Source organism: Haematobia irritans, chromosome 5, assembly GCF_050003625.1.
Source record: "Haematobia irritans isolate KBUSLIRL chromosome 5, ASM5000362v1, whole genome shotgun sequence".
Taxonomy (NCBI): Eukaryota; Metazoa; Arthropoda; class Insecta; order Diptera; family Muscidae; genus Haematobia; species Haematobia irritans.
The window spans coordinates 80,619,181-80,748,107 of NC_134401.1; the positions used below are offsets into that span (position 1 = coordinate 80,619,181).

General features: G+C 32.2%; 4 protein-coding genes and 1 long non-coding RNA gene across 8 annotated transcripts; 4 read left to right on the plus strand and 1 right to left on the minus strand.

The window, feature by feature from the left end:
- Positions 1–31,133: 31,133 nt before the first annotated feature.
- Positions 31,134–67,393, plus strand: Tsp42Ea (Tetraspanin 42Ea). Its single transcript, XM_075308753.1, has 6 exons — positions 31,134–31,273; positions 34,948–35,026; positions 52,559–52,750; positions 52,819–52,980; positions 53,053–53,247; positions 66,832–67,393. Exons 2-6 carry the CDS (start codon positions 34,967–34,969, stop codon positions 66,901–66,903), a joined length of 681 nt encoding a protein of 226 aa, XP_075164868.1. The 5' UTR covers positions 31,134–31,273; positions 34,948–34,966; the 3' UTR covers positions 66,904–67,393.
- On the plus strand, positions 31,152–34,920 carry LOC142237439 (uncharacterized). Of its 4 annotated transcripts, none has more exons than XM_075308752.1 (2): positions 31,152–31,273; positions 32,034–34,920. In XM_075308752.1, the coding sequence occupies exon 2, from the start codon at positions 32,165–32,167 to the stop codon at positions 32,882–32,884; it is 720 nt and encodes a 239-aa protein (XP_075164867.1). In that variant the 5' UTR covers positions 31,152–31,273; positions 32,034–32,164; the 3' UTR covers positions 32,885–34,920. The 4 variants fall into 4 exon arrangements, with proteins under 4 accessions (XP_075164867.1, XP_075164865.1, XP_075164864.1 ...); XM_075308750.1 differs by lacking the exon at positions 31,152–31,273 and adding an exon at positions 31,610–31,912; XM_075308749.1 differs by lacking the exon at positions 31,152–31,273 and adding an exon at positions 31,610–31,874.
- On the minus strand, positions 34,745–73,634 carry LOC142237442 (uncharacterized). Its single transcript, XR_012722489.1, has 3 exons — positions 73,438–73,634; positions 73,048–73,379; positions 34,745–34,871 (listed from the first exon to the last, which is right to left on the minus strand). It is a non-coding gene; the product is annotated as an uncharacterized LOC142237442 (long non-coding RNA).
- Positions 73,635–83,041: 9,407 nt separating this feature from the next.
- LOC142239065 (23 kDa integral membrane protein-like) lies at positions 83,042–90,595 on the plus strand. Its single transcript, XM_075310831.1, has 4 exons — positions 83,042–83,296; positions 89,705–89,896; positions 89,971–90,135; positions 90,198–90,595. Exons 1-4 carry the CDS (start codon positions 83,237–83,239, stop codon positions 90,465–90,467), a joined length of 687 nt encoding a protein of 228 aa, XP_075166946.1. The 5' UTR covers positions 83,042–83,236; the 3' UTR covers positions 90,468–90,595.
- A 21,333-nt stretch (positions 90,596–111,928) lies between these two features.
- On the plus strand, positions 111,929–121,259 carry LOC142238805 (CD63 antigen-like). Its single transcript, XM_075310526.1, has 4 exons — positions 111,929–112,050; positions 116,934–117,113; positions 118,976–119,140; positions 120,902–121,259. Exons 1-4 carry the CDS (start codon positions 111,991–111,993, stop codon positions 121,181–121,183), a joined length of 687 nt encoding a protein of 228 aa, XP_075166641.1. The 5' UTR covers positions 111,929–111,990; the 3' UTR covers positions 121,184–121,259.
- The last annotated feature ends 7,668 nt before the right edge of the window (positions 121,260–128,927 follow it).

The following is a 128,927-nucleotide window of genomic DNA, read 5'->3' on the forward strand; positions in this document are numbered from 1 at the left end:
GAGTTGGTGATTTTATCAAAAAATCAAAGTAATTCATATAAACTCATAAATTATTCTCTAATAGCCGTTTTTATTTTGTATTATTGCGGTAAAATTGGAATGTTTTAATGTTATTCTGCTTTTATTACTCACATTTATGGTGAAGATGTAGTGGCAGCCCATTTTTTCAGTATCACTTAGACTATTCAGTCCACTGTGACTACGTCAATAAGGAAAATTGTCGCATATGAGACTGGGAAAACCCACTCACACCCTCCATCCTCAACGACTGTTTGGATTATGGTTAAGCAGAGGTTGGAGCAACAGTTCCAATTAAAAACTTTTATGGTTGGAGTTGGATGGTTGGTTTGGACAAGGTTTACTTTCAACAACCATTCCACCGTCGAACTGAATGGATGTGTTTTTAATATCGGTTTAATTAAACTCGTCGTGATAAGTATTTAAATGAATCTTTCCTAAGATAACGACATCAAAAGGAGGTAATCCCTCTAGAAAGAGATTCAAGGAACAAAGAAATGTTTATCCTAAAGAAATTGGGATCAGTCGGCCCAAGCACGTTTTCGGCTAAGTAAAGCAATTCCTTAAAATGGGCGCAAGGAATTCTTGAAACTGGAAAAAGGGAACGATCGCCCGATGAACTATCATCTTCCAAAAGGGATCAAAGATTGTTCGCCTCAGTTTTCAAAAAACAGTTGTGATGGCTATCAGAGAACGGATGCGATCTACCGCAATATTCAACGCAACTGACCATTGTCGGTGCTTGTTACAAGCACCCAAATTTGTTACCTCATGTCTCAGCAGTGTTATTTGCTACTCTCACAATTCTCTTAAGGTGATGTTGTTGTTGTAACTGTTTATTGTGATTTCAACCATTTTTATGTTATACGCTTTGGTACTTCAGCTTGTAGCCAGATTGATGAACTCTGCGACTAAGGTGGGGTGTGTCCAGAGTGATCTGGTGGTAAGTCCGGTTGGTTTAGCTGGGCAAGAGAAAATATGACGCGTGTTATGTGGCCCTTGGTTGCAAATTGAACATACGTCAGCCACGCTGCTATCAATCACCGATAGGTAGGAATTGAGGCGGCTGCACTTGCCTGATCTTAATTGGGCTAAAACTACCCTAGACTGCAGTGGGAGGTCTCTCCTCCAGTGCTTTGGGCGGTGGTCGGACTCCGAGAACAGGATTAACCTTGTAGCTTCTTACCGCTTCAGCTACAGTATTCTCATGAATCCTGTTCAAACCTGCCTGGTACGCTGCTTGATCTAGAGGCTCTCTTTGTAGCACTGGATCTCGCGCTCTAGATGATGTATATCAACCCTTACGTTCCTGGGTGGTGGTTGTGTATCCATAAGATGGTGGTTTGAGTGGTTACTGCGATACTGATTTGACAACATGTAGTTGTGCCGCACAGGCATGATACACCCAGTCGCAGTTCTAAGGGCATCGTTCTGGCAGGTCTGTATGTTATTCCACTGCGTATCACTAGTCTGCGGTGTACACTGGAGCTGCATACTTTACGAATGTGACCCCGAGAATCTTGGGGTAATTTGTAGTCGGACTCGACTCTGACATTCAACTTCCTGCGTACTTCGCCGTCCACGTAGTGAACAGTGTGGCTGAGGATTTGGTGGGCTTCTCAAATTTCTTGCAGTGAAATAACTGGTAAAATCCACGAGGTAGACGTTCAATCGATTGTGTTATCAACAATGGGACCGGATGCCATGATTGCACAAGCGTCCGCATATGATACAATCTCGACGCCTTCAGGAGAGGGTGGAATCGAGGACAGGTACAGATTAAATAGTGCCGAAGATATCACCCCACCCTGAGGAACTCCCTGTTTAACTCTACGGGGTTTTGACTTCTTGTCATTGAATTCCACGTACGGCTGGCGTCCGCACAGATATTTCAGAACCAAACGCTTGGTTCCTGTCGGTAGGGACTTATTCTCGATGTCCTCGAATAGTGTGGCATGGTCGACCGGCTTCAGTAAAGGCATCGCCCTACCCATCCTCCAGACATCGGGTATAATGAGTGATTCCAAGGACAAATTGAGTAGTCTGGGCAGGTACTAAGTTTCCAGTATTCCCAGATGCTTCAGCATTAGCATTGAAATTCCTTCGGGCTCAGCGCCTTGGATGGTTTCGAGCTGTTGATGACATTGGTAACTTCGGCTGTGGTAAATTGTGGTGTGTCATTGGCTCGGAGACCACGTATGCGATGAGCGGCTCTCCTTTTCGCTCCATTACTCTCGGGATGCTCGACAAACTGTCGTTCAAAAATCTGGCCCATCTCTTCTGATCAGTCACTGTCACGCCGCCAAAGGTGACTGCGATCCCATCATCCCTTGTGGTGGGGTTCGAGAGGGATGTCACTGTTGACCACAATTTACCTGTTTCTGAAGTTTCTGTTTCTGGGTATGAAGCTCGGAACACCCGGAACAACCGATGGTTATTTTTTTTTTTATTATGTCTATAGATACATATTATCCTTACAGACTATCATATAAATACATATATACATATAATTATAATTATGGCAAATAATTAGGATGAGTTTAAATGAATAATAATTTTACTCTTTACATTTTCCCTACTCTAGCAAAAATCAATAAGGTGATAGAATTTGGAATTTGTTAAAATCAAGACAAAGACGTCGGAGAGGATCATTATTAGAAAAATGTCTACCATGATATTGAATAAGCAGCAGTTGAAAGTATCTCGACGGTCTAATTGGAATATTAAGCTGAAGTCTGCTTAAAATAAATTCAGAATTTATACCTCCACGCAATAAATTAAATATGAAAGTAACGTTTAGCATTTTACTGCGACTACACTATTGTGAGAGTCACCGAAATCTGTGAGGTGGCTATATGATACCAGCCGGTTTAATTATAAACAGTAAAGTACAGCAATAACATAAATCATAGATTAATACACCCATAGAAATTTGTTAGTAGGGACGGCAGAAAAGTCTGCTACAACAGCAGAAAGTCTGCTGAAAAAGGGACAGCAGTCACTGTTTGCTGAAATAGCAAACATTTCTTGCTATTTTTTAAGCTCGATTACACTAAAACATGTTTTATTTTGGATAAAACAAATAAAAATGTCAACTTAGGAGCTATCCTAACATAATTAACACAATATTTTATGAATATCTATAGTATTTGACCAAATATTTATAGAATTGAGTCATAACAGCAAACAAAATGTTTGCTGATCGTATTTAGGAGCTTGTAAGTATATTACATAGCAAAAATATACCAAAAACTACTTTTGGTTCTTAAATATGCTTTGAGGAAAATTTTATAACCTAAAAATTTTATAAATTGTTGTTCACTAGGCCCTGAAGTACAAAAATATAACAGCAGACATCGACTGCTGTTTTTAGCAGATTTTTTTCTATGAGTGTATAATATAAAATACAATACGAATAATAAGAGAAAAAACTTTAAAATTAGAGACAAATCTTAGTATACACGTTTATATAATTTAAGAAAAAGAGAAATAATAACCCTTCCAACATTTTTTGAATTTGACGGCGTTTCTTAGAATCCTCACCACGTCGAAAACAATCGTACACGACATTCAAAACTCGTCGGAAAAGCGCCGTCACTATTGAGAAGTAACAATTGTTACTACAAAAAAGTATCGCATGGGTGCAATTATTAGGTGCCTTTTTTTAATAGAATCATTGTGTTCACAGAAAAAAAATTCACAAAATTTTTTCCAATTAAAATCTTAATTGAGTTTTAAAAAATATTCAATTAAAAATTTAATTGATTTAACAAATTTTTTAATTGAAACAAAAATCAATCACACAAATTAATAGTATCAATTAATTTTTTAATTGACTGTCAATTAATTTTTTAATTGATACTATCATTTCTGTGATTGAAGACATTTCAATTAAAAAATTAATTGGATCAATTAATTTCGTGATTGAATCAAAAAAAAATTTTTGTGTGTTCAAGTAAAACACGATTGTTTAGATATATATTAATTTTATTAAACATTTATAAATTCTTATAAATATAACATTTATACCACACCCAGAAAAAAGTAACCCCTTCTTTAAGTTAAAATGAACTCATTGTGAAGAAAGTTGAACTTCGTATAGCGCCAAAGACATTTTTATTTGTTTGAACGATGTGATTTTCGTAGAAATTAGGTATAAGGCACTCCATATATTAGTTAACATTTTCCTATATTTATATACCACTATACTACAGAATGAAAAAATTTAACTAATTTGAATTCATATATGGAATGATTTTATTGAAATTTTTTCATTCATTTCGACAAATCTTACACATTTGTGGTAAAACTTTTACTTCATAATTAGAACTGCTTACCTTCGTTTTTAAATACAATTTTATTTATTTATATAAGCAATTTTATCTTCAATAAAAGACATGTTTTATTAATATATTGAATATATTTATTAGTAATCAACAGCTTCGACTGTCCTTGAAATATTAGTTTATTATTGCACTATTTCCAATTTCCATGTGATATTATCAACTGTAAAACGCACTTTTTCTTCTTCTTGTACTTTTCACTTTTATTAAGTTAACGATTTTGTCCTCCTTTTGCAATTTCAATACCTACAAATATAAAAAATCATAAACCATTTTTGTTACAAAAGGTTAGCGTCACTGAATATTACCTGATAATTGAAGATTCCAAAATGAAGATAAATGAAAGTGTTGTTATTCTGCTGGTGTTTTCTTTCTTTATACACCACCACGAACGTTGATAGATTTGTTTTCAAAAAACGAAAATTATTTAAAATAACAAATATTTTATATATTTTATTTGTTATTTATTATATTATTTTACCATATTATTTTTTAACAATCTCTCCGTATGCCACAACAACGCGATTCCAACTAAAAAAACAACCCACCAGTGCTGCCGCTACTACTTCAATCGAAGTATTTTGCTTCATTTTCACAAAATTTACTTCGTCACTCCTTCTTCCAAAAATCTGCTTCACTTTTTGTTCTGCTTCAAATTTTAAAATTTTTCCCCATATTACCTAATTGTTTTTCCTATTCCTTTAATTACGATCAACATAGCGGTTTTAATCATTGAATTATTAACCGATGTGGTCCAATTTTTGCACAGTTTTTAGAGACCATATACACGCTCACAAAAAATCGCTTCTGTAACATATACTCCCAAACATATTTTGCTTCAAGCATATACATTTTTGGGTATTGCCCAAACATTTATATGTTTGATCTCTTCCAATATATAATATGTTTGAAAGCATATTGGTCTAAACAATATATGTTTGGGTAGTCTATGTTCCAAACATTTTGTATTTTTGCATCCAAATTCAATAATGTTGTCTTCCAAAAAACAATATGTTATTATGTGAACATATAATATGTTTGGAAGCATTTTGCACCCAAAAATATTATATGCTTAAAAAAGAATTCTCCCAAACAATATTGTGCTCAAAATTTTATTTATTTATTTATATATTTACAATCATAATGAATTATGAAAATAAACAGGAAATATAGGTGCTAACAACATAGGTTTTCGACCTGAATGCTCAAAATTTTGTTTCTGCCTAATTGTATATTCCCCCACATCTTTCTCACTTCCACGAGATTTTTAGTTCTTAGCACCTTTTTCTGTAATACAAACATTGTAGAAGAAATTATTCAATTTTATGATTTTTATTTTATTTTAATTTTACCTTTTGCCGGACGGGGATTCGAACAGCGGACCACACAGTTTGTTAGGATCAAAGAAGTAGCTGATCAATTGCCGAAAGAAAAATAAAATGTTAATTTTGTAATAACAAGCAACAACCACCAACTTAATTCAATATCGCTCCCTGTTAAATAGCGCTCCAAGCTACTAAACACATACATGTTTATAGGCTATTTCTAAATTAATATATGTTTGCATCCAAGCATATTATATTTACAAACATTTTATGTCCCAAACATAATATGTTCTAACATATTAACATATATGTCCCAAACATGTTATGCTAGTTTATGAACATTATATGCTTGCACTCAAAAATATTGTGTTTAAAAATTTGTATTCCAAACATATAATGTTTATAGCCAAACATATGAAAAACAGTCTTTTTCATCCGTGTACTTACACCATGTACCAAATTTCAACCGGATCGGATGAAATTTGGTTCTCTTAGAGGCTCCGCAAGCCAAATCGGGGGATCAGTTTATATGGGAGCTATATATAATTATGGACCGATGTGGACCAATTTTTGCATGGTTGTTAGAGATCATATGCTGAAACCATGTACCAAATTTCAGCTTGATCGGATGAAATTTTCTTCTCTTAGAGTCCCCGCAAGCCAAATTTGGGGTTCCCTTTATATGGGGGCTATACGTAAAAGTGGACCGATATGGCCCATTTGCAATACCATCCGACCTACATCAATAACAAATACTTGTGCCAAGTTTCAAGTCGATAGCTTCTTTCGTTCGGAAGTTAGCGTGATTTCAACAGACGGACGGACGGACAGACATGCTCAGATCGACTCAGAATTTCACCACGACCCAGAATATACTTTATGGGGTCTTACAGCAATATTTCGATGTGTTACAAACGGAATGTTAATATACCCCCCATCCTATGGTGGAGGGTATAATAAAATGAATTCTATTGTTTTGTTTTCAAAAATGTATGCTACTTCAATTTTATTCAATCTACTCCACTTTTTTCCAAAATCTACTTCACTCAATTTTTCACTACCGGCAGCACTGCAACCCACGCGCAAACATATCGATTACACCCACGCGCAAACGCATCGATTACGATGACAGGTATCGATTACAGGTAGACAATATAAATATAGGAAAATTTCCTATATTCTAACAAGTGTGTTTCCTTAAGTTTTGAAAGGATTGCATACTTCTTAGTACGAATGAACTAAAATATTTTTCTATGCCAAGTGTTGTTCGTATGTATGAAAAACTTTCTATTACAAAGGAAGTCGCAATTATCATTTTATAAGAAATTTTACTAATTTTGAGGAAACTTGGTTTTAGTTCGGATTTTGTTTATTTTTACGAATGCTTTGTTATCGGTGAATAAAATGTTCTTGTTCAGTAGTAAATTCTTATACCCAGCGAAGAAAACTGTATGAGTAAAATTCCATGCCTTATTCAAGTTAATGAACTATTCCTAACTGCTTACAGTTTAGGATTTTTTTACTGAAACAAGTAAATTTTATTATTTCTCACAAAAATTTACCTTAATGGTAATAAAATGGATAAACCATATTAATGAACATTTAGTTTCGAAGGCAGTTTTTTCTGGGTGCACTGTAACAACACATTTAACATAATCCTCTTGCATTACATAAGTCTCCTGCGTCGCAAAGTAGGTAGGTCGATGAGTCTAAGGGAGGTAAATCCTGAGAACTACTCCAACCTAAATATCGCAGGGCAAAAAATAATATAAAGAACAAATAGTGGGGGACCACGGTGGCTTCCCTGAGGTACACTAGATGTCACCGAAATAATAGAATAATAAACTGCCAAATTGAACCGTTGGGTCCTATCGAACAAGTAAGATTTCAACCATTCCAAAAGAACCCATCCAACTCTGTCCAATTTAAAAACCAGAAGATCATGATCAATGGTATCAAGTTTCGGGACACGGCTATTACCCCGTGATGGTCGGCGATATATAAAGGCTATATGAACTTAGCATATATTCCAGGAAAGTGGGGGGAAACAAAAGTCATTTTCATACCTAAAGCGGGTATGATCGAGTGCAAAGGATTTCCGACCAATCAGTTAATTTTCATTCCTTCTTAAGACTCTGGAGAGGCTATTAGATACCTATCTTAGAACTAGAATCGATTCAGGATTGCTCTCGAAACGACAACACGCTTACTCCAAGGGCAGGTCTATTGAGACCGCGTTGCATGAACTAGTCAGCTTTATTGAAAGCTCACTATCTGCCCTTGGATACACAATTGTATTATAATACTTACAATCAATTGTTTTTAAATATTTCTGAATCGAAATAAGCGTCGCATTTTTAAATGGTTTTTACGTTTAAAATATTTTATCATTCTAAAAAAACCTTATAGAGAAAATGAATACAACTTTCATTTTTTTGTAAAATCTTGTTTATAAATTCGTGCGCGTTTCAATTACAAGAGGTTATGGGCGACGCAAAGGAGGCACACGGAATCCCTCAGTTCAACGGATATGGATTCTCCGACTGGCAGTTCCGGGTAAAAATACATCTGGACTCGCTAAATTTGATGGACGTTCTAACCGGCGATCCTCCAAATGAAGCATCTACCAGAGCAGATTTTATGAAAAGGACAAGAAAGCCAAAGGAAGGATTGTAAGTTTCGTCCACTCAGATTGTTGTTAAAAGGAAATCGCAAAAGAGTTGTGGAGTAGTTTACAGAACTCGTTTGGAAAGAAATCTGTAGTAAACCAGCTTCTTTCGAGGAAGAAATAGGCCAAACTCAGAATGAATGAAGGTGATACCATTGTATCTCATATCCTTACGTGTGACAATTTGGTGAGATAATTAAAACTTGCCTGGGCTACGTTAGAAAATTCGATATTTTGTCTCAGTTATTTCTAACCCTTCCAGAGAAATATGACCCTCTATTCACAGCATTGCAAAACATGGATGACGGAAAACTGGCTTTGAATTTGGTAAAAGAACGGTTAATATATGAAGAGGCAAAAATGGCAGATCGAAGCGATGGTAATGTGGATGATAAGACAGCGTATTCTACAAAGTAGTTCAGTAAGAAAATGAAGTTCAATGAAAAATGTTACAAATGTCACAAGTTTGGACATTTAGCTAAAGACTGTCATTGTGCAGAAGCTTGTTCGGCCAAAACAAAATCTGTGTCGTTATGTCATGGTAAGTACAAAAGAAGTACGTACTAAGGAACAACATGGATAAATTGTTTTCGAACTGGGCCCTGGGGTAAGAGACAAAACATATTTTTCAACTATGAAAACATTATCAAACCGTATAGAAATCAATGTCGTAAAGAATGCCGAATCAATCAATGCAAGTCAAATTGGAGATATAATAGCTATTACGAATAAAGGTGTTGAATTTTTCATCAAAAATGATTTATATACACTTGATATTAGAGACAATTTGATGTCTGTATGTAAGCTAGCTTAAACCGGATTGACTGTAAAGATTGAAGGGAACATGTCTTCAATTGTAAAGGGCTATGAGAAACTTGCTACTGCTTATCTTAAGAGTAATCTGTATGAGTTGAAATTGCGACAGAAGAATTTTTCAGCATTGACGCTGGTAAAAATGAGACCGAATTGTGGCACAAATGGCACACTGGAGAATTTGAAAAGATTGAAACTGATCAAAAATTATATAATCCCGATAGAACAAAACTTATGCGACTTTTGTGCCGAAGCAATGCAATTTCGTGATTCTTTCAACGGTAGCAGAATACGAGCTAAAAGAGTTCTTGAAAGGATACATTCGGATGTATGCGGTCCTATTACTCCTGTTTTGGGGGATGATTTAAATATTTTTATACCCTCCACCATAGGATGGGGGTATATTAAATTTGTCATTCCGTTTGTAACACACCGAAATATTGCTCTAAGAGCCCATAAGTATATATATTCTCGGTCATGGTGAAATTCTGAGTCGATCTAAGCACGTTCTAACGTCCGTCCGTCCGTATGTTGAAATCACGCTAACTTTCGATCGAAACGTGGTGTACATAAGATTCGGCCTGGCCGAACTTACGACCGTATATACTTGTTTGTCATTCAATATATTTTTGCTGAAATATATTGTATTAAGAAGAAGCCGCAAGTTTTTAACAAATTTAAAGAATATGAAGCAATGATATCGGCAATGTTTCCAGGATCGAAGATATCAAGATTAACCATTGAACAAGGAAGTGAATATCTCTCTCAGAAAGGATTATTCTCCAAAACAGAACGGAGTTTCAGAGCGTTTTAACAGAACCGTTTCTGACAAAGTACGGGCAATGTTAATAGACTCAGATGCTTCGAAGTATTTGTGGCATGAAGCGGTTCTTTCTGTAGTTTACATTATAAATCGTTGCACAACAAGAGCGATCAATAAGGATGTCATACCTGCCGATCTTTGGTTTGACGAAAAGCAAAATCTTAACATAATTCGAGTATATGGTTGTAAAGTATTTGCTTGGGTACCAGAGGCCAAAGGACAAAAACTTGATCCCAAAGGAAAGAAAATGGCAATGGTCGTATATACTTGTAATAGTTACTGTTATGGGATCTGGCTCGTGACGTCAAATTCGAAGAGATGCGCTATCCATTTAAAGAAAAACATTCTATTAAAGAAACAATTGTAATCTGCACAAGCCATCAGCAAGAGGGGGAAGAAGATTATGGTGCTGGTCTCGGTATTGATGACTTCGTGGGAGATGATGAAGTCTGTGGAATTGGTCAAAATCTAAACCGTACAAGTGAACATCTTGAAAACTCATTGCAAACGGAAGAGATATTGGCAAGCAATAACGACGAAATTGCAGATCAACAGCAAGATAATATCCGAAGAAGTAGCCGAATCAGCAAAATACCTTATAGGTTAGGTGTCAGCCCGATGTATCAGGCTCACTTAGACTATTCAGCCCATTGTGATGCCACAGTGGTGAACTTCTCTCTTATCACTGAGTGCTGCCCGATTCCATGATAAGTTCAATGAAAAAAAAAAAGGGACCTCCTTTTTATAGCCGAGTTCGAAAGGCCTTTCACATTGCAGTGAAACCACTTAGAGAAACTTTGAAAAACTCAGAAATAACACCAGCATTACTGAGGTGGGATAATCCACCGCTTTTTGGTGTTCGGTCAAAGCAGGAATCGAACCCACGACCTTGTGGCTCCCAAAATGTCCTATAAGCTCTTAGCTTATATAACTGGATTAAACGCTGAAAGAGTCAATAATAATATTCCGGTCAAATACGAGGAAATAGTTCAAAGAGACGATTGTGAGAGGTGGCAAATTGTCGACGTTAAGAATAGTGTTGGCAGTCGGTTACCAGTTCCAACAACTGGATGTGAAAATGCCTTTTTTCCACGGTGATCTGAAGGAAAATATATTCATGGAACTCCCAGAAGGCGTCAATAAAAATAGTGGTATGTGCTGTAAACTATCAAAATCGTTATATGGTCTCAAGCAGGCACACAAATGCTGGAACGATAAATTTAATGACTCATAACTTCACTGGGATTTACACGTTCACCCTTTTTTATTTGAGTGCCGGAGCACACCTGAAGCTCGGCACTTTTTATAAAGAGTGTGCCGACATGACAGCTCCGCTCACAAGTGCCAATGAAATGAGCAGCCCTTTTAAAAAACTCGTAGAACTGTTCTATAAAATGAGGGTTGTTTTTAATTTTGTATACATTACTGAGATGCAATATTGTTAATTATAAGCATTTGTCTAGGAAAACAATTGGAAATAAAATTAAGTAATAAAAACAATTGGGAAAGCAAAAAAAACACAATTAGAAATAAAAATAAATAAATAAGACAATTGGAAATAAAAAAACATATGAAAGTATGTGAAAAAGTTTAACAAAATTCAGAATAACCCCCATATTCATGAAAGTTAACGTAAACGTTAAATCTACTATTACCATACAAATTCCCTCGATAAACTGTCAGTAAATTATTGTGTATATGAGCATAAATGTAGAGCGTCCCGGAAGGCGGTAATCAGTCCAGTGTAGAACCAACTAAGACCCATTAAAAGAATAAGGTTTAAAAAAACAATCAAGAATTTATGGTATCTACTTAACAACTGACGCTCGATGTTGTTTAAATATGTGGTATTGACACTTACATATAAAATTTACAAAAGCTTTAATAACGGATATGAACAGAAATTTTGCCTAAAAAGACATTTTTGAAAATCAGCAATTTGCAGTAAAAAATGGATATTGATAATTTGCCGTGGACATATTTTTAAACCAATGAAGAGACTGGTGAAGCTGTTTGCAAAAATGTAATCGATCAAGGAATCAATAAAACTTTCAAATCTAATGCGGCATCTTTTACAAATTCATCAAATAAAACACGACGAGAATGGAAAAACGACGAAGCAAATAAAAGTTGCACTAAATAAAGACAAAATGCTATGAGCTTTTATTGGATTGGTCATAGAATACGGAATACCATTTAATGTTCTAGACTCTTAATATGAAAAATATTTTGGTTCCCATATGTCAAGATCTCGGAAATGTCGATAACGAAAGTATTCGTTTGAATGGAAGCAAATGTATAAAATATACATTATTTACTGTTACTTAGCTTGGTTTTTATTTTATTTATATTTTTGCAATAAAAAAAAACAAGCATGAATAAAACATACATAGTGGCTTACTATCGTGGTTTAATATTTAGATGGTTACATACAAATTGTATACGAACACAATTAAAAAATCAAATCAGAACTCACAACGTTTTTGCCCGTCTCCATTTATTTCATTTGTATTTGAACTTAAAAAAATACACATATGGCATCACCAATTTCAATTTGTGTCACACATACTACTACATATTTTTCGTGTCACATATGAAAGAGCTGTGTGAGCAAGAGTTTTTTGTTTACATTAGCTCGAAAAGAGCCTATTTTTCAGTGCCGCTCATTCGTTTTGGCACTTTATTCATAGGGCTCCGAGAGCAAGAGCTAAAAAACTGAAAAGCCCTTTTTTAAAAGTGATGGGCCGGAGCTTCGGAGCCATTTCGAACACTGGTTCAAAATACGATTACTGTCTTTATGTCCTTTAAAACATTTTCCGGGATGAAGTTTGCATTTGAGAACCAGAAGTTTATAATATCGCAAGAACCCAGTATTAGAAAGGTACTTGAGAAATTTGGATTGGGTGAATGAAACCCTGTCAAGACGCACATGGAGAAGGGGTTGCAATTATTGGGCAGCCTGATATACTTGATGCTTTGTTCCAGGTCCGATATCTGCTATCAAGTTGGATATCTAGGCATATTCCAACAAAATCCATCTGAACTACATTGGCAACATTTGGAGAGAATAGCCAGATATCTAAAAGGAACGATTTCCACGAAGTTAGTATTCACTAAAGGAAAGTTATTGGCTATGCGGATGCTGACTGGGCTTCAGATACAAATGACAGGAAGTCAGTAAGTGGATACATTTGTAAAATTTATGGTAGTTCCGTCTCATGGTGCAGCAAGAAACAACAAACCGTTGCAAGTACGTTTTCAGAATACGTTTCTTTAAGCCTTGCGACTGCCGAAACGATTTGGATCAAGGGAATAATGCAAGACTTGCATGAAACAAACGAATCCTATGCCATAAAAATTTTCGAGGACAATAGAGGATGCATTGGAATAGAAATCAATTTGCAAAGCAAACGTGTTAAACACAGAGACATAAAACACCACTTCGCAACAGAAAACGTAATGAATGGAAACGTAATTCAAGATCTGCAAGGAAATTGGAGTAATTGATTGAGATTGGGTATTGTAATACTTTTACGATCAATTGTTTTTTTAAATATTTCTGAATCGAAATAAGCCTTGCATTTTTAAATGGTTGTTGTGTTTAAAATATTTTGTCATTCTAAAAAACCATATAGAAAATAAATACAACTTTCAATTTTTTTTCTTGTAAAAGCTTTTTTATAAATTCGTGTGTGTTTCAATTACAAGAAATTGTGGCTTTTCTAAAAATCGAAGGGGCATTCAATAACCTCCACCCGAGCATGATATTTAATGGATTGACAACTCTGAATATTGATCAAGGGATACTTCCCTGATTCCCTTTGGTGAATATGCAAAATATTTTGGAGTTATAGTGAATGGCGTGCTTGTGCATCTCGGGCGCATTCATTAAGACAGGAACAGATTGCCTTAATGTCATGCTGCATTTATTGCCTTTAGACATATTAGCCAAACAGTCACCCGCAACAACGGCTGTACGGTTGCGCGAGCTATCGCTGTGATCGAAAAAAAGGCACGGCTATAATTCGTTCCTCAAAATAATTGTCCAAACGTTGTGTATTACACTCTGGCGAAACCGATTTTCGACAAAATGTGTGAGGCGTGGTGCACACAGACCCCGGGGAATGAACGTCATATAGATTTCCACACCGATGGCTCAAAATTGGATGGATAAGCGGGTTTCGTAGTATATTCTAAAGACCTGGAACTTCGAATAGCGAAAAGATTACTCAATCACTGTAGTATTTTTCAGACTGGAATACCAGCGATAAGAGGTGGTCAATTGGGAGAAAAGTAATGTTCCAACAAATGTTGGCTCAGACAGTAAACCTGCAATAAATAGTTGGCAAAAACATAAGTTAACGTCAGCTGAATAAGGGAAAGCAGTAAATGTAATTCTTGGGATATCGAGGAAAAAGTGGTTGTCCTACTTTCCGATTTGGCTATGAAAAATTTCATGAAAATGATTTGGCTAATATTGCCCTTTCTTATTAACTGCATGGATCAATCACGAAATTAATTGATCCAATTAATTTTTTAATAGAAATTGCTTCAATCACGAAAATAGTAGTATCAATCAGAAATAAAAAATATACTTTATTAAAAAATCAATTCATTTTTTAATTGAACCAATTAAAAAAAATAATAATAATTGAAACTGCTTAAGAAATCAATTATTTTTTAAATCAATAATAGTTTTATTTGATTCAACTAAAAATTTAATTGGCGTTGATAGCAAAACTCAATTAATTGTTTCATTACAAAGTAAATATTTTCAATCACTTTCTTAACTGACTGTTTTTAGTTTGATTAAAAAATTGATTGTTTCAATTAAATTTAAAAATAAAAAAATAATATTTTTTTTGTAGCTGACTTAGTCTTTTGAGTTTGATTAAAATGTTAGTTGTATCAATTAATTATTTAATTGAAAAAACTTTTAGCTTCAATCAACTTTTTATTGGTGATATTTTTTCTGTGTATTATTATTTACTTATTTACAAGTATTTTTCATTTAGATCCAATATTGTAACTATTGTTGGATTTTCTTTGGACTTGGACCAATGAATAATATAATATGTATACACAGAAAAAATTGTAAATTAACAGAAAAAATCAATATTTTATTGAAGTGATTGAAGTTGAAAACGTAATCAATTAAAACATTAATTGATACAATTAAATGTTTAAGCAAATAAAGAATTTTTAAGAAAATTAATTAAAATGTTTTCGTTGTTAATTAAAGTATTATTTATCTAACTATTTTAATTAAATTGAAAAATATTTCCAAATAAAAATATAAATTTTGGCTCAAACCCAATTATTGATAAATTAGTACCGACTACACCCAGAAAAAAGTGAACCCTTCTTTAAGTTAAAATGAACTCATTGTGAAGAAAGTTGAACTACGTATAGCGCCAAAGACATTTTTATTTGTTTGAACGATATGATTTTCGTAGAAATTAGGTAGAAAGCATTCCATATATTAGTTAACATTTTCCTATATTAATGTACCCCTATACTGCAGAATGAAAAATTTAAATGAATTGAATTCATATATGGAATGATTTTATTGAACTTTATCCATTCACTGGGACAAATCTTACATATTTGTGTTAACCTTTTACTTCAAAATTAGAACTGCTTACCTTCGTTTTTAAATACAATTTTATTTATTTATATAAGCAATTTTTTCTTCAGTAAACATGTTTTATATATTGAATACATTTATTAAGAATCAACAGTATCGACTGGCCTAGAGATATTAGTTTACTATTCCACTATTTCCAATTTCCATGTATTGTTAACAACTGTAAAACGTATTTTTCCTTCTTCACTCAAAAAAAGTGAACTCTCTATTTCACTAAAGCCAATTTAACTTTATTATAGTTCATGGAATTATTATATATGGAGAATGTTTCCTTTACTCTAATATTTTTGCGTACGTTAGTTAAATGAACTAAAAACGGAAACAAATTATACACAAATGAAGTAAAAAGTTTTACTAAAAACCTATTTCTCACAAAATAGTTCATTATTACTTTAAATTTGTAATTTTTACTAGAAATGCGTCCATCAGGAACTTCGTATGTCACTAAAGACATTCTTGCAATTTTGAACTTAAATTTTTTCTTTCAAACTACAAAATTTAACAAGTAAAAAATTAATTGTGTCTAATAAATTTTCTTGAATTTGTCGAAAAATATTTACTTATCTTTGTGATATCGGCGTTATGTCAGCGTTTGTAATACTGTTTAGTTAAAAATTTCTAAAATTACACATTGATAGACGTATTGTTTGTTGATTATGTTTAATCATTTTCAAAAAACGAAAGAATTTCTAACTAATTTAAAATAACAAATATGTTATATATTTTATTTGTTATTTATTATATTATTTTACTAAATTATTTTTTAACAATCTCTTCATATATCATAACAACACGATTCCAACTAAAAAAACAACCCACGCGCAAACATGTCGATTACATCAATGACAGGTATCGATTACAGGTAGATAAAAGAAATGTAGGAAATTTTATGAAAGGATTGAATACTTCTTAGTACGAATGAACTAAAATATTTTTCTATGCCAAGTGTTATTCGTATGTATGATAAGCTTTCTATAATAAAGGAAGTCAATGTTATCGTTTTATAAGAAATGTTACTAAATTTGAGGAAACTTGGTTTTAGTTCGGTTTTTTTTTATTTTTACGAATGCTTTGTTATCAATGAATAAAATTTTCCTTTCAGTAGTAAATTCTTATACCCAGCGAAGAAAACAGTATTAGTAAAATTCCATGCCTTATTCTAGTTAATGAACTATTCCTAACTACTTTCAGTTTAAGATTTTTTACTGAAACAAGAAAATTTTATTATTTCACACAAAAATTTAACTTAATGTAAATGGAATGCAATGGAAAAATGGCTAAACTAAATTGATGAACATTTTTTTCTTTAGTTTCGAAGGCACTTTTTTCTGGGTGTAGGTTTTTAATGTAATTAAAATGTTATTTATATCAGTTAATTGGTTTAATTGATTAAATTTTCAACTTCAATATGGAAATATGTTGGCGATATTTTTTTCTATGTACGATATTGAATTTTTACAACGAAACACCATTCTTCAGAAGAGAGCAGCTCTTAATATAAACGAAATTGAAACAAACATTTTCTTGGGTCTCTAAACGTTTTATTTTTCTTTTAGTTTTTGCTGAACGTTTAATTTACCAATAGTTTTTAATGACTTGCATATTGCATTTATGCCATTTTGTATATACAAATGTATGAACTAATATCTCATTTGAAAATTTAAAAATGAGTTGTTTTTTATATACAGTTTATTGCGTGGTACTACACCCTAAAAAAAAATCGCTTCTTTAACATATGTTCCAAACATATTTTGCAGGAAGCACATATATTATTGGATACTGCCGAAACATTAATATGTTTGTTTTATGTGAACATATTATATGTTTGGAAGCATTTTGAGCCCAAAAATATTATATGCTTGGAAGAATTTTTCCCAAAGACGATTGTGCTCATTGCCTAACATACTCGTAATTTTCACTTCTACGAAATATTTTAGTTCTTGGCACCTTTTTCTGTAATACAAATAATGTTGAAGAAATTATTCACTTTTATAATTTTTTTAAATTTTATCTTTCGCCTTCACGGAGAATCGAACCGAGGACCATACAGTTTGTAAGCCAACACACTATACACTGGACTACGTAGCTATTATAGTCACCAGTAGATAATTATCGTTATAAGTTACATTTATATAGCATAGTTTGCAGCGCCCACGAGCCCATGCAAACATAACATTATTTAACAGAAACATACATTTGTTTGCCACGTGAATCAGTGGTTAGCATGTCTGCCTTGCATCCAAAGGGTCGTGGGTTCAATACCTGCTCCGACCGAACACTTTTTTTTTTAATTTACACATTTATATTTATACTATATTAAATTATTATAATGAAACTTCGATATGTGGGTTTATAAAGATTTATAGTCAGTAACAGTGCTTGATATAAACGAAATTGACTGATTTTTGGATAAAATATTATTTTTTATTGCAAAAATAACAATTTTGTAACAAAAAACTGTTTTTGGTACAAAACTTTAAAATTTGGAAGGAATTCAAAAACTCTAACAAAAGAAGAACGTGGAGTCGAGTATAAACATACATAAATAATTTTATAATATAAACATAAATTTATTTAGGCGTGAACAGTTTTTTACTTGCATTTAACACCATCGCTCTAAAATGCCTTTTATTTTTCTTTAATAATTCATTTTAAAGAAAATAAACTTTTTAAATTGTTTTAGCTGCAAAACTCGAACTTAATGCCCGCTTTTATATTTGAAGGTGTCCGTCAACTCCTCGTGGACTACTTATTAATAAAGAGGAACAAAACTTTGTTTTTATACATTTTACTGTGTAATTTTTCACTATTTCCTCCTTATTTCATTTTACAGTCCCAACTCTAAAAAGAGTATAGTGCCCTTTCGTTATGTTTACGAAGACCCCTGATTTCTTTTAACGAACCAAGAAAAAAATTGTGCCCATAATGCCAAAATGATAAACAAAACACATGTCCACACATACATAAAATGCTGCTCTCAAGGCGAAAACATATGCTGTTTGTTTTTCAAATGTCTATTCTCTTGGTTCCGAATGTATATTCTCTTTATTCAAATTAAATAATATTTAGACTTAAGCATATCAAATTTTTAGCCTTATCATAAAACAGTTTTCCGAAACAACATACAAGCCGTTTCACAGAAATTGTTCTCTTTTGATTCTTTCGCTGTGTTATGTTGATATCTTTCGTCAACTCTCCCGGTTTCCATCTCTATTTCTTTCTCTATACTCTCTCTGTCGCTTTGAATAAAATATCACAACATATGTATGTATGTTTAGTCGAAATTTATAAATTTATACATGTTTGCATTCACACATATGATTTTTATGAAACATTCATGCCCCAAACATAATATATTCTAACATATTAACATAGATGTCCCAAACATTTAGTGTTAGTTTAGGAACATTACATGTTTGCACTTAAATATATTGTGTTTTAAAATTGTGCCCGAAACACATTTTGTTTATATCGGAACATATGAAAAACATATTTTTCTAACAGTGTATTATTTATAAGATAGCCTTAATTCATCAGGTGATATTCAAAGGCTCGACAAAATGTCAAAACATTGAATTTTTGAATTTTAAACATTTAAATTGAAATTCGATATTCGGAAATAACTTAAATACAACGTAAGAATAGGTTAGTGGTGAAAAAGGCCGAACATATTGCACACAGTTGACTATGTTTCACCCAAAATGTATTTCCATACCATTAATTAATATTTCTCACGAGTAACAGAATTCCAAAAATAGGGTTGTTTAGTTTTTTTCTGACATTGTTCTGAGCTGCTTTTATAATTCTTATAATGTTAAAGTTTTTTTAATTTTGTTTTGATTCTTTGAATATTTTGAAAAGCAAGCATATTAAATAAATAGTTTTTTTCGAAGTAGTTTTGAATAGTTTTTTTTTTAAGTTGGTTAAATTTGAACAAAATAGATGTTTATATAAAATTCAGTTAGAAAAAGTTTTGTGTATTTTTATACCCTCCACCATAGGATGGGGGTATATTAACTTTGTCATTCCGTTTGTAACACATCGAAATATTGCTCTAAGACCCCATAAAGTATATATATTCTGGGTCGTGGTGAAATTTTGAGTCGATCTTAGCATGTCCGTCCGTCTGAAATCACGCTAACTTCCGAACGAAACAAGCTATCGACTTGAAACTTGGCACAAGTAGTTGCACCCTCAAAAAAAATCGCTTCTCTAACATATGTTCCAAACATATTTTGCAGGAAGCACATATATTATTGGATACCGCCGAAACATTAATATGTTTGTTTTATGTGACCATATTATATGTTTGAAAGCATTTTGAGTCCAAGAATAGTATATGCTTGGAAGAATTCCCCAAAGAAGATTATGTTCATTCCCTCACATAATTTTCACTTCCACGAAATTTTTGAGTTCTTCGCATCTTTTTCTGTAATACAAATATGCTGTTTTTTTTCAAATGTCTATTCTCTTGGTCCCGAATATCTATTCTCTTTATTCCGAATACTCATTCTACTATTCAAATTAAATAATATTTAGACTTAAGCATACCAAATTTTTGGCCTTATTATAAAACAGTTTTCCGAAACAACATACATTCACAGAAATTGCTCTCATTTCATTCTCTCGCTGTGTTATGTTGATATTTTTTATTCAACCCTCCCGGTTTCCATATCTATTTCTTTCTCTATACTAACTCTCTCTCTGTCGCTCTCTGAATAAAGTATCACAACATATATATGTTTACTCGAAATTTGTAAATTTATATATGTTTACATTCACACATATTATTTTTATGAAACATTCATGCCCCAAACATAATATATTCTAACATATTAACATATGTGTCCCAAACATTTTGTGTTACACAGAAAAAAATATCACCAAAATATTTCCAATTAAAAAGTTAATTGAAGTTGAATGTTTTTTCAATTAATAAATTAATTGATACAATTAACTTTTTAATCAAGGTAGAAACATTAGGTTAATTAAGTCAATGATTGAAAATTTTAAAATTTTTAATTAAAAAATTAATTGATAGAATTAACTTTTTAATCAAATTCATAAGACTAAGTCAGTTAAAAAAAGTGATGAACATTTCTTAATCCAAATAAAAACTCTACGCCAATTCAGAAAGTAATTGAAAATAGTTACCTTTTTAAATAAAAAATTAATTGGGGTTTGCATTTAAAATCAATTAAATTTTTAATTGAATCAATTAAAAAATTAATTGAAAATTGCTAATGACATCAATTAATTTTTTAATCAAGAATTTTTTCTATTCCCAATTAAAACTGTGATTGATACTATCATTTTCGTGATTGAAGAAATTTCAATTAAAAAATTAATTGGATCAATTAATTTCGTGATTGAATCAGAAAATTTTTTTTTTGTGTGTAGTTTAGGAACATTACATGTTTGCACTTAAATATATTGTGTTTAAAAATTGTGCCCGAAACACATTTTGTTTATATCGGAACATATGAAAAACATATTTTTCTAACAGTGTGTTATTGATGCAGGTCGGATGGTATTGAAAATGGGCCATATCGGTCCACTTTTACGTATAGCCCCCATATAAACGGACCCCCAAATTTGGCTTGCGATTGCTCTAAGAGAAGCAAATTTTATCCGATCCGGCTGAAATTTGGTACTTGGTGTTAGTATATGGTCTCTAACAACCATGCAAAAATTGGTCCATTCATCCGATCCGGTTGAAATTTGGAACGTGGTGTTAGAATGTGGTCTCCAACAAACACGCAAGAATTGGTCCATATCGGTCCATAATTATATATAGCCCCCATATAAACCGTTCCCCAGATTTGATCTCCGGAGCCTCTTAGAGCAGCAAAATTCATCCGATCCGGTTGAAATTTGCAACGTGGTGTTAATATAAGGCCGCTAATAACCATGCCAAAATTGGTCCATATCGGTCTATAGTTATATATAAGCGATCCCCAATCACACAAAAATTGGTCCTTATCGGTTCATAATCATGGTTGCCACTCGAGCCAAAAATAATCTACCAAAATTTTATTTTTATAGAAAACATTGTCAAAATGTTATTTCTATAGAAAATTTTGTCAAGATTTTATTTCTATAGAAAATTTGGTCAAAATTTTATTTCTATAGAACATTTTGTCAAAATTTTATTTCTATAGAAAATTTTGTCAAAATTTTATTTCTATAGAAAATTTTGTCAGAATTTTATTTCTATAGAAAATTTTTTCCAAATTTTACTTCTATAGAAAATGTTGTCAAAATCTTTTTTTTGGCAAAATTTTATTTCTATAGAAACTTTAAACTTAATTATATACGTATTTAAACGGCCTTTTTTAGTTTAATATATACCACGTACACGGACGAAAAAGACTGTTTTTCATATGTTTGGGTATAAACATTATATGTTTGGAACTCAAATATTTAAACACAATATTTTTGAGTGCAAACATATAATGTTCATAAACTAGCATAATATGTTTGGGACATATATGTTAATATGTTAGAACATATTATGTTTGGGACATAAAATGTTTGTAAATATAATATGCTTGGATGCAAACATATATTAATTTAGAAATAGCCCATAAATATATATGTGTTTACAAAGAGAGACAAAGTGTAAAATTTCATTAAATATAGGAAAAATACTATGTGTGAATATAAACAAGTATAAATTTACATATTATGAGTAAAAATATATATGTTGTGATATAAGACTTCGCCAAAAATTGTATATGCTTAAGTAAAATATTAAAATGAGTATTCGGAGAGAAAATTCATTCGGAACCAAGATAAAATATATTTGAAAAAAAGAGCATGAGTTTTGTTTATCATTTTCGCATTACGGGCACAATTTTTTTGTTTCGTCAAAACAAATCGGAACGTAGGACGAGTAAGTCAAAATATTCAAACAAAGGTAATTAAAGGGATCCAAGATTGTGTCTCCACTTTAACAATTTTGATATTGATTCCGAACCAAAGAAGCGGAGAATACATGTAAGGATGCTTTTAAGACACAATTCTCTTTTAAATGGAGTTTTGTGTACTTGACTCTACGAAGCACATTTCAATTTTTCGCTTTTTCAGCTTTTTTTCATATGCTATAAAATGTCCGTTAAAAACAAGACTTCCAGTAGAAATTATGCTATGTTTCAAGTAAAAAATGTCTTTAAAATAAAGTATTGAAAAACATATCCTATTTTTGAATGATTTTTGCCATGTAGTCAAGATGCAAAAATGCAATAAATTTAAAGACAGTTTCATTAATTTTAAAGAATTTTTCTGAATTATTAAAGTCAAGTTGACCTTAGTCCAATATTTGTTCTTTCATGTTATGATATCCATTTTTAAGTCAAATCACTTAATTATAACGACAACACGACTTCATTGAAAGTATCGACCTTTGAAGATCTATAAAAACAAAGATTAGTTCCTCTTTATTAATGAGTAGTCCAAGAGGAGTTGACGGATTTTTTCGAAAATAAGAGCGGGCATTCAGTTCGAGTTTTGCCGCTAAAATTATTTTTCATTTTAGCGGCAAAACAAGAATAACATTACAACTTTTTCCGGTAAATTGTATTATAACATGGTGGGGAAAGATCCAAAGCAACAATTGAATAAGTTTATTTGCTTTAAAAAAAATTATTAAAGAAGAGTAAAAGGGTAAACATGGCCATTTTAACGTGATAATGCCAATTTATACCGGCCTTAAGAATTAAATTAAGTACAAAATTATTCGTTAATAAAAATTCATATTTATTTGTATTTCTAAATTAATGGTGTTACATGCTAGCAAACAATTGTTCACACCAAAATAAATTTATGTGCTGTTTTAAAATTACTGTTTAGAATTTAAATATAATGTGCTTTTGAATGGTTATCGTAAACCTTAGGATACGATGGAAAAATATTTATATATACTCGACTTCACGTTCTTCTTTTGTAAGAATTTTTGAATTTCTTCGAAAATTTTAAACTTGTATACAAAAACCTTTATTTGTTACACAATTTTTATTGTTGCAATAAAAAAATAATATTTGATTTGAACTCAGTCCATTTCGTTTATATCAAGCACTTTTCTTTTCTGACTTTAAGTCTTTTATAAAACACACTTTACAATTTCGCATTAAAAATTTAATATAATAGTATGTAATGCTGAACACCTTTTCGGGAACTTCCGAACGTATCTGGAATATATGTTAAAAAATATATTTAAAAAAAAATAAAAAAAATGGTGTTGGTCGAAGCAGGGATAGAACCCAGGTCCCCTGTCACGCAAGGCGGACGACCAACTACTGCTCCACGCTGCCAACAAATGTATGTTTAACAATGTTATGTTGTTAAACAATGTTGTGTTTCCATCGGCTCGTGGGCGCCGCAAGCTATGCTATATAAATATAACTTATAACGATAATTATCTCTTGATGACCATAACAGCTACGTAGGCCAGTGGTTAGTGTGCTGGCTTACAAACTGTGTGGTCCGCTGTTCGAATCCCCGTCCGGCAAAAGGTAAAATTAAAAAAAATTATAAAATATAATAATTTCTTCTAAAATGTTTGTATTACAGAAAAAGTGAGAAAAATGTGAGGGAATATACAATTAGGCAGAAAAAAAAATTGAGCACAATCTTCTTTGGGAGAAAATTCTTCTAAGCATATAATATTTTTGGGTTCAAAATGTTTCCAAACATATTATACGTTCACATAAGAACATATAGTTTTTTGGAAGACAACATTATTGAATTTGGATGGAAAAATACAAAATGTTTGGAACTTAGACTACCCAAACATATTATATTGTTTAGACCAATATGCTTTCAAACATATTATATATTGGAAGAAATCAAACATATAAATGTTTGGGCAATACCCAAAAATTTATATGTTTGAAGCAAAATATGTTTGGGAGTATATGTTACAGAAGCGATTTTTTTTGAGGGTGTATGGACTATGTGGTATATATTACGGTGTTAGGAAGTTTTAAGATACCTTGCCATCGGCAATTGTTACCGCAACCCAAGTAATTCGATTGTGGATGGCAGTCTTCAGTAGAAGTTTCTACGCAATCCATGGTGGAGGGTACATAAGCTTCGGCCTGGCCGAACTTACGGCCGTATATACTTGTTTTTCTGTATATTACATATATTTACAAATTGTTTGTTTACCTAAACTGTACTAAATATGTTTTAAAAGAAAAACACAAAAATTGCCAATGTCTATGTCCGTGTTGACGTTTGTTCTTTTGAATGCATGTGTCCGTGCTGTTTCCCAAAAGATTGTGGTATCAGAGCTTCTGATTCATTCGGTCCAAATAATTCGACCATGGCCTTTAGAATTTCTTAGAGAACTTTCACTCTTGCTCAAATTTATTTTCAAGGTAGAATATATCTAATGCCCCACGCATTTATGAGGGAGAGCCGGAAAAAATTAATGATGTCACTAAACATGTGGCAAACACGAAGCCTATTTGTTTGCATCAGCCAATCTAAAATAGGTTTTAGGGACAATCGTGTTCAAGAATATTTGTTGTTTTCTCTCTTACAGCAGATTTATACTGTTGTAGCAGAATATTTCGATGTGTTTACAAACAATCTCTTTTTTGGTAGTTTGGTAGACAACTGAAGTTAATGTTACTAGGATATTTCCAACGTATCCAAAATTGTATGAACTAAACGTGGGTATACAATTCAGTGACCGTACAAATATGTTAACTGCTAACTAAAGCAGTAGAATGAACTACGGTGTGGTTAATATGGTAATAATTTAGAAAAGTCCGGTGAAAAAGGAAAAGCTGTCACAACATTTTTGCTGGTCGCATTTAGGAGCTTGTAAGTATATTACGGTGACCAACTGTTAAACAAACCTTCTGTTAAACAAAGTTTTTAATCGGCTCGTGGCGCCGAACTCTGCTATATAAATATAACTGTTCGACTGTTTGCGTTGCTTGTGTGTTAATGGCTAAAGGTAAGTATGTTCCTTTTTCGCAGTTTCTTGTTTCTCTAGATTTTGACAAAACTTTACAGGAGTAAGTTTGTTTTCATTTATAATTTTGATTATTTAAGGAAAAGTAATCGCGAAAAGAAAGTGATTTTCAAGTCGAAAATCGGGGAGCCACGGTGGTGCAATGGTTAGCATGCCCGCCTTGTACACAATATGTCGTGTGTTCGATTCCTGCTTCGAGCGAACACCAAAAATGTTTTTCAGCGGTGGATTATCCCACCTCAGTAGTGCTGGTGACATTTCTGTTTCAAAGCTTCTCTAAGTGGTCTCACTGCAATGTGGAACGCCGATGTTTGGTGGAGGGTAAAAAAGTTTATAAAATCGAATAATTTCTTCTTTAAATAAACCTCGTGAAAGTGAGAAAGAAGATGCAATAACCAAGAATTTTTTTTAGTCTGTATGAAACTGTTTTTACATCCTATAAAAGAATCAACGTTTATCACAAACAAGTGTATACTTTTCTCCCAAACAATCTTCCTTATGGAGAAAATCAAATGGGAAACGATATTTATTTGTCTAAAATTTCGTTTGGGTGGAAAGAATTATTTTTTTGCGTGTAGTTACAAATTATAAATTCTCATTCAATTCTCTTTATTTTAAAGTTATGTATTTTGAGCTGCTGAATTCGAAAAAAAAAAATGTTTAAAAATTTTTTATGGAACAGTTTTTGAGATATCCCATTATTTTTAAATTTTCGCTCTTTTTCACTAAACACAATATATCTCGAGTTAGAAATGTCCGATTATAACGTTGTTGGTACTTAAATGAAAGGTAATAAGATGACGAATAATCGTGTAATTAGGTTAGGTTAGGTGGCAGCCCGATGTATCAGTCTCACTTAGACTATTCAGTCCATTGTGATACCACATTGGTGAACTTCTCTCTTATCACTGAGTGCTGCCCGATTCCATGTTAAGCTCAATGACAAGGGACCTCCTTTTTATAGCCGAGTCCGAACGGCGTTCCACATTGCAGTGAAACCACTTAGAGAAGTTTTGAAACCCTCAGAAATGTCACCAGCATTTCTGAGGTTGGATAATTCACCGCTGAAAAACTTTTTGGTGTTCGGTCGAAGCAGGAATCGAACCCACGACCTTGTGTATGCAAGGCGGGCAAGCTAACCATTGCACCACGGTGGCTCCCAATCGTGTAATTGGATCTGTGATAACTTAAGTGGTTCAAAAAAAAAATCAATGCGAAAAGTCAAAATTTAAAAAAAAAATGGACCTTTTCCGCCAGAAAAGTATAAACCATTAAAAACAATTTTTTTTCTCTTCATGGTCGTATAGACGATACTCTAACATAAGTAATAAGACCACACTGAAAAAACAGTGAATCCACCAGGAAGAAAAATTTCGGTTAATTTTAGAAAATTTTGAATATTTTTAGAAAATTTTAACTAAACCGTATTACAAACGCTGGCATCACGCCGATGTCATAAAAATAAGTAAATATTTTTTGACAAATTCAAGAAAATTTATTAGACATAATTAAGTTTTTTCACTTGTTAAATAAAATTGTGTAGTTTGAAGGAAAAAATTGGAGTTCAAAATTGCAAAAATGTCTTTAGTGACATACGAAGGTCATGATGGACGTATTTGTAGTAAAATTTACAAATTTAAAGAAATATTGAACTATTTGGTGGAAGACACGAATTTAGTTAATCTTTATCCTTCATTTGTGTATATTATTTTCCTCGGTTTTAGTTAATTTAACTAACGTACACAAAAATTATTAGAATAGATGAAACTTTCTCCAAACATAATAATTCCATGAACTAAACGAAAGTTAAATTGGCTTTAGTGAAATAGAGAGTTCACTTTTTTTGAGTGCAAACGACCGAAAAATGACAAAGTTATAAGCAATTGAATTATGTGAAATCATTAAAATATGAGCCACTGACCCACACAAAAGTGCATTTCTCTGTGGACGAGAGAAATTTTTGTGTGGGTGATTGGCTCATACACCCAGAAAAAAGTGTCTTCGAAACTAAAGGAAAAAATGTTCATCAATTTAGTTTAGCCATTTTATTTCCATTCAGTTAAATTTTTTTGTGAAATAATAAAATTTACTTGTTTCAGTAAAAAATCCTAAACTGAAAGCAGTTAGGAATAGTTCATTAACTAGAATAAGGCATGGCATTTTACTAATACTGTTTTCTTCGCTGGGTATAAGAATTTACTACTGAAAAAGAAAATTTTATTCACTGATAACAAAGCATTCGTAAAAATAAACAAAAACCGACCTAAAACCAAGTTTCCTCAATTTTAGTAAGATTTCTTATAACATGATAATTCTGACTTCCTCTATTATAGAAAGCTTATCATACATACGAATAACACTTGGCATAGAAAAATATTTTAGTTCATTCGTAATAAGAAGTATTCAATCCTTTCAAAACTTAAGGAAACACACTTGTTAGAATATAGGAAAATTTCCTACATTTCTTTTATCTACCTGTAATCGATTGTAATCGATGTGTTTACGCGTGGGTTGGTTTTTTAGTTGGAATCGCTTTGTTATGGTATACGGAGAGATTATTGAAAAATAATATTGTAAAATAATATAATAAAAAACAAATAAAATATATAAAATATTTGTTATTTTAAATTATTGAGAAAAATGTTCGTTTTTTTTGGAAAATTGGTTTATAAAAAAAGAAAACACCAGCAGAATAACAACCCCTTCATTCGACTTCATTTTGGAATCTTCAATTATCAGGTAATATTCAGTGACGCTATCCTTTTGTGAAAAAATTGGTTTAGGATTTTTTTGTTTATATTTATAGGTATTGAAATTGTAAAAGGTGGATGAAATTGCTAGGCAGCAACTTATTCAAAGTGAAAGGTACTAGAAGAAGAAAAAAATGTGTTTTAATATTTCAAGGCCAGTCGATGCTGTTGATTCTAAATAAATATATTTAATATATTAATAAAACATGTCTTTTATTGAAGAAAAAATTGCTTTTATAAATACATAAGATTGTATTTAAAAACGAAGGTAAGCAGTTCTAAATTTGAAGTAAAAGGTTTACCACAAATATGTACGATTTGTCCAAATGAATGAAAAAAGTTCAATAAAATCATTCCATATATGAATGCAATTCAGTTAAATTTTTTCATTCTGTAGTATAATCGTACAAAAATATAGGAAAATGTTAACTAATATATGGAATGCATTCTACCTAATTTCAACGAAAATCACATCGATCAAAAAAATTAAAATGCCTTTGGCGCTATACGAAGTTCAAATTTCTTCACAATGAGTTCATTTTAACTTAAAGAAGGGGTCACTTTTTTCTGGGTGTTATTAATAAGTAGTCCAAGCGGAGATGACGGACACCTTCAAAAATAAAAGCGGGCATTAAGTTCGAGTTTTGCAGCTAAGATTATTTTTCATTTTAGTGGCAAAAGTTGTATTATAGCTTGATGGGGAATGATCCAAAGCAACAACTGAAAATGTATATTTTCGTTAAAATTAATTATTAAAGAAAAGTAAAAGGCAAAACATTATCATTTTAGAGCACTAATGCCAACTTAAACCCGGCCTTACAGGTAAAAATGAAATTAAGTACAAAACACGATAAGTTTTAAATGCATTTAAAATAGTGTTAAATGCTACACTCATAGAAAAAAGCCTGCTAAAAACAGCAGTCGATGTCTGCTGTTATATTTCTGTACTTCAGGGCCTAATGAACAACAATTTATAAAATTTGTAGGTTATAAATTTTTCCCCAAAGCATATTTAAGAACCAAAAGTAGTTTTTGGTGTATTTTGCACTGTAATATACTTACAAGCTCCTAAATACGATCAGCAAACATTTTGTTTGCTGTTATGCCTCAATTTTATAAATATTCAGATTTTTGGTCAAATACTATAGATATTCATAAAATATTGTTTTAATTATGTTAGGATAGCTCCTAAGTTGACATTTTTATTTGTTTTAGCCAAAATAAAACATGTTTTAGTGTAATCTAGCTTCAAAAATAGCAGGAAATGTTTGCTATTTCAGCAAACAGTGACTGCTGTCCCTTTTTCAGCAGACTTTCTGCTGTTTTAGCAGACTTTTCTGCTGTCCCTACTAACAAATTTCTTTGGGTGTAGTAAAGAACGCTTAAATAAATGTATGCGTATGTTATAAAAATATTTATGTATGTTTATACTCGACTCCACGTTCTTCTTTTGTTAGAGTTTTTTAATTCCTACCAAAATTTCAAACTTTTATACCAAAAACAGTTTTTTGTTACAAAATTGTTATTTTTGCAATAAAAAATAATAATTTATTTAAAAGCTCAGTCCATTTCGTTTATATCAAGCACTGTTGTTTTCTGACTGTAAATCTTCAATAAAAAATGTGTAAATTAAAAAAAAAATGGTGTTCGGTCGGAGCAGGGATTAAACCCACCACCCTTTGCATGCAAGGCGGACATGCTAACCATTGGTTCACGTGGCAAACAAATGTATGTTTCTGTTAAATAATGTTTTGCGTGCATCAGCTCGTCGGCGCCGCAGACTATGCTGTATAAATATAACTTATAACGATAATTACCTATTGATGACCATAACAGCTACGTAGCCCAGTGGATAGTGTGTTGACTTACAAACTGTATGGTCCTCGGTTCGATTCTCCGTCCAGGCGAAAGGTAAATTTTAGAAAATTTATAAAATTGAATAATTTCTTCAATATTAGTTGTATTACAGAAAAAGGTGCCAAACTAAAAAATTTCGTAGAAGTGAAATTTATGTGAGGGAATGAGCACAATCTTCTATCTGAAGCGTTTCGTGACTGACGATAAAAGGAGATCTCCTACGCAACGTCAAGCGAAAGCGTATTTATAGATTTTTTTGGTCCTATCGTATGCGGTGGTTTTCATTCATATAAAATATTTTTTTTTGTGTTGTGGAACACTGTGAGCACTTATTGTAAAAATTCCGTTGCTCATACGCCTTAGAGTACTACTCAGCGCAGTCTCTTGGGATCACATATTAAATACAATTGAACTCTTGGTAACAACAATAAAGTCAATGTATCATTTTTCTAAAACAGAAACGGAATGATTACCAAAGAAAAGCATTTGAGATAAGAATTTTATATTCGGGATGATTAATATGGTTTATCGGGCGTTAATCAGACTATCTGTCAATTGGCTGGATGTTGCTTTCGGGTGTTTGAATTTGTAACGGTAATAAATGTGGGAGATAATAGGTGACAGCGTTCTCTCTGTCCATACATATATAAATATATTAATCACCCCCTCATTTTGGTGAGTGCTTATTATTGTAATTATCTTGAGTTAATGGAATTAGTCTGTCTGATTATTGGCAATGAATGGGAGTATCTAACGTAGATCACAGAGCAACAGAATTCTAAAAACAAACATATATTCTACACACAATTGTCAACTGAGTGCTGTTTCGATGATTTTCGCGTTTTCATTAATTTTTTTACGTTTTGCATCCCACCAAGCACATCAAGTTAACAAACGGAATTCATTCAGTTTATAACGAACGGTTAGTTTGTCAAGACGTGTTAAGCGCTCGAAGCAAAAACCAGCTCTTGATAGAGACTTGAAAAACGAATAGACATTTAAAGCGGTATATTTTTCGGATTAGAGTTTGGTGAACTACTCAAGGTACAAAATACATCAGTTCAAAGTAAACGATCATTTAAAGATTTTTTGATTTTGAAATTAACAAACAACATTGAATAAAGCGCGCGGGTTTATGTGTGTGTATTTATGATTTGTGTTTGCTTTAGTGGAGAGCTTTAAGCTCATTGAGTTGTTATATGTGTCAGGTAGTGGATCAGGTTAAATGTGGAGTGAGGGATGGCGGTTGTGAGGTAGAAACTTGTTTGTTTTTTTCGTTTTTGTTTTTATAATCAAAATAAAAACCAAAACCACAACACAAAAGAACGAATGAATGAAATGTCAAACACATATGGGATACACTAAATTTGACATTTTATAAATAAAACAGAGAAGAGAACAGAGAAAGCTAAAAATCAAATCAGAAATCAGAAGAAACGTACCGAATAAAGTCGATTGAAATAACGCCGCCGATTGTATCATCATCCACCAAAAAATAAATTAGTAGATATTATATTGAGTAACGGCCATAGCAGAAGAGTATACATATATATACATACATCAGATTTTCACGGAGCAAAGGCCATTTCAGGAGGCTGACATTGGTGTATTTGCTGACTGGCCTACCGCCCTCCACAGGGTAATTGTGAGTTATGCGAGGGAAGATAAGCGATCAATTGATCTGTATGTTTCTTAGAGCTCATGATGTCATCCAGTAGCTAAGAAATATTAAAAATACTTTGCCTTACAAAATAATAATCATCGTTCATGCAAATCTAATCGGGCGAATATCTTAATTTTGTAGGTTATATCACACTGAAAGCAAACCATATCGCAAAAACTACTCCTCGAACTTATATTCAAAAAAGTACTTAAGCTATAAAATCTAAAAAGACTGAAAACAAGAAGGAAGCCAGTTAGAACGAAATTTTGAAAATGGACACAACAAAATCATATATCAGTGAGAAATACCAACACTTATGCAATCTCATGGAACGGGAAACTCTGGGAACAGAAGTCTTAATATATGGTACTTCAGGTCTAATGCTCTTGGTGGCCTATGCCAAACGGAGGCCGGCTTATTTAGTACGTCCATTTAAGAAGCCCTCGCACATTCCCGATAGACTTATCAATGAACGTGTAATGCATACTGGTCGCATTCAAGACATCCAACAGAAGGGCCAAGATACTTTGCTTTTCATCAGTCATCGTCCTTTGATACCATTTTTCATGAGCAGTAATCGTCTATTGCCCATTAAATTACCTGGAGTTAAAGTAAATGGCAATGGATTCGCATGGTTGCAACAGTGTTTAGTGGGCAAGGAGGCCACATTCATACCCCTAAATAAAAAGGCATCGGACGACTACGTTGTCTCACAATTGTGCTTGGTTCACCCACCAAAGGGAAATCGTTTGATAGATATATCGGAGACATTGTTAAAGCTGCGATTTGCTCGCTACGACCCGGACGCAAATGGGAGCATTAAGAAAAATGCCAAATATTATCAGCATTTATCGAAGGTTGAAACTTCTACGATATCACGAGAAGCTTTGGTTTTTAGAGTTTCCAGTTATCCATGGTTGTGGAGAAAACTACATGAATTCAGAGCTGCCTTATTGCCGAAGGAAAAACTCTTACCAGAATTAGTTCGTTAAGCTTAGCACTCGATTTGTTACGGCTAATGTGGAAGTTGCTCTATTTTGACCGGTTGTTTTGTAAGAACTAAAGACAGTAAAATCAAATGACAAATTTTTCACGTCAATCCTAGACTTTAGTAAATAAGAACAAAACTGCGAATACTAAAGATCACAACTTCAAATAAGTTAATATTGTGGAAAGGCAAGTGCTCAGTGATCTAAATAGGAACCGTCCCTGTTATTTGAATTGGTATTCAAATCACTGTTTTCACCTATAATTGTAAGTCCATATTAAAAATTCCAGGAATAATATTCAAATTTTCAACAGTATCTAACTGCTCAAAACTTTGACAATTCGTGAAATTTTTCTTCTCATCTCAATGATATATCGAGAAGATTCCAACAAAATTCGATATTAAATTATAAAGAAGAAGTACATGACGAACGATTTTTTTCGAATTTGGGTTTCATGAACGGCCAGATAATGGCTGTCTATGAATTTCAGAGCTAAGCCTTAAAATACTGCGCTATTCTGTCCCGTTATAATTTTCATATATTATGGAATGCGTTCGGCAGTGAACTTTAATTCACGATTACCTCTTATAAATAATTCCAAAGCACCTAGTCGTAAAACAGTTAATGCGTTGGGTCAAATTAGCTCATGTTCAGAAGAGTGTTTTTGGAGTATGTGTCAGTTCGAATTTATCTTTTTCGCAATTCAAAATTTTGGGCAAAATATTTCGGAGAATGAGTGCTTTCCTACTTCAAATATACAACAGTTGCACTAGAATACTTGAATTCAGCGACAAAAAAAAATGTGAAAAAATATTGCTCAAACTTTTAATTTGTTGTACATAAATATCGAAAACCAACAACCAATATTATATTGAGTTTTGAGTTTCGCCAAGAAAACCATACAAAATTTGATCCAAAACAACTCGTACTTAAGGTTTCGTTTTCTATCGATAAAAAGTCCTTTATCTAAATTTTCATATATAAATATGAAAATTTTGCAAATGGTTGATAACAATATTTTTATTCATTTTGATAAGTAATAAGGATGGATGAGACTAGTATTGAGTGGTATTGGTGTTGAGCCAACTGGAAAATTGGGCAGTTATTAAGATTGAAAACTTTGGCGATAGGCCCTTTTGTTAGAGATAAGAAATGTGTAAATTGCCTTAATTATTTGAGTATTGCATACATATATTAACAAAGTATAGTAAACAAATCTTTTCATTAACTTATTTTATGTTGGTGTGACATGAACAATAAAAAAAAATATTATTTCTAAATTGAAAAACGTCCTAATGTTATTCAGTGTTTTTGCCCAAGATGTATGTATAATGAGTAAGTGGTGGCAATTGACAGAATTTGTAATCAACGCAATTTTCTATTGTGAATCTTAAAACATTTCCTTTATTTCAGTCGCTAACACTATAATTTGAAATCCTTTTCTAAAAAAGACTACCCGGTGAAGCATTGTAAAAATAATAGTTCTCAGCCACTTTAAAACCTATTTACAATGGATTAGGCTAAGATTGAACTTGAGAAATTTTTGAAAAAAATGTGTTTATTAGCAAAAACTTCTCAGTACATTTGTAAGAATTTTTGAAATTGAAATTAATATTTATGTATCAAACATATTGGAGAATGTGTGGAAAGCAAGCAACGAACTTCGCTTGAAATTTTTTCACTGTAAAAAAGAGAAGCATATTATTTTTTGTTAAATGTTGATGTAAAAATAGTACATAATTCAATATTTTTAATTTTCTGGAAATTACAACTTCCCTGTTTTTATTTGTGATCAAAAGTAAGAGTAAATGCAATAATTAACTTAAATTGGGATTATATGAACTTTTGGTACATACGTTAGGGGTTTTAGTTTGTTTCTCCACAACTCATCAAATTAGATTAACTGGTCCACTGCCTGTTTACATTAAAAGAACGAATATCCTGCCAATTGATATTATGCGTAATATTATTGGACTTCTTGTGTATCCAACTAAAACGAATTATATTATCAAATTAAATAAAAAATAAAATTTTTGTTATCTTTGCATAAAAATATAAATTATAAGGAAGGAGACAATCAGCATCATGGGGTGTGGAATGCATATGGTCAAATATATACTATTTTTATTCAATCTTCTATGTTCGGTAAGTACATTCTGTTAATTGTTATACCTAAATTATTTTTAAGGAAAATTTAATGCAAAAATTATGTTGAAATTATGAGGTTCTTTTTATCAAACAATAAAGGAAAATATAATGAGTGCAACCAAAAAATGCATTAGTAAACACAAGAGAAAAATCGGCTAAAACAGCAGAAGGTCTGCTGAAAAAAGCAGACACTGTCTGCTATCTTTTGCACAAAAATCTAAATAGATTAAATTAAGGTGTAACATCAAACAAAAGGATATTAGATGGCAGGAATATATAAAAAAAACTATTTTTGGTTCTTGTACACCCGAAGAAATTTGTTAGAAGACACATCAGAAAATTCTGCTAAAACCACAAAAAGTATGCTGAAAAAAGGAAAACAGTCACTGTTTTTTGAAATGGTAAACATTAGCTGCTATATTTAAAGCTAGAGTACACTAATTACAGTTTGCTCTTTTTAGCAAAATTTTTTCCATGGGTGTAGGGTAACAAGTTTTATACATTTTTGTTCAGTAGACCGTGAAGTACAAAAATGTAACAGCGGACACCGACTGCTGCTTTAAGTAGACATTTTTCTTGAATATAGGTTTTAAATTTAATTTAGAATTTAAAACAAATAACAAAAATTAAATAGAGCATAAACTAATTAAAAATAATATTATTTAAAGTAAAGAATTAAAATTAAGTATAAGTTCATATTTTTTTATACAAAATATTGCAACTAGAACCTTCTGTTGCAAACCTTTTATTGTGCTAGTAACATTGCAGTTTTAGACACCAATTTCTGAAACAAAAACTTTTGTAGTGTTATTAGAGTGTGGTATGGAAAAATCAACAATCAAGTTTACATTAATACAATTTCTTTCTCTAAACAAATCGGCAGCCTTACTATTCTAATATTGTTTAAAAATACAAATTAAAATTCAGCAAGAATTGGGCACACCCTAATTTATTTCTATTCATAATTGTTGCATCAACAATGCCTCGTTGCTGCCAGTGGTGAGGCATAACGACATTGCTTAAAACCATCTATCCAAAAGCCCGCAAAGCTTCCGTTCCACAAAAAAAAAAAATAATAACCATTCAAATTGTAAACAGGTTTCGAAGAAAAATACATGAGCGCTTATTACAAAAAACACACACACAAAGATTGCTTTAATTACAATGGGCTCCTACAGATCGTGTAATGGCTTACAAAGCACATTTTTGACTCGGTAGATTAATAAACAAATTTCTGTGTACAATATATAAGGTTTCTTGCCGGCTATGATAGTATAATGCATGACGTCATATAATTCCAAAATGATTAGTAATGGAAATTGATCATTACTAACATAGTAAAAATCATTTAAGTAGCATTGATTGTTGTTAAAATAATTTACTATAACTATGTAATAGATCCCACAATTTGTCATCGATTAAAAACAAAATACAACCCGTGAAAACTACTACTACCGTTATAGTAAGTAGACAGTTTCTTTCGTCACTATACACAAAAGATATTTGACCATGTTCAATTAACAAACTAGGGCTCGATAAAAATTAGCATCGAACATCATCAACATTAGTGTAATTATCATTACACTAATTACAAAAATAACATTTTGCTCTTGAAACAGGTTTGAGGTGATCATATTCCTTCTCTGCGTGTATAGGCTATGAAATATTTTGAGGACTTTGCATCCTTGGTTTAAAGCTTTTTTGGAATTAAGAAACAATACTTTCAAGTATATGCTATAATTTGGATTTTTTTACCTGCATTCTTTTGTATGCGAATAATTCTATTAATATATCGCAAAAAAGAGAGTGAATTCAACAAATTAGATATGTATCCTAATTTTAATTTTATTGATCCTAATTTTAAAGCTTGATTGGTTCCCAAAAAATGTCTTTATTTTAAAGTGCGCATCTTTTGGTTCGAAATCAATACCAAAATCCTTGAAAGAAGATCAAAATCAAGTAATTTTTTTTGTGTATATAAGCCATTTTTTGATATATTCCCTGTATAGACAAATCTCCATACTTTACTTCATCTACACTCAAAAAAGAGGGCGATGAACATTATTTTAGTTCATGAAGATTAGTTGATTTTAGTTAAATTTTGCCCAATGTGAGCAAGTGCTCCTTATTTCAATAACATTTTGCATACTTTAATGGCGAGAATGAGAAAATGGGGAAAAAATGTATACCATTGTTACTAAAGAATAAAACAGTTCATATTTTCCTAAAAGTTTGCTTTAATTGAGTTCATAAGTCACTAAAATGAATAAATTTCGCTAAAATTGTACCTGTCTTGAACTTCGTATAGTGCTAAAGACATTTTAACAATTTCTAAATCCAATTTTATCCTTCGACATAAGAAAAAAACCTACATTTTCTTTCATGTTCGATTCACTTTTTTTGGGTATATACATTTTTACTTGGGTTCTAGATATTATCTTAAATTCGTTTGACCATTTTAGAAAATCTTTTCGAAAAATGTATGTAACAAAAGGGAAATAAGTTTGAACTTTAAGCTCAATTCAGGAGCGGATTTTATATATTTTTGGGCTAAATGAAAGATTGTAGCAAGAGACTTCCTTTTGTCAAACTGTAATAAACTTAGTATGAATTATGTAAATATTGTTTCCACTGGTTTACAGAATGTTATTTTACTTAGTATTGCCACATGACCAAGTAACAAAAGCTAGCCTAGAGCTTTTTTCAATTCTAATATAAAAAAAAAACACAACAGCATTTTGATCTCAGCTTCAAATAATTTACCAACATGCATTTTAGCTACCAGTTTTGAGAATGTTCTATGAGTATCCAAGGCTAACAACATTAGGGGCGTATGATCAAAGCGATTAGAATAAAATTCTCTGCTAATATACATATTTTAACAGATTTTCCAATTTTGTCATTCCATTTGGTAGTCATCAAAGTATTGTTCTGGAACCCCACACCGAAGAAAATTGCGTACACCCAAAGAAATTTGTTAGTAGGGACAGCAGAAAAGTCTGCTAAAACAGCAGAAAGTCTGCTGAAAAAGGGGCAGCAGTTACTGTTTGCTGAAATAGCAAACATTTCCTGCTATTTTTTAAACTCGACTACAATAAATCATGTTTTAGTTTGGTTGAAACAAATAAAAATATCAACTTACGAGCTATCCTAACATAATTAAAACAATATTTTATGAACATCTATAGCAATTGATTAAAAATCTGAATATTTATCGAATTGAGGCATAACAGCAAACAAAATGTTTGCTGATCGTATTTATGAGCTTGTAAGTATATTGCAGTGCACAAATATACCAAAAATTACATTTGGTTCTTAAATATGCTTTGGGGAAAAATTTATAACCTAAAAATTATATAATTTGTTGTTCATTAGGGCCTGAAGTACAAAAATACAACAGCAGACATCGACTGCTGTTATTTGCAGACTTTTTTCTATGAGTGTAGTTAAACTATCGCTAAATTTAACTTATATTTATTGCAAAAAAAAATATTTGTAGTTACATTTTATTACTTTTTTTTTTTAAATTTTCCACAGCCTAATGAAATTTTTCTTTTCTAAGTATGTCTCAAACATTTTACGAATTAAACGTGGGTATAAAGTTCAACGACCGTACGTACATAAGTTCAATATGAACTAAACCAAACGAAAATTCTCATACAACTCCCAAAAATAGTAAGAATGTGTGGTTAAAATGGCCATGATTTGGCGCCAATGATTTTTTTCTTTACTTTTAGTTATTTTTTTCTTCTATGAGGAGGTGTAATTACATTAGTTGAGTTAAAAAGTACCACAGGGCGTTAAATTTTGCTGGATTTAACAACGCTTTGTGGAAATCTCAAAATGTGTGAAATAGTCCAAATTTCGCACGACGTAGTTCATTCTTGCTATAAAACAGTTTACATTTTTTTTCTGTGCACGAAGATCCATCGCATATTTCAGAGTAGTTCAAGCGATATCTTTCCGTATTCAGCAATGACATCTTTTGTAAAAGCTAGCGGCCTATAACTGGGCTGGTACCAGTTTGTCGTATTTTCATCTAATTCATTGATATACTCGCTTGATATTAAAATTTTATTAGATCTACACATTTACTCAAATACAATTGTCAAAATAATCTATTGTTCAACATATTCCAAATTTTCCATTCTGGTGCAATTGGAATGCTCAAAGACAGAAATAATGTCACCAAAATATTTCCAATTAAAAAGTTGATTGAAGTTGAAAACGTAATCAATTAAAACATTAACTGATACAATAAACTGTTTAATCAACGTCAATTAAATATTAATTATCCCAATTGACATTTTTATTAAATACCAAAAAAATATTAATTGAAAATTTTGTTCGAAAATAATTGCATACTATTTATTTGTTCATTAAATTTTGACTCAAATATATATTTATAATCCATATTCATAAGAAAGTACAAAGAAAGTACAAATATTAAAATTTTATTAGATCTACATATTTACTCAAATACAATTGTCAAAATAATCTATTGTTCAACATATTCCAAATTTTCCATTCTGGTGCAATTGGAATGCTCAAAGACAGAAATAATGTCACAAAAATATTTCCAATTAAAAAGTTGATTGAAGTTGAAAACGTAATCAATTAAAACATTAACTGATACAATAAACTGTTTAATCAACGTCAATTAAATATTAATTATCCCAATTGACATTTTTATTAAATACCAAAAAATATTAATTGAAAATTTTGTTCGAAAATAATTGCATACTATTTATTTGTTCATTAAATTTTGACTCAAATATATATAATCCATATTCATAAGAAAGTACAAATTGTAAACTTTTCAACTAAAGGAAAAATAATTGTAAATAATATAAAAACATATTGCCTCAATTAAATATTAATAAAGTTTTTCGACCAAAATCAGTTAATTCTGATTATTAATTTTGTTCGGCTTGAGGTCATAGAAACAATCGATTATTGATTTGTTTTAATATTTATTTCCAATATTTCGGTTAAGTAATATGAGGAAATCCTGCAGGAAGCTCTTTAACAAAGCAAAGTCCACAAGAGCTCCGGAGGATTGGGACACTTACAATATGAATCTAAGAGGATATAAACGAGAACTGAGAAGGGCTCAACATAACTTTTGGAATGATTACTGTAGCAGTATTGAGACTACAGAAGGTACTAGCATCCACTAACTCCGCTCCAGGTTTCATTAAAACATCGGAGGGCAATTGGACAACGTCCAGTGAGGAGACGTTGGAGGTACTTTTGGACACACACTTTCCTGGAAATCAGACGGTTTAACCATGTTCTGGCGGTGTAACAGAGGCTCAGCGGTCATTTCTTATCGAGGAAATTGTATCGGAATCTAGAATAAAATATTCCAGGGGAACTAGAATCTGTTGGTATGCCTCTGGCTACCTGCAAGCTCTTACTGCGTGAGAAGGCCGTTATGATGGCCATTGTTCGATGGGAGAATTGTAAGGGTTGTAACGACACCAAGCAAATATGGCCCCATTTAAACTTAAACCGCACACTAGATATGCTAGTGTTCTCGAAACGCCAGATATCACTCCTTATATCTGCTATAACGGTTCGCTGCCAGATAGGCGATTTTGCAAAAACTATTGGTGCGAAGTATAATGACTATTGTATGAGCTGTCATGATGCGGAGGAAAAGGAATCAATTAAACACCTCTTGTGTGAGCGTCCTGCATTTTGTGTAAAGCGCAAGCAACTTTTAGGAGCATATAGCTTCAGATTACTGGCGGATCTGGAAAACGTTAACTTAAGAAGTCTGTTAATGTTTTTGGAGCAATCTGGTTGGTTCAACAAAAGTAAATAATAGAGAAGGTAATAGGTACTTTTAGTGAAATGTGGTACCACAATGGACTGAATAGTCTAAGTGAGCCTGAAACTTAATCGGGCTGCCACTTTAACCCAACCTAACCTTCGACCAAAATCAATGAAATTTTTAATGTAACCAATGAAAAAAATAATTGAAAGTCCGAAGAAATCACTTAATTTTTTTAATCAAGTATATTTTGTATTACTAATTACATTAGTGATTGATACTATTATTTTTGTAATTAAAGAAATTTCATTGGATCTATTAATTTCAGGAATGAATCAGAAAACTATTTTTTATGTGAGACATTCCAAAGAAAAGGCAAAAGAATGTCTCCTAGCAGGAGAAATTAGATCACCCTTATATGACAAGGACTTAACTTGGAGCATTCCGAAACATTGCCACCATCAATAGCCAGCAAAAGTTTATTCGATATGTTTCAAATGGGCATTCCATTTAATTTACAAAAAATTCTTTTTATTGTATATTTTTTATTTATTTATAATTATTTTTCCTTTAGATGAAATTATTTTCTGTTAATTTTATAAGAGTTTATAGTTTCTTACGAATTTTCCGATTTTAGTTATAAGGTAAGTACTATGTTCGCTTTTCGCGTTGAAATTTTCGTGGTTACTTTATTCAAACAGTCCAATATAAAGCAGATAAATTAACTCAATTGATGCGATGTTTCTTGTTTCTCTAGATTTCGACAAGACTTTACAGGAATAAGTTTGTTTTCATTTATAGTTTCGATTATTTAAGGAAAAGTAATCGCGAAAATAAAGTGGTTTTCAACTCGAAAACCGAACATAGTACCCACCTATAGTCGGATTTTTCTTTGTATTATTTCCGTACAAAATGAATTGGAAACATTTTGTTATTTGATAAAAATATTATTTAGGACAATTAATATGTTAGTTAACGTAATTTTTCAATCATTTTCTTAACTGACTTTATTTTTTAATCTGTATCAGTATATTTTTAATTGATTAATTGTATCAGTATATTTTTAATTGATTACGCCTTCAATTTCAATAAACTTTGTAATAGAGGTGTGCACGTGACACGAAATTGTCGTGAATCAGGAAAAATTCCGTGACTCATGCGTGCGCCGTAAGTCACGCTGATGGCAACGGCGTGAGTGTGCGTGATCAATAAACCAAAAGTCGTGCGTGAGAGTGAGTCACGAAAATAATTGTTTTCGTGAGTGTGCGTTGATAACGAATTTCGGAAAAATGCGCTCACGAAAAAAATTCCGCCCACGGACATAAAACGCTTACGAAATGAATTCATTTACAATTTTAGTGACACCTGGGAATGTGCGTGATTACAAATTTTCTTTTCGTGAGTGTGCGTGAGTCCTACCAAACAATATCGTGCATAAGTAAGATTTTTCCGTCGTGACTGTGCGTGAGTAAAATATTACTCACTGGTGATAATTTTTTATCTGTACATAGTTTTTTTCATAAATGGTATCATCCCCTTTTGAGAATGTGTATCAGAACAATTCATATGATGATAGAAGGTTTAAAGTTAAAGAGCAGTGACAGTGTAGCCAAAACTGTCAACTCCCGTGGTATTGGAAATACCGATTCGTACATGTAAAGTGTACAGATTCCCGAGAAAACGGTTGCTTAAATTTCTACGCAGAAAATTCAAAATTTATTGGCAAATCGGTTTTGGTGTCTACTTGAAACTATTAGGATGACGAACGGATAGTCGAGATTCGACAATGGTTGTTAAAGCACCAAAATTGGCGTACTTGTTTAACAAATTTGATATACCACGCTGCCCTCACAACATGACCTCATTTTTTTTTTTTCGAATGTAATAAAATCGGTAACATTGGTTTCTAAACTCGTTTAAGCCCTTTTCCTATATTTTTATCAATTTCCTATATTTTATCCAATTGTTTTTTTCAATTTGAATATTTCTTTTCGTCATGGAAAGTAAAAGTTAAGAGAATGGAAAATCGAGTTTAATTAACTTTCAACATTAGAAACATTCATCTGTTGCCAGCAATTACTTTCGAGAATATTGAAATGTGAAAACTCATCATCTTTTTTGTTCTTTGTGGTGAGAGGTCAACACTGGGGATCAAATGCTTTAATTGGTTCCAAAGGGGGAGTAATGTGATCACGGAAGGGTTCAGCCACTCAACAATTATTTTTCACAGAGAGTACGATTTTTAACTTAGGAAGTTTTCACAACCACATTGTCCACGTACAACGGGTGTGCATCGGGTGAATATTTTTTTCGTGTTGATGGCTTGACCGACCGCCAATTCTTCTATTAGTGGACTTTTATTTAACGGCATACTCATCTATTATGGTGTTTAATATTCTTGTTGTTTTTGTTTGGGACATTTTGCATATATTATAATTTAATTAATTTCGGAAATAATTGCGTCATATTCTAGCCTAACAGACAAAAATAGACTTTGTTTTTTTGTTAAAAAAGAAAAGAACGAAACAAGGGAAGAAACAAACAAATAAAATTTTTGTCGTTATTTAATAAAAATTCGATGGTGATGACTATGACTTAAACTATGATAAAAAACAAAAACAAACAAAACAAAATAAAAAAAACGTAATGGGTAGTATTTGGATTTTTGTTGTTGTTGTTCTCCTTTGGAATAATCTCACGTTTTGTATTTTTAGCTGTTGTCATCCTCCGTCAACATTGTTCTTGTGAATATATTTTCAAACTTACATTGAATTACTTACACTTGTTGAGAATGTAATTAAATTTAGTTTTATAACCAACTGTTCGTTTTTTATTTATTACATACATATATGGTGGCTGTATATTTTGTTGTTAGGCTAACAGTGAATTCCGTGTGACATTTGTCTATTGAGTCTTTGTTGATGTTGTAGACTAGAAAAAGGCATGTGAAAGGTCAGTATCACAAAGCTGATAGAAAATTCAGGAAAAACTTGAGAGAGTACAAAATTTCCGTCCTTGCTAAATGAAACAAATCATTCATATTAGAATACAATTGTAACCCGTGCTTTAAATACATACCAAATATTTCAAATTCCAGAAATTATTGAAATATTAAATATTTTATTTTTTTGCAGCAATGCTGTGTACGTATGTATACTTTGCAAAATACATAATAAAATATTTTTTTAAATTTCATTATATTTAATTTTGAAACAAAACATAATTTTTAACCTATTGTCAAAACACTTTCTTGACATACTGTACATTTTAACATTAAACTCCTTTAAAAATGGCTTTATATGGGTGGGGCTCACAACACTCAAAAAAAGTGAACCTAATATTTCGCTAAAGCCGATTTAATTCTATTTTAGTTTAAGGCCAGTATGCACCTCTAGCGACATTTTCGGTAGCAAAAATTTATTTAAGTCTACAACAAAAAAAAAAAAAACAGGGCTGTGTACACAAATTTTAAACCAGCTAATCGCTTTTAAAAATTGTTAATATATGTTCCAAATATTCGTCAAATAAATTGTTTATTATTTACAGACCTTTTAAAACTTTTACGCACACAATGATTGTAATAAATTAAATGTTTGCTGCCAAAATATGCTTTTGACAACCCTGTTATCTTCATTAGAGGTGCGTACCAGCTTACGAAATTGAACGCTACCGAAAATTTCGTTAGCATAAATAGCAATGCATTTCTTATGGGAATGAAATTTTTCGCTAGAGGTGCATACCGGCCTTTATGGAATTATTACGTTTTAAAAAAGTTTCCATTACTTTAATATTTTTTTTTGCGTACGTTAGTTAAATTAGGGAGCCACTGTGGTGCAATGGTTAGCATGCCCGCCTTGCATACACAAGGTCGTGGGTTCGATTCCTGCTACGACCGAACACCAACAAGTTTTTCAACGGTGGATTATCCCACCTCAGTAATGCTGGTGACATTTCTGAGGGTTTCAAAGCTTCTCTAAGTGGTTTCACTGCAATGTGGAACGCCGATCGGACTCGGCTATTAAAAAGAGGGCCCTTGTCATTGAGCTTAACATGGAATCGGGCAGCACTCAGTGATAAGAGAGAAGTTCACCACTGTGGTATCACAATGGCCTGAATAGTCTAAGTGAGCCTGATACATCGGGCTGCCACCTAACCTAACCAACCTAGTTAAATTAACTAAAACAGAGGAGAAAATATACACAAATGAAGCATAAAGATTAACTAAAATCGTCTCCCCCCAAAAATAGTTCAGAAAATTTGTAAATTTTCCCAAAATGAATTTCCCATCAATTTTTGCAATTTTTAATTACAATTTTGTCCTTCAAACTACAAAATTGTGTTTAAAAACTAAAAAAATAATCATGTCTAATAAATTTTCTTGATTTTGTCCAAAAATTATTTACTTATTTGGCGTGACATCTGCGTTTCCAATACAGTTTAGTTAAAATTTCTGAAATTAATCTATTTTTTCTAAAATTAACTAAAATTTTCTTTCTTGGTGGGTTCACTTTTTTTTTTGAGTGTACAAAGAAAAAAAAAATACATCGTTTTAGTGGAAGAGTGAACTGTCTCGTGCGAATATTGAAACAAATTGTATTCCATTTTTTTTGAGATTTCGATAATGCATTGTGAAATTAAAGAGAATTTATTTACTGTTTGCGAAAAGTAAAGAAAACAATTATTGGCGCCAAATCATTAACCACGTCGTAGTTCATTATTACAATTTTTGAGAAGTGTAACAGGTTGGCTGATAAGTCCCCGGTCTAACAAAGAAAAACACATTTTTTTTGTCAAAATTCGTTTTTATTATTCAACATAGTTCCCTTCAAGGGCGATACAACGACCTTCCAATTTTTTGATACCATTTTGGTAGTACTCCTTCGGTTTTGCCTGAAAATTCTAAAAACAATTCAATATTATTGAAGTAGTCCTTAAATTCGATGATTTTTTGTAACTTGACTATGTAGCTAAAGATTATTCAAAAATAGGAGATTACTTTCAAAACTTTATTATAAACGAGCTTTTAAAATGAAATATGAAATAATTTATACATGAACTCTAGTTTGCATTTGAAAATTTAATACCACATGATTCCAATTTGTTTCCTAGTTTCAAATACGCAATAGTCAAACGTAAAAGAGAATGTCGTTTAAATATCTACTTAGTGGAATTATCCGCTTCTTTGGTTTGGAGGCAACGCCACAATCATTATTTTTGAACACATAATTTTTGGAACTGCACAAGTTATCTTTTAGTGTACTATGGTTCCTGTAGTAGAAGCTGTATCTAAATTGTATCATCTAATCTTTCAAGAATATCTGACTTTCCATATTTTTGACAATCTTGAAACTCTATAATTTTTTATGTAGTCACTTTTTATGTATACATTGAAAAAATACGCACGCAATTTATATTATATTTATGACAATTTGAAATTTAGCTCTCTCCGTTAAAGTCGTATTATCTTTGTGGACAGTCAAATTTTCTTTAAGATAAGGAAAAACATCTTTGTTTTAAAGAAATAATTTTAAATTGACAGAGAGTTCGAATCTTTGGGTTAGAGATAAAAAGGCATCAACAATAGCTAAAGAAACTTACGTGATTTAAATTAACTGAGATATTGACTTTTTGGATTAAAGATAAAAATCTTCAAACATAAGCTAAGTTTTATTTTTAGGATTTTGCATTATTTTGAAATTACAAATTAGATTTTTAACCTGGCATTTATTTGCAGCTGAATATCTTTGTTATTATACCGCAAAATGAAAATAGAAATTCGTTAAATGCGATCTGTATTTTAATTTTAATTTTATACAGCATACATTCAGATTGCTTTTTCAGCAAACACATACATGGTTGTCGAAATTAGACACATAATGCCCTACCTATCTAAAATCTTCGAAAAGATTATTCATAACCAGCTTCAGAGCTATATTACTCAACATTATTTGCTAACTACACGACAATCTGGGTTTAGACTAAACCATAGCTGCATTACTGCGCTTACCGATGTTGTAGAGACAATTAGGGCAGGGCTCGACAACAATGATATCGGGTTCCTAATTTTGCTTGATCACTCCAAGGCATTTGACAGTGTTTGCCACTCAATACTTACTGAAAAACTGAGACGAAACTTTAGCCTCTCTGAAACACGTTTACTGGGATCATATCTGTCGCAACGATCACAATACACAACGAATGGAACTTATAACTCTTTACTTCTTCCACTTCCAAGAGGGTTACCACAAGGATCAATCCTTGGACCCCCCTATACTCAATATATTCGAATGATCTACCTGATCAAATTAAACATAATCACATCCAAATGTACGCTGACGATGTGCAGCTTTATTCAACATGCAAACTGAATTCCATTGCGTCTTGTGTATCGAATCTTAACGCAGACCTGCAACGAATACTGAATTGGGCCCCAAAAAAACTGTTTAATACTTAACCCTAATAAGTCGAAGGCAATTATAATCCGGAACAGAAATGTTGACATAGGTGACAACGTCAACATTTACCTCTGATCCACTCAAATTGAAATTGTAGACAAAGCAAAGAATCTTGGTGTAATATTTAATAAGAATCTTACCTGGTCTGACAATATTGCTTCGACCTGTGGGAAAGTATATTCAATGCTTAGAAATCTGTGGACTACCCAACACTTTACACCATTGAATATTAGAATACTGTTAGTAAAAAGCTATATATTACCTACTTTACTGTATGCTTCAAAAGTTTTCGCTGATATGAATACAAATGACAAAAGAAAGCTTCAAACTACTTTTAACAATGCAGTAAGATATGTTTTTGGTTTAAAAAGATTTGACAGAGTCTCACAATACTCATTGCTGATTCTAAAACTGCCATTGGAAAAATACCTAATTTGTAGATCTTTAGTATTGTTACATAAAACAATCTACACCAGTAAACCATGCGAACTTGATTTTTGCCCGATCATCGAGAGGGAAAAACATTATACAAGTCGCACATCGTCGTCACACATCGGAAAGACATTTCTTTATTAGCACGATCCGTCTATGTAATCAGCTCCCGAATGTACTGAAAGTAATATCTGATACGCAACGATTCAAGAGAAATATTCTGGAATATTATTCACCCATGTGAAATATTTCAAACTAGGGGATACTACCCTTTTGTCCACATTGATATGATATATTTTAAAATATTGTTATTTATTTATATATTACATTAATTTTAATTCAATTAAAACATATTAATAACACTACAATAATAATTTAACTATGTTACTCCAGTACTATAACTTATAAGATGTAATCTTGTTGTACTGGAAATGATATTTAATAAAGAAATGAAATAAATGAAAAAAAAATCGAGAAAATAACATGGTTGCGACAACATCCAAAAATAACAGTTTGCTCTTAAAACAGGTTTGGGGTGATCATATTTCTTCTCTGGGTGTAGATTTAAAGCTTGACGACTCTTTAAAAATGTCTTTATTTTGGCTCGGAATCAGTGTCAAAATCCTTAAGGGAAGGTCAAAATCGTGAATCCAAGTAATATATTCGTATCGTAACTCTATGAAAATGGCTTCATAATCATCTTTTAATTCGATTTATCTCTGGATATACAGGTCGCAACTGCTTTCAGAACTTCATGCACTGAAAAAAATATTGACCTATATGAAAGATAATGCAGCCTAACAAAATAAGGATACGCAATTTACACAACATTAAGGACAAATTTCTTTAAAATAAAGCCAGAGGTCACAACTTCTTCATGAAATGTCATACAAAATATTTTTCGTCTTTGCACAGGAAGAACGCATTTTTGATGATGGTGATTTCATGACCAGGAGATCGGTCTATATGGTCAAAACTGATTTAAAATACAAGCTGTTATGTGACCAATTTCGATATTGGTTAAATATCAAATTCGAACTAAGAATGTTGGGTGGTTTAACAGTGAAGACGATTTTTTTATTTCTATCAAATGTGTACTTCATACGGTTCGAAATCGATACTTCTATGTATGCCAAACTTTCTATATCCCTCAACCAATGTTGCTGATTATAAAGAGAAGTAAGAAAGGCCATTGTTCGGTGGGAAACAGAAAATGAAGCCGGTCCATTTTTGACGCAGCGGTTTTCTTTAAATTGAGTCGAAATAAATTTGTCAAAAATGGGGTATGTGGCCAAATTTGGATCCGTTGGTTAAAGTAATTTTCTTATTTAAAGATAAAACTACCAAGACAAATTATGATCAAGAAACTTATATCCCCAAAGGAATTTTGCACAGATAAACTCATGAAATTTTCGAATAAAAAATGTTTATTTGAATTAAGAAAGATTTACCAGGAAATTTTCTAGTTGCACTAAAATAGTTTTTACGATCCAAAATCCGGCAATCGAGTACATTTCATTAAGTGTAATTGCGATTGGTTAATGTCAAACATATTTATGTTCCTTTTTTCCAAGTTGATTGACTGATAGTTGATAAATCCGGTTAATTATAACTCGTTCTGTCAAACAGTAGTTACTGATAATGATGATAACTTAATTGCCTCTTGATATCATTCACTATTTAGTAGAATGAATGCCAAACAAAATGCGTTGACATAAACGTTGCCATAATCCACAAACACTTGCACAGCAATTAGTGCATAATTTTAATCAAATATCATGGGAAAATGAATGAAGTTAATAAGTATTTTCCCGTTCCAGGTATTTCCCGGTTCAGTGAAACAAAGTCTAACCATACGCAAAAATGTTCTCTATTTCAATGATTTACGTATCGATTTTCAGCCAAAGGCTGAGATAAACGAAATTGTAGACAATACATGGTGGCCGAGCTACATTTTATAAAGAGCTATATTTTATTTCTTTTTTAATTTTATTGTTGCAAAGCAAAAATAACATCAATATTAGAATCTCCCAGCAAAAACTCTCATTACCCGGTAATCTTGTAGATAATGTAATAATCACTTATTAATTGGCATCGCTCCGGATTACATTTACATACGCATGTCCTAAGAGGAAAGTACTTCTCTCCAAGCATAAGTAGTGCTTTTAAAGCACATAATCACCTAATATGTAATCACTTATTCGTACACCCTCACAAAAAATCGCTTCTGTAACATATACTCCCAAACATATTTTGCTTCAAGCATATACATTTTTGGGTATTGCCCAAACATTTATATGTTTGATCTCTTCCAATATATAATATGTTTGAAAGCATATTGGTCTAAACAATATATGTCGGTTGTATAAATTCCAAACATTTTGTATTTTTGCATCCAAATTCAATAATGTTGTCTTCCAAAAAACAATATGTTATTATGTGAACATATAATATGTTTGGAAGCATTTTGCACCCAAAAATATTATATGCTTAAAAAAATTCTCCCAAACAATATTGTGCTCAAAAATTTATTTATTTATTTACCATCATAATGAATTATGAAAATAAACAGGTAATATAGGTGTTAACAACATAGGTTTTCGACCTGAATGCTCAAAATGTTGTTTCTGCCTAATTGTATATTCCCCCACATCTTTCTCACTTCCACGAGATTTTTTAGTTCTTAGCACCTTTTTCTGTAATACAAACATTGTAGAAGAAATTATTCAATTTTATGATTTTTTTTATTTTAATTTTACCTTTTGCCGGACGGGGATTCGAACAGCGGACCACACAGTTTGTAAGGATCAAAGAAGTAGCTGATCGATTGCCCAAGGAAAAATAAAATGTTAATTTTGTAATAACAAGCAACAACCACCAACTTAATTCAATATCGCTCCATGTTAAATAGCGCTCCAAGCTACTAAACACATATATGTTTATAGGCTATTTCTAAATTAATATATGTTTGCATCCAAGCATATTATATTTACAAACATTTTATGTCCCAAACATAATATGTTCTAACATATTAACATATATGTCCCAAACATGTTATGCTAGTTTATGAACATTATATGCTTGCACTCAAAAATATTGTGTTTAAAAATTTGTGTTCCAAACATATAATGTTTATAGCCAAACATATCATCCGTGTAGATACACCAAATCTTGCAAAATAGCCACTTATTGTCTCAGACAACCAAATCTCTAAAATATTGATTTCTATCGCCGATTACAATGGATCAAAATATAGCAAGTAATGCTATAATAGGAGCACTACTTGAATAGAAACGAATATTGTATAAACAAAAAATCTAATAAATCATCTAAATAATATTTTAAGTGTGAAAATTAAGTTCACACTTAAAATAGAAATAAATGTAGGTTGTTTAAGGGAGTTGGATTCGTGAATTACGTTATAATATATCCAATTAGGTTCGAAATCTACCAAACATGGATTTTAAGTCCTTTTTTCATAAGGCAAATGGCATTTGAAATATAGTTTAAGTGCATTTTGGAAGTGCAATATGAATGAGGTATAAGAAAGCATTTATTTAAAACATAATATGATAATGTCATTAATTTAAAACACAATTATTATGAAATATTTGTGATAAAAATTTCTTAACGGAAAAATCTTCAGAATTACCGTTACATTGCATATTCTTTTTGATTTTTTAAGTAAAAGCTCAATTATGTGAATAATTATACCTAATGGTACCATCATTTATTCTATTTTATTAATTTATTAACAATCAACTGCCTAAAAATTTGAGAATAACAATTCGAAAATTACCGAGAAGTATTTATTTTTGTCATTACAAATTAGTCATTATAACTCACCGCAATGTAATGCAACGTGTAATGACAGCTTTGCTCCTAGTAATGCCAATTGTAATGAGATGTGGTTACCTAGTTTTTGCTAGGCTGTTTAGATTTATTCGAATTGTCTACCTTTAGCACCAATTATTCTACCATTTTGTTAGTTCACAACAATGTTCGTGTAATGGAAATTTTTGTTGAGTTTGCATTGCTTTTCATTACTTCATTTTCATTATCTCAATTTTTGCTTCATTTTCACATGATTTTAGTTTATGTGAATTTACATATGCTAGAATTTACTTTATGTTACAATTTTATTTTATATGCAGAGTTTACACGCAAAGTAGGAATATGATCACCTCAAACATGTTTCAAATTTATAATGTTACTTTTTCAATCGAAATATGTAAAATGTTTTTCAAAACCCTGTTAATTACTCGATAATTATGTATTGGATTTCGGCAAGCATATTATGTTTTATTCTATATTCCCCGTGAGAAATCAATATTATGATATTGTAACATGTTCTGGGTGTACAATGTTCAATAACGTCACCTTTTCTCCGGAAGAAGATTCGAAACACCATCAAACACACAATCCGCTGGGTAAACTAGCTCAACCGACTATCTCAATTCTTAAATGGATTTTTGTCCATAGCGTATATACACAATGATGCCCATTTATAGACTAGATTGAAATACACACACACAAGCACATTCAAAGAAGCTGCATTTGAAGAAAACAAAAACTTTATTTGCAAATGCTTGATTTCACATTCTTTCAAACATACAATACAATACTGAACAAAAACAGGAATAATGTAATTTTCTATATATATTCAACATTTTCCCAAGATTTTGAGAAGCTCATTCAGATAAGATTTTGCACAAAATATGAAGTTTATCCTATTAAAAATTATTTCCCAATCTCACTTGAATTTTAATTACAATAAGATCACAAATAAATTATTGTATATATAAATTTGTACAAAACATTTTTGAATATTGGATATCATTTTTCTTATTTTGTCTATTCTAGATATGTGGCATATTACTGATCGTGTTTGGAGGCCTACTTTTCTCAAAAGTACACACTGTAGAGGATTTTGCGGAGGCGGTTAAAACGCAACAAGTTCCAGTAACAATGATCGTTTTAGGTGTTGTGATACTGATGATATCCTTCTTCGGATGCTGTGGCGCCATTCGTGAGAGTTATTGCATGTCCATGACAGTGAGTTACATATGCTATTTTGTTGTGAGTTATTAACCTCTATTATTTTTTTTTATTCGAAACTCCAGTACTCCATACTATTATTTGTACTGATGATTGGTCAATTGGTTTTAGTCACATACATGTGGCTACAGAAGGACAAATATTTAATTATTATGGGTGATGTTGTGGAAAAGGCTTGGCAAAATAGGACTCGCAAATCCGACTACATGGATGCCCTTCAAATTAGTGTAAGTATATGAGTGTCATGTGCCTACAATCTTGGATAAGTCGATGAATAATTTTGTCATTAAACAATGTAGATGGAATGTTGCGGCCGAGTTAGCTTGCGTGATTATAGCTATCAAGGCTACTATCCCGCATCCTGTTGCAAGGGCGCTAGACAATGCACTGAGAGTAACATCTTCAAAGTTGGCTGCAAACAGGCGTTTGTTGACTTTTGGGATTCAAATGCAGACATTATCAAATATGCTGGTCTAATTATCGCTGCTATCGAGGTTTGTTAATCCTGATTATAAGACAGTTAACTCTTATCTACAATATCTTATATTGAGTTTTTCGAGTACCAAAAATTAAAAACGGAACCTAGTTCGGATACACTCAAAAAAAGTTTACTTGGATCTAAAGATATTGAACTTCTCTTAAGAATTTTGGTATTGATTGCGAGCCAAATACTATTATATAGTTATCTAGCTTTAAATCGAAATTATTACACACCAAAGAAGGAATTTTAGAGCAAAATTTTACATGTAATATATTTGTCGCAAAAACATATTTTTCTCTGCAAACATAATGCACTGAAAAAAAAGCATGCGCGGTTCTAACGATTTTGTCTTTACATTAACAATTTTAGTAATGATTCCGAGCCAAAGAGGCGGAGAATACAAGAAAGGATACTTTTAAGACACGATTCTCTTTTAAATTTGGGCTTTGTGTACTTGCTTCTATGAAGCAAATTTTAATTTTTCGTTCGTTCGTGTTATTAGAGTAGAGACAAAATCTTTGGAATCGGGCATGCTGTTTTTTCAGTGTATGTTAGATAAAAAAGGCAGATAAAATATACATATAAGCCAATTCACTTTGTTTTCTCTTTTAAGTTTGAGTTTTACGTACTTGATTCTAGAAAACAAATTTTATTTTTGTCGTTTTTTCAATTTTATCAAAGTCCTTTAAAATTTGTTCACGCCAAACTTAAATTTCCAAATTCAGATTCGACTCCAATTAGAAATTATGCTATGTTCCGCGTATAAAACGGCTTTGAAATAAACTAGTCTACACAGACTTGTACAAAAAGCCTAAAAGGCGATTTCATTATTTTAAAGTATTTGTGAGGATTATTAAAGCCAAGATGCCATAGTCAAACAAAATTTGTTTTCATGCACAGATACCCAGTTTTAAGTCGAATCACTTAACTACACGCAACAAAAAAAAAAAAGGTTTGAAAAACGTGTACCGAAAACGTTTGTCTTTTGTTAGAGTTGTTTGAATTTCTTAAAAAATTGCAAAATTTCATAATTATTTCTTCCAATAAAAACAAAAAAATTTTGATCCAAAAACACAGTCCATGTCATTTATATCAAGCACTGTTCTTTTCTGACACATTTTGAGGTTTCATTATAAAAATTGAATATAGCAGTTTGTAATGCCAAACATCTTTTTCGCTTTTTTTCTTCATATGCTACCAAAGTCCTTTAAAAACGAGTTAACGACAACTTTATTTTCCAAATTCAGACTCGACTTCCAGTAGAAATTATGCTATGTTTCAAGTAAAAAACGTCTTAAAAATAAAGTATTGAAAAATATGTCCTTTTTGAACAATTTTTTGCTTTGTAGTCAAGATGCAAAAAGACAACAAATTTAAAGATAATTTCATTAATATTAAAGAATTTTTCTCAATTATTAAAGTCAAGTTGGCCTTACCACAAAAAAATTTTCTTTCGTGTTATGATACCCATTTTTAAGTAAAATCACTTAATTATAAGGACAATACGACTTCATTGAAATATTTATCGACTTTTGGACAAAGATAAAATCTTTATATTGGAGAAATGTGTCTTCTATGCTAAGCAAAATAAGATACATAATTTCCGTGAACACAACATGGTTGCGACAAACATGTTACATGTTTGCCGTCAAAAGGTAACAATTTGCTCTTAAAACAAGTTTCCTTCTCCGCGTGCAGATAGTTTAAAGTAAAAATTAATTTTAAGGATCTTTCAATCAAAGATTCCAGATCCTCAAAATAACCCTTTATTTTAAAGAAATTTGGTATTGTGTAGTTTGCGAGATTAGGGTTAACTTTACATATAAGGTCAATATTTTTTCAGTGTAAGGATGTTTTTTTTTGTGAGGGGGATTTGGCAGTTTTTTATCTTTTTTGATTAATATTTATATACATTTTCAATATAATGAACACAATTTTTGATTGAAAGAAATTAATTTAACGTAACAGAATTATTGAATCTTTGGATTAAAGACAGAAAAGCTTCGAAAGGGGCTTATTTAAAAATTATAAGTCCTTCATTTGAAGTTTGTTGGTTAAAACAAACTTAAACTTGTGTTTGCTTTAAAGAAGCTGCGTCTTTGGTTTGGAATTGATATAAAAATCCTTAAGAAAAAGTGGAAATCTTTGGATACCACACTCAAAATATGGATCCAAAAATGTTGACCTTCCCATAGGGATTTTGGTATTGATTCCGAGCCAAAGGTTAGGTTAGGTTAGGTTAAAGTGGCAGCCCGATTAAGATTCAGGCTCACTTAGACTATTCAGTCCATTGTGATACCAGATTAACTAAAAGTACCTATTACATATGGGCACTTCTAGTTTTAACCGTTGAACCTTCTCGATTATTTTCTTCTGTTGAACCAACCAGATTGTTCCAAAAACATTAGCAGACTGCTTAAGTTAACGTTTTCCAGGTCCGCTAGTAATCTGAAGCTATATGCCCCTAAAATTTGCTTACGCCTTACACAAAATGCAGGACACTCACACAAGAGGTGTTTTATTGATTCCTTTTCCTCCGCATCATGACAGCTCATACAATAGTCATTATACTTCGCACCAATAGTTTTTGCAAAATCGCCTATTAGGCAGCGACCCGTTATAGCAGATATCAGGAGTGATATCTGGCGTCTCGAGAACACTAGCATATCTAGTGTGCGGTTTAAGTTTAAATGGGGCCATATTTGCTTGGTGTCGTTACAACCCTTACAATTCTCCCATCGAACATTTGCCATCATGACAGCCTTCTCACGCAGTAAGAGCTTGCAGATAGCCAGAGGCACACCAACAGATTCTAGTTCCCCTGGAATATGTAAGGTAGTTCCTAGCCTTGCTAGCTCATCTGCTTCGCAGTTCCCCGGTATGTTCCTGTGGCCAGGCACCCATATTAGGTGAATATTGTGCTGCTCAGCCATCTCATTGAGAGATTTGCGGCAGTCGATGGCCGTTTTCGAGTTGAGGAACACAGAGTCCAAGGATTTTATTGCAGGTTGACTGTCTGAGTATATATTAATGCCAATATTGCTTGGAGCATTACTTCTCAGCCAATTCACCACTTCTCTTATTGCTAATATTTCAGCCTGAAACACACTACAGTGATCAGGTAATCTTTTCGCTAGTCGAATTTCCAGATCTTTAGAATATACTCCGAACCCCACTTGTCCATTCAATTTGGAGCCATCAGTATAGAAATCTATATATCTTTTATTCCCCGGGGTCCGTGTACACCACGCCTCACTGTTGGGAATTAGAGTCTCAAACTTTTTGTCGAAAAGTGGACTCGCCAAAGTGTAATCCACTACGTTAGGCACATCCGGCATTATTTTGAGGACCGAACTGTGACCGTAACTTTTTTCCGACCACAGCGATAGCTCGCGCAACCGCACAGCAGTTGTTGCAGCTGACTGTTTGGCCAAGATGTCTAAAGGCAATAGATGCAGTATGACATTAAGGGAGTTTGTTCCTGTCTTGCTGAATGCACCTGAGATACACAAGCACGCCATACGCTGAACTTTGTCTAAACTTGTCGGCTGGTGAAGTGCCGGCCACCAGACTACAACACCATATAGCATTATAGGTCTAACCACTGCCGTGTATAGCCAATGTACAATTTTTGGTTTTAGTCCCCACTTTTTCCCTATTGCCTTTTTGCACGAGTATAAAGCTACCGTTGGTTTCCTCGCCCTTTCTTCAATATTAAGCTTAAAGTTCAGCTTCCTGTCCAAAATAACGCCAAGGTATTTTGCACACTCCCTAAAGGGAATTTCAATACCCCCTAAGGAAATGGGCCTAACCGTGGGAGTTCTGCGATCTTTGCAGTACATGACTATTTCTGTCTTTGCAGGATTTACCCCAAGACCATTATCTTTCGCCCATTTCTCAGTCATCCGGAGGGCTCTCTGTATAATATCTCTAACTGTTGATGGGAATTTTCCCCTGACTGCTAGCGCCACATCATCTGCGTATGCCACCACTTGTATCCTTTCTTTTTCTAGGGAAACCAGAAGGTCGTTTATAGCAACATTCCAAAGAAGAGGTGATAGAACTCCTCCTTGAGGAGTGCCTCTGTTCACATACCTTTGTATGTTTGCTTGTCCTAGTGTGGCTGAAATGCGTCTCTTCCTTAGAAGTTCGTCTAACAGCCTAAGTATACCTGGATCAACATTCAGAGTTATCAGTCCATTTAATATCGAGCTCGGATGGACGTTATTGAACGCCCCTTCGATGTCTGGAAATGCCACGATTGTGTATTCTTTGACAGATAGTGAGCTTTCAATAAAGCTGACTAGTTCATGTAATGCGGTCTCAGTAGACCTGCCTTTCGAGTATGCATGTTGTCGTTTCGAGAGCAAACTTGAATCGACGCTAGTTCTAAGATAAATATCTATCATCCTCTCCAGGGTCTTAAGTAGGAATGATGATAAGCTGATTGGTCGGAAATCCTTCGCATTCGAGTGAGAGGCTTTTCCCGCTTTAGGTATGAAAACGACTTTTGATTCTCTCCACTTTCGTGGAATATATGCTAAGTTGATACATCCTATATATATCGCCGACAACCAGGGGATAATTCTGTCAGCCACCGCATTTAACTCCGCCGGAGTAATTCCATCAGGTCCGGGGGATTTGAATGATCCAAAGCTATTTAACGCCCATTTTATTCTAGATTCTGATACAATTTCCACGATAGGAAACGACCGCTGAGCCAATGTGGCACCGCCAGTGCATGGTTCAACCGTCTGATTTCCGGGAAAATGTGTGTCCAATAGTACCTCCAGCGTCTCCTTACTAGACGTTGTCCAATTGCCCTCCGATGTTTTAATGAAACCTGGAGCGGAGCTCGTGGATGCTAGCACCTTCCGTAGTCTGGAAGCCTCGGACGTATTCTCAATGCTGCTACAGTAATCATTCCAAGAGTTATGCTGAGCCTTTCTCAGTTCTCGCTTGTATCCTCTCAGATTCTTCTTGAAAGCGTCCCAATCCACAGGAGCTCTGGTGGACTTTGCTTTGTTAAAGAGCTTCCTGCACGATTTCCTCATATTTCCGAGCCAAAGATGCGGCTTCTTTAAAATAAAGACTTTTTTTAGCGACCTATCTCGCTTTAAATCTAGGGTCAATAAAATTAAAATTAGAATACGGATCTCATTTATCGAATTTTCATTCTCTTTTCGAAATGCTAGTTTAAAAACGCAAAATTTTAAGGGATATTTTTGAGTAAAAAAATGTTTTCTTGGTTCCAAAAAAACTTTAAACCAAAGATGTTAAATTCTCAAAAAAAATCTTGGCCTATACTTGAAACGTTTTTATCTTAAATCTAAAGATTCAATATTTCATTTCATTTAAGGACGATTTGTTTAAATAAAAACTGTGTTTCTTTATTTTAGGGAAAATTTGCCTTAGTTAAAACCTACGACTTCATCGGAGGGTCGCAAATTTTCAAAATTTGTGTCCTAAATTTGATGAAAAAAATTAGTGGAACGAAGATTAAAAACTTTATTTTAATTAAAATTTCGTTATTTTAAAGAAATTTTTCCTTAATATTTTGTAAATAGCGCATTCTAAAATTTAGGTTTTTTTTAAAATATGTTTTCAGAAATCTTAAGATGTAAGATAAGATTGCGATACGTAATGACATATTCATGTGCCAAATTTCAAATGGATGAAATCTGTACCCTTACACTGAAAACTTTGTTGCACTAAGTTCAACTTAATCTTGTCTTTAAATTTGTTAACTTTTTGTATTTCGATTAAGCTAAAAAGCGTTCAAAATTGGAGATGACTTTCAACACTTTATTTTAAAGACGTTTTTACTTCAAATACGTCATAACTTCTACTTGAAGTCGAGTCTGATTTTGGATATTTAAGTTGTCGTTAAGACGTTTAAGACTTTGATAGCACATGAAAAAAGAAACTGAAAAAACTAATTCAAATTTCAATTCAACGTCTTCTTTGTTTCGGAATCAATACCAAAATCATTAACTTAAATACAAAATCTTTGAAACTGAACAAGCTTTTTTTTCAGAGTAGGAAGCTCTGGAGTTCAAATCAGGGGTTCGTTTCATGTGGGCCCTATATCGAAATGCCCCAAATGTTATAAACACAGATTAATGAAACCACATTTAATGTTGTTGACTTTTCGTATCATCACTCCAAAGCAAAGAAGCTTTCGAAAATAGGAGATGGTTTTTAAGTCTTAAAATACTTTTTTACTCGAAACAAGTAAGGAAAGTCTAAAGTCGGGCGGGGCCGACTATATTATACCCTGCACCACTTTGTAGATCTAAATTTTCGATACCATATCATATCCGTCAAATGTGTTGGGGCTATATATAAAGGTTTGTCCCAAATACATGCATTTAAATATCACTCGATCTGGGCAGAATTTGATAGACTTCTACAAAATCTATAGACTCAAAATTTAAGTCGGCTAATGCACTAGGGTGGAACACAATGTTAGTAAAAAAATATGGGAAACATTTAAATCTGGAGCAATTTTAAGAAAACTTCGCAAAAGTTTATTTATGATTTATCGCTCGATATATATGCATTAGAAGTTTAGGAAAACTAGAGTCATTTTTACAACTTTTCGACTAAGCAGTGGCGATTTTACAAGGAAAATGTTGGTATTTTGACCATTTTTGTCGAAATCAGAAAAACATATATATGGGAGCTATATCTAAATCTGAACCGATTTCAACCAAATTTGGCACGCATAGCTACAATGCTAATTCTACTCCCTGTGCAAAATTTCAACTAAATCGGAGCAAAAAATTGGCCTCTGTGGGCAAATGAGTGTAAATCGGGCGAAAGCTATATATGGGAGCTATATCTAAATCTGAACCGATTTCAACCAAATTTGGCACGCATAGCTACAATGCTAATTATACTCCCTGTGCAAAATTTCAACTAAATCGGAGCAAAAAATTGGCCTCTGTGGTCATTTGAGTGTAAATCGGGCGAAAGCTATATATGGGAGCTATATCTAAATCTGAACCGATTTCAACCAAATTTGACACGCATAGCTACAATGCTAATTCTACTCCCTGTGCAACATTTCAACTAAATCGGAGCAAAAAATTGGCCGCTGTGGGCAAATGAGTGTAAATCGGGCGAAAGCTATATATGGGAGCTATATCTAAATCTGAACCGATTTGGCTGATATTTGGCAAGTTTTTCGAGACTCATAAAATATTCGGATGTACGGAATTTGAGGAAGATCGGTTGATATACACGCCAATTATGACCAGATCGGTGAAAAATATATATGGCAGCTATATCTAAATCTGAACCCATTTTTTCCTAAATCAATAGGGATCGTCTTTGAGCCGAAACAGGACCCTACTCCAAATTTGAGGACAATCGGACTAAAACTGCGAGCTGTACTTTGCACACAAAAATACATCAACAGACAGACAGACGGACAGACAGACAGACAGACAGACAGACGGACATCGCTATATCGACTCAGAATTTAATTCTAAGACGATCGGTATACTAAACGATGGGTCTCAGACTTTTCCTTCTTGGCGTTACATACAAATGCACAAACTTATTATACCCTGTACCACAGTAGTGGTGAAGGGTATAAAAATGCATAATTTCTTCTTGAGGTCGAGTCTGGATTTAAAACTTTAATTTGTTTCCAGTGCAGAAGTCATATTTGTGATTTTAAGTTACCAAAGACATTCAATTTCCATGTGACTGAAATTATCATCATTGTTCTTTACTACGGTTTTAACGAACAAAAAATCCTGCTCCCTTGGAGATCGTTATAAGCAGGTTCGACTGTATAAATGATGATGTATCCTTCAATTAAATGAATTTCCGTGTAGTTTTATGTTTTAAGTTTCGAAGGTACAATTTAATTACTCAATCTTTGGACAATTTACAATATAATCCATACGGATATGCATATATCAAAGAAATGTACATCCAAAGTTTTAGCAAATACGAGCCGGTTCGGAAACTTCTTAGCCTATCAATGAAAGAGAATAGTTAGTTTTTCAAAAATATTTTTATTTTTCAATATAATCTCCTGAAACTTCAATACACTTAGTCCAACGCTTTTCTAGCAATTCTATTCCTTGATTAAAATAGTTTTCCTCAAGGTCTTCAAAATAGTGCATCTTCATTTGAGGTAAAACGCTTCCCAGCAAGGAATTTTTTTAGATTTGGGTACAAGTAAAAGTCACTGGGACCCAGCAAAAAAGCGTCACCAAAAAAGTAATGAAAATGTTCTTTTTGGATCCGGAAGTGGTGCAAAATTGACGCCGAAGCGATGAATTTAACATAGGCTTGTCATAGGACGGAAGTCCTCCATTTCAAAAGCCGTTGCACTGAATTTGCATCACTTCTTTAGGTGTGATCCGAATTCAATGTTTTGGATGTAAATTAAAAAATTCTGTAATACTTTGTATAATAAATAATTTTTATAATTTTTTATAATTTTTAATGGATTCTAACGCTTGTTTGAAACGTTTGACCTCAAATATTTTCAAAAATTCACGATTTTTTTTAGATTGGATTTAGAATTTTTTCAACAAAATTTAAAGGATTTGTACCATTTTATGAATTCTTACCCTGTTTTTAACCTATTTGAAACAAAAAAAGTTAAAATTACCCATTAAAAGTATGAAAAAAGCATGTTATAAAAAATTGAATGAAAAGAACTTCCAAATTTTTTTGCTGGGGAGCTAAATCAGGAGAATAAGGTGGGTGGTCAAGCAACTCGTACTTTAATTCGTTGATTTTAGCCATTTTTAAAACACTCTTGTGCGCTGGTGCGTTGTCTTGATGAAAAATTATTTTTTGTGTTGTAAGCCAGGACGTTTTTCTCGAATTTGTACATTTATTGATCCAAAAGGTTGCACTAGTACTATGAATTTATTGTTTTACGCTTTTGCAGATAGTCAATCAATAAAATACCTTTGAAGTCCCAAAGATTTCTATACTGATGGCTCCAAATTGAATGGACAAGTGGGGTTCGGAGTATATTCTAAAGATCTGGAAAATCGAATAGCGAAAAGATTACCTAATCACTGTAGTGTTTTGCAGGCTGAAATATTGGCAATAAGAGAGGTGGTGAATTGGCTGAGAAGTAATGTTCCAACAAATATTGGCATTAATATATACTCAGACAGTCAACCTGCAAAAACTCCTTGGACTCTGTGTTCCTTAACTCAAAAACGGTCATAGACTGCCGCAAATCTCTCAACGAGATGGCTGAGCAGTACAATATTCACCTAATATGGGTGCCTGGCCATAGGAACATACCGGGGAACTGCGAAGCCGATGAGTTGGTAAGGCTAGGAAGCTCTTACTACGTGAGAAGGCTGTTATGATGGCCAATATTCGATGGGAAAATTGCAAGGGTTGTAACGACACCAAGCAAATATGGCCCCATTTAAACTTAAACCGCACACTAGATATGCTAGTGTTCTCAAGGCGTCAGATAGCACTCCTAATATCTGCTATAACGGGTCGCTGTCTGATAGGCGAATTTGCGAAGTATAATGACTATTATATAAGCTGTCATGACGTGGAGGAAAAGGAATCAATTAAACACCTCTTGTGTGAGTGTCCTGCTTTTTGTGTAAGGCGTAAGCGAATTTTAGGAGCATATAGCTTTAGATTACTGGCTGACCTGGAAAACGTTAACTTAAGCAGTTTGTTAATGTTTTTGGAGCAATCTGGTTGGTTCCACAAAAGTAAATAATAGAGAAGGTTCAGTGGTTAAGATTAGAAGTGCCCATATGTAATAGGTACTTTTAGTTAAATGTGGTATCACAATGGACTGAATAGTCTAAGTGAGCCTGAAATTTAATCGGGCTGCCACTTTAACCTAACCTAACCTGAAGTCCCAAAAAACCGTTGCCATAACCGTTACCAGCCGATTAAATTGTTTTTGCCTCCTTTGGAGCACTTCCTCCAGCTTCAGTCCATTGTTTGGATTGTTCTTTTGTCTCTGGAGTATAGTGGTGGATCCATGTCTCATCAAAAGTTATGAAACGACGCTTACAATCCATTTTATTTCACTTAAAACGATCCAAACAAGCTTGTTATTTCTTATGCGTTTTTGATCGACTGTTAACAAATGCGGCACCCATCTTGCAGAAATTAAATGGACTCGATCATGATATTAACCAGGGCTGTGGAGTCGAGTCAATTTTGCTCGACTCCGGCTCCGACTCCGACTCCAGCATTTCTTTTAGCCTCGACTCCGACTCCGGAGTCGACTCCAGGTGGTATACCTAAATCTCATTTTAACAGTAGGGCTGTTTTCTTTTAGCACTGGATGCAACATTTGTATGGGCTATCCAGAACATCGTTGCACTGGTGTTCTATCCAGAACATCTCATCAGTGCAAGTCGCGCCGATATTGCCAGATTGTATTTTGATAAAGTGACGCTTCTTCGATTCACAATAGCAATTTATTGTGACTAATTTATCGAAAAACATGAAATTCAAAGTGGTGCAGTGTCATAAATAATTCCAGCAGTAAATATTTATTACTATTTGGGCACTTGATACATTAAAAATGCAAAATTTCACCTCTTTTCTGTGATTGTTTTTAAACAGCTGATGACAGTGTTGCATATTTTTGGAGATGTCCTGGATAAACGAGTACTCTGTTTTCTTTTAGTCCTTCACGGCTTAGGGTATCCAGTGCTAAAAGAAAACAGCCCTAGTATTACAATTGTAGTTTTAAGGTGTAGTGTTCCAAAAATAGACCGACTCTATTTTGTCATATGTGTTTATATGTCCAAAAGAACTCTAATTTTAAATTTTGATACGCCTCGACGACAAACCTCAGCATTTTAGGGCCAATACATTTCAGGCCAATAAATTAAAATACGACACAAGACTAAATAGATACCACATCAAAATATGGGTACAACAACAATCTCTAGAATATATATTTATAAATAAAACCACAACATTTCAAAAAATAATTAGGCTTCCAGAAGTTTAAGAAGTAAAATCCTGGTATTGGTCTATATAGGCATTTTGTAAAAACTAAATCTATATAAAATAGAAACACTAACAAAAAGATACACAAAAATCAAAATGTCGGGCTAATCAGAGAGAAAGTTTAGATGTTAAAAAATGTAATGTGTTGGATATATAAAACAGATTTAAACTGTCAAAAAATAAAACGGGCGGAATTTCAAATAACCACTGCCATACAACAGATGACAGCAATAGCTGTACAGTTACGAATGTTTCTATAGAAGTAAAATTGTGAAACATCGATTTATAAATGGTCTATCTTTTATGGACATTAGAGACCATTAATTTAATGTAAAGAATTTCAAGTGGCTTTGATGAAACAAACTTTCTCCCAAAAGACCGGCTCAGATGGCACGTTGGCAGAAGTTTAATTTAAAATTACAGCTTCTATGGACATCGGTTGTATAAGGAGTAATTATGCAGGGCTATCTCAAAATCTGGGAAATTTCCGCATTTATTTATGGATCTCAAATAACTCTAAATTCGAAATTTCTGACAAATCTTAAGAAAATTTTAGACTGGGAAAAATTTCTTAAAACAAATCGGAAGTTGGGTTTATATGTAGGTTAGATTAGGATAGGTGGCAGCCCGATGTATCAGGCTCACATAGACTATTCAGTCCACTGTGATACCACATTGGTGAACTTCTCTCTTATCACTGAGTGCTGCCCGATTCCATGTTAAGCTCAATGACAAGGGACCTCCTTTTTATAGCCGAGTCCGAACGGCGTTCCAAATTGCACTGAAACCACTTAGAGAAGTTTTGAAACCCTCAGAAATGTCACCAGCATTACTGAGGTGGGATAATCCACCGTTGAAAAACTTTTTGGTGTTCGGTCGAAGCAGGAATCGAACCCACGACCTTGTGTATGCAAGGCGCGTATGCTAACCATTGCACCACGGTGGGTTTATATGTAGGTGCTATATCACAAAATTGTCCGGTATGACCCATCTTCGAACTCGTCATGCCTGCCAAAACGAAAAGAACTTTAGGTTCTACTGCTATATTGCCTTAAAATTATACCTTTATCAAGAGACTTTCAATGGCTTGAAATCCAGTACTTCGTTTTTCGATTAAAACCCCTAATGGAATCTAATTTGTCGTAATATTTCTTTAGTTACAAAAATATGAAGTGTTTTTCAAATTTTGTTTCGCCGGAGTCGGAGTCGAGCAAAATTTCTACAACTCCGACTCCACTAAAATCTTCAGACTGCGACTCCGGCTCCGACTCCACAGCCCTGATATTAGCAATTTCATGCACTTTTAGTCGTCGATCATTTAATACCATATCATGCACTTTGGCTACAATTTCTGTTGTTGTTGCTGTTTTTGGTTCATCTTCAATGCTGGTACGACCACGTTTAGATTCAGCAATCCAATTTTCTACTGTTGCATATGAAGGAGCACTTTCACCTAACACAATCACCATATCATTATGAATTTCTTGTCCCGATAAACCTTTTTTATGTAAATATTTAATGGCAGCACTCATTTCTAATTTTTCCATTTAAAAAAAATTGCGGATGCTTCTTTTTTGAACACCTGTTTCTATATGAAGGAGTTGCCAGATCGAAACAAAATTTAACATGTGTTCATAACAGAGATGGAAGTTTCCAAAACACTTAACTTTTTTCTGTTTATACCGCGCTTTTTGTGCTAGGCTAAGAAGTTTCCGAACTGCCCTCGTACATTCATAGCTATGAATAATTAAATTTATTCATAGCTATGGTAGTTTGTTCCAAATTCTGGCACAGACTTTACCAAATATGCTCCAATCACACATACAACAAAAAATTCGGTTTCAATAGCGTAATTAATTGATGCAATAAATTTGTTAATTGAAATTTCATCACACAAATTCACATCACAGAATTAATTATAAATGATTTAAATGATTAAAAAGTTAATTGATTTCTTCCGGCATTTTCAATAATTTTTTTAATTGGTTCAATTAAAAATTTAAATGATTTTCGTCGAAAAATTCAATTAAATTTGTAATTGAGGTTTTCAAGTCTTTATTATATTATTGTTTATTTATTTATAATTATTTTTCCATTAGATGAAATAATTTTCCTGTAAGTGTTTATACTTCGTTATGAATTTTTATTTATATTTTTCTTTACAAACTAATTATATCCGAACAAAATTTTCAGTAAAAGTTTTAATTGGAAATAATTGTTTGTATAATTAATATGTTAAGTTGCATGATTAATATTATCTTAATTGGTTTTATTTTCAAATTAATTAAAAAGTTAATTGTATCAGTAAATAGTTTAATTGATTACGTTTTCAACTTTAATGAACTTTTTAATTCGAAATAGTTTGGTCATAAAGTTTTGATTACTATTAATTTTTGTGATTGATTTTTATTTTAATTTAAAAAAATGTTGAGTCAATTAAATTTTTAATTGAATATTATTGAAAATTCATTTAAAATTTTAATTTGAAATATTTTGCTGATATTTTTTTCTGTGTGGGGTTTTCTGTGCTATAAGATAGAAATAAATATTTCTAAGTAACGTTTTTAATAGTGTAAAAATACTAATTACGTCTTTCTCATTCTCTCCTCAGTTTGTTGGATTCATTTTCGCATGCTGCCTGGCTAATAATATCCGCAATTATAAGCGTCGTTCGGCCTACTGAGAAGGATCTCATCAGCAATTTTAATCAACGAATTCCAGCTCCAAGTAAACTTAAGAGAAATAAAACGAATTTTTTAATACTGATTGAAATTAACATCAGAAGCCCACGAAAATAGCAGCTATAATATAATAAAAAATCATGATACAGCCTGATTTATTTATTTCTGGAAATCAATTCTTTTTCTATATTCATCATTGTATACTCTATTTTTTATATATTTTCTGATTTAAATAAGAACGTAATCTCTACATTGCAATATTTCGAATTTCAATATTTTTATTTTATTTTATCACCAGTGTCTATCGCAAATTATGTCAATTTTGAAGCGTACAAATTAATAATATTAATAGCATAGACGATGATGTATTGTATATTTTTTATTTTATTTTGTATTTGTATTAGAGGACAAACAAATCCCTTAACAAAAAATTACTATATACATTTACGTACTAGTTTGTATGATTGTAATAAATTTAAAACTTTTAAAATATCCCAGTGTTTGTGAATCCCCATAATTTCATTATCTTTTGCAAGTAGGCATTCTTGGGAATGGTCAATAAAACACTGTGAAAATATTAATTTATCTAGGGGTGATTAGATTACAGAATAAGGTTAGATTTAAAAATTAGATTTAAAAGTGTTGGCAGATTTAACGAATATTCCCACTAAGTCAATCTATAATAGAATAATCGAATTTTATTAGTTGAATTGAAGCAGTCAATTCGCAGGAACTAGAATTTCGAAATGTGTCTCCAACACGCAAAAAAAATCTTTTTAATTCCTAAACGAAATTTTACTCAAACAACCAACGTATGCCGTTTGCTTTTCGCTGTAAGAAAATTTGTTTGGAATAAAACTATACACTTTTTTGATAAAGGTTGGGTCATTTAAAGGATGTGACAATCTTTCTTCAAATCATAGTCAACATGTGATTTATTTAGTTCTCAGAACTTTTTATGTAATATAAATGGAAGCCATATTAAATATTTTATAAATTTTCTTCTAACTTCTGCTCGAGATTTTCTGATTTTTTGAAATTTAAAAGTTTTCTGATTTTCTTGAAACTTCTGTGAATTACTTGAAATTTATTGGAAATGGTAAATTGAAAAGTAGGGGGTGGTCCTTTTATGAGAACTAAGTACATAAGTTTTTGATATTTGCAGAGAAGAGGAAGCTTCTTCTCAAATAAATTTGACAAACAAACTTTTCCTCTGTTGATTAAGCTACTCTTGTAGTTTAGTCAACGCAGTGGTATTAAGCTGAAATCAAAACAACGAATATGATTTATGAACGCACCAACAATAAAAAAAAACAAAACAATTCAAAGAAATAATAAAATATTTTGTGAGAAGTACATACGTACGTATAATTTTTTCCGTTTTTTAGTTCATTGAACTGACGTACACAAAAAGTTATAATTCAATCAACTAAAATAAAGTTAAATTGGCTTTAGTGGAATAGAGCGTTCACTTTTTTTTGAGTGTAGTCTACTTTTTTAATCCGTTAAATTTTATGAACATTCCTGAGAATTGAAACTTCTTCGAACTCTTCATCGTGTTGGATATAATCGAATTTTGAGTTTGCGACGTTTGGTACTTTTTCTACATTTACGACGCATATATGACGTTTGCGGAAGTCGCAAACCTAACATGTACATACGGCCGTATGTTCGGCCAGGCCGAATCTTATGTACACTCAAAAAAAGTTTACTCGGATCCAAAGATTTTGACCTTTTCTTAAGGATTTTGGTATTGATTCCGAGCCAAAGATGCGGCTTCTTTAAAATAAAGACATTTTTTAAGGACCTCCCTGGCTTTAAATCTAGGATCAAATAAATTAAAATTGGAAACAGATCTCATTCATCGAGTTTTTATTTTCTTTTTGCGATATATTAATAAAGGTATTTATGTACAAACAAATTCCAATTTCAAAATCCAAATTATGCCAGGTACTTCAAAGTAAAAACAGTTTTCTTAATGTTAAAAAAACTTTAAACCAAAGATGCAAATCCTTAAAATAAGTCTTAGCCTATATTTGAAGCGTTTTTATCTTAAATTTAAAAATTCTTTAAATTAAAAAGTTTTTCTTTATTTTAAGGAAAATTTGCCTTACTTCATAGATCTACAACTTCAGCAGGGAGACGCAAAATTTCAAGATTTGTGTCCTAAATTTAATGAAAAAAATTTTTGAAGCAAGGATTATAAACTTTCTTTCAATTAAAATGTAATTGTTTTAAAGAATTTTGTCTTTAACATTGCGTAAATTTTGAGTCCTACAATATTTTTTTCAGTGTACCCTCCAGCATGGATTGCGTAGAAACTTCTACAAAAGACTGTCATCCACAATCGAATTACTTGGGCTGTGGTAATACTTACCTATGGCAAGATAACTTAAAGGGAAGTCCGTATTTAGCGATCCAGAAGTGAAATATGGGGGCTATATACAATTATGAACCGATACACTGTTAGAAAAATATGTTTTTCATATGTTCCGATATAAACAAAATGTGTTTCGGGCACAATTTTTAAACACAATATAGTTAAGTGCAAAAATATCTAAATCAAAATGTCTAAAGCAACATTAAATGTTTGGGACACATATGTTAATATGTTAGAATATATTATGTTTCGAACAAGAATGTTTCATAAAAATAATATGTGTGAATGTAAACATATATTTATAATTTACAAATTTCGAGTAAACATATATATGTTGTCATATTTTATTCAGGGAGCGACAGAGACAGAGAGAGTATAGAGAAAGAACCCGGGAGGGTTGAATAAAAAGATATCAACATAACACAGCGAGAGAATCAAAAGAGAGCAATTTTTTGAAACTGCTTGTATGTTGTTTTGGAAAACTGTCTAAGTCTAAATATTATTTAATTTGAACATTAAATTGCATTTCCGGAGTAAAGATAATAGATATTCGGAACCAGGAGAATATTCTTTAAAAAAACAGCATGTGATTTTGCGTTGAGAGCAGCAATTTAAGTATGTGTTTTGTTTATCATTTTGACATTATGTTGGTTCGACAAAAGAAATCGGAACGTACGACGAGTAAGTCAAAATATTTAGCAAGAAAGGAAATTAAAAAAATATAACAGTGGAAAATATATAAAAATTACAAAGGGATCTTCAGAAAAAAAATAAGTTTAGTTCCTCTTTATTAATAAGTCGCCCAAGATGAGTGTACGTCAACACTTTCAAAAATAAAAGCGGGCATTAAGTTCGAGTTTTGCCGCTAAAATTATTTTTCATTTTAGGGGCAACACTCGACACAAAGCACCAATTGAACAAGTTTATTTGCTTTAAAATAAATTATTAAAGAAAAGAAAACGTGAAAACATGACCATTTTAGAGCGATAATGCCAACTTAATTCCGGCCCTAAAGGTAAAAATGAAATTAAGTACAAAATTATTCGTTAATAACTTGTCATATTTATTTGTATTTCAAAATACCAGAAATTTTAAATGCATTTAAAATGCTGTTAAATGTAGTGAAAAATAGTTCACGCCTAAATAAATGTATGTGTATCTTGTAAAATTATGTATGTTTATACTCGACTTCACGTTCTTCTTTTGGTAGAGTTTTTGAATTTCTTCGAAAATTTCAAACTTTTATGCCAAAACCATTTTTTGTTACAAAATTGTTATTTTTGCAATTAAAAAAATGATATTTTATCCAAAAGCTCAGTCCAGGGATTGAACCCGGGACCCTTTGCATGCAAGGCGGACATGCTAACCACTGCTCCACGTGGCCAACAAATAAATGCTTCTGTTGAATAATGTTTTGTTTGCATCGGCTCGTGGGCGCTGCAAACTATGCTATATAAATATAACTTATAACGATAATTGTCTATTGGTGACAATAACAGCTACGTAGCCCAGTGGTAGTGTGTTGGCTTACAAATTGAATGGTTCCGGTTCAATTCTCCGTCCAGACGAAAGGTACAATTTAAACAAAAATATAAAATTGAATAATTTCTTCAACATTATTTGTATTACAGAAAAAGGTGCCAAGAACTAAAAAATTTCGTGGAAGTGAAAATTATGTGAGGGAATGAGCACAATCTTCTTGGGGAGAAAATTCTTCCAAGCATATAATATTTTTGGGCTCAAAATGCTTCCAAACATATAATATGTTCACATAAAACAAACATAATAATGTTTCGGCAATATCCAATGTGCTTCATGCAAAATATGTTTGGAACAAATGTTAGAGAAGCGTTTTTTTGAGGGTGTATGCACCAATTTTTGTATGGTTGTTACACGGATGAAAAAGACTGTTTTTCATATGTTTGGCTATAAACATTATATGTTTGGAACACAAATTTTTAAACACAATATTTTTGAGTGCAAGCATATAATGTTCATAAACTAGCATAACGTGTTTGGGACATATATGTTAATATGTTAGAACATATTATGTTTGGGACATAAAATGTTTGTAAATATAATATGCTTGGATGCAAACATATATTAATTTAGAAATAGCCTATAAACATATATGTGTTTAGTAGCTTGGAGCGCTATTTAACAGGGAGCGATATTGAATTAAGTTGGTGGTTGTTGCTTGTTATTACAAAATTAACATTTTATTTTTCCTTGGGCAATTGATCAGCTACTTCTTTGATCCTTACAAACTGTGTGGTCCGCTGTTCGAATTCCCGTCCGGCAAAAGGTAAAATTAAAATAAAAAAAATCATACAATTGAATAATTTCTTCTACAATGTTTGTATTACAGAAAAAGGTGCTAAGAACAAAAAAATCTCGTGGAAGTGAGAAAGATGTGGGGGAATATACAATTGGGCAGAAACAAAATTTTGAGCATTCAGGTCGAAAACCTATGTTGTTAGCACCTATATTACCTGTTTATTTTCATAATTCATTATGATTGTAAATATATAAATAAATAAATAAATAAAATTTTGAGCACAATATTGTTTGGGAGAATTTTTTTTAAGAATATAATATTTTTGGGTGCAAAATGCTTCCAAACATATTATATGTTTTTTGGAAGACAACATTATTGAATTTGGATGCAAAAATACAAAATGTTTGGAACCTAGACTACCCAAACATATATTGTTTAGACCAATATGCTTTCAAACATATTATATATTGGTAGAGATCAAACATATAAATGTTTGGGCAATACCCAAAAATATATATGCTTGAAGCAAAATATGTTTGGGAGTATATGTTACAGAAGCGATTTTTTGTGAGCATGTAGATACCATATACTATAGCACTTACAAAACAGTTTTACTTTTTGAATCAATTAATTTAGAAATATAAAATGTTTCGCCATCAATGCCTTGAATCTTTTCCTTCCATAATTAGACTTGATTAAAATACAACTGTCTTCATTAATTTGTTGTATGTTTTGAACATAGAACTCACCTTAACCTATAAAAAGCTGTGATCAATTCCATCAATAAATTGGTATCCATATTAATGTGAAATTCGAAACTAACTTCAAATCCTTTGGAATTTTTTCAGAAGGATTATCTTATCATCTCATCCTGTGTAACCACCCGACTGGCGTTCCGACTATCGAAACCTATTTGCTACCTTTAATACCTGCCGTGCTCAGGGTGAGTCCGTGATTCCGAGAGAAGGATTAGGGCGCATTACCTGAAACAAAATTAGGTAGCAATAACCCTAAATACTGATTTTAGAAAACACTGAATGAAACAGAAATAGAAAAGGAAAGAAACTAAGGAGATAAAAAAAATTAAATAAAAGAATTTGTTTTATTTAGAAAAAACGAGGTAAGTTGTTATTTCCCCTGTCGTTCTTTACCCACCCAGCCTAAGTTATCTGAGAACATTTTAATAACCCCATTGGTTTTTGCGCTAACTTCAATCTAAGTTTTCATGGAATTGTAAATAAATAAATTAGAACATCTTTATATTCGAAGTATCAGTTACATTTAATTACAATAATGATAGTCATCACTGGAACTTGATGCAAAAAATTTAATTCTAAGTGAATTGAAGTTGTTACGAAATAATGTGAAAATGATAAAAAATATTGCGAGTAATAATTTACAAAAAAAAAAAAAACTATGAATGTGAAAGTGGTAAAAGGGTTTTAAAGTTTCTTAAGAGTGAATGATTTATTAAAGTTTATAACTCACCAACCAAAAGGAATTTCGACGGCACCAGGCCTGCTGCCACTGCTAAATTCTGGGTGAAAATTTTGTTATAAAAAGGTTCACTCTCTTGCGTGTACATTGATATTATTGATTAATGGTTTTAAATTCTTGTGCGTCTTTACTTTATTTCGTTTTTGTCTTAATTTTGTTTTCAGTTTTGTTATGATTGAGTTTAAATCTAGTAACTATTGATAGAGGTTCTTTTCATATCCATTGAAACCATTCATGAATAATTTTCTTCTAATTTTCCAATAATTATTGAAATATATATAATAATCTTTCTTTGGGAGGAAGAAGAGATCTATCCCTTTTTCCTGAAATTTAAATTCTCTTATGTAAATGATAATGAAAATTCTGGCTTAAATACATTACCTCCCACAAGCGCCATATTCTAATTGAAAACCCACAAAAACGTGAAACTTATCACTTATTATTGGCGTGGACAATGATTTGTATATTGAAAGGTTTCCTCTTTTGTTTTCTCTCTTTTGTTTATTAAAAAAACATATTTTCTTGCCTTTACAAATTTTGTTTTTGAATCTAATTCTTTTTGTATAATATATTTGATAGTTAACTCAAACCTCCTACTAATTAATTATTTTTTCCATATAATATTTTTGACAATTCGTTCAAAACTACTAATTTAGATTTTCTTTTTGTATAAAATGGAATGACTGTGTGAGTGAAGCTCACACCTGCGAAATATTCTGTGAGGGATATGGTTGGCTTAGTTAACCTAAAATTTTCCTTAAAAATGCTATATTTTTTAGCAAATAGTCTTTCAATTAAAAAAACATGATTACGCAGGAAGTGGGCCGGCTTTGACTAGTTTTACAGATATTCTATAAATTTTCAGTAGGGTAAGTGCAGCAAATATGATATAGGCTGGTAATGTGGTATAGTAGCTTTTTTCTCTATCTAACAACATACAAAAAAAAAAAATATTTACGTAATATTAAAGATTACACAACTTAAATTGTAGGATGCGAAATTTACAAAATACTAAGAACAAATTTCTTAAACATAATGAAATTTTAATTAAAATATAGTTTATAATCTTTGATTCAAAAATTTTTTTCGTTGAATTTAGGACACTATTTTTGTAAATTTGCATTCCTTCGTTAAAGTTGCATGTCTTTAATCTAAGGAAAATTTTCCTTAAAGTAAAGAAACACATTTTTGATTTAAAGAGATCATTCTTAAATTAACTGAAATATTGAATCTTTAGATTTAAGATAAAAACGCTTCAAATATTGGCTAAGACTTATTATGAGGATTTAGCGCCTTTGGTTTAAAGTTTTTTTTTTTTTTGGAATCAAGAAAACATTTGTTAGTTTGAAGTATCCGTTATAATTTGGATTTTTAAACTGACATTTGTTTGTACGTGAGTACCGTTATTAACAAAGCGCGAAAAGAGAATGAAAATTTGATAAATGAGATTTGTATCCTAATTTTAATTTTGTTGTCCTAGATTTAAAGCCAGATAGGTGTCTAAAAAATTTCTTTATTTTAAAGAAGCCGCATCTTTGGCTCGGAATCAATATCAAAATACTTAAGGGAAGGTCAAAATCTTTGGATCCAAGTAAACATTTTTTGAGTGTACGAATAACTAAATCAAGCTGAATAGATTGTGGCTGTCAGAGAATGAAGCAATCAAAGGTCAGTTTGGTTTTTGCAACTCTTTCTTTGTGCCAGTTGAAATCACATTTACCTGTGCTCGAATGTTTTTTTGTGGTCCTTAATCGTTTCGTTTTGTGTGAAGTAGAAGACGCATTTCTCTAATATAAAGTGTTTTTTATTTATTTAACTCATTTTACAACCAAGCCGAAATGGCCATATACGGTTACAGGGATACTCAAAATAAAGAATTACATTAAATTTACTTAAAAAAAAATTATAAAAATAATTAGGACTACAATCAAGGACTGCAAAAACTTGACATGTAATTACACCTTAATAAAGGGTGATTCTTTTGAGGTTAGGATTTTCATGCATTAGTATTTGACAGATCACGTGGGATTTCAGACATGGTGTCAAAGAGAAAGATGCTCAGTATGCTTTGACATTTCATCATGAATAGACTTACTAACGAGCCACAACGTCGAATTTTCAGTGAATGGGCCCTAGAAAAGTTGGCAGAAAATCCGCTTTTTTATCGACAAATTTTGTTCAGCGATGAGGCTCATTTCTGGTTGAATGGCTACGTAAATAAGCAAAATTGCCGCATTTGGAGTGAAGAGCAACCAGAAGCCGTTCAAGAACTGCCCATGCATCCCGAAAAATGCACTGTTTGGTGTGGTTTGTACGCTGGTGGAATCATTGGACCGTATTTTTTCAAAGATGCTGTTGGACGCAACGTTACGGTGAATGGCGATCGCTATCGTTCGATGCTAACAAATTTTTTGTTGCCAAAAATGGAAGAACTGAACTTGGTTGACATGTGGTTTCAACAAGATGGCGCTACATGCCACACAGCTCGCGATTCTATGGCCATTTTGAGGGAAAACTTCGGAGAACAATTCATCTCAAGAAATGGACCGGTAAGTTGGCCACCAAGATCATGCGATTTGACGCCTTTAGACTATTTTTTGTGGGGCTACGTCAAGTCTAAAGTCTACAGAAATAAGCCAGCAACTATTCCAGCTTTGGAAGACAACATTTCCGAAGAAATTCGGGCTATTCCGGCCGAAATGCTCGAAAAAGTTGCCCAAAATTGGACTTTCCGAATGGACCACCTAAGACGCAGCCGCGGTCAACATTTAAACGAAATTATCTTCAAAAAGTAAATGTCATGGACAAATCTAACGTTTCAAATAAAGAACCGATGAGATTTTGCAAATTTTATGCGTTTTTTTTAAAAAAAAAGTTATCAAGCTCTTAACAAATCACCCTTTACTAACGGCCTTATTCATAAAAAATCATTAACGTGCACTCTAAACCAGTGATAGCTATCACGCTCTGGGAGCCACCGTGGTGCAATGGTTAGCATGCCCGCCTTGCATACACAAGGTCGTGGGTTCGATTCCTGCTACGACCGAACACCAAAAAGTTTTTCAGCGGTGGATTATCTCACCTCAGTAATGCTGGTGACATTTCTGAGGGTTTCAAAGCTTCTCTAAGTGGTTTCATTGGAATGTGGAACGCCGTTCGGACTCGGCTATAAAAAGGAGGTCCCTTGTCATTGAGCTTAACATGGAATCGGGCAGCACTCAGTGATAAGAGAGAAGTTCACCACTGTGGTATCACAATGGACTGAATAGTCTAAGTGAGCCTGATACATCGGGCTGCCACATAACTTAACCTAACCTATCACGCTCTTTTTATTCTATAAGCCTTATATAAAAATAGATATTCATTAATCATTAATAACACTATTATAGTTATCATGCGTTTTTAGTGATCAGGTGGCAACACATGTCGTTACATCTTGTCATTTTCATCGTAGTGATGAAGATCGAATTATAACCGGTTGATCTTAATAAAAATAAAGTCTCAAAATTTTAATGATTTTGTGGCGAAACATAATGTTCCAGCCTAATTTAATTTATACAGAATACATTAATTACAATATACAATCATTTTATAATTAGTCAATATGTTAGTATCGATATTAGTATTAATCGAACCGGATTGTATTCGAATATAAAGTCTATTTTTATTAAAAACACATCACTAATCTAATGAAATTCATCTATTTAATTTCTCGAGCTAATTTTCCACGCATTTTTCATTAAAGTAACCAAAGTAAGTTTAAGATGACGTTAAATTTACATAAAATTGGTAGGTATGAATTTTGTAGGTCTATTTCTGCAGTTCTCTTATTTGGATTAGTATTTTGAAAAAATGGCATCAGAATAGGGGTTTTATAAGAAAAGATCGCCCATTTTATACGCATTGACATATAATGATATACAAAATAGCATAAAACAGCGATAAATTAATAGGTATTGCCCAAAAAAAGCATTTTGCAATTTTATCAAAGAGTTAAAGAAGGGTCATCCTACAATAAATTTTTACAATTTACCAAAGACTTGTTAAAGGTTTGGTAAGCTATTAATCGTTTATGAATGATATTTTTCACGAAATAGTTTATCAATCGTTTATAAAGGTCAATTAACTTTTTATGAATACGGCTGTAAGTATATATCTTACTACTATATGTAGACTACGTTACAAAAACAATTTGATATATAAATATAAAAATTTAGGAATTGATTACTACTCTCAAATGCCTACTAACGCAGGTTATTAACCAATAAGTTTAATTATTTGCAACTAAAATTTTAATATTTTAAATAATATATATTTTAATGTTAAAAATTTTTAATCCTCGAACTTATATATTTGAGTTATTTTATATTTAATTTCTAATTTTTGTTTTATATTTAATAAAAACTAACTACACGGTTGAAAAAGACTGTTTTTCATATGTTTGGCTATAAACATTATATGTTTGGAACACAAATTTTTAAACACAATATTTTTGAGTGCAAGCATATAATGTTCATAAACTAGCATAACATGTTTGGGACATATATGTTAATATGTTAGAACATATTATGTTTGGGACATAAAATGTTTGTAAATATAATATGCTTGGATGCAAACATATATTAATTTAGAAATAGCCTATAAACATATATGTGTTTAGTAGCTTGGAGCGCTATTTAACAGGGAGCGATATTGAATTAAGTTGGTGGTTGTTGCTTGTTATTACAAAATTAACATTTTATTTTTCCTTGGGCAATTGATCAGCTACTTCTTTGATCCTTACAAACTGTGTGGTCCGCTGTTCGAATCCCCGTCCGGCAAAAGGTAAAATTAAAATAAAAAAAATCATACAATTGAATAATTTCTTCTACAATGTTTGTATTACAGAAAAAGGTGCTAAGAACTAAAAAGTCTCGTGGAAGTGAGAAAGATGTGGGGGAATATACAATTGGGCAGAAACAAAATTTTGAGCATTCAGGTCGAAAACCTATGTTGTTAGCACCTATATTACCTGTTTATTTTCATAATTCATTATGATTTTAAATATATAAATAAATAAATAAAATTTTGAGCACAATATTGTTTGGGAGAATTTTTTTTAAGCATATAATATTTTTGGGTGCAAAATGCTTCCAAACATATTATATGGTCACATAATAACATATTGTTTTTTGGAAGACAACATTATTGAATTTGGATGCAAAAATACAAAATGTTTGGAACTTAGACTACCCAAACATATATTGTTTAGACCAATATGCTTTCAAACTTATTATATATTGGTAGGGATCAAACATATAAATGTTTGGGCAATACCCAAAAATGTATATGCTTGAAGCAAAATATGTTTGGGACTATATGTTACAGAAGCGATTTTTTGTGAGGGTGTAGGACTGCATAAACTTGACATATAGTTACACCTTAATACTAAGTATATATCTTAGGTTAAACAGCGTTGGGAACTACAATATGTAGATGTGTTATAAAAACAATTTGATATATGTATATAAAAAAGGAACAAACAAAAAATATTTAATTGATTATTAGGAATTGATTACTACTCGCAAATGCCTACTTTTTCCTTGTCCAAAAGTCGATAAACTTTTCATTGTCCTTATAATTAAGTGATTTGACTTAAAAATGGTTATCATAACATGAAAGAAAAAATGTTTGGGCTAAAGCCAACTTGACTTTAATAATTCAGAAAAATTCTTTAAATTTAATGAAATTGTCTTAATATTTGTTGTCTTTTTGCATCTTGACTACAAAGCAAAAAATCGTTCAAATATAGGACATGTTTTTCAACACTTTATTTTAAAGACATCTTTTTACTTGAAACATAGCATAATTTCTACTGGAAGTCGAGTCTGAATTTGGAAAATAAAATTGTCGTTAACTCGTTTTTAAAGGACTTTAATAGCATATGAAGAAAAAAAACTGAAAAAGAGAAAAATTAAAATTTGCTTCCTAGAAGCAAGTACACAAAACCCAAATTTAAAGAGAATTGTGTCTTAAAAGTATCCTTACTTGGATTCTCCGCTTCTTTGGCTCGGAATCAATACCAAAATTTTTAAAGTAGTTAAAGACAAAATCTTTGGAACCGGGCATGCTTTTTTTCAGTGTATGCAATCTGCATTATGGTGTATCACATTACCTCCACATTTTTGAATTCGTGCTTAATGTATTTTTTAAAAAATTCGCAAATATATCCGAAATTATGGGTTTCTTATTTTTCGCTCATAGTTGCGTGGATGGCTAATAAAAAGTAAAAAAGTAAAATGAATGTGGTAAAATCTTAGCCTCGTCGGAGAAAACCAAAAAATTTGGCTATCGAAAAACAAATGGGTATACCACATTTGCATTCACCCTACTATATTAAATTTTTACAAACCTCAAAGGTGTCCTATTAAAGACATGAGACCTGACAACAGAAGTGCGTGTTATAAACGATGTGGACTATGGGTTGCGAATAAAAAGTAAAATATAAAAACAAAGAGCAAATATAATGGATGTCTTTTTATTATAACGCATTGTTTTCAGATAACATTTTCAATTAATCTATTGTCAACATAGTATAGTGAGTCATATAATCCTATGCAAAAAAAAATTACTATCTTGAATGTTTCTATAATTTAATAATAAAAAATGGAAACGAAAATACACTTTTTTTAACCAACACTACAAAAATATCAGTATACTAGTAATATGAGTAATAGATAGGGGCCGCTAGAAAACCCCATAATTTCATAAAAAAGAAAAAAATCTGCGGGAAAAAGATAATTATATTAGTTGTTATTAATATTATGTTAATAGATACAATAATTTTTTGGGATTGAATTTTTGAATTGATTATTTTAGTTAAAAATTCAATCAAATTTTGTATTGAATATTTTATAAAATTGAATTAACATTGTAATTGGAAAACTTTTTGTGAAAAGTACAAATGGAAAATGAAAACAACATTTTTGCGCCAAACTTGTTCAATGTTCACCGTCCAAAAATAACATTTTGCTCTTGAAACAGGTTTGGGGTGATCATGTTCTTTCTCTGCGTGTATTATGTCTTTGGGAATGTGTCCTAAAGTGTAAATTTATCCCGTCCATGACAAACCCAACAGTAAATAAACCTGAGAAATGGACGAAAAATACTGTTTCGGTGTAAAAATTATATGTTTGGAACACAAATCTTTAGCAGATTATATTTAAGTGCAAGCATATAATGTTTACAAACTAGCATAACATGTTTACGACATATATATTTAAAATGTTAGAATATATTATGCTTGGGACATAAGCTTTTTTAAATATAATATGTGTGGACGCAAATATATATTAATTTAGAAATTGCCTATAAACATATAGGTGTTTAGAAAGAGAATGAGAAAGACGACGAAAGACATCAACACAACACAGTGAAACTTAAAGTCCAACATGATTATTATAAATAAATATTTTTTATTTGTAATCCAACACAAGTATGTTTATGTCATTTTGCTGCAAGTAAATATATGGATTGCTGCCCTAAAAATATATATGCCTAAGGTGAAACATAATATGTTTGGACAATACAAACAATGTTTTGTTTGGACGAGTCCTGAAAATATATATGCTTGAAACAGAATGTGTTTGGGAGTATATGTTACAGAGGCGGTTATTTTTGAGGGTGTGGCATAAATTAAATGAATAAAGCCCTTCGCATATATAGGGTTATATACATGATGGTCATTTACGAATTCTAAGGTATGACGACTAAAAAAATTATACTGACAAATATTCTAGAGGGCTAAAATTTTTCTGAGGGATGCTTAACCCTAGCTACACCAATATTGTTAAGCCATCATTTTCTCGCAGTAGGTATAACAATTTGGAATAAAATGGGTTTCTTTTAAAGAAATTTGTTCTTAATATTGTGTCCTAATTGTCGGTCATAATAACATAATTATATAGTCAATATTTCTTCGGAGTACGACTATCCCGGCAAAAAGCGTAGCCAAAGGAGCAATGAAAATTGGCTCAGAAGCAATGCATTTTACGTGGGCATGTCATAGGGCGAAAGTCATCTTTTTAAGCATCCGCTACATTGATTGTACATTACACGCACAGAAGGAATATGATCATACCAAAAATTGTTTCAAGAGAAAAATGTTATTTTAGGACGGGGAACATGGAACATTTTTATCGCCAAAATTTTCTCTTCTCGGTAAACATGTACATGGTGGCAGAAATCAGTTTCATAATTTTCGAGAAAATAAAATTTTTGCGACAAACATGTTACATGTTCGCTGTTAAAAAATGGCATGTTTGAGGTGATCATATTCCTTCTCTGGTGTAGTTTTTCAGATATGATGCTATTCAGTAATTTGGATTTCATTTAAAAAAATAGGGAAAACATACAAAAATTAATCTTTTCTTAACCTTATCGACTTTTATCTTTACGTAAAGAGTTTTTGAATAATACTGGGCAATACCTTAACAAATGCTAAGTCTACCGAGAAATAGATCGGTATTATTGTCCTTGCTGTGTTTTATGCATAGTAAAATTCTTATAACTTGAATTTATTGAAAAAACTGCCTAAAATAATTAAGTTGTATATATCACCTCAAAAGAACTTCTTGTAAAGTGAAAATTAAGTCCATCTGTAAAAGAGCGTTTTTGGATGTACTTTAAAATGACTTAGAAAGAATTTCCAAATTTTTTGTTGGGATATCACGAATTACTAACACATATAATTGTTATTAATTTTATCGGTATAATACTCTAAACCACAAATTTGTCAGGGTATATTAACATTGGTTTTCACGCAAAGCTAAAATTTGACATATATCTTTCAAGAACTTCACAAAACAGCCAGATGTTATAGTACACAGAAAAAAATTTCACGAAAATTTTTCCAATTAAAATCTTAATTGAGTTTTAAAAAATATTCAATTAAAAATTTAATTGATTCAACAAATTTTTTAATTGAAATAAAAATCAATCACACAAATTAATAGTATCAATTAAATATTTAATTGGATCAATTAATTTTTTAATTGATACTATCAATTCTGTGATTGAAGATATTTCAATTAAAAAATTAATTGGATCAATTAATTTCGTGATTGAATCAGAAAAATTTTTTTTTGTGTGTAGGCACTGACAGACTTGATCCTTTTATATGTGTTCAATTTTTAATTATCCGATTCTCGCCACAAGTGAGTGAAGTGTTTTAAATTAATGGTGCCGTTTGACTTTGGTGAGGTAAGGATAGATTTAATCCACTGATGCAAGCTTATTGGATTTTTACTAAATAACCAATTATTTTATCCAATTGAATTAATTTTAAGAAATGTGTTGGTCAATATGGGCATACTATATAGTCCATTGTGTGGTATCACAATGGACTGAATAGTCTACGTGAGCCTGAAATTTAATCGGGCTGCCACTTTAACCTAACCATATACCTTCTCGGGGAGAGTATTTCAATTGTGAGATAACAAGTTGAATAATTGAAATTAATTCAAATGCAACGACCTCAAGTGAGCTTCTTTGCGGGTAAATCACCCAAGTAATGTATGAGTCAAGCGATTCCACGATGCCTCAATGTACCAAGGTATACACGTTCGTGTGCATTTGCCTATCCATCCCCAATTCATTGTTACGAGGACGGCGTATATGATTTACGGCAATGACAATAACAGGTGTATCATAAAAGGCATAGAGGCTACGTATGAGGCATTATTTTGATCGGAAAACGACCTATCTTCCATAAAGAGTCCTATAGTCATTTCTTTCCATCCCATATGTGGTAAATCTGGTACATGTGACATACATACATCCCACATATTTCCCAAAATGCTAACTTCATTTATCAATTTGTTCTTTCGCGATAACATTTGCGATAAGATATGGAAACTCTTCAGTGCAAATCGCTCGAGTACCCCATTTGGGGCCATTAAAAGGCATTGCTGGTTAAATATCTGAAATTATTCGAACGAACAAAATCGACAAGTTCAGTTTATAATTTAAACGAGAACATTTCGACCGCGAAGCAAAAGCGGAAATTAAACAATAGCAGCAAACAGTGCAATTATTTGTTAATTAAATAAAAAATCATATCAAACAACAATAAATTCAATTACAGTTGCATACATTTAAAATTTAATAGAAGAGCAATTGTTTATATTCAATAAAAGTCACCATGAATTGTTTAGCGAATATTGTTAAATACATTTTGTATATCTTCAATATAATATTTGTGGTAAGTGAAATTAATGTCATTTTATTGTCACAATTATTTGTATGGCACAAAAAAATTGGTGTAATATAAAAAAAAAAAAACACACACACACAAACAATTAAAGTGAACAGTGATTCCACATATGGAGATTTCCATGGAATTTCAGAATAAACGATTCTTGGAAGCCACAGTAGTCCAATGTTTAGTATGCCCGCCGTGCATACAAAGGGTTATGATTTCAATCCCAGTTTCGACCAAACACCAAAAAGTTTTTCAGCGGTGGATTATCGGAAATGGTCCCTTGTCAATGAGTGTAACATAGAATAAAGCAGCACTCAGTGATAAGAACTTAACACACAATGAACAATGAACTTAATAGTCTACAAAAAAAAAGAAACTGTTAGATTGTAAAAATGAACTACCTCGTGCGAAAATGTAACCAGATTGTACTACACTTTTTGGGATTTCCACAATGCACTTTTTAACTACAATTTATGAAATTACATCCTACAAAGAAAGAATGAACTAAAAGTGAAGACCAAAATAAATGGCACCAAATCATGGCCATTCTAACCAAAGACAATAAACTTGAGGAAGATAGGAAATTGGCTTGCGTCATACCAAATGTTGCATTTACCATGTTAGTTCCATACATGTTTGTAATTTTTTTATTTGTTTTTCGTTTTTATTTTTTAAATGAAAAACTTAATTTTCTTAATGAAACAATGTTAAATTTTAGGCTACAACAAAAAAATTACATTTTCCCCTTTATGGAAATTTATTTCGTGCACTTAATTTATTTTTATTTGCATTTTAATGCTATGTCAATACTTGTCGTATACGCGTTTGGTTCGAGTATGAAACTAACACGGTAAATGGTTTGTTCTCCTCAGTAGCTAATTTCCTATCTTCCTAGAGTTTATTGTCTTTGATTCTAACCATAGAGTAGTTAATTCTTACTATTTTTGGGAACTGTACGAAATTTTTCGTCTGCTTTAGCTCACATCGAATGTTCATAAACTAGCATAACATGTTAGCCACATATACATATGTTAATATGTTACAACATATTATTTTTTTTTTGTTGAATATAATATGTGTGGATGCAAACATATTAATTTAGAAATTTCGTATAAACACATATTTGTTTCGAGACCGAGAGATTATGCTGCAAGTAAAAGAATGGAAGTAACCAATTGGCGCCTTAAATATATATATACACAAAGAAAATTTCATTAATTTTTTTCTACCAGTGTATGCCTAAGTTGAAACATAATATGTTTGAACAATACAAAAAATATTTTGTTTGGACCAATCCTGAAAATATATATGTTTGAAGCAAAATGTATTTGGGGCATATGACATATAAGCGATTTTTGTGAGGGTGCAGGAGACTGGTGATCAAAATATCATTCGATACAAACCGTCATCTGAAAATTAATTTATGGGTATAAATAGCTTCTAATTCGTATCTCAAGCAAATCGCCTTTAAATGGTCGAAGAATGAAAATGGTAGATTGATTCATAAACCATCTTCATCATATCTATAATTGCGGGATATATGGTCAGGATATAGGCAGGGAAGCAGACTACATAAAAGAATAAAGTGTAAATTAGAGGTTGGGTTGCTGCATCCACTTCTACTCCACATGCTACATTTTTAATACTCTTGAGTCTACTTCAATAAGAAAGATTTCAAAATATCCAAAAAAAAAAAAAAATGAAGAGAATAGTACGAAATTAAATATAATCAATTGAACAAAATGAGGTCTACACCTATGTGCAAAACTACACGGACGAGAAATACTGTTTTCATATGTTTGGGTGTAAAAATTATATGTTTGGAACAAAATTATATGTTTTTAACACAATATTTTTAAGTGCAAGCATATAATGTTCAAAAACTAGCATAACATGTTAGCGACGTATATGTTAATATGTTAGAACATATTATGTTTGGGACTTAAATTCTTGTAAATATAATATGTTTGGCTGCAAACATATATTAATTTAGAAATATCCTGCAAACATATATGAGTTTAGAAATATCCTGCAAACATATATGTGTTTAGAAAGAGAGACCTAGAGAGAATGGAAGTAACCTATTGGCGCCTTAAAAATATATACACACAAAGAAAATTTCATTAAAATTATTTTCTAACAGTGTATGCCTAAGTTGAAACATAATATGTTTGAATAATACAAACAATACTTTGTTTGGACCAATCCTGAAAATATATATGTTTGAAGCAAAATGTGTTTGGGGTATATGTTACAGAAGCGATTTTTTGAGGGTATATCATTGATAAATATATTTATCAATGATATGATATACATTTATATAATAAATAATTATGTAAAGGGTGATTTGTTAAGAGCTTGATAACTTTTTTTTTTAAAAAACGCATAAAATTTGCAAAATCTCATCGGTTCTTTATTTGAAACGTTAGATTGGTCCATGACATTTACTTTTTGAAGATAATTTCATTTAAATGTTGACCGCGGCTGCGTCTTAGGTGGTCCATTCGGAAAGTCCAATTTTGGGCAACTTTTTCGAGCATTTCGGCCGGAATAGCCCGAATTTCTTCGGAAATGTTGTCTTCCAAAGCTGGAATAGTTGCTGGCTTATTTCTGTAGACTTTAGACTTGACGTAGCCCCACAAAAAATAGTCTAAAGGCGTCAAATCGCATGATCTTGGTGGCCAACTTACCGGTCCATTTCTTGAGATGAATTGTTCTCCGAAGTTTTCCCTCAAAATGGCCATAGAATCGCGAGCTGTGTGGCATGTAGCGCCATCTTGTTGAAACCACATGTCAACCAAGTTCAGTTCTTCCATTTTTGGCAACAAAAAGTTTGTTAGCATCGAACGATAGCGATCGCCATTCACCGTAACGTTGCGTCCAACAGCATCTTTGAAAAAATACGGTCCAATGATTCCACCAGCGTACAAACCACACCAAACAGTGCATTTTTCGGGATGCATGGGCAGTTCTTGAACGGCTTCTGGTTGCTCTTCACTCCAAATGCGGCAATTTTGCTTATTTACGTAGCCATTCAACCAGAAATGAGCCTCATCGCTGAACAAAATTTGTCGATAAAAAAGCGGATTTTCTGCCACTGATTTTGGTAATAAAATTCAATGATTTGTAAGCGTTGCTCGTTAGTAAGTCTATTCATGATGAAATGTCAAAGCATACTGAGCATCTTTCTCTTTGACACCATGTCTGAAATCCCACGTGATCTGTCAAATACTAATGCATGAAAATCCTAACCTCAAAAGAATCACCCTTTATGATTTGCGGTAAAGAATGGCAACAAATATTAAGGGTACACTCATTACTCTATCTTAAGTATATTTTTATCTAACTGAAACGTATCATTAGATATTAGAAATAGACAACAAAAATAGTTTTGCAAATTATGGTTTTATCGACAAGAACTTTTGATTTATTAGTAGTACTAACAAAATTCTTTAAGAAATCCTATTCAGATTGAATAGCAAACTACACCGTTGGTTGTTTTACAAATAATGCAACTTTTAATTAGAGTATGAAATTTGACGTTATTTTAATGATTTTTTTAAGAATTATCCTTCAAAAATATTCATCGCATTTATGAAACCCTTTTTGTATTTTTAACGAAGGGATTTGACGTTATTTTCGATATTCAAATAAATATTGATTTCAATTTATTGGTGGGATTGATCATTGAGTTGCATGTAATAGGTATTTAAATTTCTCCGACCGATATTTGATAAAGCTCGTAATGAAATTTGATAAAAAAAATGTGATTTGGGAAATTCGAAGTAAAATTGTTCCGACAGCGGTTTACCCAGTTATTATCGTTGGATTACCTTCGTTCGACCATCCTCAACATTTTCTGTGAAATTCATGTGTGGTTTGTTAAATATCCTATTTAAACTGCATAAATAAGAGAAAGCAAAGAAAATGGGTATAATACGCGCGAAAATGCCGAATACTGAAATCCCGAACACACCCTCAAAAAAAATCGCTTCTCTAACATATGTTCCAAATATATTTTGCAGGAAGCACATATATTATTGAATACTGCCGAAACATTAATATGTTTGTTTTATGTGAACATATTATATGTTTGGAAGCATTATGAGCCCAAAAATATTATATGCTTGGAAGAATTTGTCCCAAAGAAGATTGTGCTCATTCCCTCACATAATTTTCACTTCCACGAAATTTTTTAGTTCTTGTCACCTTTTTCGGTAATACAAATAATGTTGAAGAAATTATTCACTTTTATAAATTTTTTAAATTTTACTTTTTGCCTGGACGCAGAATCAAACCGAGGACCATACAGTTTGTAGGCCTACTATCCACTGGGCTACGTAGCTGTTATAGTCACCAGCAGATAATTATCGTTATAAGTTACATTTCTATAGCATAGTTTGCAGCGCCCATAACATTATTTAACAGAAACATACATTTGTTGGCCACGTGGAGCAGTGGTTAGCATGTCTGCCTTGCATGCAAAGGGTCGTGGGTTCAATCCCTGCTCCGACCGAACACCATTTTTTTTAAATTTGCACATTTATATTTATACTATATTAAATTTTTATAATGAAACTTCGAAATGTGGGTTATTAAAGATTAACAGTCAGAAACAGTGCTTGGTATAAACGAAATGAACTGAGCTTTGGGATAAAATATTATTTTTTTATTGCAAAAATAACAATTTTATTAATAAAGAGGAACTTAACTTTGCTTTTATACATTTTACTGTTTAATTGTTCACTATTTCCTCCTTTATTCATTTTAATGTCCCAACTCTAAAAAGAGTATAGTGCCCTTTCGTTATATTTTTTTTAATATTTTGACTTATTCCTCGTACGTTCCGATTTCTTTTAATGAACCAAGAAAAAAATTGTGCCCATAGTGCCAAAATGATAAACAAAACACATGACGTCACATAAATAAAATGCTGCACTCAAGGCGAAAACACATGCTTTTTTTTCAAATGTCTATTCTCTTGGTTCCGAATGTCTATTCTCTTCACTCCGAACATTCATTCTAATATTCAAATTAAATAATATTTAGACTTAAGTATATCAAATGTTTGGCCTTATCATAAAACAGTTTTCCGAAACAACATACAAGCGGTTTCACAGAAATTGTTCTCTTTTCATTCTCTTGCTGTGTTATGTTGATATCTTTCGTCAACCCTCCCGGTTTCCATCTCTACTTCTTTCTCTATACTCTCTCTCTCTCTGTCGCTCCCCGAATAAAATATCACAACATATATATGTTTACTCGAAATTTGTAAATTTATATATGTTTACATTCAAACATATTATTTTTATGAAACAATTATGCCCCAAACATAATATATGCTAACATATTGACATATGTGTCCCAAACATTTAGTGTTAGTTTTGGAACATTACATGTTTGCACTTGAATATGTTGTGTTTAAAAATTGTGCTCGAAACACATTTTGTTTATATCGGAATATATGAAAAACATATTTTTCTAACAGTGCATATACTGAAAGATGATGCACCGTCTGAGTTGCCTGTCAATTACATTTTATATATCAGATATCGAAAAATCGTGAATTCTATATTTATTGTTCTCTAGATCAGAGAACTTTATAACATAAATCGAAAAAAGGGTAGGGTGGGTCCCGACCAAATATAGAAAAATAAAGTAGCGGATCTTTGAGTATATTTCACCTCCAACATTCCCTGAATTTTTGACGCAAATCGGAGAACTTTGATCACCCTCCTCGACCAAGTAAAACATACATACAATCAAACATATATGTATGTTTATATTTTTATAATTCGGATTTAATATATGATAGTATTTTTGACAATTTAAGAAATTGTTTAGTTTTTTTTTTTCAGATAACTTTGTTGTATTGACAAAAATGGACGGTTAAAATTTCAGTTATTGCATACACTTGAAAAACATATTGAACTCATACAAAAATTATGCAACTTATATTTTAAGACACACATTTTACACTACGAGTATATTAAATACATTTTTTAAATAAATGTATACCACAAAGTTGTATGTCTTTGAAGTAAGGACAATTTTTCTTACAGCAAAGAAAAAATGTTTTTTATTTAAAAATATAATCTTTAATCTTTGAATTAAAACTAAAAAGTTTCTAATACAGGCTAAGACTTATTTTGTAGATTTTGCATCATTCGGTTGAAGTTTGTTTTGAAATAAAGCTTTGTTAGTACATATATTGGAAAAAGAGAATCAATAAATCTTTGTATTCAACACAATATTTTTCAGTGTATGTGTCTTAAAAAGGTTGTGCAAATTACATAATATCGACTTCTTCATAGTTTACATTTCCCATTTTCTATGTTTTATTTTTTTCCATTAGAAATTCGTGAAGATTTTTCTCAATTATTCTTTTATATTTTTTTTACATTTCAGATATGTGGTATTCTATTGATTGTTCTGGGCTCGCTGATGATCAACAACATTGGCAATATCTCAAGTTTTAGTGAAGCCATCAATGTAGACACAATACCCATCATCATTATCGTACTGGGCTGTGTCATATTTGTGATCGCCTTCTTTGGATGCTGTGGAGCAATTCGAGAAAACATTTGTTGTACAACCACTGTAAGTAGAAATAATACGTTTACTTAATTAAGTTCCAAATTTCATAAAAAGTGTTCCTCCTTCTTCCCCTATAGTATGCCGTTTTTATGTTCATTCTATTCTGTTTGCAAATTGCTTTGGTTGTTTGGATTTTTGTGAAGCGTTCCCAATTTTTGAGCGATATGGATACAATTTTAACTACTGTGTGGGATAAGAATGACCAAGCCAATGGCTATCCAATGGATGGTGTACAAATTACTGTAAGTTCGATGTGATTATTAATATGAGATGCTTTTATAATTTGTCAATGCTCTTTCTTCAGTTCAAATGTTGTGGACTTAGTGGATCGATAGACTACATTGGCAATGGTAATCCTGTACCATCCTCATGTTGTGGTACTCTATCAGGACAATGTGATGCGGTAGTATACGAAACAAAGCCTGGTTGTCGTGGTGAATTTAAAAATTTCTGGGCAACCAATACGAACATAATTCGTTACGCTGGAATTGGCGTAGCAATTGTGGAGCTGGTAGCCTTAACATTTGCTTGTTGTCTTACGACCAGTATTCGCAAATCACGTCATAGTATGTAAAGGCTTGTAAGCATGTCGCATCATCGCCTCTCTTCCATCCGTAGTCCTTAAGGTTATCGTAACGACTGTTCGCCACTGTCCTATCTCATTTTAAATAAAGATTATTTATTACGAATTATCTATAAAAAGCGAGTTTTTATAAAATGCGACATTTTTCTCACTATGGAAAACTTGTGGATTTGTTCCAAGCTCATGTTAGTCTGAATAACATTTATAACCAAAAAAATATGACGAAAACGAACAAACGAGTCCTATCTAAAGAGTCTCAAAGATAGAGGTGCCCACTTTTCAGAGTGTCTAAGTTTGCGATGTTTAACTGTATATTTCTTATTTCTAATTAATTATGTGATTCCCTGATTGAAGCAATTTCAATAAAAAAATAATTTAAACAAATAAATTTCGTGATTGAATGCGAAACAAAATTTTTTTCTGTGTAAGTTTATTTTTTATTGCTCATAGTGCCCAAAATGTTGGCCATGTTATTTTTCTAAATTGCCCCTTTTCTAGTATCCACACTGAACCATTTTCAGCTAACTCTAGCGAAACTCTAACGAAAGCCTTTGAACATTAAGCAGCAGTTTGGAACGATGCACGGATATCCTTGAATAGATGAAAATATTCGGGTATAGTTGATTTGGCTTCCATATCTTCTACCATAGAAGTGAGAGTACCAGCTGGACAAATGGTGATAAAACTCACTCCAGTATTTTCATAGTAATGTGGATCCTGAAATTTGATTGATTTCGACTTCAAACATACTTCAAACATAGCATAATTTCTACTGGAAGTCGAGTCTTAATTTGGAAAATAAAGTTGCCGTTAACTCGTTTTTAAAGGTCTTTGATAGCATATGAAGAAAAAAGCTGAGAAAGCGAAAAATTAAAATTTGCTTCCTAGAAGCAAGTACACAAAACCTAAATTTAAAAGAGAATTGTGTCTTTAATGTATCCTTACTTCAATTCTCCATGTCTTTGGCTCGGAATCAATGCCAAAATCATTAGTGTAAAGACAAAATCTTTGGAACCGCGCAAGATTTTTGTTTTCAGTGTATAAAAATGATCCCCAAGTAAATTATTAATTTATATATCTCTCATTAAACGTAAAGAATAGCCCTGAATAAATATTTACCGCCAAACTTTGAAACTTTGTCCATAAAGCTCGAAAAATTATTAATTATTATTATTGTAAAATGAAACCTGTAACGCCAAATATCAAGGCTCCATAAATCGATTTTGAACCAATCGGAGCCAGGCCAGCTACAGCTGAAATATTCACAATTGTCCCACCATGGCCACCCTTTGCCTTGCTCATGTAATTTAAGGCGATGGTTTGGTTAGGTGGCAGCCCGATGTATCAGGCTCACTTAGACTATTCAGTCCATTGTGATTCCACGATTCCATGTTAAGCTCAATGACAAGGGACCTCCTTTTTATAGCCTACACCGAACAAAAAGTGAACTATTTTATAGGAAGAATGAACTACCACGCACGAAAATTGAACTAAATTTTACTCCACATTTTGAGATTTCCACAAAGCGTTGTTAAAACCAGGAAATTTTAATGCCCTGTTGTACTTTTTAACTGCAGTTCACGAAATTACATCATCTCATAGAAGAAAAAATTAACTAAAAGTAAAGAAGAATATCATTGGCGCCAAATCATGACCATTTTAACCATACAGTAGTTAATTCTTACTATTTTTGGGAATCGTACGAAAATTTTCATTTGTTTTAGTTCATATTGAACTTATGTGTACGGTCATTGAAATATATACTCACGTTTATTTCATCAAATTTTTGAGACATACTTTAAAACAGTAAGATTTCATGAAACTGTGGAAAATTTCGATAAAAATAATAAAATTTAACTACAGGCAAATAATTTGTTTCCAATAAAAATAAAATAAATTTAGCGTTAGTTTAACTACGGAAATTTTTTCTGTGTAGTCCGAACGGCGTTCCACATTGCAGTGAAACCACTTAGAAAAGCTTAGAAAAGAAAAACCACCAGCATTCCTGAGGTGGGATAATCCACCGCTGAAAAACTTTTTGGTGTTCGGTCGAAGCAGGAATCGAACCCACGACCTTGTGTATGCTAGGCGGGCATGCTAACCATTGCACCACGCCAGTCTGAAACGACAAAACTTTTTTTTAAAGAAATATGAGAATATTATTGCAATGAGCAGTAAAAAATTGACTTTATGGCCTCAAGGGCTATACATTGGAAAATATTTCCAATTAAAAAGATAATTGGAGCAGAAAACTTTTTAAATTAAATAATGAATTGATACAATTAACTTTTTAATCCAGCTAAAAACATTAAGTCAATTAGGCCAATGATTGAAAATCTTAATATTTTTTAATTTAAAAAAATTAATTAAAAAATTATTAATTTTTTTTTAATTTTTAATACAAAAAAAAAATAATTGATAATCAAATTAAAAATAAAGTAAATTAAAAAAAGTGATTGAAAATAGTTAATAATAATAAATACTCTTTAATAAAATTATTAATTGATACAATAATTTTTTTAGTCAAACTAAGAACACAAAGTTAGACATTTTTATTTAACAATGTAATTACAAAATTTAATCGATGTCGATTGCAAATATCAATTAATTGTTAAACTGACTGAATTAGAAAGTTTAAATAGTTAATTGGATCAATTAAAACCCCGAGTTTTCGAATCAACATAAATTAAATTTTGAATTGAATCAATTAAAAAATTAATTGAAATTTTGAAATCAAATCAATTAATTTTTTGATCAAATATTTTTTATGCCCAATCAAAACGGTGATTGATGCTATCATTTTCGTGATTGAAGACATTTCAATTAAAAAATTAATTGGATCAATTAATTTCGTGATTGAATCAGAATTTTTTTCTTGTGTGTACCAAACCCCATATTTGAGTTTTACGTGCTTTCAAACAACGAGTCTATGCGAAATTTCACCACGGTAGCTTTATTATTAAAGGCTGTAGCGGGGTTACAACAGACAGACAAATCGCCTTAGAATTTTACCCTGATAAATAATATACATATACCATATATAGTCCGAAATCGATATTTCGGTGTGTTAAAAAAGTCGCAATAAAAGTAGCATATTCACAAAAAAGTCGCATAATGATAAAAAAGTCGCTTACGTTTGTAGTCTTTTTGTTACAAAAAATGTTCTATAAAACAACACAAAAACAATAAAGGAGCAGTCCCTTTATATTTTTACCAGCTTATTGTAACATAAATTCTAGTAAAACGTTAATGCATTTCAATAAATTTATAATTTTTATAGTTCCATTTTTTGAAAATTCACTTTTACATTTCATTTTATCAAACCAAGTTTAGCAAAAAAAAAACTCTTTTAGCGCACTGCTCTGCAAATAGATTTGGATAAAGTACCTGTTCTAAAGTTGTACCTACGCCGAAAAATCTGTAGTTACACTAACGATAAATTTAACTTATTTTTATTGGACAAAATATTTGTTTGTAGTTAAATTTTATTAGTTTTTACGAAATTTTCCACAGCCTAATGTAATTTTCCTTTTTTACGTATGTCTCAAACATTTTTATACCTAAACGTGGGAATAAAATTCAATGACCAAACACATAAGTTCAATATGAACTAAACCAAAATAAAATTATTTTACGATTTCCAAAAATAGTAAGAATGAACAACAGTATGGTTAAAATGGCCATGATTTGGCGCCAATGATTTTTTCTTTATATTAGTTGATTTTTTCTTCTATGAGAGGGCGTAATTTCGGGAGTAGTTAAAAATTATACCACACATAAAAATTTTTTGATTTCAATCACGAAAATCGCGGATTCAATCATTTTTATACCCTCCACCATAGGATGGGAGTATATTAACTTTGTCATTCCGTTTGTAACACATCGAAATATTGCTCTAAGACCCCATAAAGTATATATATTTATTCTGGGTCGTGGTGAAATTCTGAGTCGATCTGAGCATGTCCGTCCGTCTGTTGAAATCACGCTAACTTCCGAATGAACCAAGCTATCGACTTGAAACTTGGCACAAGTAGTTGTTATTGATGTAGGTCGGATGGTATTGAAAATGGGCCATATCGGTCTTCTTTTACGTATAGCCCCCATATAAACGGACCCCCAAATTTGGCTTGCGATTGCTCTAAGAGAAGCCAATTTCATCCGATACGGCTGAAATTTGGTACATGGTGTTAGTATATGGTCTCTAACAACCATGTAAAAATTGGTTCATATCGGTCCACTTTTACGTATAGCCCCCATATAAACGGACCCCCAAATTTGGCTTGCGATTGCTCTAAGAGAAGCCAATTTCATCCGATACGGCTGAAATTTGGTACATGGTGTTAGAATATGGTCTCTAACAACCATGCAAAAATTGGTCCATATCGGTCCATAATTATATATAGCCCCCATATAAACCGATCCCCCGATTTGGCTTGCGGAGCCTCTAAGAGAACCAAATTTCATCCGATCCAGCTGAAATTTGGTACATGGTGTTGGTATATGTTCTTTAATGACCACACCCAGAAAAAAGTGCCTTCGAAACTAAAGGAAAAATTTTTCATCAATATAGTTTATCCATTTTATTTCCATTAAGGTAAATTTTTGTGAGAAATAATAAAATGTACTCGTTTCAGTAAAAAAATCCTAAACTGTAAGCAGTTAGGAATAGTTCATTAACTAGAATAAGGCATGGAATTTTACTCATACTATTTTCTTCGCTGGGTATAAGAATTTACTACTGAACAAGAAAATTTTATTCACCGATAACAAAGCATTCGTAAAAATAAACAAAAACCGAACTAAAACCAAGTTTCCTCAAAATTAGTAAAATTTCTTATAAAATGATAATTGCGACTTCCTTTATAATAGAAAGTTTTTCATACATACGAACAACACTTGGCATAGAAAAATATTTTAGTTCATTCGTACTAAGAAGTATGCAATCCTTTCAAAACTTAAGGAAACACACTTGTTAGAATATAGGAAATTTTCCTATATTTCTATTGTCTACCTGTAATCGATACCTGTCATCGCAATCGATGTGTTTGCGCGTGGGTGTAATCGATATGTTTGCGCGTGGGTTGTTTTTTTAGTTGGAATCGCGTTGTTGTGGTATACGGAAAGGTTGTTAAAAAATAATATGGTAAAATAATATAATAAATAACAAATAAAATATATAAAATATTTATTATTTTAAATTAGTGAGAAAAATTTTCGTTTTTTGAAAATAAATCTATCAATGTTCGTGATGGTATATAAAGAAAGAAAACACCAGCAGAATAACAACCCTTTCATTTGTCTTCATTTTGGAATCTTCATTTATCAGGTAATATTCAGTGACGCTAACCTTTTGTAACAAAAATGGTTTATGATTTTTTATATTTGTAGGTATTGAAATTGTAAAAGGAGGACAAAATCGTTAGGCAGCAACTTATTAAAAGTGAAAAGTACAAGAAGAAGAAAAAGTGCGTTTTACAGTTGATAATATCACATGGGAATTGGAAACAGCGGAATAATAAACTAATATTTCAAGGAGATTCGATGCTGTTGAGTCTTAATAAATATATTCAATATATTAATAAAACATGTCTTTTATTGAAGATAAACTTGCTTATATAAATAAATAAAATTGTATTTAAAAACGAAGGTAAGCAGTTCTAATTATGAAGTAAAAGTTTTACCACAAATGTGTAAGATTTGTCCATGTGAATGAAAAGATTTCAATAAAATCATTCCATATATGAATTCAAATCAGTTAAATTTTTTCATTCTGTAGTATAGTGGTACATAAATATAGGAAAATGTTAACTAATATATGGAATGCATTATACCTAATTTCTACACCCTCAAAAAAAATCGCTTCTTTAACATATGTTCCAAACATATTTTGCAGGAAGCACATATATTATTGCATACTGCCGAAACATTAATATGTTTGTTTTATGTGAACATATTATATGTTTGGAAGCATTTTGAGCCAAAAATATTATATGCTTGGAAGAATTTTTCCCAAACACGATTGTGCTCATTCCCTAACATACTCGTAATTTTCACTTCCACGATTTTTTTTAGTTATTGGCACCTTTCTCTGTAATACAAATAATGTTGAAGAAATTATTCACTTTTATAAATTTTTAAAATTTTACCTTTCGCCTGCACGGAGAATCGAACCGAGGACCATACAGTTTGTAAGCCAACACACTATCCACTGGGCTACGTAGCTGTTATAGTCACCAGTAGATAATTATCGTTTTAAGTTACATTTATATAGCATAGTTTGCAGCGCCCACGAGCCCATGCAAACATAACATTATTTAACAGAAACATACATTTGTTTGCCACGTGGAGCAGTGGTTAGCATGTCTGCCTTGCATGCAAAGGGTCGTGGGTTCAATCCCTGCTCCGACCGAACATTTTTTTTTTTTTTTTTTAATTTACACATTTATATTTATACTATATTAATTTTTTTTAAATGAAACTTCGATATGTGCGTTATTATAGATTTATAGTCAGTAACAGTGCTTGATATAAACGAAATTGACTGATTTTTGGATAAAATATTATTTTTTATTGCAAAAATAACAATCTTGTAATAAAAAACTGTTTTTGTACAAAACTTTGAAATTTGGAAGGAATTCAAAAACTAACAAAAGAAGAACGTGGAGTCGAGTATAAACATACATACATAATTTTATAATATAAACATAAATTTATTTAGGAGTGAACAGTTTTTTACTAGCATTTAACACCATCGCTCTAAAATTCCTTTTATTTTTCTTTAATAATTCATTTTAAAGAAAATAAACTTTTTAAATTGTTTTAGCTGTAAAACTCGAACTTAATGCCCGCTTTTATATTTGATGGTGTCCGTCAACTCCTCGTGGACTACTTTTTAATAAAGAGGACTAAAGTTTGTTTTTTTACATTTCACTGTGTAATTTTTCACTATTTCCTCCTTATTTCATTTTACTGTCCCAACTCTAAAAAGAGTATAGTGCCCTTTCGTTATTTTTAACGCACCAAGAAAAAAATTGTGCCCATAATGCCAAAATGATAAACAAAACACATGTCCACACATACATAAAATGCTGCTCTCAAGGCGAAAACATAAGCTGTTTGTTTTTCAAATGTCTATTCTCTTAGTTCAGAATGTATATTCTCTTTATTCAAATTAAATAATATTTAGACTTAAACATATCAAATTTTTGGCCTTATCATAAAACAGTTTTCCGAAACAACATACAAGCGGTTTCACAGAAATTGTTCTCTTTTGACTCTTTTGCTGTGTTATATTGATATCTTTCGTCAACTCTCCCGGTTTCCATCTCTATTTCTCTCTATACTCTCTCTGTCGCTGTGAATAAAATATCACAACATATGTATGTTTAGTCGAAATTTGTAAATTTATATATGTTTGTATTCACACATATGATTTTTATGAAACATTGATGCCCCAAACATAATATATTCTAACATATTAACATAGATGTCCCAAACATTTAGTGTTAGTTTAGGAACATTACATGTTCGCACTTAAATATATTGTGGTTTAAAATCGTGCCCGAAACACATTTTGTTTATATCGGAACATATGAAAAACATATTTTTCTAACAGTGTACGAAAATCACATCGTTCAAACAAATAAAAATGTCTTTGGCGCTATAAGAAGTTCAACTTTCTTCACAATGAGTTCATTTTAACTTAAAGAAGGGGTCACTTTTTTCTGGGTGCATGCAAAAATTGGTCCACATCGGCCCATAATTATATATAGCCCCCATATAAACCGTTCCCCAGATTTGACCTCCGGAGCTTCTTATAGGAGCAAAAGCCATCCGATCCGATTGGAATGTGGTCCGTGGTGTTAGTATATTGTCTCTAACAACCATGCCAAAATTGGACCATATCGGTCCATAATTATATATAGCCCCCATATAAGCCGATCCCCAGACTTGACCTCCGGAGCCTCTTGGAGGAGCAAAATTCATCCGATCCGGTTGAAATTGGGTACGTGGTATTAGTATATGGTCTCTAATAACCATACAAGAATTGGTCCATATCGGTCCATAATTATATATAGCCCCCATATAAATCGATCCCCAGATTTGTCCTCCGGAGCCTCTTGGAGGAGCAAAATTCATACGATCCGGTTGAAATTTGGAACGTGGTGTTAGAATGTGGTCTCCAACAAACACGCAAGAATTGGTCCCTATCGGTCCATAATTATATATAGCCCCCATATAAACCGTTCCCCAGATTTGATCTCCGGAGCCTCTTAGAGGAGCAAAATTCATCCGATCCGGTTGAAATTTGCAACGTGGTGTTAGTATAAGGCCGCTAATAACCATTCCAAAATTGGTCCATATCGGTCTATAGTTACATATAGGCGATCCCCAATCACACAAAAATTGGTCCTTATCGGTTCATAATCATGGTTGCCACTCGAGCGAAAAATAATCTACCAAAATTTTATTTTTATAGAAAACATTGTCAAAACGTCAAAATTTTATTTCTATAGAAAATTTTGTCAAAATTTTATTTGTTTAGAACATTTTGTCAAAATTTTATTTCTATAGAAAATTTTGTCAAAATTTTATTTCTATAGAAAATTTTGTCAAAATTTTATTTCTATAGAAAATTTTGTCAAAATTTTATTTCTATACGTATCATACACGTATGGACTATGTGGTGTTAGGAAGTTTTAAGATACCTCGCCATCGGCAAGTGTTACCGCAACCCGAGTAATTCGATTGTGGATGAAAGTCTTCAGTAGAAGTTTCTACGCAATCCATGGTGGAGGGTACATAAGCTTCGGCCTGGCCGAACTTACGGCCGTATATACTTGTTTTAATTGAAATGTCTTCCCATTTTGATTGAAAACCAACATTGGCAATAAATTTCAATCAAAATTTTTTGAAATAAAAGAAAATATGCATTTCTTTTAAAAAATATTTAATATTTTATTTTTGTGAATTATGCTATAAAGAAAAGAATTTAGTTCTTATTATCAATGTTCAATTGTTCTAACATAAATTACAATTATGATCAATAACAACTAAAGGGTGAAAAAAATAAACTATAAAAATCATTATCTTCCTTATCATAATAACCATGTCAGCATGTTCCTTCTAATATGTAGATGCGCCTAGATTTCCAATAAATCAGCAGCCTGTAAGCTAAATTAGTTTTTCTGAAAGTAAACGGAATAATAGAACTTATTTTTATTCAATTAAACGTTAATTTTGTTAGACATTAGCTGCATAGAATATCTTGTTCAATTGTTAGTTCCAGGTTGCAGATTTATAATCTTCTTTTGCCGTTGTAGTCTTTTAGCATAGGTGTATTAAGAGGCTCGGTTTAATTTAATTTTAGTAACAATTCCTTTCCAAAATTTCCACACATTGAAATCGTCTATTAAATTTCAACCAATCAGAGACAAAAATAATGGCAGTGCAATGTAATATTTGGTATTATATTGAAGATCTATGCAAATTCTGGAAATAAAAAATATAAATGAAAAATACATAATTTTATTATTTTCGGATATTTTTGATATTTTTAAATCCAAAAGAAAGAAATTGTTTACCATTACATAGAGATTGTAATTCAGTTCATTAGGTTATGTATCAGATATGCTGCTCTCTACTTGGGTTCAAACTGAAAAAGGCAGGTAAAACTAAAATGAAATTTAATGCTAACGTTACTTTGCAACTTGAAGGTGAATCTTCCAACAAACCAATACCGCTCTTAGTTTTAAGAAAACTAGGAGTGAACAAAGAATTTACAATTTTAAAAGACCAATACGGCACTCACTTTTTGATTGCAAAAATATTCTTATACTAAATGATTTTTTATTAAAACGATGGAGTTGATTGATTAACCACTTGACGAAACAAAATTGCTCACTAAAGGAAATGAATAAAATATAAACAGGCTTCAATGGAAAACGGTATTCACAATTGCTTACCTTCAATAAACGTATATTGTTTTCCATTTTTACAATACCACAAAACACAAACACAGGTAATTCCAAATGCGTTCTGTCATATGTTTTTCAGACCACACTTTATTTATTTCCACCCTTTGCTATGATTTATTATTGTTTTTAAAATGAGTATGCACACATTTCGAATGCAGCAGACAGAATGTCGCCAATCATGTTTTACAATTTACGCGAAAAACAAAAACCCAACCGTTCGTTACGAGTTACTTCCACAGGCTGATCTCTCCATCATACGTTGTTGAATAAACACCCATTCTCTTGTTCTCTTTTCGCTCCATCGCTCAAAACTATTCAATTTCAATCACAAAGGTGATTGAATCAATCACATGTTTAATTGGGAACGGAAACATTTTCAATCACGTTTGTAATTGAAAATTATTTCCGAATTGATTAACAAATTAATTGAATCAATTAATATTTTAATTGGAAACGTAACAAATATCAATCATTTGTTAATTGATTTTTTTCGGATTTGATTAAATAATTAATTGATAATTTTTAGTGTGCAAGGGATTAAATTTTCATGGGTTGAACCACGTTTTATGGAAATCTCAAAATGTGGAGTATAATCTAGTTCAATTTTTTTAATGACGCAGTTTATTCTTGCTATACAACCGTTTACTTTTCTGTGTATTTCGGTGCAAAACGCTCGCTTTCAATTTAAAACAGATGTTAGTGGTTGAAATGATATTCAATAAAACAACGACTGAACAAACAGAAACACTGTGTAGGTGAGGTATCCGTGATTAATTTCTCTCTTATTTATAAGTGTTGCGTGATTCTATGTGTAGCTCAATGACAAGGCAACTCCTTTTTATAGCCGAGTGCAAAAGGCGTTTCACATTGCGGCGAAGTACTTAGAGAAGCTATGAAACACTCAGCATCCACCGCTGAAAAACATTTTGTTGTTTGGTCGAAACTGAGGTTAAATCCATGAGCCTTTGCAGCGTAAGGCGCTCGGCGATGAATTCCCATTTATAAAAAATGCTTAAAATTTAAACACTTCCTTTTTTACATATTTTAAAATAGTCGCACAAAAAGTCGCATGGCGTCAGAAAGGTTGCAAAATGCGACTAAAGTTGCACAACGGTAACACTGGTTATAGTTATCCGCTGGTGTGAAATTCACACACAACCATACTCAAACAAACTTCATTTAAAGAAAATAATGGACTTTATTTGTAGAATAATTTAAATTTACATATATCCAAAAGAGTTTCGCAATGATTTCGAAACGCTCAATTTAGGATGTATGGTTTTATACTTTTATAGTATTGCATTAAATATTTCCCGCAAGAAATCTTGAAATGTGTCATAATTGGAGTCACTGGGTTTTCTGGAAAGTATAGTTTTGAGATGAACGAGAGTGACTGCGGTTTTGAAATAAAAAGGTTTTATTTGCGACAGAAATAAACAAGTATGTAACAAATAAATTGTTTTGAGTGCAGAAACCTGCACCTGCAAGTGAACCCTATATTTCACTAAAGCCAATTTAACTTTATTTTAGTTCATGGAATTATTATGTTAATCTAGTAATTTTTTGCGTACGTTACTTAAATTAACCAAAAAAACCGAAAAATTTATACACAAATGAAGCATAAAGATTTACTGAATTCATAATTCTCACAACATAGTTCAATATTTCTTTAAATTTGTAAATTTTAATACAAATGCGCCCATCTTGAAATTCGTATTGCAATAAAGACATTCTTGCAATTTTGGACTCCAATTTTTTTCTTCAAACTACAAAATTTTCTTTAACAGTTGAAGAAAATTAAAAAAAAAATTCTAAATATAATCTGAATTTTCTAAAATTAACCAAATTTTTTTCTTCCTGATGGGTTTACTGTTTTTTCACTGCAAAAAAAGAAATGTTACAAAATAATTACGTTGGTGATATATGTATTCGAAAGGTTTTATTTTGCGTGTACATACGTCATTAGATCGTCTTAGAATTCCAATCTGATCAGGAATAAGAGGTTGGAAATGAATCTTTCAATTACAAACATTCTGAGGTGGTGTATAAGATAGGAATCAGCGTAGACATTTTTTTCTTTCAAAATTTCGATACACTCTATTGGTTTTCTCCCGATTTATATTAATTGTTAGAAAAACTTTTTAAATTTTAAGAAATGTGTTATTAAAAGTGAGCCAATGACACATATTCGTAAATATAAGGACATTTTTCGTTATTATAACGTTATTATCTGTTAAACAATGAAACTATTCGCGCTATTAATGAAAAATTTCATTGTATTTATGAAAATGTTTCGTTATATCAATGCAAAATACGGTTGGCTCAAATGAAATTTTCTTTGGGTGTAATGATATTTACGACGATATTTGTGATGATATTTACGTATAATCTTTTCATCACGTTCCATTCGGAGATTCTAGAAGTTTCTTACCAAGTTCACTGCAATAGTTAATTCCAGTAGTCTATCGTCTTGTATTCCACTACCATTTACTACAATATCGAAATGATCAACTTTTTCCATAACATTTTTGTATGCATTTTCAATGGTTTCTCGCTTTGTTATATCCACACGCTCACAAAAAATCGCTTCTGTAACATATACTCCCAAACATATTTTGCTTCAAGCATATACATTTTTGGGTATTGCCCAAACATTTATATGTTTGATCTCTTCCAATATATAATATGTTTGAAAGCATATTGGTCTAAACAATATATGTTTGGGTAGTCTAAGTTCCAAACATTTTGTATTTTTGCATCCAAATTCAATAATGTTGTCTTCCAAAAAAACAATATGTTATTATGTGATCATATAATATGTTTGGAAGCATTTTGCACCCAAAAATATTATATGCTTAAAAAAAATTCTCCCAAACAATATTGTGCTCAAAATTTTATTTATTTATTTATATATTTACAATCATAATGAATTATGAAAATAAACAGGTAATATATGTGCTAACAACATAGGTTTTCGACCTGAATGCTCAAAATGTTGTTTCTGCCCAATTGTATATTCCCCCACATCTTTCTCACTTCCACGAGATTTTTTAGTTCTTAGCACCTTTTTCTGTAATATAAACATTGTATAAGAAATTATTCAATTGTATGATTTTTTTTATTTTAATTTTACCTTTTGCCGGACGGGGATTCGAACAGCGGACCAGACAGTTTGTAAGGATCAAAGAAGTAGCTGATCAATTGCCCAAGGAAAAATAAAATGTTAATTTTGTAATAACAAGCAACAACCACCAACTTAATTCAATATCGCTCCCTGTTAAATAGCGCTCCAAGCTACTAAACACATATATGTTTATAGGCTATTTCTAAATTAATATATGTTTGCATCCAAGCATATTATATTTACAAACATTTTATGTCCCAAACATAATATGTTCTAACATATTAACATATATGTCCCAAACATGTTATGCTAGTTTATGAACATTATATGCTTGCACTCAAAAATATTGTGTTTAAAAATTTGTGTTCCAAACATATAATGTTTATAGCCAAACATATGAAAAACTGTCTTTTTCATCCGTGCAGAGGAATGAATTCGATATTAGTGGCACTGAAGTGGCTCTGAAGAAGCATATCCTCTTCTGATTCCAAGTTGAACATAAACAAATTCTTCACATTTTTCTTCAACACATTTTTGGCCAATACCACCAACATATATGACATCTCATGCGTTCAAACTGTGGATTGTAACTGACTCAGGTTATTTCAGTTGTAAATTTTGAAAGTTAATGTCAAACCCAGCATAAATGAATGAATGTTGATTGATAAGCATGCAATTCAGATTATTCACTGTTTATTCACTGATAATAACCATCAAAACTTCTTTGGAGGTTTAATTCCTTGCGAGCCGCTAGAAGTTTCATTACAAATATAGCTCATTGTCTAGTGCATTAAAAAATGATTGGAAATTGATCGGGAGATGTAATTTATTTTCGTTTCTTTTTCATAGTTTCAGAAGTTATGCCTTGGGAGTTGATGAATCAAAAGAATTTCAAAACCCACCAAAAACAGGAAGTTGTTCTAAAGGCTCAACTTTAAAAGCACTTCTACAAATGTCCTTCTAAGGATGTTCTGTATTTTAACTACACACACGGACGAAAAAGACTGTTTTTCATACGAGTATGTTTCGGTGTAAAAATTATATGTTTAAAACTCAAAATTTTAGCACATTATTTTTAAGTATATACAATGTTCATAAACTAGAATAACATGTTTGCGACATATGTGTTAATATGTTAGAACATATTATGTTTGGGACATAACATTTTTTGAAATATAATATGGGTGGATGCAAACATATATTAATTTAGAAATTGCCTCTAAACCTATATTTGTTTAGAAAGAGAGATCAAGAGAGTATAAAGAAAAACTAACGATGGGAATGAGAGAATGACGAAAGACATCCACACCCAGGCTTAAAGTTCAACATGAAGAAATATATAAAACGTAAACGTAAATAAATAAATACTTGGAGTATAATATTAAAAAAATATAAACTTTTTTTTTTTGTAAACAAACACAAGTATGTTTATAGCATTTTGCGGCATGTAAAAATGGAAGTAACCAATTGGCGCCTAAAAACTATATATGCCTACACCCATAGAAAAAATCATGCACACGTTCATGAAAGTGAATCAACACACATGTGGTGTCAAACTGAGAACAGGCGGTGTCAATCTGACAACGATAAAATGACACCATGCGTTGTCAAAACAACAACCAGCGTTCATGATCTGAAAACGTTATGGTTACGACTTTATAAACAAAATTAAAAAAAGATTTCCGCTAGCGTGACTCGAACCTGTGTTTTCTGCACCATACGCGTTAACAGTCGCCTTAGCACATTGCACCACCGAGGAGTTGCCATAATAACGTCTAACGATTATTTTAAGACTTATCATGGCCAAAGAAAAACGAATGCCGTTCATGAAATCGTGAGCGCCCGTGGACGAAATTGTGAACATTCCGTTTTGATTTTTTGTGAACGTTTCCGTTTCATTTTGTCACCGTCCGTTCACGAATATGCAACGTAATTTTTTCTATTAGTGTAAGGTGAAAGATAATTTGTTTATGTAATACAAACATAATTTTGTTTGGAAAATTCCTGAAAATATATATGTTTGAAGCAGATTGTGTTTGAGAGTATATGTTACAGAAGCGATTTTTTTTGAAGGTGCAGGAAGTTCTTTTATTTCAATTTTCTTAACTCATTTTTTTTTATATTTTTAATGGGTAATTTTAACTTGTTTGTTTCAAATAGAATAAAAACAGAGTAAAAATTAATAAAGTGGTACAAGTTAGTACATTTTTGTCGAAAAAATGCTAATCTACACTGTTAGAAAAATATGTTTTTCATATGTTCCGATATAAACAAAATGTTTTTCGGGCACATTTTTTAAACACAATTTATTTAAGTGCAAACATGCAATGTTCCTAAACTACCACTAAAAGTTTGGGACACATATGTTAATATGTTAGAATATATTATGTTTGGGGCATGAATGTTTCATAAAAATAATATGTGCGAATGTAAACATATATAAATTTCGGAGTAAAGAGAATAGACATTCGGAACCAAGAGAATAGACATTTGAAAAAAAACAGCATATGTTTTCGCCTTGAGAGCAGCATTTTATTTATGTGACGTCATGTGTTTTGTTTATCATTTTGGCATTATGGGCACAATTTTTTCTTGGTTCGTCAAAAGAAATCGGAACGTACGAGGAGTAAGTCAAAATATTCAGGCAAAGGAACAAAACAGTGGAGTATATAAAAATTACAAAGGGATCTTCCTAAAAAATAACGAAAGGGCACTATACTCTTTTTAGAGTTGGGACAGTAAAATGAAAAAGGAGGAAATAGTGAAAAATTAAACAGTAAAATGTAAAAAAAAGTTTAGTTCCTCATTATTAATAAGTAGTCCCAGATGAGTTGACGGACACTTTCAAAAATAAAAGCATTTCATTTTAGCGGAAAAACGCGAATCTATAAAAGCAGAATAACACTATAACTTTTTGGCAAATTGTATTAAAACTAGGTGGGAAATGATCCAAAGCAACAATTCAACAATTTTATTTTCTTTAAAATAAATTATTAAAGAAAAGTAAACGTGAAGATATGGCCATTTTAGAGCGATAATGCCAACTTAATACCGGTCTTAAAGGTAAAAATGAAATTAAGCACAAAATTATTCGTTAATAAAAATACATATTTATTTGTATTTTAAATGCATTTAAAATGGTGTTAAATGCTAGTAAAAAACTGTTCACGCCTAAATAAATTTATGTGTATATTATAAAATTATTTATGTATGTTTATACTCGACTCCATGTTCTTCTGTTGTTAGAGTTTTTGAATTCCCTCCAAAATTTGAAACTTTTATACCAAAAATAGTTTTTTGTTACAAAATTGTTATTTTTGCAATAAAAAAATAATATTTTATCCAAAAGCTCAGTCCATTTCGTTTATATAATAAGCACTGTTTCTGACTGTAAATCTTTAATAACCCACTTTTCGAAGTTTCATTATAAAAATTTAATATAGTATAAATATAAATGTGTAAATTAAAAAAAATGATTGGTGTTCGGTCGAAGCAGGGATTGAACCCACGACCCTTTGCATGCAAGGTAGACATGCTAACCGCTGCTACACATGGTCAACAAATGTATGTTTCTGTTAAAAAATTTTATGTTTGCATGGGCTCGTGGGCGCTGCAAACTATGCTATATAAATGTAACTTATAACGATAATTGTCTAGTGGAGACTATAACAGCTACGTAGCCCAGTGGATAGTGTGTTGGCTTACAAACTGTATGGTCCTCGGTTCGTATCTCCGTCCAGGCGAAAGGTAAAATTTAAAAAATTTTTAAAATTGAATAATTTCTTCTACATTATTTGTATTAGAGAAAACTGTGCGTGGAAGTGAAAATTATGTGAGGGAATGAGCACAATCTTCTTTGGGAGAAAATTCTTCCAAGCATATAATATTTTTGGGCTCAAAATGCTTCCAAACATATAATATCCTCACATAAAACAAACATATTAATGTTTCGGCAGTATCCAATAATATATGCGCTTCCTGCAAAATATGTTTGGAACATATGTTAGAGAAGCGATTTTTTTTGAGGGTGTAGGACAATTACGAATTTTTAAAAATATTTTATGTCAAACGTTTCATACAAGCTTTAGAATGCGTTAAAAATCATAATAAATTATAAAAATTATTTAGTCTAATCTGCAGGTGGGTTCATATACACTGTTAGAAAAATATGTTTTTCATATGTTCCGATATAAACAAAATGTGTTTCGGGCACAATTTTTAAACACAATATATTTAAGTGCAAACATGTAATGTTCCTAAACTAACACTAAATGTTTGGGACATCTATGTTAATATGTTAGAATATATTATGTTTGGGGCATGAATGTTTCATAAAAATCATATGTGTGAATGCAAACATATATAAATTTACAAATTTCGACTGAACATACATATGTTGTGATATTTTATTCAAAGCGACAGAGAGAGTGTAGAGAAAGAAATACAGATGGAAACCGGGAGAGTTGACGAAAGATACCAACAAAACACAGCGAAAGAATCAAAAGAGAACAATTTCTGTGAAACCGCTTGTATGTTGTTTCGGAAAACTGTTTTATGATAAGGCCAAAAATTTGATATGCTTAAGTCTAAATATTATTTAATTTGAATAAAGAGAATAGACATTCGGAACCAAGAGAGTAGACATTTGAAAAACAAACAGCATATGTTTTCGCCTTGAGAGCAACATATTATGTATGTGTTGACATGTGTTTTGTTTATAATTTTGGCATTATGGGCACAATTTTTTTCTTGGTTCGTTAAAAGGAATCAGGGGTCTTAATAAAAATAACGAAAGGGCACTATACTCTTTTTAGAGTTGGGAGAGTAAAAGGAAATAGTGAAAAATTACACAGTAAACTGTATAAAAACAAAGTTTAGTTCCTCTTTATTAATAAGTAGTCCACGAGGAGTTGACGGATACCTTCAAATATAAAAGTGACTATAAATTTTTAATAACCCACATTTCGTTTTATTATAAAAATTTAATGTAGAATAAATATAAATGTGTAAATTGAAAAAAAAAATGTTCGGTCGGAGCTGGGATTGAACCCACGACCCTTTGCATGCAAGGCAGACATGCTAACCACTGCTCCACGTGGCAAACAAATGTATGTTTCTGTTAAATAACGTTATGTTTGCATGGGCTCGTGGGCGCTGCAAACTATGCTATATAAATGTAACTTATAACGATATTTATCTGCTGGTGACTATAACAGCTACGTAGCCCAGTGGATAGTGTGTTGGCTTACAAACTGTATGGTCCTCGGTTCGATTCTCCGTGCAGGCGAAAGGTAAAATTTAATAAAATTATAAAAGTGAATAATTTCTTCAACATTATTTGTATTACAGAAAAAGGTGCCAATAACTAAAATATTTCGTGGAAGTGAAAATTACGAGTATGTTAGGGAATGAGCACAATCGTCTTTGGGAAAAATTCTTCCAAGCATATAATATTTTTGGGCTCAAAATGCTTCCAAACATATAATATGTTCACATAAAACAAACATATTAATGTTTCGGCAGTATCCAATAATATATGTGCTTCCTGCAAAATATGTTTGGAACATATGTTAAAGAAGCGATTTTTTCTGAGGGTGTATGGGCTATATATAATTGTAGACTGATATACAAAAAGTTTTGGTTGTTGGAGAACATCACATAGCAATTTTCAACCGAACCAGATGAAATTTCCTTCTCCTGGAGACTCACCCAGAGAAGGAATATGATCACGTCAAAGCACCATGTCAAGAGCACCATGTTACTTTTTCACAGCGACCATGTAGCATTTTTGTCGCAAAAATATTCTTTTCTCGTCATGCGCTCCGAAATCAGATACACAATTTCCGCGAAAAGTACATGGTTTCGACAAATATGCTACATGTTTTCCATGAAATGAAACATTTTGCTGTTGGAACATGTTTGAGGTGATCATATTCCTTCTCTGCGTGCTCTGAAAGTCAAATCAGAGGATAGGTTTATTTGAGGGCTATATATAATTATGGATAGATATAGACCAAGTTTTGCATGATCGTTAGAAGGCATATACTAAATACCAAAATTCAACCGGATCGAATTATATTTGCTCCTCCAAGGAGATTCGGATATCTAATTCGGGCATCGGTTTACATGGGCGATTATATGTAAAAGTCGTCCGATATGGCCCAATTGCAATAACCTCCGACTTACTCGTGCCAAGTTTCAAACTGATAGCGTAATTTCAACATACGAACTCTCTGACACACATAGCTAGATCGACTCAGAATTTCATCACGACCCAGAATATATATATTCTTTATGGCGACTAAGAGCAGTATTTCGATGTGTTACAAACGAAATGGCAATGGCAAACCCCTCTATGGTGGAGGGTATAAAAACAGCATTTTGATTCCGATTGCAATCCCAGTGATGATATGACCACAACTCTAAATTTAAACAAGTAAGGAAAGTCTAAAGTCGGCTGACTATATTATACCCTGCGCCACTTTGTAGATCTAAATTTTCGATACCATATCACATCCGTCAAATGTGTTGGGGGCTATATATAAAGGTTTGTCCCAAATACATATATTTAAATATCACTCGATCTGGACAGAATTTGATATACTTCTACAAAATCTATAGACTCAAAATGTAAGTTGGCTAATGCACTAGGGTGAAACACAATTTTTGTAAAAAAATATGGGAAACATTTAAATCTGAAGCAATTTTAAGGAAACTTCGCAAACGTTTATTTATGATTTATCGCTCGATATATATGTATTAGAAGTTTAGGAAAATTAGAATCATTTTTACAACTTTTCGACTAAGCAGTGGCGATTTTACAAGGAAAATGTTGGTATTTTGACCATTTATGTCGAAACCAGAAAAACATATATATGGGATCTATATTTAAATCTGAACCGATTTCAACCAAATTTGGCACACAAAGCTATAATGTTAATTCTACTCCCTGTGCAAAATTTCAATTACATCGGAGTAAAAAATTGGCCTCTGTGGTCATAAGAGTGTAAATCGGGCGAAAGCTATATATGGGAGCTATATCTAAATCTGAACCGATTTCAATCAAATTTGGCACACATAGCTACAATGCTAAATCTACTCCCTGTGCAAAATTTCAACCAAATTGGGCCAAAACTCTGGCTATTAGAACCATATTAGTCCATATCGGGCGAAAGATATATATGGGAGCAATATCTAAATCTGAATCGATTTCAACCAAATTTGCACGCATAGCTACAATGTTAAATCTACTCCCTGTGCAAAATTTCAACCAAATTGGGCCAAAACTCTGGCTATTAGAACCATATTGGTCCATATCGGGCGAAAGATATATATGGGAGCTATATCTAAATCTGAACTGATTTCAATCAAATTTTGCACACTTGACTATACTACTAATTGTACTCCTAGTGCAAAATTTCAACCACATTCGGCCAAAAATCTGGCTTCTGGGGCCATATAAGTCCATATCGGGCGAAAGATATATATGGGAGCTATATCTAAATCTGAACCGATTTCAATTAAATTTTGCACACTTGACTATACGACTAAGTGTTACGTTTGTACAAAATTCAAGCAAATAGGTATAAAACTCTGGCTGCTGGGTCCATATTAGTGCATATCGGGCAAAAGATATATAAGGGAGCTATATCTAAATCTGAACTGATTTCTTCCAAAATCAATAGGGTTCTATTCTGACCCAAATTAGGAACATGTGCCAAATTTGAAGGCGATTGGACTTAAATTGCGACCTAGACTTTGATCCCAAAAATGTGTTCACAGACAGACGGACGGACGGACAGACGGACAGATGGACATGGTTATATCGACTCAGGGACCCACCCTGAGCATTATTGCCAAAGACACCTTGTGTCTATCTCGTCTCCTTCTGGGTGTTACAAACATATGCACTAACTTATAATACCCTGTTCCACAGTGTGGCGCAGGGTATAAATAGGTCTTTTATACGAAATTCGTCTTCTGCGAAAGTTAAAAAGTCGACAAATTTTTGTAAAAGTCGACCTTTGCTAAACTCGAGAATTTTAAAGTAGACTTTTACAAAATCAACTTTTTCAAATTTTAATAAAGACAAGTCGCCTCTTTTGATTGCATCCGTTGATATTGATTGCAATCTTTATGCTGGAAGTCCTAATTTGGGGACACCCATAATTACATTTTAAAATCCTGAATCTCTGTATTTATCACATTCAGTGGCAACCCAAATAAACACTAAGCAGCGTCGTATTATTCGTAATGATCTTCGATCTTCTAAAATAAAATTGTACTAATAATGGCTAATGTTCGCGCTTTAAATCAGAATGTAATATCGAAGTATTTGCAGTATTATTGAGGTTTTTGTCGGATAAACACATCAGGGAGGCGGTACATCATTATAACTTTGAAAAAAAAAAAAATGGATTGTGGTGCTAAGTTAACGAAGTATCTTCTGTTTATTTTCAATACAGTTTTTATGGTAAGGAAATGGTCTGTGGTTTTGATCTATAATGACGACTGATCTCTGGTTGTATTTATTTTTATTTGTGATTAAATGAAATCTCATTACTCATAATAATCATGAGCTATTATTTTTAATTCGCCAAATAAGGACATTTTAGGTTTGGATAGGCGTCGAAAATACATGGAACAAAGCTATATTGTTTCATTTATTTAACATTACTAACATCCTCTGTAAATTTCAATTAAATTGTAAAAATTTAATTGTTTCACGGTATGTACTTGAGGAGAAATTAGGTTTCCCTGTGCCCTTTTATTTTTCCCCGACCAAATATTAAAAAATCATATACTTCATATAAATTTCATATGCCCATGAATGTGAATCAATTCCACGATTTTGGTGTCCTACAATCCACTTCCACAGGAAGTTTCATGAAATCAATTCACTTGTTAAATTCTTGCTGAAAGTTGAATTATGTCCAAGATGGAGGTATTTCCGGTTAAAAAAAAAGTACTCGTGTAAAAAATTTAAAATGTTTCATATTTAATACACGAGTTTTATTAAAAATATGTCATTTTTAATTAAAAAAATAGTAAATTAAAATAAGTCTATTGATTCTACTTATTTTTATTTCCGCCTTGATTTGTGCAACCCAGCTAGTTACAGAAAAGTTGGAAAAAGAACGTGGAATTAAGGATACCAAATTTTCACATTCATGGATTTGATGTGGATAGTGGAATTGAAGTGGATATCCGAATATGATTAATAATCTCCACCAAGTCCTCCACCAAGCTGTTCTTTGCCTAAATGCCCCCTTCAACCTTCCCTGAAAATTTCAAGCAAATCGGATAATTTTGTTCCAATTTTAAAAAAGTCGGTCAAGAGGAGGTCCCCCTTCCCGTCCAAATATTAAAAGATCGGGTGCCCCATAATAAATTCATAACTTCACGGCGTGTTCTCTGTAAATCACAGATTTTTTGTTTTTTACTGTACTTTAAACAAAAATCGTGTAAAGGAGTGGTCCACCTCCGCGACCAAATATCGAAAAATAAAGTAGCGGGCCTTTGTCTATGACATCTCCTGGAAATTTCACCCAGATCGGAGAACTTTGGCCCAATTTTGAAAAAGTAGCAAGGGGATATCCCCCTCCCCCACCATATATCAAAAAAATAGGTACCCTATTTCACGTTTTCCGAATATGTTTCATGTGAAAAAATAAAATTATTTTATAACAAAAGCTACTGCGATGAATTCAAATTATAAATAAATTTTTGTAATGTCGCTTTTTCGTTGAAGCTTTTCTTGAATTTTCTTTTCTATAAACCTTACGGAGTCCGAGATCTCTACAACGACTGCAAAACCGTGTTCGTGCGTTCTGGAGTTAAAGCGTCAGGAAGGAAAACCTGACATATTTTATATATTAGATTAATTAACGAATAACTTAAAATTATTAGATAAATTAATGGAAGGCCTTAAGTCTTGGAAAAAGTTTAACATGATTTATTATTACTTAAATGAATGATCTCGATCTAAAGGGTTTTGCATGAATTCAAATAAGTATTTGTAAAAGGTGGTTCACGATGTCGGTCAAGCAGAGCTAATCTCTGGAGTTGGCTAAAGGAACTACACGCCAACAAAAAAAATCATTCCTCCCAAACGAAATTTTAGACAAACTTATATCGTTTGCCCATTTGCATTTCGCTGTAAGGAAATTTGTTTGGAAGAAAAATATATACATTTTGTGATAAACGTTGATTCTGCTACAGTATCTATACAATTTCATAAAGAAAAATTTCTTTTCACTTCCACGAGATTTTTTAGTACTTAGCACCTTTTTCTGTAATAAAGGGTGATTCTTTTGAGGTTAGGATTTTCATGCATTAGTATTTGACAGATCACGTGGGATTTCAGACATGGTGTCAAAGAGAAAGATGCTCAGTATGCTTTGACATTTCATCATGAATAGACTTACTAACGAGCCACAACGTCGAATTTTCAGTGAATGGGCCCTAGAAAAGTTGGCAGAAAATCCGCTTTTTTATCGACAAATTTTGTTCAGCGATGAGGCTCATTTCTGGTTGAATGGCTACGTAAATAAGCAAAATTGCCGCATTTGGAGTGAAGAGCAACCAGAAGCCGTTCAAGAACTGCCCATGCATCCCGAAAAATGCACTGTTTGGTGTGGTTTGTACGCTGGTGGAATCATTGGACCGTATTTTTTCAAAGATGCTGTTGGACGCAACGTTACGGTGAATGGCGATCGCTATCGTTCGATGCTAACAAACTTTTTGTTGCCAAAAATGGAAGAACTGAACTTGGTTGACATGTGGTTTCAACAAGATGGCGCTACATGCCACACAGCTCGCGATTCTATGGCCATTTTGAGGGAAAACTTCGGAGAACAATTCATCTCAAGAAATGGACCGGTAAGTTGGCCACCAAGATCATGCGATTTGACGCCTTTAGACTATTTTTTGTGGGGCTACGTCAAGTCTAAAGTCTACAGAAATAAGCCAGCAACTATTCCAGCTTTGGAAGACAACATTTCCGAAGAAATTCGGGCTATTCCGGCCGAAATGCTCGAAAAAGTTGCCCAAAATTGGACTTTCCGAATGGACCACCTAAGACGCAGCCGCGGTCAACATTTAAATGAAATTATCTTCAAAAAGTAAATGTCATGGACCAATCTAACGTTTCAAATAAAGTACCGATGAGATTTTGCAAATTTTATGCGTTTTTTTTTTAAAAAGTTATCAAGCTCTTAACAAATCACCCTTTACAACCAATGTAGTGGAAATTATTCGATTTTATAATTTTTTTAAATTTTACCTTTAAGGTGGGTATTAAGTTCGAGTTTAGCCGCTAAAATCGCAATTTTTCACGATTACTTTTCTTAATTAATCCACTTTAAGGACTACAAACTTTGTGCAAACTTGCTTTGAGCTATTCCCCAACAAGTTATAATAAAATTTGCAACAAATATGTATAATTTTATGCCTTTTTTTACAGATTTAGTTTTCACTTTAGCGATTTTAGCGGCTAAACTCGAACTTAATACCCACCTTTAGCCTGGACGGAGAATCGAACCGCGGACAATAAAGCATAGTTTTCGGCGCCCACGAGCCGATGTAAAGAACTTTATTTGACAGAAACATACATTTAGTTGGCCACCGTGGAGTATCAGATTACTTGGAAAACATGATACACATGTTTCCCATCCAAAAATAACAGTTTGTTCTTGAAACATTTTTGAGGTGATCAAGGAATATGCAGGCTACCGACTTAATACTTGGCACAAGTCGCTGTTATTCATGTAGGTTGGGTAGTATTGCAAATACACGCAAAAAAATAATTCTTTCCTCCCAAACGATATTTTAGACAAACAAAGTTCGTTTCTCATTTGCTTTTCGCTGTAAGGTAGTATATTTAGAAGAAAAGTATATACTGTTTGTGATAAACGTTTATTCTTTTCCAGGATGTAAAAACAATCTTATAAAGACAAACTCAAAAAAGAATAAAAAACATTGTTTTCTTGCTAATTGCATTTTCCCTTACATCTTTCTCACATCCACGAGGTTTTTTTAGTTCTTAACACCTTTTCCTGTAATACCAACAATGTAGAAGAAATTATACGATTTTACAAATTTAATTTTTTTTTACCTTTCGCCTGGACGGAGAATCGAACCGCGGACCATGCACTTTGTAAGCCAACACACTAACCACTGAGCTATGTAACTGTTATGGTCATCAATAGATAAATATCCATATAAGTTATATTTATATAGCATAGCTTGCGGCGCCCACGAACCAAATAAACTAAGTTTATTTAACAGAAACAAACATTTAGTTTGGCACCGTGGAGCAGTGGTTGCTACGTCCGACTTGCATGCCAAGGGTCGTGGGTTCGATCCCTGCTTCGACCAAAGTTTTTTTTTTGTTTTTTTTTACATATATTCCAGATAGGTTCGGAAGATTCCGAAAAAATGTTCAACATTACATTGTAGTATATTAAAGTTTGAACTGTAAAATGCGTCTTATTAAAGACCTAAAGTCAGAAAAGAACAGTGTTTGATATAAACGAAATGGACTGTGTTGTTGTTTCAAAAATAACTTTTTTTATTGAAAAAATAAAAATTTTGTAACAAACAAATTTTTTTGGTGATAAAAGTTTAAAATTTTCGAAGCAATTCAAAAAACTCTAAAAGAAAAACGTTTTCGGTACACGTTTTCCAAACGTTTTTTTTCTTTGCGTGTAGGTCATATCGGACCACCAGATATATAAACTTAAACCCATATAAACCGATCTCCATATTTCATTCGATCCGGTTGAAATTTGGTACCGGATAACAGTATATGCTTTCTAATAATCATGTACTAATCCCCAAAATTTGACTTCTGTAACCTCATAAAGTTACAAATTTCGTCCGATACTGCTAAGATGTTACCTTATAATTACCATACGAAATTTGGTTCATATCGGTTCATAATTAATTACAGACTCGTCTATATAAGCCGATGAAGAACTAAAATGGCTATTATATGTATTTAATCTATCTTTTTATCGAACATAGACTCAATATGGACTAACTTATGGTTTAGAGACAATGTTAAGAAGTTTTAAGATACCTTGCCAATGGTTACGTTACATGAGTCTTCTAACGTTGTGTGAGTCCTCGAACGTTGTTCGCGCGTGAATACGATTTTTCATTTCGTGAATGTGCATGAATTTTTATTACACATATCATGAGCGTTGTTTTGGCATAATCTCACTCTGCAGCGATTAATATTGATATTGTAACCCCCACCCATTTGTATAGTAATACGCTCAATACAGTTACATATTCCATAATATGTATGGAATATGCAACTGTTCCATAATTCTTTCGATTTTTTTTTTTCAGTTATGCGGCATCCTTCTTGCCATTGTTGGATCTTTGTTAATCAAAGGCGTTGATAAGTCGACATATTTAAGTGGAAGCATTTTGCCTATGGCAATTATTTCAGTGGGATGCATAACCTTTGTGATAGCCTTCTTCGGTTGCTGCGGATCTGTCCGTGAAAGTCGATGGTGTATAACAATTGTAAGTTGTAATTAATTTAGAATTTATTTATTGGCCACATGAGAACAATAAGAAAATAGTTTTCGTTTTTAGTTCAATGTAAAGGGTGATTTGTTAAGAGCTTGATAACTTTTTTAAAAAAAAAAACGCATAAAATTTGCAAAATCTCATCGGTTCTTTATTTGAAACGTTAGATTGGTCCATGACATTTACTTTTTGAAGATAATTTCATTTAAATGTTGACCGCGGCTGCGTCTTAGGTGGTCCATTCGGAAAGTCCAATTTTGGGCAACTTTTTCGAGCATTTCGGCCGGAATAGCCCGAATTTCTTCGGAAATGTTGTCTTCCAAAGCTGGAATAGTTACTGGCTTATTTCTGTAGACTTTAGACTTGACGTAGCCCCACAAAAAATAGTCTAAAGGCGTCAAATCGCATGATCTTGGTGGCCAACTTACCGGTCCATTTCTTGAGATGAATTGTTCTCCGAAGTTTTCCCTCAAAATGGCCATAGAATCGCGAGCTGTGTGGCATGTAGCGCCATCTTGTTGAAACCACATGTCAACCAAGTTCAGTTCTTCCATTTTTGGCAACAAAAAGTTTGTTAGCATCGAACGATAGCGATCGCCATTCACCGTAACGTTGCGTCCAACAGCATCTTTGAAAAAATACGGTCCAATGATTCCACCAGCGTACAAACCACACCAAACAGTGCATTTTTCGGGATGCATGGGCAGTTCTTGAACGGCTTCTGGTTGCTCTTCACTCCAAATGCGGCAATTTTGCTTATTTACGTAGCCATTCAACCAGAAATGAGCCTCATCGCTGAACAAAATTTGTCGATAAAAAAGCGGATTTTCTGCCACTGATTTTGGTAATAAAATTCAATGATTTGCAAGCGTTGCTCGTTAGTAAGTCTATTCATGATGAAATGTCAAAGCATACTGAGCATCTTTCTCTTTGACACCATGTCTGAAATCCCACGTGATCTGTCAAATACTAATGCATGAAAATCCTAACCTCAAAAGAATCACCCTTTATATATTATAAGGAATGTCTTTAATGTACAATTTTGCGGGACTTAAACTATTTTAGTGAAACAATTAGTATATTACACTGAAAAAAACAGTGAACCCACCAGGAAGGAAACTTTCGGTTAATTTAAAAAAAATTTTGAATATTTGTAGAAAATTTTAACTAAAGAGTATTACAAACGTTGGCATCACGCCGATGTCATAAAATTAAGTAAATATTTTATTAGAGTAAAGGAAACTTTCTCCACACATAATAATTACATGGACTAAAATAAAGTTAATTTGGCTTTAGTGAAATAGAGAGTTCACTTTTTTTTTGAGTGCATTATTATCAAATCTTAAACTTAATAACAAAAAAAGGTTTATATTTATTATATAAAATTTGGTCTAGGTTATACGCAGTTTTTGTAAATATCAAGAAAGTAAGAAAAAAAAACAATAATTAAAAAAAAACATGTTCAACTAATTTAATTTTAAATATTACACGGACAAAATCATGTGATTTCGTTCATAAATTATACGTTCATAAATCAGTGTAAATTTTTTAGGATTTGAAATTACATTTTTCTGAATTTTTATTTTTTGTTTTTGAAAAAATTTCCTATAGCGCTTAAAAAGCACCCTTTACATGATCTTCCCGATTATGTAATGGTTTCATATTCTTACCAAATTTGGGGACCCTTTAAATATTTATTGTCACCACAGATTTTTACAAAGACAAAATGCATTGCTTTCGCGACTACTAAATGTATTAAGCATTAAGTGACAGCGATGAAAAAAAGCTTCCAATTTGAATCTAAATTTTAAGGGGAAGAAAATACTATTAACTAACGAATTTCTTTCCTTTTTCAGTACGCCTTCAGTATGTTCATTGTTCTTTGCCTTCAAATAACCCTGTTAACATTTCTTTTTGTGAAACAAGATGAAATAGTTGTGAACGTTGAACGAGTTGCAACTGCGGTTTGGAATAGGAATACTAAAGAAAATGGATATCCCATGAATAATTTGCAAATGGAGGTAAGTGTCAAAGGTCAACGTCATTAGCATTGTATCAAAGATGTCCATCCCTCTAAAAAAAGATCTGTCGGTTCAAAAAAAAAAAATATTTTTTGATACTAGATTTTTACTTTATTTCATTTCCCCGATATATTTATTCATGATCACGGCGCAAATTTGTATGCAATTTTAAACATTATATTTTTTTAATTTAATTTTAAATTCTTGTGATGCCACTTAAGAAAAATATACACAAAAAAAGTAACCTGTCATCACATCACCTAACAATAGCACCAACCGCTCAACTTCTGTTGCAAAGTCTTGTCTCATTTGATTTCTGGGCTCTCCCTCTTAATTCCATTCTGAATATGTCTTGCTTATGTTCTCCACCGTACTTACGTTGAAGTGCCGCTATTAGTTCATTATAATTATTCCTAGCGGCAGCAGGAATGCTTTGCATCACATCAGCGTCATTGCCTCTTAATGCCAATAGAAGTTCAATTGCTTTGTCATCGTCAGTCCACAAATTTCTACAAGCAACCATTTCTAATTGGAATTTGAATACATCAAATGAATTTGAGCCATCGAAAACAGGAGGTTTGGTTTTTAGCCCTCGATAACGCGCAATGGACCACCTTTAATTTCTAGTTCTGACATTTTTTTCTCAAGGTGTAGAAATTTCTCATCCATAGAAAGAATTTTCTTATACAGCTCCCCAATTTGGCTTTCGATATGGTCCACACGTTTCTCCATGCCTTCAGCAATTTGTTGAAGATTCTCATTTAGAATTCTAGAATTTTCGTCCATCTTTCTGGAGTTTTCCTCAATTCTCTTCCATAAGTCTTCTAGAATTCTCTTCCATTTTACAGAATTTGCTTCCAGTTTTCTAGAATTCTCTTCCATTTTTAGAGAATTTTGTTCCATAAGTTTTCTAGAATTCTCTTCCATCATTTTGCTCAAAGCATTGAGCATTTATATGTAATCCACAACACTTGAAGCTACAGATGGATTTTCTACACTGCTGGTATTGACGAGTTTTGATTCGTCAATTTCCTCCTTATAATCAAACTCATGTGTCTCGATATCCATTTTGCGCTGTTCGAACTCTTCCAGTCGACGCTTTTGAAGCTGTTTGTTTTTTAGATATTTTTTCGTTATTTCACTTCCGACACCAATTGTTACGTTTTGTATATTCCTCATAATTAAAACACAGTTCTTTACAATAACGACAATCTAAAATTTATTTGCTTAACGATAGCTTTCACTTATTTGCTCTACGTTGTGTACTGTTGCCTTTTAGTTTACGACTCACTTCACAGCTCTCTCTGTCAGCTCCTTTATAGTACTGTATAACGATATCGAAAATTCTCGGTAGTCTGGCCTACAACATTCTAGACTATTCTACTACTATCTGGTAGATGTCGCACGGGCGATATCGCACATATTTATCGGCTTATGCTCATTGTCTTGGCTACAATCATCTAGAACATTCTACTATCTGGCAGATGTCGCACAGGGATAAATGATTATTACTGTCATATTACTACAACAATAACAATAAGCAATGAAGATAACAAAACAAAAGGGGTTACTTTACAATGATCGATTGAGAAAGATATTTAGGAAAGTACTAGAAAATAAAGATGATTCTAACAAGTGATGACGTACTTTACAAATTGAAATTTTAAATTAACGGAAACTAATTTCAATAAACTTAAATCTAGAAATATGAAATTCGTAACAATATGAAATTTACTGATAAGTATTTTTTTCCTCTTTTAGATGAATTGTTGTGGTCTTACAAGCTATAAAGACTATGAAAACACGAGTGTGCCGAGTACATGCTGTGGAATCCAAACTGGACAGTGCGAGGCCGATATTTATATGCACAAAAATGGTTGTCGCTCCAAACTGGTCAAACTTTGGACTTCTAATGTCCACAAAATTCGTTGTGCCTGTATTGCGATGGCCGTTATAGAATTTTTCGGACTATTCTTAGCGTGTTATTTTAAAAATAATATACACAGATCTGATCATCCTTATATTTATGGATCAAAATACTAGATTCTATAGCCGAAATGGAAGTAAACTAAAGATATATATGTATATACTTATATGGAATAAATTTGGTTAGATTAAATTACAGTTTACAATTTGTTATGGGCTCATTCATTGAGAATGAACCTAAACCGAACAAGTATAAACGGCCGTAAGTTCGGCCAGGCCGAATCTTATGTACCCTCCACCATGGATTGCGTAGAAACTTCTACGAAAGACTGTTATACACAATCAAATTACTTGGATTGTGGTATCTTAAATCGTTTTCTACATTGTGAGTTAGTCCACACGTGGTATATATTAGACCTAACTGTATGTAAGTCTACAAATAATTACGAATCGATATGGACTTTTGCACGGTACGTAGGGAGCCAGAATTGAAATGTGGGTGTTGCTTATATGGGGGCTACATACAATTATGAACTTGATATGGACCAATTTTTGTGTGATTGGGGGATCGATTTATCTGAGGGCTATATATAACTATAGACCGATATGGACCTAGTTAGGCATGGTTGTTAACGGCCATATACTAGCACAATGTACCAAATTTCAACTGACTCGAATGAAATTTGCTCATCCAAGAGGTTCCAAAACCGAATCTCGGGATCGGTTTATATGGGGGCTATATATGATTATGGACTGATATGGAACACTTTTGGCATGGTTGTTAAATATCATATAGTAAAACCGCGTACCAAATTTCAATCATATCGGATGAATTTTGCTTTTCCAAAAGGCACCGGAGGTCAAATCTGGGGATCGGTTTATATGGGGGCTATATATAATTATGGACTGATATGAACCAATTCATGCATGGTTGTTAGATACCTTATACTAACACCATGTACCAAATTTCAACCGAATCGGATGGATTTTGCTCTTCCAAGGGGCCCCGGAGGTCAAATCTGGGGATCGGTTTATATGGGGGCCATATATAATTATGGACCGATTTCGACCAATTTTTGCATGGGTGTTTGAGGCTATATACTAACACCAGCCGGATCGGATGAAATTTGCTTCTCTTAGAGGCTCCGCAAGCCAAATCGCGGGATCGGTTTATATGGGGGCTATATATAATTATTGACCGATGTGGACCAATTTTTGCATAGTTGTTAGAGACCATATACTAACACCATGTACCAAATTTCAGCTGGATCGGATGAAATTTTCTTCTCTTAGAGGCTCCGCAAGCCAAATCTGGGGATCGGTTTATATGGGGGCTATATATAATTATGGACCGATGTGGACGAATTTTCGCATGGTTGTTAGAGACCATATACTAACGCCATGTACAAAATTTCAGCCGGATCGGATGAAATTTGCTTCTCTTAGAGGGTCTGCAAGCCAAATTTGGGGGTCCGTTTATATGGGGGCTATACGTAAAAGTGGATCGATATGGCCCATTTGCAATACCTTCCGACCTACATCAATAACAACTACTTGTGCTAAGTTTCAAGTCGATAGCTTGTTTCGTTCGGAAGTTAGCGTGATTTAAACAGACGGACGGACGGGCGGACATGCTCAGATCGACTCAGAATTTCACCACGACCCATAATATAAAGGGTGATTTGTTAAGAGCTTGATAACTTTTTTAAAAAAAAAAACGCATAAAATTTGCAAAATCGCATCGGTTCTTTATTTGAAACGTTAGATTGGTCCATGACATTTACTTTTTGAAGATAATTTCATTTAAATGTTGACCGCGGCTGCGTCTTAGGTGGTCCATTCGGAAAGTCCAATTTTGGGCAACTTTTTCGAGCATTTCGGCCGGAATAGCCCGAATTTCTTCGGAAATGTTGTCTTCCAAAGCTGGAATAGTTGCTGGCTTATTTCTGTAGACTTTAGACTTGACGTAGCCCCACAAAAAATAGTCTAAAGGCGTCAAATCGCATGATCTTGGTGGCCAACTTACCGGTCCATTTCTTGAGATGAATTGTTCTCCGAAGTTTTCCCTCAAAATGGCCATAGAATCGCGAGCTGTGTGGCATGTAGCGCCATCTTGTTGAAACCACATGTCAACCAAGTTCAGTTCTTCCATTTTTGGCAACAAAAAGTTTGTTAGCATCGAACGATAGCGATCGCCATTCACCGTAACGTTGCGTCCAACAGCATCTTTGAAAAAATACGGTCCAATGATTCCACCAGCGTACAAACCACACCAAACAGTGCATTTTTCGGGATGCATGGGCAGTTCTTGAACGGCTTCTGGTTGCTCTTCACTCCAAATGCGGCAATTTTGCTTATTTACGTAGCCATTCAACCAGAAATGAGCCTCATCGCTGAACAAAATTTGTCGATAAAAAAGCGGATTTTCTGCCAACTTTTCTAGGGCCCATTCACTGAAAATTCGACGTTGTGGCAGATCGTTCGGCTATTCATGATGAAATGTCAAAGCATACTGAGCATCTTTCTCTTTGACACCATGTCTGAAATCCCACGTGATCTGTCAAATACTAATGCATGAAAATCCTAACCTCAAAAGAATCACCCTTTATATACTTTATGGGGTCTTAGAGCAATATTTCGATGTGTTACAAACGGAATGACAAAGTTAATATACCCGAGTTGTTTTAAAAGCAAAATACATACTTGTCCCAAATTCTCGAAATATGATCAACCCAAACATGTTTTGAGAACAATATTTTTGTCGAAAAACTGTTATTTTCATAACTTTTAAGAAAATAACATAGTTACGTCTTCCATGTTCACCATCCAAAAATAACAGTCAGTGGCAATTTGCACAAATTTGCCGTAGGGTATATGTACACCCAGAAAAAAGTGACCCCTTCTTTAAGTTAAAATGAACTAATTGTGAAGAAAGTTGAATTTCGTATAGCGCCAAAGACATTTTTATTTGTTTGAATGATGTGATTTTCGTAGAAATTAGGTAGAATGCATTCCGTATATTAGTTAATATTTTCCTATATTTATGTACGACTATACTAAAGAATGAAAAAATTTAAATGAATTGAATTCATATATGGAATGATTTTATTGAACTTTTTTCATTCATTTGGACAAATCTTACATATTTGTGGTAAACCTTTTACTTCAAATTTAGATCTGCTTACCTTCGTTTTTAAATACAATTTTATGTATTTATATAAGCAATTTTTTCTTCAATAAAAGGCATGTTTTATTAATATATTAAATATATTTATTTAGAATCAACAGCATCGACTGGCCTTGAAATATTAAAACACATTTTTTCTTCTTGTAGTACCTTTCACTTTGAATAATTTGCTGCCTAGCAATTTTGTCCACCTTTTACAATTTCAATACCTACAAATATAAAGAAAAAAATCCAAAACCAATTTTTCTCAAAAGGTTAGCGTCACTGAATATTACCTGATATTTGAAGATTCGAAAATGAAGTCAAATGAAGGGGTTGTTATTCTGCTGGAGTTTTCTTTTTTATAAACCTATTTTCAAAAAACGAACATTTTTCTCACTAATTTAAAATAACAAATATTTTATATATTTTATTTGTTTTTATAATATTATTTTACTATATTATTTTTTAACAATCTCTCCGTATACCATAACAACGCGATTCCAACTAAAAAACAACCCACGCGCAAACATATCGATTACATCAAAGACAGGTATCGATTACAGGTAGATAAAAGAAATGTAGGAAATTTTCCTATATTCTAACAAGTGTGATTCCTTAAGTTTTGAAAGGATTGAATACTTCTTAGTACGAATGAACTAAAATATTTTTCTATGCCAAGTGTTATTAGTATGTATGATAAGCTTTCTATAATAAAGGAAGTCAGAATTATCATTTTATAAGAAATCTTACTAAATTTGAGGAAACTTGGTTTTAGTTCGGTTTTTGTTTATTTTTACGAATGCTTTGTTATCAGTGAATAAAATTTTCTTGTTCAGTAGTAAATTCTTATACCCAGCGAAGAAAACAGTGTTAGTAAAATTCCATGCCTTATTCTAGTTAATGAACTATTCCTAACTGCTTTCAGTTTAGGATTTTTTTACTGAAACAAGTATTATTTTATTTATTTTATTTATTTAACTTTATTAACAAATAATATGAAATTATTAGTTAATAAATGTTAGCTATAGCTACATAGGCCTTAAGCATAATAAGTAAATTTTATTATTTCACACAAAATATTAACTGAGTGGAAATAAAATGGCTAAACTAAATTGATGAACATTTTTTCCTTTAGTTTCGAAGACACTTTTTTCTGGGTGTATATACTTTTATAAAATCTGCATACTTTTATAAATCTCTAGACTTAAAATTGAAATCGGCTAACGACAGTTTAACACAATGTTAAAAAAACAAGTAAGTAAAGTCTAAAGTGAGGCGGGGCCGACTATATTATACCCTTGACCACTATGTAGACCACAATTTGTGTTACCATCTCAACTCCTTCATGAAGATTTATATTCCCATATACAAATATTTATATCTTAACCGATTTGGAGACCATTTTTTGTACTTCTACAAAATCTCTAGAATTAAAATTTAAATCGGCTAATGCCCTGGGATGAAGCACAATGTTACTTAAAAAATATGGGAAACATTTAAATCTGAACCAATTTTGAGGCATCTTCGCAAAAATGTATTTATGATTTATCGGCCGATAAATGTGTATTAGACTAATAGGAATGATTGAGTCATTTTTACAAGTTTTCGACTTTGCCTAAATCGGAAAAACATATATATGGAAGCTATATCGAAATCTGAACCGATTTCAATCAAATTTCGCATGCATAGTTACTATGTTAATTCTACTCCTTGTGCAAAATTTCACGTAAATCGAATAACAGCTTTGACCTCTGTGGTCATATGACGGAAAAATCGGACGAAAGATATATATGGGAGCTATATCAAAATTTGAACGGAATTTATCTAAAATTAGCACGCATTTCCAGAACCTTAATTCTACTCCCTGTTCAAAGTTTCAAGTAAATCGGGTTAAAACTTTGGTCTCTGTGGGCAAGGCCGTATTCAGGGGGGGGGGGGATGAGGGGGATCAAACCCCCCCCGAAATGAATGAATATTTTTATATAAATAAATATATATTTTTAGCTGCATAGAAAAATTTTATCGAAGATGTTGAAGAAAAGCTGGAGGTTTTATTTTGAAAAACGCTTACCTATAAAACTTGTATAAATCATAGAATACTATTCTATGATTGAAAAGCCCGTCAAACGACGGGCACCACACCACAAATTTCATTTTTGGAAAATGTATTTCTGTTTTTTATGTGTGTTTGTTGTTCTTTTTGTGAACATGACTCGCTTTGTTTGGCCATTGCAACAACAACGAAACAGCCAAACACACATGTGTAAATGAAATGGCGCAAAACCTGCGAAAAGAACCTGCATAATTCAGCGATGGAAGCAATAAAGAGATATTTCCAAACGTGCATATTCTTTTAAAAATTTTGGTCATTTTGCCAGTTACTCAGGGATTGAAAATACAATTTTTAAGAAAGTACAAAAAAGGTATTTTTTGAGCGGAAAGGTACTTTTTACTAAATTTCAACAAAAATGTCACTGGAAGATTATTGTCAAGAGACTGAAATTTAAAGAAAATAAAATTTTGACAAAATTTTCTATATAAATAAAATTTTGCAAACATTTTCTATAGAAATAAAATTTTGCAAAAAAAATTCTATAGAAAAAAAATTTGCAAAATTTTTTCTATAGAAATAAAATTTTGCAAAAATTTCCTGTAGAAATAAAATTTTTACAAAATTTTCAATTGAAATAAAATTTTGTCAAAATTTTCTATAAAAATAAAATTTTGCAAAAATTCTATATAGAAATAAAATTTTGACAACATTTTCTACCGAAATAAAAAATCGATAATATAGAATCGCATTCTTTTTTCGACTAAAACATTCTTCAAGTTCAATAAAATCCTGTGTTTGACTATGTCTTTTACAAAATCGAGATTTTCTTCCCACATGAACATGTCTGTTTTGCCATATTTGTAAAAGACTATTAGCAAATAAGGTTGATAAAGACTTTCTCAAAATATTAAAATATTTTGTCAAAGCTATTGTACCATAAATCTGATATCGACTCAAAAATGTCTACACAAAAGGTACTTAATCATTCGCGGGGGTACTACGGTACTGACCGGGGTGAAAAAGTTTTGAAAAAGTACTATAGTACTGCATTTTCCATCCCTGCAGTTACTACGTGCTCATCCGAGCGCTCATTTTCAACAATGAAGAGATTACAGACGTATCTTAGAAATTCGACTAGCGAGAGTAGACTCAAAGGATTGGCATTAATGTCGGTTTATCGCCGGATAAATGTGCCGACATAAGAAGTCATTGATTTATTTGCTGCCCAAAAAGCCCGTCGGCTCAATTTAATATTATAACAAGTAAGGAAAGTCTAAAGTCGGGCGGGGCCGACTATATTATACCCTGCACCACTTTGTAGATCTAAATTTTCGATACCATATCACATCCGTAAAAAGTGTTGGGTGCTATATATAAAAGTTTGTACCAAATACATACATTTAAATATCACTCGATTTGGACAGAATTTAATGGACTTTTACAAAATCTATAGACTCAAAATTTAAGTTGGCTAATGCACTGCTCCACAGTGTTGAGCAGGGTATAAATATGGGAAACATTTAAATCTGAAGCAATTTTAAGGAAACTTCGCAAAATTTTATTTATGATTTATCACTCGATATATATGTATTAGAAGTTTAGGAAAATTGGAGTCATTTGTACAACTTTTCGACTAAGCAGTGGCGATTTTTCAAGAAAATGTTGGTATTTTGACCATTTTTGTCGAAATCAGAAAAACATATATATGGGCGCTATATTTAAATGTGAACCGATTTCAACTAAATTTGGCACGCATAGCAACAATGCTAATTCTACTTCCTGTGCAAAATTTCAACCAAATCGGAGTTAAAAATTGGCCTCTGTGGTCATATGAGTGTAAATCGGGCGAAAGCTATATATGGGAGATATATCTAAATCTGAACCGATTTCAACCAAATTTGACACGCATAGCTACAATGCTAATTCTACTCCCTGTGCAAAATTTCAACCAAATTGGGGTAAAACTCTGGCTTCTGGGACCGTATTAGTCCATATCGGGCGAAAGATATATATGGGAGCTATATCTAAATCTGAACCGATTTCTTCCAAAATCAATAGGGATCTATTCTGAGCCAAAACACATACTTGTGCCAAATTTGAAGTCGATTGGACTAAAACTGCGACCTAGACTTTGATTACAAAAATGTGTTCACGGACAGACGGACATCGCTATATCGACTCAAGAGCCCAACCTGAGCATTTTTGCCAAAGACACCATGTGTCTATCTCGTCTCCTTCTGGGTGTTGCAAACATATGCACTAACTTATAATGCATAAATAAAATTTTCTACACATGAGATTATATGAATATTTTTTTTTTAAAGTTGAACCCCCCCCCCGAATTAAAATCCTGGCTACGGCCTTGTCTGTGGGTATATGAGTCTAAATCGGTCTAAAGATATATTCGGGAGTTATATCTAAATCTGAACCTATTTAAATAAAATTTAGCAAGCGTAGTTAGAATGTTACTCCCTCTGCAAAATTTCACGTAAATCAGAGTAAAACTTTTGCCTCTGAGGTCATATTAGTCGAAATTGGGCGAATGATATATATGGGAGCTATATCTAAATCTGAACCGATTTCAATAAAATTTACCACACTTGACTACACTACTAATTGTATTCCTAGTGCAACATTTC

What these genes read in the sequence shown, in the direction of transcription:
- LOC142237439 (XM_075308752.1), top strand. Translation starts at nt 32,165, where the DNA reads ATGGACACAACAAAATCATATATCAGTGAGAAATACCAACACTTATGC.
- LOC142238805 (XM_075310526.1), top strand. Translation starts at nt 111,991, where the DNA reads ATGGATTGTGGTGCTAAGTTAACGAAGTATCTTCTGTTTATTTTCAAT. An exon ending in TTTTCAATACAGTTTTTATG is followed by an intron (nt 112,051 to 116,933) that starts GTAAGGAAATGG and finishes TTTTTTTTTCAG; the next exon opens with TTATGCGGCATCCTTCTTGC. An exon ending in GTCGATGGTGTATAACAATT is followed by an intron (nt 117,114 to 118,975) that starts GTAAGTTGTAAT and finishes TTCCTTTTTCAG; the next exon opens with TACGCCTTCAGTATGTTCAT.
- Tsp42Ea (XM_075308753.1), top strand. Translation starts at nt 34,967, where the DNA reads ATGGGGTGTGGAATGCATATGGTCAAATATATACTATTTTTATTCAAT. An exon ending in TATTCAATCTTCTATGTTCG is followed by an intron (nt 35,027 to 52,558) that starts GTAAGTACATTC and finishes TGTCTATTCTAG; the next exon opens with ATATGTGGCATATTACTGAT. An exon ending in TAATTATCGCTGCTATCGAG is followed by an intron (nt 53,248 to 66,831) that starts GTTTGTTAATCC and finishes TTCTCTCCTCAG; the next exon opens with TTTGTTGGATTCATTTTCGC.
- LOC142239065 (XM_075310831.1), top strand. Translation starts at nt 83,237, where the DNA reads ATGAATTGTTTAGCGAATATTGTTAAATACATTTTGTATATCTTCAAT. An exon ending in TCTTCAATATAATATTTGTG is followed by an intron (nt 83,297 to 89,704) that starts GTAAGTGAAATT and finishes TTTACATTTCAG; the next exon opens with ATATGTGGTATTCTATTGAT. An exon ending in ACATTTGTTGTACAACCACT is followed by an intron (nt 89,897 to 89,970) that starts GTAAGTAGAAAT and finishes CTTCCCCTATAG; the next exon opens with TATGCCGTTTTTATGTTCAT.